The sequence below is a fragment of the Electrona antarctica genome (genome assembly GCF_951216825.1).
Source record: "Electrona antarctica genome assembly, chromosome: 9".
NCBI lineage: Eukaryota > Metazoa > Chordata > Actinopteri > Myctophiformes > Myctophidae > Electrona > Electrona antarctica.
Window position 1 is genome coordinate 51562426 of NC_136790.1, and position 144179 is coordinate 51706604.

Sequence of the window (144179 nt, forward strand, 5' to 3'; positions counted from 1 at the left end):
ACGGTCTGGAGAGGCTCAATTGTACGCCCATTTCCTACACCAGAGAACTGGTGTGGCCAATCGGGACACGGTATGGGCAAATGTGTTCAAGCATTGAAATATGACGTTCAATGCTTGAGACCTTTGACTGACAGTAGCTCTGACCAATTGTGTCAAAGAGAAAATGTTTGAACCCGCCCCCCGGGAAACAAGATCCATACACAGCATCTCCAGACTCAAATACCACATGACAGTGTGATTTGAGTCTGGCTTATTAGCCAGGCTAGAGACTAATATCCATCCACAAAGTGATATTGGTGTCGTTATGCGAGGCGATGGGGAGTATTGCCTTGATTTATACTCTGGTTTTCATTCTGTTTCGTTGCATACCGGACAGCTCTCAACAATGCGAGCTTGTTTGGTAACGTGACAGCAGCACGCAACCAAGTATAAATCAGCCTTACTGTGTGTATGTAATGTATGTTTGGTTGATGTTGTCCTAACCCTTTTCCAACGCTACCTGTTGTTACACAATATAGTGTATATCTTGTATGTCTGTAATGCTGGTCATGTGAAAGTGTGTTGTGACTGTTGTACCAGGAGGAGGAGGAGGGGGGGGGGGGAGGGGGAGAGAAAGCAGCAGCACTCGTTGATGACGATGATGGGAATCTTCATCATTCTACTAGGGATGGGACGATGATCGTTATATTGTGAATAAAAAAAAAACGCTCACAATAACCGCATCATTTCATTTGATCTTTTAGAGCTGCAAACTCAAAACCCTCTATACTAAAAAAACGGACTGGTAAAGAGCGCATTTGGTACACCCCTTTTTGAAACTAACTCCTCGCCTGGGCTGTAGTCTTATTTACAAGCTCAAGTGTTGTGAGCTTGTAGATCTGATACTTTTTTTTGGGGCCAAATGTTACCCCTCCAGAATAGGGATGCTGGGGAATTTCAAGTGGTTTAACAAAAAGATGTTTAGCAAATGTTTAACCCATTTTGGGGCGGGCACCCCTTTTGGTGTTTTAAACATTATGTTATAATTTAGCTATTGAAAAATAGCAGATCTACGAGCTTGTACAGTAGGTCTGCTATTTTTGAAAAATCGTGAAAATATTTATTTCAGAAAACTGGAGGATTTAGAAGATTGTTTTTTTTAAATTTCGAGGTCAGGTAATGTTTGCCACAATAATGGTGCCGTGTAACTTTCATACCGTCCCATCCCTACATCCCACTGGTACTAATTCACCTGTGATCTTTGGTCCACCTACTGTATCCTATCCACTGTTGTCCCTGGGAAGGCAAGAGCTCTCTGTAACTGATATACTGACATGTTATCGGATCCTGTGTTTACCTTCTGTCCTTGGTGCGTGCCATTCTAATTCTCCATTATTTATATTTGTTCGTTTTTTATTGTTTTTTTTTTTTTGGGGAGGGGCAAAAAGGGAGACAATGCCTCCTGCGGAAGTGTTCCTTCAGTCATTCTCACAGACCAGACAAAGCAAAGGCTGTTGCTCTTTATTACGACAACCTCCAACACACACACACACACACACACACACACACACATCCATCTTGCACATTTTTTTCAGCCATTCAGGCTCTGTCATTTTTGTGTATTTTTGGTGGGAGGGATTTTCTTTTGGTGATTTGTGTCCTTATTGTCTGCTCTTTTGTTTTGTTCCCGATGATGTGCCTGAGTGACTATTTAACTCACGTCTATCTGGCTGTTTCAACCAGAAGCTCCTGACCTTCGACCTCCAGACATTACTCGCAGCATTCAGCAGGTTCTGATGTTGAGTAGTCTCGCGCAGCCAGACGACTAAATCCCCAAATCAGAACACAAGCTGTCGTTCTTATCATTTTCCGTTCAGGAAAATTGATGTTAAGATATTGTTTTTATCTTATAGCATTTAGAATTTCAATTTCTAATGGAAGCGTATAGGCTTCTATTACTTATTACTTTTTATTTATATTAGGACAAAGTTCCGCGACTGTAAAGGAAGCGGGGAGAATCGATGCATCACATCCGCTTTATCCTTCTAATCATTTCCGAGGTTCCGTTGCGCCGGACTGGAAGCATTTGAAAACTGTCGGAGGCAGCGGTCTGGCTCGCGAGACTAGATGTTGAGCATTTTGGGAGAAGCACAGACCTCTAGAGTCTAGACTGTTGGTGACTGTGGACCAGATGTAGGAGAGAGAATGGTGTGTGTGCGTGTGAATGTGTGTGCGTGCCTGTTTTTCTTTATTTTATTTTATTTTGTCCTTGTAGTACAAGGAGAGGGAAGCAAGCAAACTTTGACTGTGATGATCATGGTGCCTGTATTGTAATGATTTGAACGTTGCGTCCTTGGAGAGGACAAAGTGATGTATGCAGCTTCAAGGAATGAGAGCATCATGGACTCTTTCATGGTTACCCCGCGGCTCAACCAGGACAAAGAGGGCTTTTTAAGTTTCACAAAAGCAAAACGAGAAAAAAAAAACAAAGTTGATGATTAAAATGACTGACAAACAATGAGACCTATACATTATTATCATATATGCTTTTGCAATAAAGTATATCAAATGTGAGTTATTTTTCTTCTAAAGTTTTATCCCACGATTTTTTGCAATCCATTCTTTTAACTCTGTCAGTTATCGAATGTCATTCTGGGCGCTACACTCCCTCTGCCAACCTGGGGAGCGCAACAGTCCGTTGACCTCATGCTACCTTCTGTGCAGGAGTCCAAGCCACTTTTTTTCACCTGACATGGGAGTTTACGCGGTTGGACGTAGCGTGTGGAAGGAAGACGTTATTCCAACCAGTAGCTTTCCCCTCCATCAGGTGCCCCGGCTGGCCAGGGGGAGGCAGTTTATTTTGTTGACTAACATTAAGACTAAAAGACTAAGGTTTTTGATATTTAGTCGACTAAACCATTTCAGATGACTAAATAGGACTAAGACTAAATTGTGTGTTATTCAAAAGACTAAATCTAAATCTGTTGAAAGAAAATAACACTTTTTGTGAGGGACCTACTACCTACCCTAAGGGACATGGGGAGAACAATCACAACATGCAATCTCCACACGAAAAGGCCCTTTCGCCAACCCCACCCAGGGTATGGGCACTGATGATGACGCGGAGGAGAGAACACGCCCACAGCGACCCCAGAGGGAAATCGAACCCAGGACCTTCTAGCTGTGAGGCGGCAGAGCTACCGACTGCACCACCGTGCCCCCCGAACGTGAGTTCAGAGAAATGGTAAATGGTGCATTTATATAGTGCCTTTATCCAAGGCGCTTTACATAGATTGTGCATTACATTCACCCATTCACACACACATTCATACACCGATTGCGGCGGAAGCCATGCAAGGTACCAACCAGCACATCGGGAGCAATTTGGGGTTCAGTGTCTTGCCCAAGGACACTTCGACATGTAGACAGGAGGAGCCGGGATTCAAACCGCCGACCCATGGATCATTGGACGACCTGCTCTACCTCTTGAGCCACAGTCGCCCAAGAGAAGAGAAGCAGATTTGATTCGTGTTATTTTTATCGTGACAGTTTACGTACATTTCAAGGATTGGTATGTACTTCTGGTATAATCTGTTGAAGCAAGCACGAACATGCAGACAAGCAGGTACTAAAGAACATGCAGACAAGCAGGTACTAAAGAACATGCAGACAAGCAGGTACTAAAGAACATGCAGACAAGGAGGGGAAAGAGACAGGAGATTCCCCCATCTACTAGAACAGTGGTATTTTCATATCGAGGTCCATTATTTATTCGGAATGTGAGCCACGGACCACTATTTGATAAGATTAACCCAATTTGGTGTTAGCATTATGTTATGCTTTAGCTATTGAAAAATAGCAGATCTACAAGCTCATAGCGCGCCACCGAGTGGCGCGCTACGAGCTTGTAGGTCTGCTATTTTTGAAAAACCGAAGAACGACATAGAAACAGCTTTTTCAGAAAACTGTCAGGATATAGAAGACATTTTCAGAATCTGATCTCAGGTCAAAATGGGTTAACCTCTCGGACCCCAAACTAAAGAATATTTTGTTGTCGTTAACAATACGACAACGATTTTGTCCACTATCCATGCTGTGTTGATGTTGGTACAATTAGGAGAGACAACAGGCAAACGTTGATGGAAATAACAATTCTTCTACATTCTCTAATTGTGTAGAACAATAATGAAATTCCTGACGGCGAGTTCAAGATCTATAAGGGTCCATATAACCACCATTTAGCTGGGGACCACCTGGAACCCCCTCAAGGACCACTGGTTGAAACTTAGAGTATATATTAATAGAGACGCACCCAGAGGAAACCCTGAGGCGAAATGGACATAGTGGCCGAATTTGTCATTGCAGCTCGAGCCTGTTGACCATCGTTGCGCACGTTCATGTTATTGGGCCCAATGACACGTGAACGAATGTTTCATACGTGAACGAATGTTTCATACGTGAACGCGCACAAACAGCGCAATGATAGTCAACGACCAGCGCGTTCATGTTATTGGGGCAATCCACCCCAGAATGCACTCTGTTCCTACCCGGAAGGAGGAGTGAAATCGCCTCATGCGCTTTAGAGCAACTTAATGCAAGTGGATGGGAGGAGGAATCCGGTGCCGTCTCGGGTTGAAAACCCACTGTTCTAGAATAATTATGTCCAGGAATGGCTATTGACTATTACAAAATTAAAGTCATTCTCACATAATTGCAATTGACGATTTAATATTGTGTTTTTGGCATTGCCCCGTGGAACATATGAAAACAAAATACATTTTCAGTTTGCCTTTTAAAATATGCAATAATTGCACTGAGAGTTTTCCTATACCTGGAATAATGATTGTGTCCTGAAATAGCTTTGACTGCACAGTACACAGAACACAGTCACACACAAAAACACACAACATCATAGACATGTTTTATTGTAAAACATATTTAAACCTGACTCATGTACAGCACATGTAATCACATTATTAGTACATGACCTCACAGTGTTTTAAGTACCGACCAACGCAACAAGCCATATCATTTCTCAGACTGGCATTTATCTTTTTGTATCATTATATTTCTTTCTGGTACATAATTATGTTTATGGTTCACATAAACATAATGCTGAAGGGTTTCCAAAGCTACTGGTGGTGTTTTAAGTATAGACGAGAGGGAATAACACCACCGTTACGTTCCTTTTACGAGTGTCATTTCCCTGTTCCCTACGTCAACATGCTCTCATCATACATACACACACACACACAGCAGATGCATTCTGCTGTGTGACTGAAGGGCTTAACTTTGTAGTATTACACGTGCGTGCGTGCGCGTGTGTTGAAGAGATAGACGTTTCAAATTCAAATAGTATCAAAGCAATATGCGCCTGCGGCACCCTGGTGTGTCACTCGGCACCAACTTTGAGAAACCATGTCCTAGAGTCGGGTGCAGTACTTTAGTTTAGACAGTTTTTGGTTTAGACTAGTCATTGGTTAGACCAGCCATTAGTCCTACAACTACAACCCAGTTGTCCAGACTCTTCTTCAACAAAGATGGCGAAAGCAAACGTTCTTTGTTCGGTACTCATACAATAGTATGGTACAAAACACTGAAGTCCTTAAACCAGAAACCTAAACCTAACCTCCCACGGGGCAGCACACCTAAACCTAACCTTAACCCATGTCTAACCAATGACTATAGTCTAAACTAAGTATATGCACCCCATAGAGTCCTGTTACAGTAGCCTGGCTAATAAGCCAGACCGAATCAGCCGTTGGCAAAAATAAAATTGCCTGCCGGCGGATTACGGTCTGGAGAGGCTCAATTGTACGCCCATTTCCTACACCAGAGAACTGGTGTGGCCAATCGGGACACGGTATGCAATATGGGCGGGCTTTGGTACAGTGACATTCAATGCTTGAGACCTTTGACTGACAGTTTTCGTTTCGTTTACGCCTTCTGCCCCTTCTGGGGCATAGGCCGTCAACAAGCGATCTCCAGGCATCTCTGTCTTGAGCTGTTCTCTCCAGTTGGTTCCAGGTTGTCTTCATGGTCTTGATGTCCGCCTCCAGGTCTCTGCGCCAGGTGTTTCTAGGGCGACCCCTTTTCCGCTTGCCCTGTGGGTTCCATGTTAGGGCTTGTCTTATGATGTTACTTGCAGGCTTTCGTAGGGTGTGGCAGTAGCTCTGACCAATTGCGTCAAAGAGAAAATGTTTGAACCCGCCCCCCGGGAAACAAGATCCATACACAGCATCTCCAGACTCAAATACCACACGACAGTGTGATTTGAGTCTGGCTTATTAGCCAGGCTACTGTTACAGTGCATACATTGATGCAAGCATCACCCTGAGTCATCGTCCTATACCAAGTACTCTGCTAAACACGCAGGGATCGTCCTGGTTATATTTTAGGAGCACGGTTCAGGAACTGACTTCAACCCATTTTAGGCGGGGAACCCCTTTTGGTGTTAGCATTATGTTACGCTTTAGCTATTGAAAAATAGGAGACCTACAAGCTCATAGCGCGCCACCGAGTGGCGCGCTACGAGCTTGTAGGTCTGCTATTTTTGAAAAGTCGAAGAACGACTGACATAGAAACATAGCTTTTTCAGAAAACTGTCCGGATGTAGAAGACATTTTTAGAATCTGATCTCGGGTCAAAATGGGTTAAAATGATATGATACTGGCATGCAGCCTGTATTGGCATTTTGTAGCGTGCAGCTCCGTAGTAGAGCGTTTATAGTCTGTACTGCTGAATGTGCGGTGTGCATTTGTAACATTTCTAACGGAACCTCTGTGCTGAATTGTGGATTAGAATGAATGCCATTCTTTGTGACTGAAGGTATGAGCTCTGTGTGACATGTTGGGGGCCCTCAAGTCCTCCACATGAACATGTTTTGAGCACCACTGACATGGCAAAAATTTATTTTTATTTTTTTTACTTGTAGAATTGGCTTCAAGTCTTATCCCATTTTGGGCGGGAACCCCTTTTGGTGTTTTAAACATTATGTTATAATTTAGCTATTGAAAAATAGCAGATCTACAAGCTCATAGCGCGCCACCGAGTGGCGCGCTACGAGCTTGTAGGTCTGATATTTTTGAAAAATCGTGAAAATGGATTTAGAAGGTTTGTTTTTAATTTCGAGGTCAGGCCTAAATGGGTTATGGGATAAGTACATTTAGCGGTCAATACTTTTGTACTTTTACTCAAATGAAATGTACTTACAGGACTTTGACTTCTAACGAGTATTTCTATATTGTGGACTCGGAGTATTCGGTGGGGGGAGTCAGATTTAGCCAAGCGGAGTGCCAAAACACAGATTCTACAAATGTCTTCTAAATCCTGACAGTTTTCTGAAAACCCCATGTTTCTATGTCAGTGGTGCTCAAACATTTTCATGTCAAGGACCCCCAAATATATATGTAATAGGCCGCCGAGCCCCATCTGAAAATATGTTGTGCCAAGGAAGGACCTCACCAGAAGCAAAAGATTTTAGTTGAAACGAAAAAAACGAAAAAAAGATTTGCATCACATTTTGACGATGTTTCAAAAATAGCAGATCTACAAGTTCATAGCGCGGCACTCGGTGCCGCGCTATGAACTTGTAGATCTGCTATTTTTCAATAGCTAAAGCATAACATAATGCTTAAAACACCGAAAGGTGTTCCCATCCCGCCCAAAATGGGTTAAAACCTTTTACAAGACCCCGAACAGAATCCAAGCCATGGGAGTAGGGGGGTCCCTATATCCCTGGACCACCATATACTGTAGATCAGGGGTTCCCAAACTTTTTTGGACCAGGTACCCCTTTTGGGGTAGACCTTTTTCCAGGTACCCCCTCATCTGAAGCGGCCGCAGAAACCTTTCAAGTGTCCCGAGTCTTTTTGTTGTTTCTGCAGCATGCGTCCTGCTGTTACTGTTTGGGGTCACGACAGGTCGACTGATGTTGTAGTTTTAGTAATCATGTCGGCTATTGGCCCAAAGCAAACATGGGAGAAACACAATGAACAACACAAAAAATACGTTTATTGCGCAACTTGGCATAAATGACCACGTAGATAAACATAATTAAAAAAATGAATAAAAAAAAAATCTGGGAATTATTTCGGGTACCCCCTGGCTATGTGTCGCGTACCCCTAGGGACCCCACTTTGGGACCCACTGTAGATAGTGAGTCAGTGGCAGTCATTCATAGTCTGCTGCTTACTGTGTGCCATCAAGCCTATCATGTTTCCCTGTTGTGTGGCGCCCTGCATTATCAGCTGTTGGTTTTTATATATTAAGCCCATCGGAAAGAAGGGAAGACGTTATTCCCATGCCTCGCGTCACTCTATGGTCACATCACATCACACTCCTAATAATACATGCTGACAACAACACAGAGTGGGACAGGGGTAGCGTAGAGGGGGGTGGGGGTCTGACTGACTCACTGATACCAACTGTTACGAGTACGGCGGGGGGGGGGGGGGGGGGGGGGGTGTCTGGACCAAGGCTATATAATGGTCGGGCTTCTCTGGACCCTGAGTAGAGGACCAGAATAACAACTTGCCGCTTGTTTTGTTATTACACGGATACCAGAAACGGAGTGTTTCTGGGATTAACCACAAACCAGACCGGACCCCGGCCACCATGTCACAGGTAAGTGAATTCATCACAGAAGCTTTCTAGTTTATTTAACCCATTTTGACCTGAGATCAGATTCTAAAAATGTCTTCTACATCCTGACAGTTTTCTGAAAAAGCTATGTTTCTATATGTCAGTGGTTCTTCGATTTTTCAAAAATAGCAGACCTACAAGCTCGTAGCACGCCACTCGGTGGCACGCTATGAGCTTGTAGATCTGCTATTTTTCAATCGCTAAATTATAACCCCTTTTGGTGTTTAAAACACCAAAAGGGGTTCCCACCCAGAATGGGTTTTAAACACTTAAAAACCCTACATGGTTGACCGGAGTCCCTCAGGGCTCTATACTAGTGCCTGTTCCGTTTTATGTTGTTGTATGGCCGTGGAGAAAGCTTTAGCCGCAAATAGCCGGTCGACAAGCTATTTTCTGTGAACGCTGCCTTCCCCTCCACAACACGGAAGCTGGGATTTAAGTGGTTAATTCACCCATTCACGCCAGAAAAGCTGTGCGATACTGCCTAAACCTCTGGTACCGGACCATCGGTATAGCCGTGTATGCCAGTCCACGCCATTCGATACCACCTCATTCATCACATGTTGAGAGATTTCATTGACAGACATTAATTGTTTGGGGGCTTCAGTTGATGTTGCACTACTACTCTTACTGTACTATTTACATAATTATTGTACTGACTTGTAGCTGCACTTTAACAAGTATTAACGGAATTTAGATTTATTCCTATAGATCAGTGGATTTAGATTTCAAGGACCACCCATAACTCTGACAGTGAGTGTACACATGGACCCCCAAGGACCCCAGAGGTGGTGGTCCCTGGCCACTAGGGGTGTCATCGATTCGAATTAAAATCGCGATTCCGTTATGAACGATTCAAAATCGATTCATAATTTCCAAAAATCGAACAGTTACAGGAGTTTTCACTACATGGTGTCTGTGATATGAAATGTAAGCTTACCCTAATCACAGTAAACATCATGTCTTCAGTCATTTTCAAGTTACTGTAGTCACTTCAGTTCAAGACTGGAGTAGATTGTGATGAAATCCTATGTATTGAATCGAGAATCATTTTGAATAGAAAATTGTTTTGAATCTGGAAAAGATTTTGAATCGAATCGTGACCCCAAGAATCGGAATCGAATCGTGGGACACCCAAAGATTCACAGCCCTACTGGCCACTGTGCCAGATTTGTTTAAGTTACACACTGGTATCGGATCGTTAGGCTACCCGGTATGATCGATCGCGACCAATACGCAAAGTTCTGGATATGCTGCTGTGGACATTTTAAATAAGAACATGTTTAAATAGTTCACCTAACACCCACTGTTCATGATCACTGTTGCTACATGTGTTTATGTGAACGCATTTTATATACGGTAGTATTTTAATGCATCTGTGTATTTTATATAGTATTTTAATGCATCTGTGTATTTTATTGTAATGTGTTATTGTTGTAACTGACTGCCGGTGTGCCAAAGACAAATTTCCATTTTATGTCAATTGAATGGACAATAACGTTTTCTTTATCCTTATATCGGTGTCAGGAAGGTAAAAAAGGGGTGCATGTCTAACTTGTGTAACCTCCCTCCTCCACTAGCCTGGAGAGGTGAAGAAGAAGAAGAAGCGTCCTCCTCTGGTGAGCCAGGAGGAGCTGAAGGGAGCCCGCGGCAAGCTGGGCCTGAAGGGCGAGCCCAAGAGTAAGACCTATGAGGTCATGGTGGAGTGCGGTGAGTAAGCAGACCCAGAGACACACAGACATAATGTCATGGCCTGTAGCGTTTCTATCTGGGAGGGCATTTCCTTTCCTAGAATTCAGTGGTTCCCCAAACTTGTTTCAGCCAGCTAAAGACCCAAGTGTGAAATTAATTAGACATTTCCCCCTGTGGGACCCAAACTAGTGTTTTTATTGATTTACTTGAGTACTGAGTTACTTTACACCAATGAGCAGCAGAAAGAGCTTCATGCCTGTGTTTGTTTTTGAGTGGTGCAACCACTCCCTTACGGAGCTATGTGTGTGGGTGGCTGGCTGGGTGCGTCTGAGCACGAAAAAAGCATGGTTGTTTTTCACCACCTGTGCGCAACCTAACACACACACAAACACACACGCACATATTAACTGTATATATGGTGATTTCGGGTGTCCCAGTACAGTACAGTGACAGTACAGTAGAGTAGAGGGTACAGTAGAGGGACCCCCACACGGTAACTCTGTCATTTCTCAACCGTTTCGGACGCGGGGCGGCACCCTGGGTGCGTTCCTGGAACTCCCCCCCCCACCCCCCGGGAACCCCACACGGAGTTGCACACTGACCTGCTGTGACCTCTTATCAAAGACGCATCCAGACATCGGTGTTGCCAGAGTTTGCGAGAGACATACCGTAAGCAACTAGGTCTATGAAAACAAGCCCAATAGAGGAGACTATTGGCCACATGAGCGTCAGATATATGAAGATGGTGAAGCTCACAACACGTTGCAATGCGATGACAAAAATGACACATTTTGAGTATTTCTTTTTAAACAGCTCAAATCTGAAACGGTTACAAAATTCACAATCATCAGGAAGCAAGCCCTTATTACGTAAGTAAGTATAAAAAAAAGAAGAAGAAAACACCCCCCCGCAGCTACTGTACCATTATTTACAAGCAGCGTTACAGAAAAACGAGACCAAAGTCGCTTCTAGTAAGCGGACATGGCAACACTGCCGGGCATGTGGAGGATTAGAAGGCTATCTGTAGTATGTCCTCTTCTGTTTACATCCAGATTGCACAGGAGTTGTTGAGTTTCCATTCCTTTTATAGGGATAATAGGAGTTTTTATCCTACCCCTCTTTTTATGTTTTGTTTTTTTTAACCATTACAAATAAAATATAAACGGTCCCTGACGGGAATCAGTAATAATATTAATCATATTCGGTATTCGGTTTTCGGCCAAATGTTTCCTATATTCGATATTCGGTTTCGGCCAATAATTTCCCTTTCGGTGCATCCCTACTTCACACACTCTGTAGTAACTATTCAGAATCCTGAGCACTATTTGGTTGTATTGTCCTGTCTGCTGTATTTGCAGATTTGCAAACGACATGATATATCTCAAGGGCTATACTACAGTTTTCTACCAGGGTAATTTAACGGTACCTGAACTGGCGATGTATGACATCTGGTTGTGGAGTTGTGTGGACGGAGTTCATGGCCCTGTTGGTTGAAACATCTGTATTGTTTTTCCTTCTGTGCAGAGCGCATGGGGAAGGTGGCACCGTCTGTATTCAGCAGCGCACGATCGGGAGCCGAGACTGTGCTAGAAGGCAAGCCTCCCGCCCAGGCCCCTGGAGCCAGCGTCTTTGGGGCCCCTGGAGCCAGCGTCTTTGGGGCCCCTGGAGCCAGTGTCTTTGGCAAGTAAAACCCCAGCAAAGACCCCCTGGATGGCCAGCGGCGCACACACACACACACAGCGAAGAGCTGAGGAAGTTTGATCTCTAGAGACTTTGTCAATGAGTGTGTGTGTAACACACGTATACACTTTATAACATGAATGGTAAAAATGTGTGTATCGTGCCATAAAAAGCTTTCTTCAAGAGGATCTGGAGTTAGAAAAACAAGCGTGCATGTGTGCAATATTTTGATACACTCATCAATATTGCACTTTGTAGTTTGCACAGTGTACATCTCTAATGTGCGTACGCGTTAGTGTGACTGCGGCTGCTGTATTGTAGATACACTGATGTTAAAGTGCATTATATCTTTTTTTTTTATCTTGTTTTTGATATGTGTACAAATGTTTACTTCTCTATGACCACTGTGACTAAATAAAAAGATGACACCTTTGGTTGTTGTTTTTTTCCTTTAATAATTTCCCACTAGTGAACCATTCATTATAGGTTCATTGCTATAGTGTTCTCTGCAGCTTACTGTACAAGTGATACTTTACTGCGTAGTACAGGCACGTGTTGTGCTCAAATTAAATATTTCACGGCACATTTTAGTGAATGTAGAAGTGTTTTTAATGGTAAGTTAACATGGTACTGTATGTTTGACTGCCGTTTTCGTCCAGCCAGACAGACATGCCGCCCTGAAGACACAAAGCCCTCATTGCTCTACACTGTAGAGCATTACAATAAATTCATGCCCACAGGCTGTACAGTCTACAGCCTGTGGGCATGAATTTATTATTAATTATTACTTTCCTTTTTTTTTAGGGGGGGTGATTAGCTTTAAGTGCAATAGAGCAGGGGTTCTCAACCCGTGGGTCGCGACCCCTCGGGGGGTCGCCAAATTATTTTAGGGGGTCCCCAAATTATTTTAAAAAAAAAAAAGATTTTTTTTTTTTTTTTTTAATTCACGATTTTTCAAAAATAGCAGACCTACAAGCTCGTAGCGCGCCACTCGGTGGCGCGCTATGAGCTTGTAGATCTGCTATTTTTAAATAGCTAAATTATAACAATGCTTAAAACACCAAAAGGGGTTCCCGCCCAAAATGGTTTAAGGTTATTGTAGCAGTCAATTTATATTGGGGGTCGGGAGGGGGCGGGGCGGGGGTCCCGAGACATTGCCAAAGCATTTCCGGGGGTCCCCGGCCAAAAACGTTGAGAACCCCTGCAATAGAGCGTGGCAGTCCCGCCACCCTTTCATGACGACGAGTGGCCCTGAAGAGAATTAATTCCCCATTAATTTTTCCCATAGACGTTTGAGAAAGTATTCCTTTAAAGACCTGTAAGCCCCGGACAAATTAAGCCAACTCGGATGGTGACAAATCATGACGATAAACAAAGACTTTTGGGCACAGTTTTCTGAAAAATCACACCCGTGTGAACTGAGTGGTGCAACTCCCCTCTCCCCCTGCCTCTCTCTCTCTCTCTCTCTCTCTCTGTAATTAGCAGGCAACAGTGCAACACTATCTCTCTCTTTCTGTTTCTGGCACAACAGCGCCACTTTTGCCCCTACTGGTACTCATAGTCACATAGGTTAGGACGGACATTGCTGTTCCTTGGAGTGGTTGCACCACTCAAAAACCTATGTTTCTATGTCGGTGGTGCTCAAACTATTTCATTTCAGGGTCCCCCAATATATGTAATTGGCTGCTGACCCCTATTTGAAAATATGTTGTTCCAGGGACCCCACAGAAGCAAAGATTTGAGTTAAAAACGTTCGCTCTGAAAGAATATAATATATATAAGATTTGCGACACATTTTTGCGATTCTTCAAAAATAGCAGATCTACAAGCTGAGTGCCGCGCTACGAGCTTGTTGATCTGCTATTATTCAACAGCTAAAGTATAACCTAGTGCTTAAAACACCAAAAATGACAATGTGCCTTGTTGTCTTGTATTGTACTGTATTGTTTTGTATCTGTATGCTGCAGGACGGGTCCTTGGGGTCCAAGACAAATTTCTCCCTTGGGAGACAAAATAAAGAAACCTTGAACCTTGACCCGCCCATAAATGAAAGTGACCACTAGACAGGACAGACACGTGCAATGGCATCAACTCTATGACCATTTAGTAGTGAAACGGTAGGTCAACAACTAGATAAACAACAGATACCAAGTCTACGTGTGTTACCTAATAAATAAGTACTGTAGTTGTATGAGGGATAGTCTATACTCTGCTAAACAGTCAAATGACTGTTTAGCAGAGTATAGACTATCCCTCATACAACTACAGACGAATAACAGTCTAAGTCCACACTATTGATCCATAATATATAAATGATAGATAAGGGTTCAGGACAACGAGGCCTTTTCGTGGAGGGGTCAGTCTGAAATTTGGACTTGGACAGTTTTTCGTCTGTGGTACTCATTTCTGGATTAGTACTACTGTTTGTTTGTTTGCATTTAGTATTCACTATAGGCTATTGCTTGAGTCCAAGCTTGAAAAAAATGAATATGTAACAAAACATCAGAAACCTGTCGAGTTGTCAATTCCAACTGTAGGAAAAACCTTTCGCACACCTAGAAGTCAGGCGTCTGCACAGGCATGCCTGAAGAAGGTCCGGAGGGACCGAAACGTTGCATTAAAAAGAAAAATACTGAGCAAATACACAGTGTGTGGACGCATTCTATTCCTTTCAGTGTTGGCTAGTCGAAAATAGATGTACAAGCTCGCGTCTGCCATTTTTGAGTGGTGTAAACCACTCCTACAACTGGCTTTGTTAGTGCAGAAAAAATGAGCATGGTTGCTATGTTCACCCTGTTCACCCGGGTGTGATTTAATTATTGAGTGGTGTAAACCACTCCTACAACTGGCTTTGTTAGTCTGTGCAGAAAAAATGAGCATGGTTGCTATGTTCACCCTGTTCACCCGGGTGTGATTTTATTACGTCAGACATGATTTCATTACGTCAGACAGGCTATATAAGACCTTACACCACTCAGTTCACAGTCACACGGGTGTGATTTTTTCCAAAATGTTTGAAAAACCTTTAAAGCATGTAGAAGGCATTTGTAGAATCGGCCTCAGGTCTTAATGGGGGTTAAGTTATATTTAGGTTGAGACATACAGATGTGCCAGGCAGCACTTAACCTGTAAAACCTCAGCACGCACAACATGATGCACCCCCAGGCCTCATGCTGCTGAGGTCACGGCTTTAATTGGTTTGGTCAATAGGCTACTTTAAGTTTAAACACAACACACTTTCTTTCTTTTTTTCAGCCCTCCTCCTGGGCAGGGTCATTGGGCTCTCCTCTGGGCAGTGAAGTGAGTGAGTGTTTAGTGGAGTTTACAAGTGTAGTCATGTCTAGGTGGAGGAGTGTTGTGCTGCTGCTGTGGAGCTGTGTCTGCCTCTGGTTTCTCAGCCAGGCTCACGGAGCGTTGGTCATCTCCCGACATGATGCTGACATACAGGTATGCAGTATGCTTCTTCTGTTTCTGCTGTTGTAGTTGAATTTAAAAACATATTAACCAGATCTTATTTATAAATTATGATGCCATTCTCATTGATTGATAAATCAGAACTATTGGCTCAGGGGTAGAGTGGCCGGTGGAACTACCCCAGAGTTGGTGTCAAAGTGTCTGACTCTGAACCCCTAATTGCTCCCGATGTGTGCCTTTCATGGTTTCCTCCGCTGTGTGTGTGTGTGTGTGTGTGTGTGTGTGTGTGTGTGTGTGTGTGTGTGTGTGTGTGTGTGTGTGTGTGTGTGTGTGTGTGTGTGTGTGTGTGTGTGTGTGTGTGTGTGTGTGTGTGTGTGTGCGCGAAGCGCAATATAAAATGCAACATTTATTGTGCAGCACATTACTACTTATATTGGTTGCTTGGCCAATCAGTGCCAGGGACCCCCAGAAGAGAGGATTTGTGTTATAAAAAAAGTAAACTCTTTGTGATTTGTGTTCAAATATAGCAGATATACAAGCTCACAGCGTGGCAAAGTGACTCACTGTGAGCTTGTATATCTGCTATTTGAGAACTACTGTTCAAACTACTATTCCTAAAATAGAGTTTTCTGAAAAACGCATGTTCTATGTCAGTGGTTCCCAAACCTTTTCATGTCAAGGACCCCCAAATTGACATGTATTAACCCGTGGACCCCCATTTGAAAAGATACAGCAAAGATTTGCACGGCTCTAGCAGTGATTCTCAACCTGTTTAATTTCTTCTTTAATGAGATTTCTATCTCTGAGACCCCAATATATATTGTAAAATATATATAAGTTAATTTAAATCTGAGAGTGTATAAATGGAACCAAATGGACCCGTCAGGGTCCATTTGTACACTCTCTGAGTTACAGACCCGTAACGGTCCATTTGGTCCAAACTATCATTAGCTGGGGACCCCCTGGAACTCCCTCAAGGACCCCTGGGGGTCCCCGGACCACACTTTGGGAACCACTGTTCTATGTTTAACTAAAATCTAAAATGAGACAGAACTGTATCATTGCAAAACAATGATGTCATGTGACTATAGGCAAAGGACAAGGAGCATTATAATTGAACATTTGAACAGCTTTAAACCTTTTCTATACTGTTTTCTTCAGTTTCTACACTGCGTTTAGACCCAGATGATATAAAACTGTACGCTTATCTTATCTTTTCCCCACTGATCAGGGAATCAATATAATGACCGATACGCAAAATTGTAAATGGTTTTAATATCAATAAAATCGTAGCCTTTCCTCTCCCTATGGTCGTCTAGTGTCTACCGTACTGCAATATCATAATTTCATCACAGCATAATACACTTCCAATACTACAGTATGTACACAGACCATATCTTCACTGACTCGCTGTAGGGAGAAACCACTATCTCCATTTGTTTGCTTTTTTTCCCCTTTATTCTTTTTGTAATAGTTCTGTGCTATTGAACAACCTGAACACCCTCTGTAGCCATTGCCACACTATCGAAAGAGCTGCGCACGTTCTCGGCTGCGCGCAGCTTAAAGCTTGAGTTTTTAGACAGCTGGTGGATGGAAATTAAGCTCCACCTCCGCGGAATACTTGCGCGACGGCCAGATTCCCGGAAACGCTCTCCTCCGCCCAAAAAGTCTGCGGAGGTGGAGCTTCTTTTCCATCCACCAGCTGTCTAAAAACTCAGAATTTAAGCTGCGCGCAGCTTAAGAAGTGCGCAGCTTAAGACCGTTTTGCGCTAAGGTGTGGAGACGGTGTCAGTGTGTGTGGGCTTTTACAAAATTGAACCAATGAAAAGTATCAAAAAGCGCATCTGACTAAATCTCCTAACTCCATTGGATCCTCAATCTGTCGTTCAAGCCTCGTAACTCCCTGGGCTGATGATGAAGTTAGTAATCCACTTCAGGTTAAAAACAAAACTACAGCAGGGTAAAAACATGGCAGGCTGCTTGACCTCATAGACGAATCCACTGAGGGGTGCCCTGGACACAGCCATTACTGAGGTGTACCATTAAGCACAGCTTACACCACCTCAGCACTAATTACCTGGCTTACTGCCACTGCTCCATGGATTTGTCTATTGTGCACATGTAGTGATGTAAGACAGTGGTTCCCAAAGTGGGGTACGGGGACCCCTAGGGGTCCTTGAGGGAGTTCCAGGGGGTCCCCAGCTAAATGATAGTTAGGAACCAAATGGACCCTTATGGGTCTGTAACTCAGAGTGTACAAATGGAACCAAATGGACCCTAATGGGTCCATTTGGTTCCATTTGTACACTCTCAGAGTTAAATTAAGTTTGATTTTACAATATGTATTGGGTGTCGCAGAGATATAAATGCCATTAAATTGGGCGTCGTAGCCTAATTCAGGTCAAACTGGTGGCCCTAGAGCCATAAAAATGGCTCTCTCATGTGGGTCCTTGGGGCATGTATTTTCAAACGGGGGTCCGCAGCCTAATGAGTATAATTTTGGGAACCACTGATGTTTGTAAGCAACACATCTGCAGCTAATCAAATGAATATTGGGTGTGTTAGATTTTAGGCGTGTCAATATCTGTCTATAATTATGCTACGTAGCACATCGGAGTCTGGACACACCTTAATCGGCTGTAATTTGTCACCTGAAATGGAAAACAACAAGTCACACAAAACTAAACCAGCCTGGAATGTTGTACCCCTTACGAACGTATCAGAGTAGCCAGCCCAGACAGACAGACAGGTACATTTTTCTATTAAAGAATGGCTGTCTATTGTGCACAAAACCACTTATATTGGTTGCTAGGCCAATCAGTGAAGCCGTGTTCATTGTGTTAATTGTTTCATTTAATATAATTGTATCAGTGATGATAATTCACCTTTCTATTTGAATTCCAGGAGACACAGGGTGCCCCCCCAAGGCTACTTAAGGTACTTAATAATTCCACTGTTTACATTCACGGAACCTACTTGAATAAATAACTGCAGATGTCTTTTAAGTTATTTTTATTATACTGTTTTTTTTTTCATCACATTATGATGAGTCTCCCTTTATCTTTGTATTGCAGAAAAGAAGTACAAACAATGCAGAGGTAAGAAATAAATATCCTTTTCCCTCAGCCTGGTGATGAAAGGAAAAACAGAGCCAGAGTCATTAGAACACCAACCCGACTCTCCCAAATGAGCTCATAGCTGCTGTAGGCCTACATGTGGAATAACTGACTTCATGTTGTTCATGTGAGCAAAGTGTTTCTTTAAACCATTTTGAACGGGAACCCCTTTTGGTGTTTTAAAGCATTATGTTGAAAAATAGCAGATCTACAAGCTCATAGCGCGGCACCGAGTGCCGCGCTATGAACTTGTAGGTCTGCTATTTTTGGAAAATCGTGAAAATGTGCCTCAAATCTTTGAATATATATTATTACAGAGTGAACATCAAATCTTTGCTTCTGGGGGGAGGTCCCTGGAACAACATATTTTCAGATTGGAGTCCGGGGCCAATTGGGTCCTTGACATGAAAAAGGTTGAGAACCACTGGCAGAAATATGGGTTTTTCAGAAAACTGTCAGGATTTAGAAGACATTTGTAGAATCGTTCCCAGGTCAAAATGGGTTAAACCAATAGAGGTAGTTACTGTAACTCCCTTTACTACACGGCTTGGCTGAATGCTTGATTCCTATCGCTCAACCACTGAATTCAGTGTGTGTTATGATCCAATGCATGGCTTTCTGAATTTACATCATAGGTCAGGCAGGTCTATGGACTTTTAATGTTTGTTATAGAGCGTCGCTGTCCCGCCCCCTTTCATGACGACGCCAGGCCCAGGAAATCATTCCCAATGCATTTTTCCCATTGACATTTCAAAAAGTATTTATTTAAAGACCTTTTAAGTGACAAATCATGACAACAAACACAATATTTTGGACCAAACAAATAATTACAAAGAAGAAAAACAACAAAAAAAAGTGTTGTAACCTGCCGTTTTCTTCTTCTTTCTATCAGCCCGAAAATCTTTGTCATGATTTGTCACAACTCGAGTTGGCTTTGTACGAGGCTTAAAAGGTCTTTAAATAAATACTTTTTTAAATGTCTATGAGGAAAATGAACGGGGCCCTGGTAGGGGGTGGGACTGCGACGTTCTATAGATCATCATCAAATCCCATCTTAAAACGCACCTTTTTTCCCTGGCTTTTAATGTGAACTGATTTTAACCTATACTCTATATGTTACATTTCTATGTTTGATGTATTGTATTGTATTGTATTGTATTGTTGTGAAGCACTTTGGTCAACTTCGGTTGTTTTAAACGTGCTATATAAATAAAGGTTGATTTGATTTGATTTGATTTGATAGAGCCTAATAATAAATTCTTAGTCGCAGAAGCCAAATCTATGGACTGTAATGTTTGTTTACTTTAGGGCAGTAAGTCATGTGGCTGATATAAATACTGCCCTCGCTGTGCCCCTCACTTCACACCAGGTGTGATTACCGGTATTATTATTATCTGAGGGCCTCCTCCTGTCCAGCTTTGTGTGTTTGTGTGTACCAGATTTGAGATGATTTGATTGGCTGGGCACGGAATGTGATGTATGATGATGTATTTTGTATGACGTATCACTTCACACGAGTGAATTTTTTATTTATTTTTTAAAATAATGACCGCTGAACTCGACTACTTTCATTACCGTAAGCAATATGACATTTTTGTTTTATTGTTACTTTTACGGTACATTTAGTTATTTATTAGCCGCGTGCAATAAGCGGGATAAACAATGGGGAACAGGCTTAGAGTATATATGAATAGGGAACAGGTCACTATATCTCTTTCAGGGTGATTAGACCACTCTGTTGTGGTTTAGTTGTCAATAATGACCTGCTCCCCGAGTCCCCATTGATTATTCCTTGCACAGCAACATGATGTACTAGATCAGATACTGTCAGATACTAACCTGATAAGCCTTGCAGCCCATATAGTGCAGGAGCCTTTCTCCTGTTTCTGTATTGTGAGGAAGCTTGATGTACAAGTAGTAGGCCTATACATCCCTCCTGGACATGAAGCTTGATGTACAATAGTAGGCCTATACATCCCTCCTGGACATGAAGCTTGATGTACAAGTAGTAGGCCTATACATCCCTCCTGGACATGAAGCTTGATGTACAAGTAGTAGGCCTACATCCCTCCTGGACATGAAGCTTGATGTACAAGTAGTAGGCCTATACATCCCTCCTGGACATGAAGCTTGATGTACAAGTAGTAGGCCTACATCCCTCCTGGACATGAAGCTGGTACAGGGACTTCCTCCAATACAGCCCCTGAGTGCCAAGCAGGGAGGCATTGGGTCCCATTTTTATAGTCTTTGGTTTGACCCGGCCGGGAATATGGAGATTAGAGGTTTTAGATTAGTGTTTTCTGGAGAAAAAAAACACATTTATATACATAATATTGTACGTAATACATCATTATATATTATTATATGTAATATTGAATCTGTCCACTGTTCACCTTTTCCAATTTGGCTGGATTTTAACATTGTTGGAGTTCTGATGCACTGTTGTTGATCTGCTACACCTGTCCGACACCTTCAAAATGGCGCCCGCCCCCAAATTTGCGTACTAAGGTTTAAGGTTTGCAAGCCCTATGCAGCCCTTGATGCTGAGTGCCAAGCAGGGAGGCATTGGGTCCCCTAACCTTCCTCTGTCTCTCTCTCTCTCTCTCTCTCAGGTGGAGGTGGACAGCGTTACAGTGGACTGTACCGTGGCATCTCGTTTCTCTCACACCGTCATGACCTCCAGTGCTCGGAACAATGGCGACTCCCCGCGGGAGATCTTCTTCGAGGTGGACATGCCCAAGACCGCCTACATCACCAACTTCAGCATGTCAGTGCCAACCCTCTGTCTCTTCGTCGTGCGTGCGTGCGTCTGTGCGTCTGTGTGTGTGCGCGTGCGTGCGCGCGTGGCATGCGTGGCGTGCGTGCCCCCAGAGAGAGAGAGAGAGAGAGAGAGAGAGAGAGAGAGAGAGAGAGAGAGAGAGAGAGAGAGAGAGAGAGAGAGAGAGATATGTAGACCTCTACTACACATTATTAAACCCTTGTGTGCTTTCTAACTCTTCTCATTGTGTTTCCAGGGAGATAGAGAATGATATGTATGTCGGGGCGATCAAGGAGAAGAAGAAGGCCAAAAAGCAGTACGAGGAAGCGGTCTCATCAGGACAGACTGCTGGACTGGTCAAGTAAGTCAGGGGAAAGTTACTTACCGTAATTACTTCACGCATTGAGACCTTATTATAAGGCCGATTATACAAAATGTTTCCTAAATCCTAACCGTTTTTCAGTTCAGTGGTGTTCATCAAGGACCACCCAAAATGATATGTATTTGACTTTTTGACATACTGCCGCCACCCCATCTCAAAATCTGTTTTTCCATGGACCTCCAGAAGCAAAGATTTAAGTTATACATGCTTTAAGAATATGTACAGTATTCTAAGTTTTTCAACATTATTACATTATACAACATTATTACAACACCAGATGAACATAAAGCTCACTTTGCGCTATAGTAACTATACTTCTGGATCCCCTGGTATGCCCCCAAGGACCCCTGGTATGCCCCCAAGGACCCCTGGACTCCATGGTTTGAGAACCAAATCTAAAATGACACTTGTTCTTTCCGGTTATATTGGGTTCAGCTCATCTGTCACAGTTCGTCGCCAGGTGCTTTTGGGTCGACCTTAACTCCTTCTCTGCTGGGGTCCACCTCACACCTCACAAAGTACCTACAGTGCAGTAAAATGTACTTGAGTAAATGTACTTAGATACTGTACACCACTGCTTAGGAGGCACGTGCCAACATCATCACTCTGTATTTCTGTTATGCATGCTCATTAATTGTCACATGATTCCTGATATGTGGTTTTTCATTGGTTCTGGTGTGTCTGCGTTTCTACAGGGCCTCTGGAAGAACAATGGAGAAGTTCTCTGTGTCGGTGAACATCGCTGCAAACAGCAACGTGAAGTTCATTCTGACCTACGAGGAGCTTCTCAACAGGAAACTAGGCCACTATGAGATCCTGACCCGAGTCAAACCCAAGCAGCTTGTCCGCAACTTCCAGGTGGAGCTCCTTGTTGCGACCCAAGGTCGCATTTACTATGATTGATTGATTGATTGAAATATTTATTAACAGTTTGCAGAATTACAGTACATTTCAAGCACAACTCAGTCAGTCAGTTAACTGTGAGTGGACGACCCAATAAAGCTTTACACTTGTTTACAAGAGGGTCCACCTTGTTCAATTCATCAAAGATGAAAAGGTGCAATGATGTCATCAATATTGGCCAGCAACTACACATCTGACCTCGAACCCTTAGATGTCCATATATGGATATATGTCAGAACCTGTTCACAATTAAGGCCCGGCCCTCATCAAACCCTGTACACTGAAGAGAATGCCCCTGCTACCACCCTTAGATCTCCATATATGTCAGCTGACCTGACATTCCATATGTTGATCTGACCTCATCAAGCCCTGTACACTCACTCAAGACACGCTCCTTATATGGCCAGTACAGAATTCATTTCATTTTGATCTGGCCCCCCCCCCCCCCCCCATGCCAAAGCGCCAGCGCTCGCCCAGCAGTCTGCCGTCAACGAGGTGGATGCCCTTGGGGGCGAGGTCGCTTCTCGCCCCTTAGGCGTCTCACTGGTTGATCGTATACAGTGTATACGATCAACATATGTGAACATAGTGTATACTATACACTATGTTCACATCCCACACTGCTAACGAGATATTTAACTTTCAAACATGTTTGGGGAATGGGGGGCATACGTTAGTCCGACTTACCAATAGTCTGACATACGTGGCCGTTTAAAACACATACGTGGCCGGTTAAGACACATACGTGGCCGGTTACATACGTGGCCGGTTAAGACACATACGTGGCCGGTTAAGACACATACGTGGCCGGCATACGTGGCCGGTTAAGACTCACCCGTGGCTCCGACATCACAAACTTCACAAAAGCCTGGGTAGACGTTAACATGACGGTGACCCCAAACATGTTTGAAAGTGAAATATCCCTTTAATGATACTCACCTCACTGTGTGTGTGTGTGTGTGTGTGTGTGTGTGTGTGTGTGTGTGTGTGTGTGTGTGTGTGTGTGTGTGTGTGTGTGTGTGTGTGTGTGTGTGTGTGTGTGTGTGTGTGTGTCACTCTGGACAGATTGTGGTAGATATCTACGAGCCACAGGGTATCACATATTGCGATGCCTATGGAACCTTCTTATCCAATGAGCTGCTCCCTCTGGTGGAGAAAACGGTCACAGACAAAAAGGTAGGGTTCTGTACTTGGTTCATTCATTCATTCCATTCATCTTATTTGTGTATCTCCTACCCTACTGAATAACATATTTAATAAAATGTATCTATTGAATTAACATCAATTAAGGGCCCTGTCACGGCCGGGCAACCCGTGCCCTGGCCGAAGTCCTGACGTCACTCGCTCGTCCCCTCGATTCCCCTGGTTCACGGAAGTAATTTCTCTATGGAGAATAACATGGGCTCATCTTAAAATCGTTTCATATAAGCGTTGTGGTCCATAAATAAACAAGCTGTCTCGGCGTTATTGTCAGGGAGGTGTCTCTGTATCGTTTGCGACAGTCAGTCACTCATTATGATACAGTCTGTTTCTAGAGAAAATGTAACTAATTCAGTAACAGTAACAATAGTGTTTTCTCTCAGTCGGTTGATTCTTCATATCCATATATGAGTGAAGCGGCCTGGATGATTTGTTTATTTTTCAAACAATTCTTATATGAGGCGATCTAAAATCCCCCTACAATGCAAATAAAAAGTACACAAACCTGTGGATTTACCGATATTGACGTCAGACTTCGGTGCTCTATAGAGCGTGGCAGTCCCGTCCCCTTTCATGACGACGAGCGGCCCGAGAAGAGAATTTCCCGCTCATTTTTCCCATAGACGTTTCATAAAGTATTTATTTAAAGACCTGTAAGCCTCGGACAAAGCCAACTCGGATGGTGACAACAACTCATGACAATAAGCACATTTTTTGGGGACAAACAAATAATTAGAAAGAAGGAAAACAACAAACAAAGTGTTGTACCCTGTGCCATTTGTTTCTTCTCTCAGGCACACATCTCCTTCTCACTGATGTGAAAGTATTGCGTCCTTCTTTCTTTTTTTTTAACTTTTATCCCACGATTTTGTAACCCATTTTTCACCCCTGTGTCAATTATCTAATTGATCCTGGGCTCTACACACCCTCCGCCAACCTAGTCCCCATATATGGGGGACATGGGGAGAGCAACGGACTTGAACTCATGCTTCCTTCATGCCTGAGTGTCCAAGTTGCTCCTTTACACCTGACAGGGGGGACTTTCCCTGGTTGGACGTAGCGCGTGGAAGGAACACGTTATTCCAACCAGTTCCTTTCCCCTCCATCAGGCGCCCCGGCTGGCCAGGGGGAGGCAGTTTAGAGACCAGGATTACTGCATGTTTTTTGTGAGGGTACCTACCCTATTGCGTCCTTCTTTCAGGCACACATCTCCTTCTCGCCGACGCCGGAGCAGCAGAGGAAGTGTCCGGGCTGCGATGGAACTCTGATCGACGGAGATTTCGTCATTAAGTACGACGTGAACCGTGCCACGAGCCTAGGGGACGTTCAGGTCAGTAGGATGTGAACCGGGCCACGAGCCTATAGGGGACGTTCAGGACAGTAGGATGTGAACCGGGCCACGAGCCTATAGGGGACGTTCAGGACAGTAGGATGTGAGCCTGGCCACGAGCCTATAGGGGACGTTCAGGACAGTAGGATGTGAACCGGGCCACGGGTCTATAGGGGACGTTCAGGTCAGTAGGATGTGAACCGGGCCACGAGCCTATAGGGGACGTTCAGGTCAGTAGGATGTGAACCGGGCCACGAGCCTATAGGGGACGTTCAGGTCAGTAGGATGTGAACCGGGCCACGAGCCTATAGGGGACGTTCAGGTCAGTAGGATGTGAACTGTGCCACGAGCCTATAGGGGACGTTCAGGTCAGTAGGATGTGAGCCGGGCCACGAGCCTATAGGGGACGTTCAGGTCAGTAGGATGTGAACCGAGCCACGAGCCTATAGGGGACGTTCAGGTCAGTAGGATGTGAACCGGGCCACGAGCCTATAGGGGACGTTCAGGTCAGTAGGATGTGAGCCGGGCCACGAGCCTATAGGGGACGTTCAGGTCAGTAGGATGTGAACCGGGCCACGAGCCTATAGGGGACGTTCAGGTCAGTACCATGTGAACCGAGCCACGGGTCTATAGGGGACGTTCAGGTCAGTAGGATGTGAACCGGGCCACGAGCCTATAGGGGACGTTCAGGTCAGTAGGATGTGAACCGGGCCACGAGCCTATAGGCGACGTTCAGGTCAGTAGGATGTGAACCGGGCCACGAGCCTATAGGCGACGTTCAGCTCAGTAGGATGTGAACCGGGCCACGAGCCTATAGGCGACGTTCAGGTCAGTAGGATGTGAACCGGGCCACGAGCCTATAGGCGACGTTCAGCTCAGTAGGATGTGAACCGGGCCACGAGCCTATAGGCGACGTTCAGGTCAGTAGGATGTGAACCGGGCCAGGAGCCTATAGGGGACGTTCAGGTCAGTAGGATGTGAACCGGGCCACGAGCCTATAGGCGACGTTCAGGTCAGTAGGATGTGAACCGGGCCACGAGCCTATAGGCGACGTTCAGCTCAGTAGGATGTGAACCGGGCCACGAGCCTATAGGCGACGTTCAGGTCAGTAGGATGTGAACCGGGCCACGAGCCTATAGGGGACGTTCAGGTCAGCTGTCAAGTGTCAACAAAATACAAACAGTTTTGAACCTTAAAATATCACATATACTACTTGGCCTGAAATGAAAATCCCTGAATGATTGCAAAGCATGATGTCCCGTAACTCTTAATGCAACAAAGCTGCTGCCCAATATGTAACTAATATAATGTAGATATTGTTGCTGTCGGGCAGAAACCTCGTATCTCATCATATTCGGCTGTGGCTCAGGAGGTGGAGCAGGTCGTCCAATGATCCCTGGGTCGGCGGTTCGAACCCCGGCTCCTCCGGTCCACATGTCGAAGTGTCCTTGGGCAAGACACTGAACCCTACATTACCTCCAATGAGTCGGTCGGTGTGAGCTCGCCACCATTGGTGTGTGAATGTGGGAAGTGAGGACGCTGGCGTCGACTGTTCGCCGCTTCACCTCCCAATGTATGAATGAATTAATGAACCATATTGTTGTATAAGCGTTTTGAGCACTTGGAATAAAAATGCAATTCATTAAAAAAAATGCAATTCATTATATTCTAACTTTTTATGTTTTTTCGTAAGTGAAATGAATTGTAAATTTGTACATCGTACTACAGTGTCACACAAAAGCATCAAAAGCAGCAGATCGAATCATTGTGCAAATTTGTGCGTTTTAGCTTGTCGATGTGCTACTTTTGATATTCTTGGATTTGAATCCAAAAAAGTAACTGTTTTGAACATACGAGGTTTCAAACCGACAGAGATGATTATATCCTGCTTGACTTTTCCCCCCCTCAGATTGCGAATGGATACTTCGTCCATTTCTTTGCACCTCCTGATTTGCCCAGAGTGCCAAAGAACATGGTGTTTGTGATTGACATCAGCATATCCATGCGAGGGAGGAAGATGAAGCAGGTGAGGAGGTCTATGTGAGACAGTGAGGGTGTGAGAGAAACATTGCCATTTCGTTGACTATCTAAAAACTGTATAACTATATAAAAATATGCTCCAGTGATTAGAAATTGATAATTCAAAATATGCTCCTCACTAACTTACATTGTACGCTGAAACAGCTCTCAAAGTCACTCTTTTAGTATGTAAACAAACACAAACAAATAAAACAAAACAAATAAAAATGTTAACTTCCTGTTGATTTTACTATTTGAAGATCTGGATCCGGGCCCACGGCTCCAGTCCGGGAATCAACAGGTCGTTAAATTTGTATTTTGAATTATCAATTTCTAATCACTGGAGCAATTATTTATTTATTTTTCTTGTCCACATTTGGAGTTACATCATAGCAAGGTAACTACACAACCCCCTAGTGGTCTATAAGGTAACTACACAACCCAGACCTAAACCTCTACAAAAGTGGTCTAAAGCTGCGTTCAGACCTGAATGTATAAATCCGCCTCGGTTCGTCCCGTTTGTACCGCGGCAGGTCGTGCCGCGCCCATTTGCGTAATTCTCGTCTTTGCATTGACTTTGTATGTAATCGCGCCGCTCTAACCATCCAAGTCTGAACGCACATTTACCCTTTAAGTAAGATGTAAGTACTTCCCCCCTCCCCCCGACCCCTGCTGAGCTGTGACCTTTGTGACCCCGTGCAGACGCGAGAGGCCCTGCTGGCCATCCTGCAGGACCTGCATGAGGACGACCACTTTGCCATCATCCTGTTTGATAACGAGGTGGACTTCTGGAGAGAATCTCTCACTAAGGCCAGCCAGGAGAACGTGGCCCAAGCCCTGACCTTCGCCAGGGGGATACATGAACGTGGATGTAAGTATAGAGATGTTGGCCTGCCCTATACCGATACCATTTTTCAGTGGTGGAAAGTACATTTAACGTACTGTTCTTAACACTTAAACCGCCATTAGCGTTGATCTACGACGTCAACTAATACATTTTACGCTTAACGCCCATGCCGTAGATGTACGGCAATTGCTCTTTTATAGTGCTTTTGATTGATCAAGTCATAATGCTACTTATGTACTTTTACTTCAACTACTACTACGTGTTCACCTTCCAGGGACCAATATCAACGACGCAGCACTGGCTGCCGTAAACATGCTGCTGACAGACAGGCAACACAACAGACTCCCAGAAAGGAGTTTTGACATGATCATCTTCATGACTGATGGAATGCCAAGCGGCGGTGAGCTCAACTCCTGAAATGTAGCGTATACAGTAAGATAAGGGCACGGTGAGCTCAACTCCTGAAATGTAGCGTATACAGTAAGATAAGGGCACGGTGAGCTCAACTCCTGAAATGTAGCGTATACAGTAAGATAAGGGCATTCACTTCTAGTCATTTTTACTAGTCGACTAGTTGTTTAACTACCTATTATGTAAAAAAAAAAAATTAAATAAATATTTGTACATTGAAAAACTGTGTACATGGTGACTATAACTATAATCTACCTGATCTTAAGGCCTACAAAATCGGGGGGAGAAAAAAAATAAAAAATCAACTAGTCAACTAGTACCAACAAGGTCGACTAGTGGATTTACTAGTCGACTAGTAAACTAGTCGACTAGTTGCTTAATGCCCTACCGGTGAGCTCAACTCCTGAAATGCAGCATATAAGATGAGGGCACGCCGGCACTATTATTGTACATATGGGCAGATTTCTGCCAATGCATTTCAATGGGAATGGAGCCGTTTGCTAGCCTGGTACAGGAGGGGTTTACCAAGGGGGAGGGGTTTACCAGGCTTACGGTTTGCTGCCATTTGCGGATTTCTTAAAACAAGAGATGACGAGTATCATTAACTGTCAGGTGAAATGAATCAAGCGTTGTCTCCGTTGTGCATCCGTTCCCCTTTTTTTCTTTTTTTGTAACGTATATGTTTCTCTGTCACAACCACACGGCCGTTGTTTTCGTTCGTTTGCAACGTTCTTTGGTTAGTTAAATCACTGTTTTGTTATGGCTTTCCTGCTCTACAGTTAGCTCATAACATTAGCCTCTGTCAGCTGTTGTCAGTTGTCAGCTCCACTCCGCGTTGCAGTCTGGTTTAGGTGCAGAAGACTTTTGCGGTGCGTGTGTCATAGCTTAGGAGGCAGCCAATCATGACTAGGTACGCTACTACGCGATTGGCTACACGAGTGGTTCAGACTCCCATTGGCTTAGGCAGCATGGGATCAGACTCCCATTGGCTTAGGGGGCAGTCAATCATGACTAGGTTGCTAATAAAAACAGGCCTGTTCAGGTTTCACCTGACAAAAAAAGAAGAAAACAACGCTCCATTCCCATTGAAATGCATTGGCAGAATCTGCCCTCATATACGTAGAATAAAAGTGCGGTGACCGCGCCCTAATGCAATTAAAGTAAAGAGAACTCACCCTGAACGTAGAAGTATCGTTATGCCGCATTCCCTGCTAGACTGAAACCAGAGCCATGGAGTACACAGAGTTACGCCATTGAGGGGGCAGAAAAAAAGTTTTCAACTAGGGCGGTGCAAATATCAGCAATTCTATAGGCATGTGTGCAACACGACATCTATTGTACAGTGACAGCTAAACTAAAGTCTCTGTAATGTTTATGTTGTACTATTCCCCAAGCACAAACTAAACACTCTTCGCAATGCTCTTTGCCAATATAAGTCTCTGTAGAAGAGGTGCCATCAGTGGCGTGCACAGACATTTAGAGGGGCAGGTGCTCAAGTGGAAAAAAAAGGGCACTTTGTGCAGCGCGTGGAACCGGCCGGTTGCCTTAATAGTGTGAGATTTATAGATTGTGGGGCCTAAATAATATATTAGAAGCTTTTTATCAAGAATTGATCAAGGCCACCATGGTCCACATACTGTACAGTGTAACTGTACAAAATAAGAAAGAAAAAAATAAGTGTTTTTTTTCTTTTCGAAAGGGCACATTGCCAAAAGGGCAGGGGGTTCTCTAGCACCCCCTAGTGTCTATCTGTGCACGCCACTGGGTGCCATTGGACTGGCCCCATGAAGTGAACGGGGTTGTTGTAACTCTCTGGCTGAAACCTAGTAGTCTGAATTAGAAATCTGCTCTTATGGCACAAAACATTTTCAGATGGCTGGTTTGCGGCCACATCCATATCAGTTTGGGGGACCCATATAGTCTGGGAAATGTTTGTGGTGAAATGTTTTTTTTGTGTTAGTGATTTACTTGTGTATCATGTGTGCATTTATGGACACGCAGGGATTACCGACCTCCCAACAATCCAAGAAAATGTCCGTGAAGCTATTGACGGGAAAATGTCTCTCTTCTGTCTGGGAATTGGAAATGATGTGGACTACTCCTTTCTGGATGTGATGGCTCAAGAGAACAAGGGACTGGCCCGCAGAATCTATGAGGCCTCAGATGCGACCACCCAACTCCAGGTGTGTGTGTGTGCGTGCGTATGTAAGTACGTACGTGCGTGCGTGCATGCGTGCGTGCGTGCGTGTAGGGGAGAAAAGCACGTTGTACTTTAGTTTCGGATGTAGGCCTACTTTAAATTTCTATTAGGAAATGTGCAAATGTGTAAATAATGCTTCTTCTTCCTCCTACTCTTCCTCCTCCTCCTCCTCCCCTTCCTCCTCCTCCTCCTCTTCCTCCTCCTCCTCCTCCTCTTCCTCCTCCTCCTCCTCCTCCTCCCCAGGGTTTCTATGAGGAGGTGGCCAGTACTCTACTCTTAGAGGTGGACTTTCGTTACCCTGACAACACGGTGGATTCGCTGACCAACAACCACTTCAACCAGCTGTTCAACGGCTCAGAGATCGTGGTGGCTGGACGACTGAGTGACAATGACATCGACAACTTCATGGTGGAGGTGTTCGCCAAGGGGGTGAGACAGAGGAGTTCACTGCAGTCTCTATCGCTCACCCATTAGTTTTTTGCCAGTTTTTGCCATTTTCTTCCAGGTCATTATAGTATTCCTATAGTTTGACTGATTTCACCACACGCAAGTGTAATCTTGTAATTGCTGACCCCTACTGGTTGGTCTTTGTACTGTTTGGTCCTATATTGCCCAGCCTGGCCGGATGCAGTGAAGACAGGAGAATTCCGGCCTTGTCTCCTCCGTGGTTGGCAGCGTTGATTTTGCTTTTGACAGCACATTTTGATTTAGTATTAGTCATAGTCTTTTGAATACATTTTAATATTTTAGTCATCTGAAAACGTTTTGATTTAGTCTAGTTTAAGTCGACTACATATCACAAGATTTTAGTTGAAAAATCGACCGTTTCGCTTCCCTCTCTTCTGTTTCCGCAGTCTGAGGAAGACTTCCAGGTTGAGGGCAGGGCGAGCTCCGTAGATTGGAGCGTTATCTACCCAGAGAAGGAGTACATCTTTGGGGACTTCACGGAGCGCATGTGGGCCTACATCACCATCCAACAGCTGCTGGAGCAGAGGTCTGTTTGAATCCTATCAAGCATTGTTCCCACCTCCCGTTAGTCCCACCGATTTCTAACCCTATCCCAACCCTAACCTCAGTTTTAACCGGCCACGTTGATCGGACTAACGGGATGTCGGACTTATGGGCAGTCCCCTTCAGGACTTTGAGGCTATTCCGTTTCTTAGAATGTGGGAAGGCTAATAGTCAATACTGTTTGAAAATGTAACCATCACATTCTGTTTCAATTTCATCTTTCTCCAGTAAGACCGGTAGTGCGAGGGAAAAAAGCAACGCCACAGCCAAGGCTCTGGAAATGTCCCTGCAGTACAATTTTGTCACTCCGCTGACCTCCATGGTGGTCACCAAGCCTCGGTCTGAGGACGGAGAGACCGGTTCCCTCATCGCTGACAAACTGACCGAGGGTAAGGACCATGGAATGGGAACAGTGTGTGATAATCAGTAACACACTATTAAAGGAGTTCACCCCAAAAATGACTTATGAAAATAGGTCATCAGGGGTCATTACCCACATAAAAAACCCCAGGAAAGTGTTTCTTGTCTCCCAAACATCATTAAAATAAGACCTGGGGTGAAGTGGCGCTTTCATTCAGGGCTTCATGGGGGGTGTTCCATCCATCCATCTTCAACCGCTTATCCATAGTCGGGTCACGGGGGCAACAGCTCCACCAGAGTGCTCCAGACTTCCCTCCCCAGAGCAACATTAGTGACTTCCTCCTGGGGGATCCCGAGACGTTCCAAGGCCAGTGATTCGATGTATTTCCTCCAACTGCGCCTTGGTCTGCCCTGGGGTCTCCTCCCAGTGGGACGTGCGTCGAGGACCTCCCTAGGGAGACGCCCGAGAGGCATCCTAACCAGATGCCCGAACCACCTAAACTGCCAGTTTAGGAGGAGGAGCAGCGGTTCTACTCCGAGTCTCTCTCGTGTGACTGAACTTCTCGCCCTATCTCTAAGGGAGATGCCAGCCACCCGTTCATGGAGGGTGTTACTGATAGAAAATACGTTATTTTTGGTGGGGTGAACTCCTTTAAACCTGCTGAATCCATAGCTTACAGTACAGTACAGTATACGTTGTCACCTTCTTGCCTAAAAGCTTTTCATTCTTTCTGTTTTTTCTACAGAGCAACGACAACGGGCAGAGAGACTAAGTAAAGCATTCAGTTAACAGAATAATAGCTTTCTGCTCTCCATGTATGCATTGTTTTAATGGGACTGTCATGTTGTGTATAACCAGGTGTTTTAATGGGACTGTCATGTTGTGTATAACCATGTGTTTTAATGGGACTGTCATGTTGTGTATAACCAGGTGTTTTAATGGGACTGTCATGTTGTGTATAAGCAGGTGTTTTAATGGGACTGTCATGTTGTGTATAACCAGGTGTTTTAATGGGACTGTCATGCTGTGTATAACCAGGTGTTTTAATGGGACTGTCATGTTGTGTATAACCAGGTGTTTTAATGGGACTGTCATGCTGTGTATAACCAGGTGTTTTATTGGGACTGTCATGTTGTGTATAACCCTTAGAGTATATATTAATAGAGACGGCACCGGATTTCTCCTCCCATCCACTTTCACTCGATTTCACTCAGGAACAGAGTGCATTCTGGGATATGCATTGGACCCATATCGTGAACGCGCTGGCCGTTGACTATCATTGCACGCGTTCATGTGCGTTCACGTATGAAACAGCGTTCACGTGTCATCATGAACGTGCACAATGATAGTCAACGGACCAGCGCGTTCACGATTTGGGTCCAAACTGCAATACCAAATTCGGCCACTATGTCCATTTCGCCTCAGGGTTTCCTCCGGGTGCCGTCTCTATTCATATATACTCTAAGGTATAACTAGGTGTTTTAATGGGACTGTCATGTTGTGTATAACCAGGTGTTTTAATGGGACTGTCATGTTGTGTATAAGCAGGTGTATCAACAGCATCGTATCTACTGAGCGCTTCACCTCCAGCTCCTACATACTTAGGTAAATACCAAAGTGCTAACGTATAGTATAGCCCAGCTTCAGGTATTGGCAGCTGCATTATAAAAAAAAAAAGAAAAACAAAAGATATATGTAACACCCGGGATTCGAACTTGGGTCTCCCTTGCATGAAAGTCCAACATCTTAACCACTAGACCAAAGGTTAGACTTTTGAGGCCATCAAGCTGAGGCTCTGAGCCACTCTGCTACATATATATTTAATTTTGTATTATCGTGAGAACGATGGCTTCCATTTTGGCATTACAACTTTTCAGGAATAGAAATCCTTCAGTTTCTATTAGCTTGGATTCCCCATCGATGATGTCACTGGTGGAGTAGAAAAGAATGGTGTTATTTTTATCATGATTATTAGATAATTAGATAATCGATCTATTAATTCACCGAAAAATGTCTGTCAGTCATTCTGTCTGTCTGTAGCCTACACTTCCTAATAATAATAATAATAATTGCGATTAGATTACATAATATAATTGTGAGAGACCTAAATTGTGATATTGATACGTTTAAGTAAATAATGTGAGTGCTTCTTCTCTTCGAGTGTCCAATATTAACAGTGCTCTCCTTGATGGTGTCCTTTCAGTGGATGGAGATCCTCATTTCATGATAGAGCTTCCACAGAGAGACGACGCACTGTGCTTCAACATCAACGACACGCCAGGCACCATCTTCAACCTGGTTAGAGACACAACCACAGGTGATTAGAGCCCATTTAAAACCTGCAGGCCCATTCTACAAAATCGTAACAGTTTTCTGAAAAACGTGTATGCTTGTCCATGTCAATTTGGCTGCCGACACACACACACACACACACACACACACACACACACACACACACACAACACACACACACACACACACACACACACACACACACACACACACACACACACACACACACACACACACACACACACACACACACAGTATAAGTTTGACACTGAACAGCTTTGGATTATTATTCTGACACCCATTTCTTTTTTAGGCTTCAAATCTGGACACAGCATTGACCTGAATATTCGCAAGATTTGAATAGTGTTGTACTGTAGTGTACTGTATGTTGTATGAGTTAAAGGCTTTATGTCAGGGGACGTACTCTTTCATTGTATACAGTTTTCAAGTGTGTCTGAATCCAGTTTTTGCTTTCTTAGGTGTTTTGGTCAACGGTCAGACTATTGGAGATAAGAAGGTTGCCCCTGACGGTAAAATCAACACCTACTTTGGACGTTTCGGCATCGTTCACAAGACCCTCGGGGTGAGACTGGAGGTGACCACTGAAGACATCTCTGTGCTGCAGGAAGGCAAACGTGTCAAGTTTCTGTGGTCTGATACAGCTGCCCTCAATGGACCCAAGTAAGTTCATGCTTTCATGCAAGTACTGGAGACATTGATATTAAATAGGGGTGGGACGATTCACTTACCTCCTGATTCAATACGATCTCGATACCTAGGGTGCCGATTCGATTTATATCGCGATGCTTAATTATATTGCGATTATGCGATCCAACGATTGTTGCGATTCGATATTACAATTATTTTGTGATTATTTTTTCGCCACCCTCAAGTTACTTTGCTTTTTTAACATTTATATAAACAATATAAACCGTGAAAAGTTGAATCATGCATTTCAATTCAGACGGATAACGTCAGTCAGGCTTTCATTTTTATTTTTTTTGAATTTCTATTCCACATCTTTGCAGTGACACATTGCATAATACATACATAGGTACATGGTACATATATATATTTACCAGTAGGTGCGTTTCATGGTAGTCATTGCATGTTTGTGGATTTTTCTCTTCAAAAAAAAAAAAGAAATAGTCAGTCTTTCTGACGTGAAAATAAATAGTAGTATCATTATAAAGTGACATAAAAATACATACGGGAGGTGGACGCTTTTCAGACAGGGCATTAGTCCGACATTCATCCGCATGTCGGACTAGCGTCTGCTCCCGTGCTTGCGTTTATGGTTAGGAGATGAGGTGGGTTGTCATTTGTCGGACCAATGACTTGTCTGAACTACGTACTGCACCCAAAAATACCCGTGTTAAGTGAGGGGCGCCCTTATGGTGTCCACCCATTATTCCAACCTCTCAATATTCCGACCTCCCATAATTCAGTAAAATGCCCATAACTACAATCTCCCATAGGTCCGACATGCCATTTTCCCGACTATATTAAACCAATAATCCTGAAATCCCATTGTTCCGACCGTGCCTGATCCTCGCGCACTCGCAGAGGCAGACAAGACTGTTTGACTTTATTCTGCTGCTGTTTTAACATTTCTGTCCAATTTTTCGGAATTGTGGGAGGTCGGAATATTGAGTGGTCGGAATAAAAACATGGCACCGCTCTAATTACATGTTACGTCATCATGACGTAACATGTCTATTTGCTCTAATTGTCTATTGCTTCATTGTTAATGGGAATTTTGTAGGACCGAAATAGCCGATTTGTTCGTCTACATATGACGTAAATTCTCCATTCATTGTCACTGGGAATTTTGTGGGAAACTTTGTGTAGGACGGAAATCTCATTTCCCATTACAATTGTGTTTGCATTTGGTACATTTTTACACATTTTCAGCAGTGGGATAATTCTTTTCTGAGGGGCCTCCTCGAAAATCTTGTAGATCTGCTACTTTCGCTATTTTTGTCCAAAAGTGCCCTCTTTGGGGAGTTCAGCCCCTGCCCCTCTAACACTCTCTGCACGTCTCTGCTCCTTTCCTCCGTCCTCCGTCCTCCAGTATGGATCTCCTGCTGACCAAAGACCACAGCCTGATGGTCAGTCTGAAGGATTCCGTGACGTTTGTGGTCCTGCTGCACCGGGTCTGGAAGAGCCACCCATACCACCAAGACTACCTGGGCTTCTACACCCTGGACAGCCATCTTCTCTCCCCGTTGGTGCACGGCCTGCTAGGTACAGAACCACACACTAGGGGGCGGCACTGTTTGAGTATACTGTACATGGTCATGATAACTTGTTGAATCCGGTACGAACTATACGAAGCAACGCGTTGTGTACTTGTAGATCTGCTATTTTCACGAGCAGATCACTATAGTTTGGGTCCCGGGGGAAACGTCTAATCTCTCTTTTGGGTCTCGACACTGCTGTAGCACCTCAAAGGCACCAAAACGACAGACCTCCCAAAACAAAGGTATCAGACTCACCATGCTCATTATGATAGGGTGGGACGGCTCAGGGTAGAAGACAGACTCACCATGCTCATTATGATAGGGTGGGACGGCTCAGGGTAGAGGACAGGTATCATACTCACCATGCTCATTATGATAGGGTGGGACGGCTCAGGGTAGAGGACAGGTATCATACTCACCATGCTCATTATGATAGGGTGGGACGGCTCAGGGTAGAGGACAGGTATCAGACTCACCATGCTCATTATGATAGGGTGGGACGGCTCAGGGTAGAGGACAGGTATCAGACTCACCATGCTCATTATGATAGGGTGGGACGGCTCAGGGTAGAAGACAGGTATCAGACTCACCATGCTCACTATGATAGGGTGGGACGGCTCAGGGTAGAGGACAGAGTAGAGACTCACCGTGCTCATTATGATAGGGTGGGACGGCTCAGGGTAGAAGACAGGTATCAGACTCACCATGCTCATTATGATAGGGTGGGACGGCTCAGGGTAGAAGACAGAGTACAGACTCACCATGCTCATTATGATAGGGTGGTACGGCTCAGGGTAGAAGACAGGTATCAGACTCACCATGCTCATTATGATAGGGTGGGACGGCTCAGGGTAGAGTACAGAGTACAGACTCACCATGCTCATTATGATAGGGTGGGACCGCTCAGGGTAGAGTACAGCTAATGGGCCTGGTTTTCAAGATACTCAATCGACCAGTGCCCAGCATGCATGTACCTGTCAAACTACTTCAAACGTGTGAGAAATGCCCAGGGGCAAAACACCATGCAGAGGGATGCTCCACTGATCTCTGCCCCCCAGATTTGGCACAAACATGGGGATGAATTCATTGTATTATGCGGGGCGGAGCAATGATGCGTCAGTGTGGCTGGCGTGCCACACGTTGTCCCTGGTGTGGCTATTGCGATGGCAGACCCCCTGACCCAGTAGTGTTATACTTTCTTTTAACGTTGTCTAACTCATAGACATATATAAAGGCTAGATGGCTCAAGGCGGAGTCTCTGACGTAGTTCACCACTGAGGGGCTACAGTACAGTATGTTCTTTGGCAGCTCAAACTAAAATACTCATAACTCCCTCAAATCTTGACAGACGAGTTGGTTTATTACAAACGTTGTCATCGTGGCTATGATTCAGGACGCTTATCTGCTTAATGTTGTTTTATTATATGAACGTCATATAAAAGCATATTCGTATGCGGACGTCTCTGACGTTTATAACAAACCAAACCGCTTGAAAATCGGTTGAAAATTGAGAAAGTTATGGTTATTTAAAAAAGTACATGCCCCATAGACACAATGTTATGCTGCCCCTCGGTAAGATGGCCGCCACGTACGTAGCAACGTCGCTCTCCATTGGCCAAAGCCATCAAGCCTTTCTTATATATATATATCTATGGTCTAACTAGCTGTACTGTACTTTTTGCAAACTGTTAATACATTATTCAATCAATGAACAAAATGTGTCCTCCAGGTCAGTTTTACCATGGGGTTGAGTTTGAGGTGGGAGCGTTGCGTCCAGGAGAGGTCCCTGAGAAACCTGATGCCACCATGTATGTGAAGGGACAGGAGCTCACTGTGACCAGGTACACACACACACACACACACACACACACACACACACACACACACACACACACACACACACACACACACACACACACACACACACACAGCACACACACACACACACACACACACACACACACACACACACACACACACACACACACACACACACACACACACACACACACACACACAGGTACACATGCATCATTACCTCTTCCTATAGGCTGAAGGAATGTTTCTGTGCTGTAAACTAAAGCTTCATGCTTTACAGTATACATGTACTTTACACTGTACATTTATTCAAGTACTGTATGTACTTCAGTACAATTTTGAGGTATTTTTTATGTATATTTTATTTTACTCCACTATAATTATTTGAAAAGTATTGCAAAACATACATTAACCACTTCAGCCCTATGCATTTGAAAATAGCCGATACGCAAGCTCACAATGAGTTGCGATGCAACACGTTGACGTTGTGAAATTAGACATTCTGCATAATGAGCACTTTTAGTGGCACATTTTGTAAATTTGTAAATTTAGACTTTTACGTATTTCTACAATGTAGTATTGATCATTTTTGCTAAATGGTAAATAGTAAAGAATGTGAGTACTTTCCCACCACTGGCTGTAATCTAAGTACCGTAAAAGCATGTGTTTCTGTCAATGTACAGTTTTTTTTATGTGAGTTAATATAATGTCTCTTTCTCATTGGTCCACAGAGGCTGGCAGAAGGACTATAGGAATGATGTGAAGAATGGAGTGAATGTTCCCTGCTGGTTCATTCATAGTAATGGAACAGGCCTCCTAGATGGAGATGCCTCAGAGTACATCGTGTCTGGCCTGTTTAAGACTTACTGATAACCTCAGAGTACATCGTGTCTGGCCTGTTTAAGACTTACTGAAAATAGGTAACAGTGACAAAGACTCACCGGGTTCCACATTTACAGAACAAAATGTTCATGGATACAAATTGAAACACTCCTAAACTGTAATTGTAATTATATATATATACTGTACAACACCATCACAATGTTTCTTTCTCAAAGCCTTGCAGTGACATGAATGTAAAGTGCATTATTATAAACTGTGTATTATTAATTATTTTTTTAAGTGAATGGTTGGAGTCGTCTGGTGATACCTAATAAAAATGCCAGTCACAAAAAAAGCTATTTCTACATCTTTATGCTTGCGGTGATGAATTGTTACTTCACAATCACAGGACAATAATCAGTTCTCAACCAATACCATTAAGCGTTGTATAGCATGAATTCATATCTACAGTGTCTGTCTGTATGGTTTCCATTTGCCGCGGGGGCAAGCGTTTCCGGGAATCTGGCCGACGTGGCGTCTTTTCCTGTCTAAAAAAACAGGAAAAGACGCCTGCCACGAGCAGCTTTTTGCCGCGCCTTGACGCCCAAGTGTGCTTACACCCTGTCTGTCTATACCTACCTACCTACCTGCCTACACAATCTGCCGGTGTGCAAAAAATAATCCAGGCTATGAAGAAGGGGGTATCGTGCACCCACCAGAAATATACTTCTAATCAGTGTTTACGATTGGACAAAAAACTGCGGAAAAACATGTATGTTAAAAAGTTGTCAAAATGTTTTTTAAGGTCATAATGAAACTACTTTTTTTTTTGGGTGGCTTTTGCCTTTATTTTATATTTTTTATGGAGGGACAGACAGTAGGCTGACAGGAAATGGGGAGAGAGATGGGGGGAAGACATGCAGTAAAGGCCGTCGGGATCGGGAGTCGAACCCGCGGCACACTGCCAGACTGGATTACCAGCCAAGGTGCCTGGACCATTGAGCCATGGCCCAGGCCTGAAACTACTTCTTGATCTGATCACACATAGGCCTACCTATGGGCCGGCATGCTATTGTGAAAATCAGTGCTGCATAGCTTCATGGACCACCAAGTGGTCCACAAAACACCAGTTGAAAGCCCATGCTCTAAATTAAAATGAATGAATAAAAATAAGACCATTACTTTCCATCAAAAGCAAACTGTCCTATAAAAACTGTTCAAACTGTCCAAATTGTAAAATATTATAAGAGAGACCAAAAAAATACCTGATATAACCATCATAGATCAGCTATTTTCCCAATATTTATCTGTGGAACCGAGTAAACGAAATGTAATGCCTCAAGTGCTCGTCAGGGTGGGAGGTCCCAGTTCAAATAGGATTCTTTTTGAGGGTCGTGGCCTGGAAAGTTTGAGAACCACTAGACGGGATTTGGGCTAATAACGGCCATAGCCACTTGCCCAAATGTGCTCGTGCCCCCCTGGTGGCAAAAGTTATTAATATATATTGTTTGGGTCAATTGTAACTTCATACTCATTTATAATAATAATAATAATAATAATACATTTTATTTATAACGCACTTTACATTTGAAACAAATCTCAAAGTGCTACAACAAGAAGAAGAATAAGAACAATAATCTTAAAATAATGCATGAATTAAATAAAATGACTAAAAAAGCACATTTCATGGTATACTGCTAAAAGGATTAAAAGCACACCGGGCAACTAATGGTCCAGCTGGCCAAATGCCTTGTTAAAAATAAATGTCTTAAGTCCCCTTTTAAAAGCGTCCACGGATTGTGGTGCTCTCAGGTGGTCGGGGAGGGCATTCCACAGCCGAGGAGCAGCTGAACAGAAGGCCCGGTCCCCCATGGTGCGGAGTTTTGTTTTGGTGGTTTTGAGTGTGTTAGAATTTCCAGAGCGGAGGGAGCGGGTGGAGGCTGGGGGTTCAATGAGTTCCTTCAGATAGGAAGGGGCGTTGCTGTGGATGCACTGATGGGTGAGGAGGCAGACCTTGTATTCTATCCTGGAGGAGACGGGAAGCCAGTGAAGGGAATGGAGTATGGGTGTGATATGATCATATTTCCGCACTCTCACCAGGATCCTAGCAGCACTGTTCTGGATGTACTGGAGCCTCTGGATGCTCTTGCTAGGGATCCCGGTGAGAAGTGCGTTGCAGTAGTCAAGCCTTGAGGAGACAAAGGCGTGAACAAGTTTTTCTGCATCTGGCAGGGTGAGTGTGGGACGGAGTCTGGCTATGTTTCGGAGGTGAAAGAATGAGGTTTTGCAGAGGTGTTTGATGTGAGGGTCAAAGGTCAGTTGGGGGTCCATTTTTACACCCAAGTTGGTGACTACAGGTGAGAGGGGGAGGTCCTGGGTGGAGAAGGTGATGCTGGTTATTGGGGATGATTTGACCTGGTGTGGGGTGCCGATGAGAATGGCCTCTGTCTTGGAGCTGTTGAGTTGGAGAAAGTTGTCAGTCATCCACGCCTTTATCTCCTCAAGGCAGGTGGTCAGTGTGGATGATGGTGATGATGGTGATGACAGGGGGGCAGAGGGGGGTGGGACTGTCCTGAGGTAGAGTTGGGTGTCATCAGCGTAGCAGTGGTAGGATATCCCATGCCGACTGATGACACGACCAAGGGGGAGCATATAGAGAGTGAAAAGGGTGGGGCCGAGGACGGAACCTTGGGGTACGCCGCAGGTGACAGGGTGTGAACGTGAGTGAACACCTCCCAGGGAAACGCGCTCGGTTCTGTCCGTGAGATATGAGGTGAACCAGTTTAGTGCAGTGTCGGTGAGTCCTATAGTGGAGTGGAGTCGGTTGAGGAGGATGGTATGGTCGACTGTGTCAAATGCGGCTGACAAGTCCAGGAGGATGAGGAGGGAGGGGGAGCCGTTATCAGCTGCCATCAGCAGGTCGTTGGTGACTCTGACCAGTGCTGTTTCTGTGCTGTGGGCTGAGCGGAATCCTGACTGAAATTTGTCAAAGAGGTTATTGTTTTTTAGGTGTTGTTGAAGTTGAGCAGCTACTACCTTTTCCAGTACCTTGGAGAGGAAGGGCAGGTTGGAGATGGGCCTGTAGTTGGCATGAACTTCCGGGTCAAGAGTGGGTTTTTTCAGGAGAGGTGTAATGATGGCTGATTTTAAGGCAGGTGGAACACAGCCGGCTTGGAGGGAGAGGTTGATGACTGTGGTGATGAGGGGGCTTATGGCAGTAATGTGGGTTTTTAACAGTGCTGTGGGGAAGGGGTCAAGGGCGCATGTTGATGGTTTCATCTTGGAGATGATGGCCTCAACCTGGTGTTGTGAGATGTTGGCAAAGCAGTGGAAAGGCTGGGGGATCCCTGGCAGTGGGGTGACAGACAGGGAAGTTGAAGTGGAGGAGTGCGATAGGGTGGAGCGGATGTTATTGACTTTTGACCTGAATGAGTCTAGGATGCTGTTGCATAGGCTACTGATTTATATTTTTCATTTCATCCATGCTTTGTAATGAATGTTTTGCAACATTACATGATTGACATTGACATGACTCACATGCTGATTGGCTATAGTATGCTCCAAAATGAGTAGAATAAATCAAATAGTCTCTAGAAAAATAAGTACTTGTCTTGCATATTTAGTTGTTTCTATTCTATAACTTAGCCATTGGGTTCTCATAGGCTATTATAGATTATACTGTTAGACTGTTTTCTGCCCCCTGAATGTCGTAATGGCTCTGTAGGCTTGAGGAGGGGAAAAAGGGGGGTGATTGACAGGCGGGACAGCCAATCGCCGGGTCCACCCGGGTTTTAGTTTTAGACACATGGGATCCGCTCCGAAGGTAACAAGACAACTCACCCTTTTTCCACCTCCAAGTGAGTTGTCCGGACATCTCACCCCGAAAGTCCGGACAACTCACCGGACAACTCACCAGACAGCTCACCCCGGTGAGACGTCTTCACTTTCGGGGTGAGTTGTCTTCACTTTCGGGGTGAGTTGTCTCGGGGTGAGAGTTGAGTGTTTGGCTGTTTGCGCAAAGAGTGTCTGAGCTCTTTTTTTATAGTTGACTGAATACGTACCCTTTGAGCTCTTTTATATAAGAAGAGCTCAAACACAACACTCTTGTCTTGTCCGTCTTTTCCCTTTACCAACCCTCCTAACTCGCCCCAGCTGAAAGTACAAATAAAGAGCAACATTTTTTTTGGCAAGTGTTTGACAGTGTGCGGGTTACTTCCAAAAACAAACTGGCCAGGCTCCTTTTCAATCAATCAATCATTTACATTTTACACGCACACTAAAATAATACAAAAATAAAAAACAAACTATGCCGTACCTGGAATCAAATCAATTCAAATTGTGCCCCTTCTGGGCACAGGTCTCCACCAGGAGGATAGGAGTGTGTGATGTTTAGGAGTAATATAAATATGGTGTGTGTGTGTGTGTGTGTGTGTGTGTGTGTGTGTGTGTGTGTGTGACACGGCTTGGCCTGTTGTAGCGCCACCATGAGGCTGAATATGCATGCACAGTTTCACCGCAACCGGACGCTGCGTTGAGTAGTTGTGGTGATTTGTACAAAGCGGGCACAAAGCGGGCTACTCCTGAAAAGTTTAGAAGCCAATCGTAGGCAATGAAGGTGGATTAGGAGAAATCAAACAAACCCGTCTTGATCACATGACTATGGAGAGCATGTGTACCGATTTGCGTGAAATTTGGATAACATCTGAAGGAGTAATATTAGAAAATGTGTTTTACATATGTCGGCCTCCTGGTGGCGCTATAAAGAGCAGATGTGAAAAATTCCAGGCAAAGGTTTTTCCTTGGCCTCTAGGGAGTTGGCATACAAAGTTATCCACAAATCCGTGCAGTTGGAGGTAAAAACACTTTTCGGCCAGTTATAGTGCCACCATGAGGCTGAGTTGAAAATGTTCATGTGGCATTTCTTCCTCGGCCTAGTGGGAAAGTGCGTGCGCAATTTCACGGAAATCACACGATGTGTTCATGATTTGCAGCATTTTGTTTGAAACTGAGCACTCCTGCGAACTTTGGAAGCCAATCTTAGCCAATCAGGATGGAGTCTGAGAAATCTGAAAGACCCGTTTCGTTGAATGCTTAAGAGAGACTGTGTACCAATTTGCGTGATGTTTGGACAAAATCTGTAGGTGTACTGTCCAAAAACTTGTTTTGCACAAAGCGGCCTCCTGGTGGCGCTATATCAGGCCGTTCTGACAAATTTGGGGCAGAGGTTCATTGTTGGCATCCAGGGAGTGTGTGTGCAAATTTGGCATCGACCGGGTTAACGGTGCCGGAGATTAGCTGTTCACGGACGGACGGACGGACACACGGACGGACGGACGGAGTGCAAAACATACTCTCTCCCCATGCCTTCGGCCTGGTGGAGACAAACATACTCTCTCCCCATGCCTTCGGCAAAACATACTCTCTCCCCATGCCTTCGGCCTGGTGGAGACAATAAATTAAATCATGTTTACTAAAGGGCAGATGAGTAAGGCTGGGACCGAGGCTAACTAAAGGGGCAGGATAGGGCGAGGGACACGTCAATCATACTGAAAACGACCAATGGGAGCGTTGGTTGAGAGCAGCAGGCCACTCCTCCCGTGAAGAAAATAGCAGACCTACAAGCTCACTGGGCGTCGCGTACGACGTACCAGTGAGCTTGTAGGTCTGCTATTGACTTGGGACGTTTGGACCTGAGAGAGTGATTCGGTCAGTTTCGGTTTCTTTTTCCTACATATATCTTAGCAAGTCGGTACGCGATACGCGTTAAACTTAACAGACACAAATTATTGTACCGAGCTGTCTGTCTGTCAGTGACTCATTTTGAGTGGCACCTGTCACAATAATGTCAGACTTGTTGTTGAGAGAAATAAGAGGGGTTTCGCAGGATGCAGCTGCTGCTCTGCAAAGTAAGTATAACGACTGTATGACTGACTGAGTGAGAAACGATTGAATGGTGGAAGTATTAAATCCGTGGCTTGCATTCACTTTTATGATTTTTGAGTGGGAGCTGGGTGGCTGGGTGGGTGGGTGGTCTGAGCACGAAAACAGCATGGTTGGTTTTCACCACCTGTGCGCAACCTGACACACACACACACACACACACACACACACACACACACACACACACACACACACACACACACACACACACACATATTAACTGTATGGTGATTTCGGGTGTAAAGTACCAGTACAGTACAGTTACAGTACAGTACAGTAACAGAGAGAGAGATAGTGTTAGAACTAATAGGAAATTAGGAACTGAAATTGGAACGATACGAATTGGAACGATACAGAGAACCAATAGAGGGGAGTTGCACCACTCAGTTCACACGGGTGTGATTTTTTAAAATTTGTATACATTTTATGAATTGCTGTCACGGTCACCTGACAGTCGAGCTGACACATGATGATGATGTTGAGGGCACGTGTGTGTGCGTGTCTGGAATCTGGAATTCCATAATTCTAAGTAATGTGTGCTCATCCTGCTCTCCCAGTTGTAATAGTATGGTATGAAAATATACAACACGTGTGTGTGTGTGTGTGTGTGTGTGTGTGTGTGTGTGTGTGTGAGAGAGAGAGAATTTCCTAGTCCTATTCACAAGATAAATGGTTGTTTTATTGTGTGAGTGTGTGTGTGTGTGTGTGTGTGTGCGTGTGTGTGTGTGCGTGCATTTTGCGTGGCCGTGCGTGTGTGTGTGTTAGAGGCAGGTTTCGTCAGTGACACTGACATCAGGTCGCTGACCAGACAGGACCTGAACGAGTTGTTTCCTGGAGCACAGCAACTCCGACTGAGGAAGACCATCGGTGACATCATACAGGTCCGTGTCCCCTCTCTATGACCTCATACAGGTCTGTCCCATCTCTATGACATCATATGGGTCTGTCTTGTGCACAGACATAAACGTAGACGCCCTTTCCGGCTCTGGAGCGTATGCGTGCTCAAGGGAGGGCAAAACTTTGCCGAGATTCCTTGCGAAGCCCCGCGGAAGCATGAGCGTGCGTCACAGAGTGCATGTTATATAATAGGTACAAGCATTCCTTTGTCCCTCTGTCAATCACACTCCTTAACGGAGTCCTTGCAGAGGACCAGAGGACCAGACATGGTAGGGGTCGAAGGTTATGAGGTGATGTTCTTCCTCTTTTGCACTAGGTATGTTGGTGTGTGGTTGAACGGGTCACTGTGTGCCTCTGTTGTCGTGTCGTTGAACCTTGATCCACTGAAATGAATAGCGGGGGGGGGGGGGGGGAAGGGGGTTGTCGCTCCGGTTCAGTCTCTATCCTTTTAATACTCTATGGTGTGAACTGTGAACGCAATATAATATGACGGGTATGTGTCCCCTCTCTATGACCTCATACAGGTCTGTGTCCCCTCTCTATGACCTCATACAGGTCTGTGTCCCCTCTCTATGACCTCATACAGGTCTGTGTCCCCTCTCTATGACCTCATACAGCTCTGTCCCCTCTCTATGACCTCATACAGGTCTGTGTCCCCTCTCTATGACCTCATACAGCTCTGTCCCCTCTCTATGACCTCATACAGGTCTGTGTCCCCTCTCTATGACCTCATACAGGTATGTGTCCCCTCTCTATGACCTCATACAGGTCTGTGTCCCCTCTCTATGACCTCATACAGGTCCGTGTCCCCTCTCTATGACCTCATACAGGTCCGTGTCCCCTCTCTATGACCTCATACAGGTCTGTGTCCCCTCTATGAACTCATACAGCTCTGTCCCCTCTCTATGACCTCATACAGGTATGTGTCCCCTCTCTATGACCTCATACAGGTCTGTGCCCACTCTCTTATGACATCATACAGCTCTGTCCCCTGTCTGTGTGGGGTCAGCGAGCGTCATTATTCCGACGTCGCGTTGGTACGACTCGCCCCATTACTAACCCTATCCCATAGATTTGCGTAGCCAGACAACTATTCCACAATCTCTGCTTTATAGAGTCTGTAACTACAATCCGGTTTCCTTTCACAAAAAAAAAAAAAAAAAAAAAATATATATATATATATATATATATATATACACACACATATATATATATATACATACATGCTTCGATTATTACATTATACATCCGTCTCACAGTCGAATCTATCTATAATGAAACTATGTGTATACACTATACTCAGTGCTGTCTACATAAAATCCTATCTAAATTACATAAGCTTAGCCTTTGCATACGCCTGTAAGGTGGTCGAGGGCAAGTGCTACGGTAATAAGTGCTACTACGGGTAGCACCGATGATGGAGTCACGTGTGTGCAAAACTGTGCATTTCTGTACATTTATGTGCGTGTTTTGTTTTGTGTTCTATTGTAGAATGCAAAGCCAATAGACGCTGTCTTAAGGGAGCTGTTGGATTTCATCCCAGATGATTGTGTTAAAGGTAACGTCTAACACAGTACATCTTTCATTAACCAGTTATTTCCAGTTCCATAGACTGTGTATTTCCTAAGAGCAGAGATCATCAATTGTGCCGCTTTCTTTACTCTCAATAATATCCACCTCTCTTTTTTTTGGTTTATTTGTGGTTTAATTCTGTGAATCAGTGGTTCTCAACCTTTTCAGGCCGCGACCCCCCCCCCCCCCCCCCCGCCAAAAAAAAGAAGAAAAAAATCCTATTTGAACTTGTAATTGTAGGAGTTGTGGCGTTACATTTTGTTGTGAAAATAGCCGATCTACACGCTCACATGGGGCGGCAGTGGCTCAGGGGGTGAGAGAACAAACTCCTCCAGAGTTAGTGAATCCCTAATTGCTCCCGATGAGCAGATGGATGGTTGCCTCTGCCAATATTATGGGACTTGGCTGTTGTTTTTATTACAAATGAACTCTCTATTGATGACTCCTCCTTTTTGACAAAATTCTCTGTAAATGGTGCATTTAGAGAGCACCTTCATCCAAGGCGCTAGATTGTGCATTACATTCACACACACACATTCATTCATAGGAAACCATGCAACCAACTTGTTCAGAGTCTTGCTCAAGGACACTTCAGCACAAACTCAGGGGGAGCCCTGGATTGAACTGGCAACTGGCAACTCTAACCCTGAGCCACTGCCGCCTCTGTAAATCCATATCTCACTGAGCAATACACCTATAGATTGATAGATAGATAGTGATACAGTAGATCAATACACCTATAGATCGATAGTCAGTCAAAAACGTTTTTCTTTACTGGAGGCACGCACAGCTCACAGGAGCAAGCCAGCTGACCACACGGATTAAAGTTCTCAGTCGCTACGACTTGATTTCAACAATTTAATTTCCTTTAATTTTAGCTTTTATTTAAACTCAGATGACAGTTGAGCGGCAGGCCCTCATTTTCAAGTAATATTTCTCTCCCTGCCTCTTGAACGATTGCTTTAATTTTTGGAGTAATCAGTAATGTATACGGTAGACAAGCCACATGTATTTATTTACAATGTATTTGTTTTCAATCTATCTCAGTGCTGTAACCAGACGGAATTCCATAATTAATTATACCCTGTGCGGCATGTGCACGTATAGGCTATACACGCTCGTGCGTGGTCAATGGTTGAAATGATTTGCAGGCGGTATACGCTATTTCCCCCCAAAAACGTTGGCACGGCGTGCTACATATACTGTAGCGCAGGGGTTCTCAACGTTTTTGGCAACGTCTCGGGACCCCCGCCCCGCCCCCTCCCAACTCCCAATATAAATTGACTGCTACAATAACCTTAATAAAAGAGACAATACACCATAAATAAATACTGAAACCAGATATAATCATTAGGGAAGGTGTATGCATGTGTACTATATGTAAACTCTTCATTTCCATTTTCCAGCCATTTCATTTTTTTATAATTTGGGGACCCCCCAAAATAATTTGGCGACCCCCCCGATGGGTCACGACCCACGGGTTGAGAACCCCTGCTGTAGCGTATAACGGTAGACTACACTACACTACTGAGTTATCTGGCTGAACTGAACTGTGTTCCTTTTCCTGTCATGTTCTGTGTTGCTATTCTTCTCTCTCTGCTCCTCTCCAGCGGCCCTCGCTAAGAATGGCATTCTGAATGACTACCTGTTCATCTTGAGGGACATGAACACCAAAGTGGAAAGCGTCCACTCCTTCCTCGAAGCGCACATTGGCCTGTTTGAGGAGTACACCGAAAAGCAAGAGAAAGGTTAGGATCTTTTTATTTTTTACGATTTATTTGGGGGATTTTATGTCTTTATTGATACGACAGTAGGCTTCTTGCTGACAGGAAATGGGGAGAGAGAGATGTGGGGGGATTACACGTAGCAAAGGTCGTCAGGATTCGAACCCGCGACATGCTGTCAGGCAGCAGCCTAGGTGCCCGGACTGCTACCCTATAGCCATCCGGGCCAGGTTAGCATAATTAAGTATGGTTGATATTTTAGTAGGATTGAATGTAATTCTGCCTTTAGATTTTAGATTTCACCCATTTATGCAAACAAATTATTATGTTATTTTGAAGACGTCGTGAAGCAACATTATATCTACTTTGAAAGGTTAGCATCATTAAGTGAGATTGCTATTTTAGTAGGATTGAATGTAATTTTGCCTTTAGAATTGTACCCATTTATGCAAACAAAATAATGTTGCATTACTTTTGTCAGCTCGACCAGCAAGTTTCAGTGTTGATTGTGCCCCGGTCGAGGGCCACTCCTACGGCCGAACTGATGACCACGTTCAAGGTAAGGTCATTTCCAACTAAAAAATAAATACATTTTGCATATCTTCCTACTGTATGTAATGCCTAATTTGCATATTTAAACATGTAAGATTTGAGAAAACTACATCATTGTCTTTGTGTAAGTAATCAACTGGGGAAGTTTCATGGTGATAACAATCTAATATAGGTATGGTTTTGCCCACTCAATTCATAATTATTAACGTTCCAATTTTGGAGCTCTGGCTCATGGACTAAGAACCAAAAAGAACTGAACCGGTTCCCAACGGTGGAAAAGGGGCCCCAGTGTCACGGGCAAACCCTCCTCACCAAAACTAGGATTTAGATAATTAAAATTTGGAGGCAAATGATTAGGCAAAATGTTTAGTTTTTTGTATTGTATGTTTTTCTTGATTCAAGATAGCTAGGGGCAGTTGAAATGTATTTCTTATACATTTTGGGCCCGGCCCATAAACGTTGGGTGGATTTGAGAACTATGTCATGTTATTTTGAAGACTCAGTCATGAGCAAAAGTTAGCATTAGCATGAAAGGTTAGCATTAGCATCATTAAGTGATATCGATATTTTAGTAGGATTGAATGTAATTTTGCTTTTAGAATTTCACCCATTTATGCAAACAAATGTTACATTACTTTTGTCAGCCCGAGGTGTTGAGCCATGGTGTGCCCCGGTCGAGCGTCAGTCCCACGGTCAAGGTAAGGCCATTTGTCCTGGGTTCGATTCCCGCTGTGGGCGTGTTCCCTCCTCCGCGTCATCAGTGCCCTACCCGAGGTGGGGTTGGCGAAAGGGCCTTTCTGTGTGGAGTTTGCATGTTCTCCCCGTGTCCCCTAGGGTAGGTACCCTCACAAAAACATGCAGTAATCCTGGTCTCTAAAACTACCTCCCCCTGGCCAGCCAAGGCGCCTAATGGAGGGGAAAGGAACTGGTCGGAATAACGTGTTCTTTCCACGCGCTACGTCCGGCCAGGGAAATTCCCCCCTGTCAGGTGAAAAGAAGCAGCTTGGACTCCTCATGCATAGAAGGAGGCATGATATCAGTCCGCTGCCCCCCCCCAGGTTGGCAGAGGAAGGCCATTTGCAATAAAAAAAACATTCTGCATGTGGGATTTTTACCCAGGGTAAATTCGGTGATAAACTTGAAATGGATGTAAATCGTCTCCTGAAACCTCCAAAACCGTCACTTTTCAGGATTCAAATTCGAAAATAGCAAAAGTAGATCTACACGCTCAACACGCGTCGCTTCGCACCACGTTTTCGAGCTTGCCGATCTCCTACTTTTGATGCTTTTGTGTGACGTGTAGTGTGATCAAGAAGGGCCTAAATTTGCGAAAAACTAAAAAGTTTGAATACCGAGTTAAGAAATGTCTGCTTGACAGCGATGAAATGTACGATAGGTTTGGTACTACCTCCAAATGTGTCTCCCTGAAACAGTGTTCCATTTTCAGGAAGCGTCGCAGCTCAGAGCACGGTGAGGGTCAAAGCGATTGTAAAAGGTCAAACCTTCGACTGTCACCGCACTCTGTTGCAACGCGTGAGGCAGCTGGGTGGACTTCACGTAGACGAGACCGACAGAGGCCCGAATGTCGTCATCGTCTTCTGCCCGGTGTCATCGCGCAACATGACAGACATTGAGGCAGCAATGAAGGACGTCGTCCCAGGTAATAGCATATAGGCTTTGTTTTTTTTATTGAATTTCACTCGCCATCTGTCTGTTGCATTCTCCTCCTGCACAGTGAGATTCAGAGTTAATTCAACATATCTCGTTATCACATAAGCATGTGTGTATGAATTCATGCGAGTCAAGAAACTCAACCCATTGGCTTCATGGATGCAAAATTATGGATTCCACCAAGGTTATAAGAAGACCCACCCTACCTGATTGGCTTCCTGGCAGGCAAAGTTTTACTCAGGTTAAGGTTAAGGTTAGGCATAGCTTTACTGAGGTTATGGTTGTAAAAGAATAAGTACTTGCATCGACTCTGTATCTGTAATTCTGTGTGCATATTCCACATAACTTGATGGCAAAAAATAAATAAATAAACATACAGAAAGGTTAGTGTTTTGTTCCATCCATACAATAAATGCATTCCTTTTGTTTTGAACACTAGAGAGCGAGTGGAATGGAATTACGGACATCACAGAAAAACCCGGCATAACCTAAAGCCCAAACCACACCAGTGGGTTGTTTTTCTTTGTGTGCTCTGTGCTGCTTCAATTCATTATCTGCCCCAGACCAGTACACTACTGCAGCTAATCTAGTGTTGCCAGATTTTGCTGTGTCTAGGCTATGTTTTACCATTACCATTTTGTCTTAAGCCCTTAACCACACCAAAGGGTCGAGACGGTTTTAGCGTTGTCCCTACGGTGTGATATGTCCTGTTGCACGTTGACGCACGTCGTCCCACGTTGTCCCAAGTGATTCAACACATGGAATTCAATGGCCCAAACCGCACCAAAGTGTCACCATGCAACCCCTTGCAACCGTTTGGACCCAAGGAGTTGCATGGTGACCCTTTGGTGTGGTTAGGGCTTTAGTGTTCAAAAACACAATTAAATCGTTAATCGCAATTATTTGTTTGACAATTTATCATCATGTAAAATGTCATAATTGTGACAGCCCTATGTACTCAAATTCTACTATAGTTACTTAGTTGATCTCGGTCATGGTTTCTCTCTCTCTCTCTCTCTTTCGTCTTCTCAGGAGGGGCGGCCGTCATCCTGGTGGTGATGCATCACACGCACGACGTCGATTACCCGAACATCGTGCGGTCGCTGGGCGGCGACCGCGGCTGGGACTTTGTCAACGTGCTCTACCACGAGACTGTGCCCGGCCTGCTGACGTGCGCGTGTAACGAGCAGGCGGTGGCACAGCTGCGCGGCGCGTTGCTGAAGCACAGCAGCGGTGTGAGCCCCGTTGCTGCTACTGCTGCTGCTGCTGCCAGTGTACCTGGTAGTAGCTATGGTGGAGGTAGCTCTGGTAAAACCAGTGTATCTAGTGGTAGCTATGGTGGAGGTAGCTCTGGTAAAACCAGTGTATCTAGTGGTAGCTATGGTGGAGGTAGCTCTGGTAAAACCAGTGTATCTGGTGATAGCTATGGTAGAGGTAGCTCTGGTAAAACCAATGAATATGGTAGCTACGGTGGAAGTAGCTCTGGTAAAACCAAAGGTGGTGGCAGCGGTGGCGGTGGTGTTCTCGGATGGTTTACTGGTAGGCCGTGAGCCAGGACCCCAAATCTGGGGTCATCGGTACCATCGGGCCGACTAAGCCTCATAGTGATTTTTGGGAAGGTATACATGTCTAGAATTAGAAAATATGTGATAGCATTGCAGTGGTGGTAGCTTTCTGTGTGTTATCACTCCGTTTATAACCACATGCCAAAACACAATTTTCAAAATCCGAATGAAGTATTCTACTTCAAACTGATGGTTCTCTCTCATTATTGATCATTTATCTTTGAAGAATGGTTGGGATACAGCTCAGACAATATATTTCTCTGAAAAGTTGTTAAAATTAGCATATCTAGAAATATTGTAATTATCTATTACAGGAGAGACAACATGAGACGTACTTCTGTTTTCATGAAAGATGTAGCACAAAGGATCCTAACATAAATTCTAAGGAAATGTTTTATGAAATTCAATAAACTAAATTCTAAGGAAATGTTTTATGAAATTCAATAACCTAAATATAGTGCAAGTGTACAGTGTAAGTAATGCATAAGATAACTTTCCGTTCACCAATACATACAGTACCTTAATATTACCTTTTAGTCTTCTATCTGTTCAATACTAAACCTAATAATGTTGTTTTTTGTTTGTTTTGATTTGTATTTGGGGACAATTTTAGCTTGGTTGCCCAAACTGGCAATTTGCATAATCCAAAAAGGCCACTGAGCAGCGAGCAGCTCATTGCATTTTCATACTGTATGTATAGAACTAGAATTTCGCGGGCCTTCGGCCAGCTCATCCTAGCTTGCACGCGTCGCCAAGGGGGGCATACTCATGCTGTACTCTTCTGTACTGTACTCTACTGTACTGTACTATACTCTACTGTACTGCTCTACTGTACTCTACTGTACTGTACTCTACTGATCTGCTCTACTGTACTGTACTGCTCTACTGTACTGTACTGTACTGTACTGTACTGTACTGTACTGTACTGTACTGTACTGTACTGTACTGTACTGTACTGTACTGTACAGTACTGTACTCTACTGTATGGTACTCTACTCTACGGTTCTGTACTGTACTGTACTGTACTGTACTGTACTGTACTGTACTGTACTGTACTGTACTGTAAGCGAGTTGCAGTGGTTTTTTTGTAAGGATTTCACTGCGCAAAGAGTGTAGAGTGTCGGTGTGTATAACACCGAGGATGTTAACGGAGGAACGCTCCCGAAAGGGTTAATGCCACTTTTCTGTTGTATAAGTAAGATGCATTCCTGAAGCTATTTTTTTTTAATGGCTAAATTTGACCTATGGGAGAACAACAAATAGAAACAACTTGATGAGCGTTCATGATTCACTTAAAAAAAACATCACAAGAACTGGTATTTGTAATAATAGTATAAAGGCTCATTCATAGTCTGGATTTTCGGTGGTGAGGTGACCACCGAACTACAACATAATGTCACAAGCCGCGGTGAAGAGCAAACCACCGCCACCGCCCCAGCCCTTCTCTCTGTTTTTACTCACCACCGCTCAACATTATTTCAGCTCCGGTGTTCACCTCACCACTGGAGCGGTGGTCACCCCACCACTGAAAATCCAGACTATGAATGAGCCTTAACATACTATGATAATATTTATCTTTTGCAACTACATTCAATATCTGTAAGCTTCAACTCATAATCAGGATCATAAAATCAACCCACCACATGGCCCTAGCCCTCCTGACTGGCAGCATTATCTTTCCCAAATCCTGGTCTACCTCATCGTTAAAATCCTCTTTATCAACATTTCTCATTTGTAGCTTGAACATTTCATCAGGTGTCAGATCACCCTTAGCAAAATGTGGATGTCCCATCCAAATTGTGTGACATCAGCCAAATTAACTTTCAAGTTGAGCTTGGTGGTCTGCCACATTCCACTTGGATATGAGGTTGCACAGGACTGTCCCATTATAATGCTCTGTACTTTATACTATAGGTCCACCCGATACACCCCAATACACCAACAAGACAAGCACATCAGTTTATTCACTGAGCATGCGTATCACCCTGCATCAGGGACATAATGATGCCTGCCTCATCATGACCAAATGCAGTATCCATCATCATCATCATTACAAGGACCACGGCAGTGCTTCTTTCCTCTATTCAACAATAGAACATCACTTTGGGTTTGGTATGGACACCATCTTGGATTTGGCAATACATAATTACCTGATGATAATTTCACTTTCACTGATTCAGCCACCCTAAAACCCCAAATAATGATTAATTAGTACTAGTTTTATATAGCCATTTTAAGCTCCTGGCAGCCATATTGGATTACATCTCGAAAATGGCGCCTTTCCAGAACATATGTATATATTCCTAGATTTTCAGTATATTCTTAAGCATGCCTAGAGGTACCAGAACCAATTGGAAAAACCTTTTCTATCATTTTTTTGGTGGTGTATTACTATATGTTTTTCATATTGACCCATGTAAATTTCGCCTAGTGTTATAAAATAAAATGCATGATAGCACTGATAAAGCTACCACTGGTGCAATGCTATCACATATTTTCTAACTCTAGACATGTATACCTTCACAAAAATCACTATGAGCCTTAGTCGGCCCGATGGTACCGACCAACCCCCCTGGCTCACGGTCTATGGTGGTAAATGATAAACTCAGGAGCTCCTTTTTTTTTTAACTTTCTGTGTTGTATGTGTCTATGGAGTTAACACTCCCAATCTTCCGCCGTAGTCTGAAAACCCACATTTTCAGACTCCATCATGGCCCATAGCACTTACCCTACCCCCTTAGATAGCACTTTTTAGACTTAGATAGCATTTGAAACAGACTTATAGCATGTCATGTAGACAGCACAATAATTGCATTGTATGTAGTCATAGCACTTCATAGTACATATGTACAGCATAGTATATGTATAGTTTATGTAGTGTCATTACTCATTATATAGATATGTTCTAGTTACGTTCTTAGCTTACGCATGTTTCATGATAAATGCATTTTATATATTACACTTTCTGTAATCTGTACACATTTTTTTATTTATTTTTATTGAATCTTCCTCCTAGTACTTACCTACTTAGTAACTGAGGTTTTTTTTTTGTAACCCTACAGCAGTGGTGCCCCGAAATAATCACAATCTTTGAACTGGGGAACAACACCCACCCACAACCCTGACAAGCACTTACATTTACATTTAGTTCCACAGATAAATATTGTGAAAATAGCTGATCTAAAAACGTCACTTTGTAGATCATCTATTTAAAAAATAAATACAAAATAAATACAAATAAATTGACAAAATGTTTGACCATTTTTGTAGTATAGGCTAGTTTGTTGATTACATTTGATGCAGTAATGGTGATAAGGTAACAATACAACTCACCCTTTTTCCAAGATGTCCGAACATCTCACCCCGAAAGTCCGGACAACTCACCAGACATATCACCGGGGTGAGTTGTCTTCACTTTCGGGGTGAGTTGAGTGTTTGGCTGTTTGTCTAATGTGTAACTATGATGAAAGCATGCCATATTGCTTTGCTATTCAGATGTAATTCAGTCAATAAGTAGGCCTATTAGAACTGTGATTGATTGATCATACATGTTATTTCACAGTATAGAATGGGTACATTTCAAACGAAAGCAGACCAAAAAGCAAGACTTGTTTACAGCAGGGTCTTCCAGTTTCAATTTATCAGAACATTAAGACGTAAAGATATACACTTCTATGAAAAGAACAGGAAATCATCATAAAGAACTAAATAAATAAAGGGAAAAAATGTATGCAGTAATGGAAAAAGGCGTGAATTTAGAAATGGTGACATTATAGTTCCTATTGGATATTGAAGTAGTCTATTTTATTGCATTTCTTTTTTGTCAAATCAAAACCCTCCCACCCATACTGCTCAGTGACACCGCATACTATAGAATAAGATGATAGAAAGCTCATGGAAAACATCTGAAAAGAAAATGGCGTACAGTCAACCATATCAATGGTATCCTGTCTATTAATTGTTTCTACTCAGGTAATGGACAAGGGGCAGCCAAACCTTATCAAACTGTCTCTCCCTGTTTCTCAGGAAATACCTTATTCTCTCAAGATGAAGTGTACTAGTCATTTAATTTAGCCAATGCTTAAATGCAGGAGCCTCCTACTTTTTCCAGTGCGTCAAAATTAGTTTTTTTGCTGTAATCAGACCATATGAGAAGAGTTGTTTCTGTGCTCTCGTCAACATAGGCATGGAGTCTGACAAACCCAGAATAATTAGTACAGGATCGGGGTCAATATGAATACTCAAAATATCAGAGAGCGTCTCAAATATCTTAATCCAGTATCTTTGTATCCGAGGGCAAAGGGCGAAGCTGTGAAGAAGATTTGCATCTATTGCATTACATTTGTCACAGTGCGAAGAAATATCTGGGAATATGTTATGTAATTTTAATTTGGAATAATGGAGTCTATGTATGACTCGAAACTGGATAAGGCAATGTCTGGAGTTGATAGAGCACGCATTCACTTCTTCAAGGCTGTCTTCCCAGAGCTCGTCTGAAATTGAAGTCCCCAGCTCATTTTTCCATGCCAACTTAATAGCTGATGTAGTAGGTTGGTTTGCCACTTGAAATGATTCACAAAGATGTGACACCTTCACGTCTGGTTCTATATTATTAAGAAGGAACTTATCTAGGGATAAAGGTGTAGCTCTCTCAAAAGTGGGAGAAAAGTTACGGATGTAGTTCCTAACATAGATATTATAAGAAATAGATGCCTCATTTGCCGCTGCAGTTCATTGGAGCGACGTGTATCCCAATGAAGGCGGAAGTGCAGTGCTGAAGGCTTTTTTATTTTATTTCTTTTAACAAATCTTTATAACAGTCATGACAATATACATTACAATACAAAACAAGACAAACAAACAAACACAAACAACAAAGTTATTAACAATACAACATCAGAGCCAGGGGGGATTAGATTACTAACAGAAAACATTAAAGAGTGAACACAAAGCAACAGTTCTCCGCAGCTTTCTTATTTAGAAGTGCTGAAGGCATTTGCTGAAGGCGACTGCGTCGCTGCCCAAGTGACGTCACTCATGTGACTCCTCCACGTCTCTCGCTGTCACTCAAGTGACTACTGGCCAATCACAGCGCGTCTTTTCCGGGACTTATGTTATGCACGCGGAAGCTTGTCAAGCTTCCGCTTTGCTTCCGCTAATGCTTTGCAAGGAATGTCGGGAAAATTGTGCCCTCAATGGTGACACGCGCCTCAGAGCCGGAAAGGGCGTCTATGTATATATGTCTGTGGTTCCTAACCTGTAGAAACTGTTGTGATATTAGCCCATGCACAGTACATCTTAGTCTATGTACTTGAACTTGAGATACAGTGTACTTGATATGTATTGTGTACTGCCGGTACTGTAGCATTCTTTATAGATAGGCTACGAGAGACATCTAGGCGACAGCAAGGTCAGCCTTGCTGCAGTAGGCACGTTCTTCTGTCTCCAGCACTATATATGTTTCATGTTTGTGTAATAAACTTTGTGAACCTTAGCGTGAGACTGTCTCGTGTCTCGTTAATTTGTTCTCCCGGGTACCCGCCGGCCGCCGCCGCAGTCGCCGTACCAAAGTAATACTTCAACAGGATTGTCACACACCACCCAGCCTGCACACACTACCTGTCTGTCAACCCAGACGAGGGTCCCGTACTTAGTTTACAACAGAAACCTAAATAAGTTACTCCTAGGGAGTCTATATTTTTCCTGCAGTTGAGCAAATGAGGCAAAAGTTTCACCTAAGTCACCAATAGGCCTATCTCACAGCATTTCCCCGCCCCCTTTTTACGCCCCCTTTTAGAGCTAGTGGTGTTATTTTTTTTTCCGGTCCATAGGCTTCCATGTTAAAAGAGGTATTTTCACAAGCCACAAACTACCGTTTTGTAAAGGTAAGGTTTATTCTACTTATTTGAGTTGTTATACCATTGTGTTTTCTTCATATTATTATCGGTCTTTGACATTTTAACATTAGGAAATGTACTTAGATTCTCCAGAGAAAAAAAGTGTAAATGCCTAATGTTAAATGACACCACTATCTACCGGAAGTGGGCGTGGAAAGCGGGCTGTGAGATAGGCCTATTGTGCGTAGACCCAAACCCTTCCACTGTGAAAACGTGTCATCCAGTTGGGATGGTGGAAATGAGGGTTTATCAGCTATAGGGAGCATACTGTGAATAACAAGGCATCCATTGTAAATGGATTTATCTAAGGTCAATATTATTGAACCCAAACAGTATGGGAGACATTTCTCCTGCTCCCATTGTAGCCAACGGGGAGGTTCAGCTGTGTTGTTTAACCAGGCCGAAATTGCTCTAACATTGGATGACCAGTAATCCAGGCAACAATCTGGCAGAGCAAGCCCACCAACCTGCTGATTTTTTGATCCTGTGTTTTTTGTACTCCCAGATAAAGGGAAGGACAATCGAGTCTAAGCGTTTGAAGAAGGACTTGGGTAGAAACACAGGGAGGCATTGGAAAAGGTACAACAGTTGGGGAAGAAACATCATTTTGAGTGTATTAACTATACCTATCAATGAAATAGGGAGCGATTTCCAAAATTCAGTGTTGTTTTTCAGTTTCACCAGCAGAGGGGGGTAGTTGGTTTTTAGTAATTTGGATACCTAGGTAGGTAAAGGTCTCCTGTGCAATTTTAATATTTATTGCATTTTAAGAACTTTACAACAACAACAACAATGTCTACTCCCCTAATGAACATTCTTCAGAAAGCAAAAGGCAATAACAGTACGTATTCCTCCGAACGTACCCAGGACTGACTGTCACTTGACCCAAGTTGACCGGGACCGGCTGCGGGTCGGTTCGGACTTCGGACCCCTCACCCCGGGTATTTTCGAAGCCCGAAGACCTCTATGCTGAGGTCAGGTCTTTTGGTTTTTCAGTGGTGCAACCACTCCAAGGAACAGCAATGTCCTTGTTAACCTATGTGACTTTAACCTATGTGACTATGAGTACCAGTAGGGGCAAAAGTGGCGCTGTTGTGCCAGAAACAGAGAGATAGTGCTGCACTGTTGCCTGCTAATGAGAGAGAGAGAGAGAGAGTGAGAGAGGGGGGGGGGGGGGGGGGGGTAGGGGGAGAGGGGAGTTCACCACTCACCACTCAGTTCACACGGGTGTGATTTTTTCTTTTTAGCCCTCCTCCTGGAGAGGAATAACCTGACTCCGCCATATGGGGCAGCAGAGAGTACACTGGGTTGGGGGAACCCAGTGTACTCTCTGCTGCCCCATCTGGCGGAGTCAGGTTAGGAGAGGGAGGGACATTGGGCTCTCCTCTGGGCAGTGAAGTGACTGAGTGTTTAGTGGAGTTTACAAGTGTAGTCATGTCTAGGTGGAGGAGTGTTGTGCTGCTGCTGTGGAGCTGTGTCTGCCTCTGGTTTCTCAGCCAGGCTCACGGAGCGTTGGTTATCTCCCGACATGATGCTGACATACAGGTATAGTAAAGTTACAAGTATTGTTTCTGACTTTCTGCTGTTGCTGTTGAATTTATGATAATAACAGATCTCATTTATACCTCCACCCTGGGCTCCCCCAGAGACGAGTTAGTGTCGAAATCGGAAGTGTCCTTGACTCCTTCTTGAGCAAGACTCTGAAGTTGAACCCCTATTTTGCTCTAGCCTTAGTAGCCTATAAGATTTAGACTCGTATGTATTTATTGATTCTGACATTTTTATGTCAGTCGATAAATACATGTACGAGAGTCTAAATCTTAGGCTAATTTTGATCCAGATGTGCAGGTTGGTGCATGCCTTGCGTGTGTGTGTGTGTGTGTGTGGGTGTGTGGGTCAATCAGTGCCTGAGAGTCATGGTAGACGGATGAAGAGGCGCAGGCAGGCAGAGAGAAAATAATGTTCTCGGAGTCGGAGGTCGGTTTTATTTGCAGTTAGTACATACAGCAGTAGCCATGGTTCACATGACGCTCATGATAATCATGACAGTCATGTTTCAGGGCGAATACAGCAGAGGAGGACAAGCATGCAGCCATGCAGGCAGGAGCCTGATCGACTGTCGACTGACCACCGTGGTGGCCAGCCCGTAATGAACACCATCCTTACACTGAGTCAGAATATAGTAGGAGGCACAGTTATTTAGGGAACCTATAGCTCCTTGCAAACAAGAATGAAACAAGTTACAAGACCGTAAGGGGACAGCACAATAGGTGCATGTTCTGACATGCCTCAACACCATGAGCAAACCTGCATGTTCTTCTATAATATATCAATAGTGGCCAGTATAGCTATTTCCACTGCCTAGCCCAGCATGGTTCCCAATTATCATGTCAAGGACCCCCAGATTGACACTAATTAGCCTGCGGACCCCCATTTGAAAAGACATGCCAGGGACCCCCATAAGAAGATTTTTACGGCTCTAGCAGAGATCCTCAACCCGTTTAATTTCAAGGACCCCCCCCTCCCCCCCAGTTTGACATGCATTAGTCTATACCCATTTAATGGCATTTCTATCTCTGGGCCCCCAATTGATATTGTTAAAACAATTCTGAGAGTGTATAAATGGAACAGGACCATTTGGTTCCATTTGTACACTCTGAGTTACAGACCCATAAGGGTGCATTTGGTTCCAAACTATCGTTTAGCTGGGGACCCCCTGGAACTGCCTCAGGGACCCCTGGGGGTCCCCGGAACCACTGGCCTAGCCTGTTAAGGATCCCTGTGTGTCGTAACGACATAATGTTTAAAGATAAAGAACATGAAGCGTCGAAATAAATAAAAAGTCTTCTGAAAGAATATATTATATTCATTTTCACGGTTTTTCAAAAAATAGCAGACCTGCTATTTTTCAATAGCTAAAGTATAACATAATGCTTAGTTAAAACACCAAAACGAGTTCCCGTTCAGAATGGGTTAATTTGGACTGTCCCATGAATGTGAACTAGCAGAAAACATGGTCAATGTGTGCTTATGATGCAATCACAGGTCTTGCGTTTATTATTATTATTAATTTTTTGAGGGCCTGCTACAGTATATACAGCAGGGGTCCTCAACTAGAAATGCTGAAGGTCCACTAATACTTTTTGAAAAAGACTAAGGTCCGGTCCCATGCCACGCAGCGCGGGCCACGCAGCGGCCAGCGGAGAGCGGGGCTCTATATGTTTTAGTACAGTCACACCAAGGCAAGCGTATACAAATCGGATCCCCTCCCAACCAACCAATACTGGGGTGCAGAGTATGGAAATAAAATGTTTCACAAATATTCCCCTCCAAAAATTCACAGCAAATGAGAGGTATTGTGTTGAGGCACAAAGAACACATTTATTTTGTCAAGTTAAAAAAAAAAAGTGTCCACAACTCCACATAGAGGTGGTCCGCGGTCCGGTCGTGGTCCGCGGTCCGCCTATTGAGGACCCCTGATATACAGCTTATGTCCACACACGTCTCGTATTTGCCATTGACAATGAAAGGAGAAATTAGGTAATAATATGTCCGTCAAATATGTCGTAAATTTGTGACAACACAAACAATAAAGATGAAGTGCCACAATTTTTGTATTTTTCCAGTTTTTCATGTGTCTATGAGGTGACAGTACTTCATTAGACACCCTGGAGTCGTTTTTATGTGCAATGGTGTATTAACTTTGTATTTAGGGTTTCTTCCTGGAGGCTGAACCCTTGACAGTCAAACGGGCCAATGAAATAAACAGTAATATAGTGATATCTCATTATCAGCCCCTCCCCTAACCCCTCCCCCTTTATCATACAACTACAGCTGTGGGTGCGGCTTCAGTTCAGGTGGATCACACCACCCATCACCACCCACCAGGCAAACAAGTCATGCTTAATGAACTGGTGGGCGTGTCCACATAAAAACATGATTTTAACAAATACTGTACACAAAGTTATTCCTCCTTATATTATAATAATACCTGATGATCATGTTTTAGGGTGGAAAAAAATCATGGCACTCCATCATTAAATGCCATTGACAATGAAGGGAACATTTCCGTCATATGTAGACGAGCACATCGGCTAACCAACCACATAAATTCAGTTGTTCATGAGATGATGTATAATAATAAGATCACCCCTCACTTCACACGGGTGTGATTTTTAATTCTTAAACTCTTTAAAGATTTCTGTTCAAATATAGCAGATATACGTGCTCGCAGCGTGGCACGAAGTGACTCACATGTGAGCTTGTATATCTGCTATTTGAGAACTACTGTTCAAACCACTATTCTAAAAATAGAGTTTTCTGAAGAGTTTTCTGAAGTGTGAGTGAGTTGCATGGGTTTGCAGGCTACATTGTGTAAATTGTTTAATTTAATATAATTGTAACAGTGATGATTATTCACCTTTTCTATTTGAATTTCAGGAGACACAGCGTGCCCCCCCAAGGTTACTTACGGTAAATAACTGAAGATGTCTATAAGTTAGAGGCTGTACTATTTTTTCTTATACTGTATTTATCCATCACATTATGATGAGTCTCCCTTCATATTTGTATTGCAGAAAAGAAGCACAAACAACGCAGAGGTAAGAAATGCATATCCAGCCTGGTGATGGGAGGAAAAACAGATCCGTCGTTAGAACACCAACCCGTCGTGGTGGCAAGATGTTCAGGAGAGGAGAAATGAGACGTAGCTTGCGGAGTTAGTTCAGTCAGACATACTCGAGGGGGTTCATGCCATGCTCAAAGGCGCATTCTATACTCAAGGGGTTAACATGCTGCATTACTATGTGGGTGTACAAGTGTGTGCAAGTCCTTCACGTAATTCGCCGATGCGGCAGTCAGCTGACCAATTGGGCGGGCTACTTAAGCTCACTAGACTGCATGCTCTTCCTGCCTTCCTCTGCATATGGTTCCTGGTTGTATGTGATGTTTTTTCCCAGCACCACCGGTGGGCTCTGTTATTTAAGCTCCCCATGGGGTTTTTGAGTGGTGTAAACCACTCCTACAACTGGCTTTTGTGTGCAGAAAAAATGAGCATGGTTGCTATGTTCAAAATAATTTCTGACGTAATTAAATCACACCCGGGTGAACTGGATGACCATAGCAACCATGCTCATTTTTTCTGCACAAAAAAAGCCAGTTGTGAAATCACATCCGGGTGTGATTTCATTACGTCAGACATTACGTCAGACCACAGCTGATCATGCTATATAAAACCTTACACCACTCAGTTCACACGGGTGTGATTTTATTATTGTATATCTATCTCCCTGCTCTTAATGTTTTATGTTGGTGCTGAATCGTGTTTCTCAACTGTTTTCTCAACAGAGGTTTAAAATATTTAAATTTAAATTAAATTTGAAGCTATGATTCCTTGCTTTCACATGACATGAAAAAATGAAACTTTAAAAAAAAATGTCAGTAACGGACGGTCACAAATGAGCTCATTGCTGCTGTAGGCCTACATGTGGAATAACTGACTTAATGTTTTTCATGACCTGTCTGCAATTTGCAACTAGACCTAGACCTAGACAATACATGAATGGTTAACCCATTAAGACCTGAGGCCGATTCTACAAATCGTCTCTGTCAGGGGTGGAAGGCTCATATGTCCAAAACGGTTACTTTTCAGGATTTACATTCAAAAATAGCAAAAGTAGCAGATTGATCAGCTCAAAACACTACACGCCACATTTCGAGCTTGTAGATCTGCTAATTGTGATGCCTTTGGGAGATGTAGTATGAGCAAGTATAGGCACTAATTTAGAAAACTATCTCTCTCTCTGTCTCTCTCTGTCTCTCTCTCTCTCTCTCTCTCTCTCTCTCTCCCGGCCTCTCCCTCTCCCGGCCTCTCCCTCTCTCTCTCTCTGTCTGTCTGTCTGTCTCTCTCTCTCTCTCTCTCTCTCTCTCTCTCTCTCTCCCTCTCCCTCCCCCCCCTCTCTCTCTCTCAGGTGGAGGTGGACAGCGTTACAGTGGACTGTACCGTGGCATCTCGTTTCTCTCACACCGTCATGACCTCCAGTACTCGGAACAATGGCGACTCCCCGCAGGAGATCTTCTTCGAGGTGGACATGCCCAAGACCGCCTACATCACCAACTTCAGCATGTCAGTGCCAACCCTATGTCTCTTCGTTGTGTGTGTGTGCGTGCACGCATCTGTGTGTGCGCGTGCGAGAGTGCGTGCGTGTGTGTCCTGTATCTCCCTAAACATAGAGAGAGAGAGAGCTGTAGACCTCTACTACACATTATTTAACCTTGTGTGCTTTCTAACTCTTCTCATTGTGTTTCCAGGGAGATAGAGAATGATATGTACGTCGGGGCGATCAAGGAGAAGAAGAAGGCCAAAAAGCAGTACGAGGAAGCGGTCTCATCAGGCCAGACTGCTGGACTGGTCAAGTAAGTCACTTAATTACATTACCCATTAAGACCTTAAAGGGTTAGTTCAAATTGTTGGACTTAAAGCTGTAGGAAATGCATTCCAACTTTGACCCCTCTAACACAGGGGTTCACAGGGGGGTCGCCAAAATTATTTTTGGGGGGTCCCGAAATTATTTTCCACAAAACATTATTTTTTTCTTTTTTTTGCAACTGAATGGCTGGAAAATGGAAATGAAGAGTTTACATACATTAATACACATAGTACATGCATAAACCTTCCTTAATGAATCTGGTTTCAGTATTCATTTATGATATATTTTCTCTAATATTAAGGTTATTTTTGCAGTCGTTTTGTATTGGGGGTGGGGAGGGGGGCGGCGCGGGGGTCGCGAGACATGGCCAAAGCATTTCCGGGGGTCCCCATGCAGTCAAAAACGTTGAGAACTCCTGCTCAAAATAGCAGATCTACAAGCTCATAGCGCGGCACCGAGTGCCGCGCTATGAGCTTGTAGGTCTGCTATTTTTGAAAAATCGTGAAAATGTAGTGCAAATCTTTAAAGATATATTCTTTCAGAGCGAACGTTTTTAACTCAAATCTTTGCTTCTGGGGGGAGGGTCCCTGGAACTACATATTTTCAGATGGGGGTCGGCGGCCAAATACATATAATCTTGGGGGTCCTTGACATGAAAATGAACGACTGACATAGAAACATGGTGAAAAAAATAGTCACATGGAACTATTTTTGTGACCAGTATCACAACGCCAGTTACGCCAGCATGCAGCAGCACAAACATAGGGGTCAAAGTTAAACAAAGTAGAAATAGGTCAACAATACAAACTACGCTAGTTTTGTTGATTCATTTATTTGAGTAAATGTACTTAGTTACTTTACACCACTGCTTAGGAGGCAAGTGCCGACATCAACTTGCATCTCTCTCTCTCTCTCTCACTCTGTATTTCTGTTAGCGTGCATGCAGCATGCTCATTAATTGCTCATTAATTGCTCATTAATTGCTCATTAATTGTCACATGATTCCTGATATGTGGTTTTTCATTGGTTCTGGTGTGTCTGCGTCTCTACAGGGCCTCTGGAAGAACAATGGAGAAGTTCTCTGTGTCGGTGAACATCGCTGCAAACAGCAACGTGAAGTTCATTCTGACCTACGAGGAGCTTCTCAACAGGAAACTAGGCCACTATGAGATCCTGACCCGAGTCAAACCCAAGCAGCTGGTCCGCAACTTCCAGGTGGAGCTCCTTGTTGATCGCATCCTTATGTTGTTCTCATCCCACACTGGATGGATATTTCACTTTCAAACATGTTTGGGGAATGGGGGGCAACATGCGTTGCTGGTTAAGACACATTCGTTGCTGGTTAAGACTCACCTGTGGCTTCCGCATGTGGTTAGGGTTTGACGTACCGTATGGTGTCGGACTGTTGTGTGTCGGACTATTTAGTTTGTCCAACCAAAGATATGCACCTGAATGTTCTACTCTGGCTTATGTGAACACCTCAGACAGTTTTTAAGTTGCTTGATTGAGTATTTAGATATTTGATATTCATTTTACCTGCGTGACGTCCTAGACAAAACCATTGTAACTTCAAAGTCCATTTTAATGAATTTTAGATTAATTGTGAAAACACCCGTCGTTGGTTCTGATCACTGATATTGTCCTTCTAACGCGTGAGGGTGTTCTTTCAATTCATACATTTTTTAAATATTTTTTATAATATAAAATAAAATGGGGTTTTCACCAAAACCTGAGTAGACGTTAACAGGACCCCAAACATGATTATAAGTGAAATATATCATGTGAAATATATCCCTTTAATGAAAGACTCGTCTCACTGTGTGTGTGTGTGTGTGTGTGTGTGTGTGTGTGTGTGTGTGTGTGTGTGTGTGTGTGTGTGTGTGTGTGTGTGTGTGCGTGTGTGCGTGTGTGCGTGCGTGCGTGCGTGCGTGCGTGCAACCTTGGACAGATTGTGGCAGATATCTACGAGCCACAGGGTATTGCATATGTTGATGCCTATGGAACCTTCTTATCCAATGAGCTGCTCCCTCTGGTGGAGAAAACCGTCACAGACAAAAAGGTAGGGGGCTATTTTTATTCATTAATTTCATTCATCATCTTTGTGTATATTCTACCCTACCAAGGGCAACACACACACACACACACACACACACACACACACACACACACACACACACACACACACACACACACACACACACACACACACACACACACACACACACACACACACACACACACACACACACACACACACACACACACACACACACACACACACACACACACTGCAACTTCCCAAAGCATTCTACAGTAAGCCGGCTGGGAAGTGGTTTTGATCCACAGGTTGAGAACCACTGTTCTAATATCTATCAGACGTGGCAGATGTATGTTAAATGGTGCATTTATATAGCGCCTTTATCCAATGCGCTTTACATAGATTGTGCATTACATTCACCCATTCACACACACATGGCAGCTGAAACCATGCAAGGCACCAACCAGCACATCAGGAGCAATTCGGGGTTCAGTGTCTTGCTCTAGGACACTTCGACACTAACTCTGGGGGAGCCCGGGTTCGAACTGGCAACTTGCGGTTACCATCCGGCCACTCTACCCCTAAACCAACGCCGCCCCTACGTTTGCACTGATGTGAAAGTATATTGCGTCCTTCTATCAGGCACACATCTCCTTCTCGCCGACACCGGAGCAGCAGAGGAAGTGTCCGGGCTGCGATGGAACTTTGATCGACGGAGATTTCGTCATTAAGTACGACGTGAACCGGGTCACGAGCCTAGGGGACGTTCAGGTCAGTACGATGTGAACTGTGCCACGAGCCTATAGGGGACGTTCAGGTCAGTAGGATGTGAACCGGGCCACGAGCCTATAGGGGACGTTCAGGTCAGTAGGATGTGAACCGGGCCACGAGCCTATAGGGGACGTTCAGGTCAGTAGGATGTGAACTGTGCCACGAGCCTATAGGGGACGTTCAGGTCAGTAGGATGTGAGCCGGGCCACGAGCCTATAGGGGACGTTCAGGTCAGTAGGATGTGAACCGGGCCACGAGCCTATAGGGGACGTTCAGGTCAGTAGGATGTGAACCAGGCCACAAGCCTAGGGGACGTTCAGGTCAGTACGATGTGAACTGTGCCACGAGCCTATAGGGGACGTTCAGGTCAGTAGGATGTGAACCGGGCCACGAGCCTATAGGGGACGTTCAGGTCAGTAGGATGTGAACCGGGCCACGAGCCTATAGGGGACGTTCAGGTCAGTAGGATGTGAACCGGGCCACCAGCCTATAGGGGACGTTCAGGTCAGTAGGATGTGAACCGGGCCACGAGCCTATAGGGGACGTTCAGGTCAGTAGGATGTGAACCGGGCCACGAGCCTATAGGGGACGTTCAGGTCAGTAGGATGTGAACTGTGCCACGAGCCTATAGGGGACGTTCAGGTCAGTAGGATGTGAACCGGGCCACGAGCCTATAGGGGACGTTCAGGTCAGTAGGATGTGAACCGTGCCACGAGCCTATAGGGGACGTTCAGGTCAGTAGGATGTGAACCGGGCCACGAGCCTATAGGGGACGTTCAGGTCAGTAGGATGTGAACTGTGCCACGAGCCTATAGGGGACGTTCAGGTCAGTAGGATGTGAACCGGGCCACGAGCCTAGGGGACGTTCAGGTCAGTAGGATGTGAACCGTGCCACGAGCCTATAGGGGACGTTCAGGTCAGTAGGATGTGAACCGGGCCACGAGCCTAGGGGACGTTCAGGTCAGCTGTCAACAAAATACAAACAGTTTTCCATCCATCCATCCATCCATCCATCCATCCATCCACCCACCTTCAACAGCTTATCCGTAGTCGGGTCGCGGGGGCAACAGCTGTGTGTGAGTGTTCCAGACTTCCCTCTCCAGAGCAACATTAGTGACTTCCTCCCGGGGGGATCCCGAGACGTTCCAAGGCCAATGAGTCGATGTCTTTCCTCCAACTGCGCCTTGGTCTGCCCCAGGGTCTCCTCCCAGTGGGACGTGATCCTTGGTCTGCCCCAGGGTCTCCTCCCAGTGGGACTTGATCCTTGGTCTGCCCCAGGGTCTCCTCCCAGTGGGACGTGCCTAACAGTTTTGAACCTTAAAATCTCACATACTTCTTGGCCTGAAATGAAAATTCCTTGCATGCTTGTCGATGTGCTATACTTTTGATATTTTTGGGTTAGTCTTTTTTTTTTATCTTTTTCCCCCCCTCAGATTGCGAATGGATACTTCGTCCATTTCTTTGCACCTCCTGACTTGCCCAGAGTGCCAAAGAACGTGGTGTTTGTGATTGACATCAGCGGCTCCATGCGAGGGAGGAAGATGAAGCAGGTGAGAAGGTCTATGTGTATGGGCACTTGTGTGTATCTAAGATTCCATGCGTGGCCAAAGGAAGCTGACTCCCGGGGTCTCTTCCGGCTTTTTAGACAGCTGGTGGATGGAAATGAAGCTCCACCCATGCGGCAGATTGCCGCGACGGCCAGATTCCCGGAAAAGCTTGCCCCAGCGGCATTCTGCCGCGTGGGTGGAGCTTCATTTCCATCCACCAGCTGTCTAAAAAAACGGAAATGACGCAAAACACAGCTTCTTCTGTCCATGCATGGAAGTTCAAGTGTGCCCAGGCTGTATGTGAGACAGTCAGTGTGTGTGTGTGAGAGAAACATTGCGTGGAAATGTGTCTATAGAGCGTCACAGTCCCGCCCCCTTTCATGACGACGCCAGGCCCAGGAAATAATTCCCAGTGCATTTTCCCCATAGACATTTCAAAAAGTATTTATTTAACACAATATTTTGGACCAAACAAATAATTACAAAGAAGAAAAACAACAACAAAATGTTTTTTTCTTCTTTCTAATTAATTGTTCGGCCCAAAACATTGTGTTTATTGTCATGATTTGTCACAACTCCAGTTGGCTTTGTCCGTGGCGTAAACGTCTTTAAATAAAAAGTCTATGAGGAAAATGAACGGGGAATTATTTTCCGGGTCTCTCGAGGGGGCGGGACTGCGACGCTCTATCATGCAATGAGCTCCAGTGGCACTGGTAAGTAAGCCTTGCCGAGCCATGAGACATAATATCTCCTGTTTCTGTAGCGTGAGGCAGCTTGATGTACAAGTACACCCCCTGGATATGACGCTAGTATGTCGCTGGGTCTCTTACCCCCAATTCAACCTTTGGTGCCAAGCAGGGAGGCACTGGGTCCCATTTTTCCCAGTGTTTGGTATGACCCGACCCGGGGATCGAACCCCCGACGTGGACACTCTAACCACAAAGCCACTGAGCTGGTGGTGAGTGGTGGAAAGTAACTAAGCACATTTACTTAAGTAAATGGGCGGGAACCACTATTGGTGTTTTAAGCATTATGTTATGCTTTAGCTGTTGAAAAATAGCAGATCTACAAGCTCATACGAGCTTGTAGGTCTGCTATTTTTGAAAAATCGTGAAAATGTGGCACAAATTTGGAATATATATTCTTTCAGAGCGAACGTTTTTAACTAAAATCTTTGCTTCTGGGAGGTCCCTGGAACAACATATTTTCAAATGTGGGTCGGTGGCCAATTACATATATATTTGGGGGTCCTTGACATGAAAATGTTTGAGAACCACTGATATAGAAAACTGTCATGATTTAGAAGACATTTGTAGAATCGTTGTCAGGTCTAAAAAGATTTTGAGGTAAAGTAAAACATGTAAATTACTTCCCCCCCCCCCCGACCCCTGCTGAGCTGTGACCTTTGTGACCCCGTGCAGACGCGAGAGGCCCTGCTGGCCATCCTGCAGGACCTGCATGAGGACGACCACTTTGCCATCATCCTGTTTGATAGCGAGGTGGACTTCTGGAGAGAATCTCTCACTAAGGCCAGCCAGGAGAACGTGGCCCAAGCCCTGACCTTCGCCAGGGGGATACATGTACGTGGATGTACGTATAGAGCACTGTTGTTTTCGTCGACTAAAACTAAGACGAAAAATGTTCGTCGACTACCCTTTTTCACTGACGAAAACTAAATGGAAACTAAATGAAAACTAAGCTATGATGACTAAAACTAAGACTAAGGCCCTTTCCCAATTCCTTTTTTAACCCTACCCCTCAGCCCTTGGCCCTACCCCTTATCCCTTGCCCCTTCCCCTTGTCCCTTCATAATGAGTGTCAAGGGGTAGGGGGATAAATCATCACCCTAGGAATTGGAACGTCCCTAAATATTGAACGTCCCTTGTAGATATTGATATATTGATATACAACCTGTTCTCAGAAAATAGCTGATCTGCAAGCTCACTACAGGCCAGTGGTCCCCAAACTTTTTCATGTCAAGGACCCCCAAATTGACACAAATTAGCCCGCAGACCCCCATTTGAAGAGCTATGCCAGGCACCCCATATATTTTTACGAATCTAGCAGTGTCACGGACCACCAGTGTGACATGCATTAGTCCATGGACCCCCATTTGATGGCATTTCTGTCTCTGGGATCCCCAATTTATATTGTAAAATCAATGTTAATTAACTCTGAGTGTACAAATGGACCCTTATGGGTCCGTTTGGTTCCAAACTATAATTTAGCCCCCTGGGGGTCCCCATAACCCACTTTGGAAACCACTGCTATAAGCTGTAGATCGGCTATTTTGGGAGAAGAGATGGAACGTAAATATTTATGGCTGTGGTTATGATGAAATAAATATATTGTAATTTTGTCCCATCTTGGTAGCCCACCAGAATGTAATTCAGCTAGATATAGCTCTTTCTGACACACTGCTCAACAGTTGTACCTGATTCATTGATTATTGTATTAACAGTTTGTATAGAATGGGTACAGTTATATATATATATCATATAGCCTACAGGGTTAGAAAAAGGAAAAACTATTTACAGTATAGAAATAAGGGGCTGTGGTCATTGTGTTCATTGTTTTTAATATCATTAAGAACAGAGTCATTTTCTATCATGGAAGTCGTGGTATGCTAATAATAATATGAATGATAATGTTTCAAATTCAACAACATTTAGGACAATCGTGATTCATCTCCATCCAATGTACAGGCTGTACAGCAGCTTGCAGTCTGTTCCATAGCTGGTTTGCCTGGGGGGGAAAAAACAACACCATTGCTAATTAGTTATGTAACTTTTGCAACTTGTGGGGATTATCATAACATTGGTCATGATAAAACCATACCAGCTATCACTGCAGCGAGTAGCCAACGTTATGCAGCGGCAGCGTTATGTAGGTACAGTAGGCTATTTCACGGCTTTTAAGAGCTCCAAAACTGCAGAATGTTGACATATCGTGGTCTGGGGGTCGGACTGATGCCTGCTAGTTAAGCTAGTAGTTTGCATCCGAGTTGTTCCACCGGGGCACCGGCGGTAAATAAAAAATAATAAAGCGCCGATGCGAAATTAATGGGTAACGTTACCGTAACGTTGTATGAATGCAACGCCGTAGCATATCGTTAGTTCAAGTGAGGTAACGTTAACCTTTGCTAGAGATTGCGATATTTTTGGCGATGCAGATTGTTAACACATTCAAATAATATTGGTTAATATCATATTCTTCCATAAGTTCCATAATAAAGGACTGAAAAGGCGTCTTACCTCGTCCGCCTTCCGCCCTCTGTGTCATGTCCCTCCGTTTTAAGTCTGGTCGCGATATCCCTTGGTTTGAAGGGGATCCTAACCCTCGCCCTCGTCCCTACCCCTCGCTCCAAAGAGAATTGAGATAACCCTTCCTCCTCACGTGAACGCGCATCAGCAAGGGGAAGGGCTAAGGGAGATGGAGAAGGGGGGAATTGGGAAAGGGCCTAAATGTATTGACAATTTCGTCAACAAATAAAAACTAGACTAAAATGTTAGGAAGGGACTAGTGGACAAGAGATCCAGTATAAGTCATTTTACACTTGGTTGCATGCTGAAAATAGCTGATCTACAAGCTCACAACGCGTCGCACTGCAACGCGTTGTGAACTTGTAGATCAGCTATTTTCAGCAAGTGTAAAATCAGCCATTACGACGACATCAAGGCCCGCCAAAACACATTTTATTCGACTAAATCAACTGTAGATTTAGTCGACTAAAACTAACACTAAAACATTCCAGGTGACTAAAATGTGACTAAAACACTGGTATAGAGATGTTGGCCTGCCCTATACCGATAGTAAGGTTTACATTTACTACACTAGCATGACTGAAGAAAAAAAGGGGACAGAAGTATAGCATGTGCTTAAATTCATATTCAGAAAATGTTTCAGATGTCAACAATGTCTGAGATGATGGAATGATGATGGATGATCTCTCAGAGGCCTCTAGCCTATGGCAGGCCAGTCTGGTGCATCTCAGAGGCCTCTAGCCTATGGCAGGCCAGTCTGGTGCATCTCAGAGGCCTCTAGCCTATGGCAGGCCAGTCTGGTGCGTCTCAGAGGCCTCTAGCCTATAGCAGGCCAGTCTGGTGCGTCTCAGAGGCCTCTAGCCTATGGCAGGCCAGTCTGGTACATCTCAGAAGCCTCTAGCCTATGGCAGGCCAGTCTGGTGCGTCTCAGAAGCCTCTAGCCTATGGCAGGCCAGTCTGGTGCATCTCAGACGGAAGCTGCTCCAGTGCCTCCTTCTCTTATGAGACCCTTACAGGTCATTGTACACAGTTGGCTGTGTGTGCGTGTGTGTGCGTGTGCGTGTGTGTGCGTGCGTGTGTGTGTGCGCGTGCGTGTGTGTGCGTGCGTTCACCTTCCAGCGACCGATATCAACGACGCAGCGCTGGCTGCCGTAAACATGCTGCTGACAGACAGGCAACACAACAGACTCCCAGAAAGGAGTTTTGACATGATCATCTTCATGACTGATGGAATGCCACGCGACGGTGAGCTCAACTCCTGAAATGTAGCGTATACAGTAAGATAAGGGCACGGTGAGCTCAACTCCTGAAATGTAGCGTATACAGTAAGATAAGGGCACGGTGAGCTCAACTCCTGAAATGTAGCGTATACAGTAAGATAAGGGCACGGTGAGCTCAACTCCTGAAATGTAGCGTATACAGTAAGATAAGGGCACGGTGAGCTCAACTCCTGAAATGTAGCGTATACAGTAAGATAAGGGCATGCCGGCACGGTCACTCCAGCCTCTCATGGCTCACTATTGAGCAAATCATTTCCTCAAGTTTGGCCACATTTTTCTTCTGCATTATTAATTCAAAGATGCCTTGTTTGAACAAATCGATTATTGTCAAGATATACACACCCACAATACAAGACATGCTGTTAACACTCCCATCGCCCAGGACGAAGTTCTTTGTCCTTTCTATTAGTAACGGCCGACGCCCAGGACGAAGTATTGTCCAAAAGACGAAGTTTATTGATATGAGAACGGATCGCATGGCTCCACAGCCTGGGAGCGCCTGTTGGGCAATCCTCTGTGTTGTGCAAGAGTGAGACGTCATCGAAAAACTCCCTCCCCTGTTTAGCTGATGAAAACGAAAATCTTAAAACGTTCATAACTTGCGATCTAAATCATCCCGTCTAATAATGAAAAAATATCCTGTGTTAGACGGCGCTCCGCTGTCCAGTCGCTAGTCGCGATAGATTTATTCTTGTCTCCTGTTGTTGTCGATCGACTCTGGTGTGGCTATCGTTAGCTGCTACACACACATCAACAACAACTTCCGGTCCGTCCGGAAAAGGAGTCCGTGTTTATAAATCGAATGGGCGCTATAATGTAATGGATTAAATAACCCTGAGCGATTAAAGTGTTAATGGTGATATTGCTGTACCTAGTTCAAAGACAAATTCAATGGAGAAAAAAAACACATTTTTAGAGCTATAGATTTTTGGAATAATTTAGCACTTAATCCGTCTAACAAAAAAATAAATCAGCCTTTAAGAAAAAGGTAAAGAGTTATTTACTTGAATATAGACTTTAGGCTAAATAGTAAATACATGTACAGTTATTCTATACCAGTGTTTCTGTTTTAATCTGTTTTATAATTGAGATGTGATGTATGTTATTTAATTGTGTTTTATATATATATACATATATTGATATTGATGTAACTGAATTGATGCAATTCATGTTGTTGTGTTCTTTTTTTAATGCGTTTTGTAATATGTTTTGTGTGGACCCCAGGAAGACTAGCTGACGGGGAGCTAATGGGGATCCTTTTCAAATAAACACTGCACTAAGGCGTGATTCATACTCCTATTTTAGAGCCGAATAAAAGTCGGTTTGGCTCTGTAGAGCCTACAAATGTGACATTTGAGGTTTGGGGGGCGGGTACCGTCCTGAAGTCGGCTCTTCGGTGCTACTGAAAATTTCTGACAAGCCGAAATCATTTCGGCACTACAGCGCCGAAACAGCGGTAAAATAGGAGTATGAATCGGCCCTAATATTCTACCTATGAGGGCGGATTCTGCCAATGCATTTCAATGGGAATGGAGCGGTTTGCTAGCATGGTATACAAAAATAAACTCCGCTCCCTTGAAAACATTTCATGATTATGTTGTCTAGCACAAGGGGGAGGGTTAAGGGGGAGAGGTTTACCAGGCTAGCGGTTTGCTGCCATTTGCGGATTTCTTAAAAGAAAATCACACCAGTGTGAAGTGAGGGGCGCTCACTAATCTACACTAATACTGTAGCTGAATATAGGAGGGGCTAGCGCACCTCAAGAAAGAAAAAAACAACGTTCCATTCCCATTGAAATGCATTGGCAGAATCCACCCTAAAAGTGCGGTGACCGACCGTGCCCTTATGCAATTAAACTAAAGATAACTCATCCTTGAAAATGAAAGTGTCGTTATGCCGCAAAGCAAAGTAAAGTTATTTGTTTACCCAGGGTAAGTGGACTAAGCTCGAGATGCTTGTTTACAGCCACGCCCTGCTCATAGAACATTTCATGGTTGGGGTTCAATGCCTTGCTCAAGGGCACTTCAGCGGTGGTAATTTGAACGTGCCGGTCCGGGGATTCGAACTGGCGACCTTCCGGTATCAAGACCGCTCCGCAAACCGTTCGGCCACCGCTGCCTCCTGCATTCCCTGGTAGACTGAAACCTAGTAGTCTGAAGTAGAAATCTGCTCTCATGGCGCACAAAACATTTTCAGATGGCTGGTCCGCGGCCACATCCATATCAGTTTGGGGGTCCTTGGCACCAGTGGCGTGCACAGATAGACACTAGGGGGTGCTAGAGCACCCCCTGCCCTTTTGGCAATGTGCCCCTTTGAAAAAGGGGCACACCACTCGCGCCACTCGGTGGCGCGCTATGAGCTTGTAGATCTGCTATTTTTCAATAGCTAAAGCATAACATAATGCTAACACCAAAAGGGGTTCCCGCCCAAAATAGATTAAGGCAACCGGCCGGTTCCACGCGCTGCACAAGGTGCCCTTTTTTAACTTGAGCACCTGCCCCTCTAAATGTCTGTGCACGCCACTGCTTGGCACAACATTGTCTGGGGAAATGTTTGTGGTGTGCTGTCAGGGAAAGATTACATGTCCATTTTAGTGTTTAGTGATATTGTATGTGTGCATTTATGGACACGCAGGAATCACCCACCTCCCAACAATCCAAGAAAATGTCCGTGAAGCTATTGACGGGAAAATGTCTCTCTTCTGTCTGGGAATTGGAAATGATGTGGACTACTCCTTTCTGGATGTGATGGCTCAAGAGAACAAGGGACTGGCCCGCAGAATCTACGAGGCCTCGGATGCCACCACCCAACTCCAGGTGTGTGTGCGTGCGTGCGTGTAGGGGGACTTTTAATTCATCTTATGAATACTGGTATAGAGCGTCGCAGTCCCGCCCCCTTTCATGACGACGCCAGGCCCAGGAAATAATCCCCAATGCATTTTTCCCATAGACATTTCAAAAAGTATTTATTTAATGACCTTTTAAGCGTCGTACAAAGCCAACTCGAGTTGTGACAAATCATGACAACAAACACAATATTTTGGACCAAACAAATAATTGCAAAGAAGAAAAACAACAAAAAAAAGTGTTGTAACCTGACGTTTTTTTTCTTCTTTGTAATTATTTGTTCGGCCCAAAACATTGTGTTTATTGTCATGATTTGTCACAACTCGAGTTGGCTTTAAATAAATACTTAAAATACTTAAAATAATACGTATTTAAATAAATACTTTTTGAAAAGTCTATGAGGAAAATGAACGGGGAATTCTTTTCCGGGTCTCTCGAGGGGGCGGGACTGCGATGCTCTACAGCAAAGCACGTTGTACAATTTTAGTTTTGGATGTACTTTAAATTTCCATTAGGAAATGTATATATAATGCTTCTTCACCTCTTCCTCCTCCTCTTCCTCCCCAGGGTTTCTATGAGGAGGTGGCCAGTACTCTACTCTTAGAGGTGGACCTTCGTTACCCTGACAACACGGTGGATTCTCTGACCAACAACCACTTCAACCAGCTGTTCAACGGCTCAGAGATCGTGGTGGCTGGACGACTGAGTGACAATGACATCGACAACTTCATGGTGGAGGTGTTCGCCAAGGGGGTGAGACAGAGGAGTACTGCAGTCTCTTTAGCTGAGTATCGCTCACCCATTTGTTTTTTTTGTCTTAGTTTTTCCTGCCAGTTTTCTCCTAGCAGACCTATTGTTGCCTGATTTCACCACAGGCTTGTGTAATCTTGTAATTGCTGACCCCTACTGGTTGTCTCCACCAGGCCGAAGGCATGGGGAGAGAGTATGTTTTGCACTCCGTCCGTGTGTCCGTCCTTCCGTCCGTTACCAGTTAATCTCCGGCAACGTTAACCCGGTCGATGCCAAACTTTGCACACACAACTTTGCCAACGATGAACCTCTGCCCCACATTTTCCAGAACGGCCTGTTATAGCGCCACCATGAGGCAGCTTTTCACATTTTTTACCTAAAACTGCGTGAAACGTTGCATGCACACTCCCTAGAGGCCAAGGACAAACCTTTGACCTGCATTTTCCGCATCTGCCTTTTATAGCGCCACCAATAGGCCGACTTTTGTAAAACACATTTTTTGATATTACTCCTCCAGATTCTGTCCAAAAATCTCACAAATCGTTACACAGTATCTCTATGGTCATGTGCTCAAGTCGGATCTGTCCGATATTTCATATTCCATCCTAATTGGCTATAATTGGCTTTCACAGTTTGCAACATTGCCCCATTTTGAACAAAAGCCTCAAATCATGAACGCAGCGTGCAATTTACGTGAAATCTTTCACACATTTTCTTACTAGGCTGAGGAATATATCCCACCCTTTTCACATTGGCCTGTTATAGCGCCACCAACAGGTTGATTTTTGCAAAACACATTTTTGGAACAAAATGCCTCAAATCATCCAATTGCCATCAAAAGCATTTTGCCAAACATCACCCACACTCCTATCCTCCTGGTGGAGACCTGTGCCCAGAAGGGCACTTTTTCTAGTTGCTCCTATATTGCCCTGCCTGGCCGGATCCTGGAGGATGTATCCTCTGTGGTTGGCATGCAGTGTTGATTTTGACAGCACATTTTGATTTTGTTTTAGTCGTAGTCTTTTGAATAAAATGTTATCTGAAATGTTTTCGTTTCAGCCTAGTTTAATCGACTAAATGTCATAAGATTTTAGTCAACCAAATCTACAGTTGATTTTGCCAACAAGAATGGAATCTGGCAGGCCTTGATGGCATCGTGATGCCTGATTTTACACTTGGTTGCATGCTGAAAATAGCCGATCTACAAGCTCACATCGCATGATTGCAGCATGACGCGTTGTGAGCTTGTATCTGCTATTTTCAGAGCACGACACGGCGGCACTCACCCGAGCGCAACCAAACGTAAAATGGCTCGGCTTTTACTGCATATCTTCTCCACTAAGTACCTAACATTTCAGTCCATTTTTTTTATCTGTTGACGAAATTGTCAATATATGTAGTCATAGTTTTAGTCATCGTAGCTTTTAAGTTTGTTTTTATTTAGTTTTCGTCAGGGAAAAAAGGCAGTCGACGGACATTGTTCGTCATGGTTTTAGGTTTTAGCTATGGTTAGCAGGGTCTTGAACACTGCACCACCCAAGCACCCTGACGCACAATGCATACTCATTTCTCCTGTTCAGAAAGGCTTCCCTGAGGCTACCCTCACAAAAAACATGCAGTAATCCTGGTCTCTAAACTGCCTCCCCCTGGCCAGCCAGGGCGCCTGTTGGAGGGGAAAGGAACTGGTTGGAATAACGTGTTCCTTCCACACGCTACGTCCAACCAGGGAAACTCCCCCCTGTCAGGTGTAAAGGAGCAACTTGGACACTCAGGCATGAAGGAAGCATGAGTTCAAGTCCGTTGCTCTCCTCATGTCCCCCACATATGGGGACTAGGTTGGCGGAGGGTGTGTTAGAGCCCAGGATCACATTAGATAATTGACACAGGGGTGAAAAATGGGTTACAAAATCGTGGGATAAAAATTATTAAAACAAATAAGAAAAAGGGTATTTCATTTACGCATCATTCATAAATGTATTATTTTTGCCATTTAGCAGACGCTTTTATCCAGAAGCGACGTGAAATCGAATAAGTAGAGTATGAACTCGTAAACAATTAGCTAAATAGTCACTTTGGTAGTATGTCTTAACCCATTTTGGGCGGGAACCCCTTTTGGTGTTTGAAGCATTATGTTATGCTTTAGCTATTGAAAAATAGCAGATCTACAAGCTCATAGCGCGCTACGAGCTTGTAGGTCTGCTATTTTTGAAAAATCGTAAAAATGCGGCACAAATATTTGAATATATATTCTTTCAGAGCGAATGTTTTTAACTCAAATATTTGCTTCTGAGGGGTTCCTGGAATAACATATTTTCAGATGGGGATCGGCAGCCAATTACATATGATTTTTGGGGTCCTTGACATGAAATAGTTTGAGAACCACTGATACAGAAACGAGGTATTTCAGAAAACTGTAATTTTATTTAGAAGACATTTTTTTAAATTTCCAAGTCGGGTCTAAATGTCTTAAAGTTGACATGGCTGTTCCCTCTCTTCTCTTTCCGCAGTCTGAGGAAGACTTCCAGGTTGAGGGCAGGGCGAGCTCCGTAGATTGGAGCGTTATCTACCCAGAGAAGGAGTACATCTTTGGGGACTTCACGGAGCGCATGTGGGCCTACATCACCATCCAACAGCTGCTGGAGCAGAGGTCTGTTTGAATCCTATCAAGCTATTAGCTTACTCTGTCTGTCAGGACTTTGAGGCTATTCCGTTTCTTAGAATGTACTGTAATAATAATAATAATAATAATAAAACTTTATTTGTATAGCACCTTTCATGACATGAAATGCAGCTCAAAGTGCTTTACAGAGCAATGGAGAGGGAAAAAAGGAAAAGAAAAGCAAGGCATAAACATTAAAAAACAAGAGCAGTAATGAGTGAGGACATGAATAACAAAAAAATTAAAAAACAAATCAATTAAAAACAAGGGTGTAGAAGTGGGTCTTGAGCTGTGCTTTAAAAATGTCTACAGAGGCTGCCTGTCGAAGGTACAGTGGGAGTTTGTTCCACGCCGTCGGCCCGTAGAAGCAAAAAGCTGCTTCCCCGTATTTTTTAGTTGCCATTTTTTTAGGCAAAGCGAGCAGGCCAGCAGTGGAAGACCTTAGGGGGCGGTTTGGGACATATTTAGGCAGGCAGTCATGTAGGTAGGAAGGTGCGAGACCATTGAGAGCTTTATAAACAAGTAGAAGAATTTTAAAATCAATCCTTAAAAACAACCGGAAGCCAGTGCAATGAAGCCAAAACTGGAGTAATATGTTCTCTCATCTTAGTTCTAGTTAAAACTCTGGCTGCTGCAGGATGGCTAATAATCAATACTGTCTGAAACTCTAACCATCACATTTTGTTTCAATTTAATCTTTCTCCAGTAAGACCGGTAGTGCGAAGGAGAAAAGCAACGCCACAGCCAAGGCTCTGGAAATGTCCCTGCAGTACAATTTTGTCACTCCGCTGACCTCCATGGTGGTCACCAAGCCTCGGTCTGAGGACGGAGAGACCGGTTCCCTCATCGCTGACAAACTGACCGAGGGTAAGGACCATGGAATGGGAAGAAAAACAAAGTGATACACAGTAAATAATACATACAATTTATATAGCACTTTTCAAGGTACTCAAGTACCCCAGTAAAGGAGTTCATTCCAAGTTTTTTTTGTTTCATTTGTTTGTTTGTTTTGTTTTAGGGTGTGAAAAAGCTAAGAGACCCTTATTTGTATAGTTTGTAGCAAAGCTTGTAAGAGACCTTTTGGTTGTACCGTTTGTGGCAAAACCCGTAAATATCCAAGACACACACACAGAAGAAAACCCTTTTCCTGAACTTCTTGTGGTAAAAACTCTCAAACTTTATTTTTCCTGACTTTCCTGATTTCCTTAAAAATTACACAATGGGAATTACAGTCAATTACAGTACAGTATACGTTGTCACCTTCTTGCCTAAAAGCTTTTCATTCTTTCTTTTTTTTCTACAGAGCAACGACAACGAGCAGAGAGACTAAGTAAAGCATTCAGTTAACACCCAGCAGAATAATGGTTTTCTGCTCTCCATGTATGCATTGTTTTAATGGGACTCAAGTCAAGTCAAGTAAATTGTATTTCTAGAGCACATTTAAAACAACCAAGGTTGACCAAAGTGCTGGACAGCATAAAAACAAACATATACAGTAGAGAAAATGCACAAACTGTCATGTTGTGTCTAACCAGGTGTTTTAATGGGACTGTCATGTTGTGTATAACCAGGTGTTTTAATGGGACTGTCATGTTGTGTATAACCAGGTGTTTTAATGGGACTGTCATGTTGTGTCTAACCAGGTGTTTTAATGGGACTGTCATGTTGTGTAAACCAGGTGTTTTAATGGGACTGTCATGTTGTGTATAACCAGGTGTTTTAATGGGACCGTCATGTTGTGTATAACCAGGTGTTTTAATGGGACTGTCATGTTGTGTAAACCAGGTGTTTTAATGGGACTGTCATGTTGTGTATAACCAGGTGTTTTAATGGGACTGTCATGCTGTGTCTAACCAGGTGTTTTAATGGGACTGTCATGTTGTGTCTAACCAGGTGTTTTAATGGGACTGTCATGTTGTGTAAACCAGGTGTTTTAATGGGACTGTCATGCTGTGTAAACCAGGTGTTTTAATGGGACTGTCATGCTGTGTAAACCAGGTGTTTTAATGGGACTGTCATGTTGTATAAACCAGGTGTTTTAATGGGACTGTCATGTTGTGTATAACCAGGTGTTTTAATGGGACTGTCATGTTGTGTAAACCAGGTGTTTTAATGGGACTGTCATGTTGTGTCTAACCAGGTGTTTTAATGGGACTGTCATGTTGTGTAAACCAGGTGTTTTAATGGGACTGTCATGCTGTGTAAACCAGGTGTTTTAATGGGACTGTCATGTTGTGTAAACCAGGTGTTTTAATGGGACTGTCATGTTGTGTAAACCAGGTGTTTTAATGGGACTGTCATGTTGTGTATAACCAGGTGTTTTAATGGGACTGTCATGTTGTGTCTAACCAGGTGTTTTAATGGAACTGTCATGTTGTGTATAACCAGGTGTTTTAATGGGACTGTCATGCTGTGTCTAACCAGGTGTTTTAATGGGACTGTCATGTTGTGTAAACCAGGTGTTTTAATGGGACTGTCATGTTGTGTAAACCAGGTGTTTTAATGGGACTGTCATGTTGTGTATAACCAGGTGTTTTAATGGGACTGTCATGTTGTGTATAACCAGGTGTTTTAATGGGACTGTCATGTTGTGTCTAACCAGGTGTTTTAATGGGACTGTCATGTTGTGTCTAACCAGGTGTTTTAATGGGACCGTCATGTTGTGTATAACCAGGTGTATCAACGTCATCACATCCACAGAGAGCTCCACGTCCAGCTCCTACATACTTAGGTAAAGTGCTAACGTATAGCCCAGCTTCAGGTATTGGCAGCTGCATAGTCTCGCGTTGCCAGACTGTTGCCTCTCACATATTTCAAACGCTACCGTCATACAGTCTGGAGCAACGGAAGCTCTATCACAAGTAAAATATAAAGCGGAAGTGGAGCCTCCTCCCCACTTCCGTTTCGTCTTTACAGTCACACAATTTTATCCTAATATTAATAGAAATCATCTAAGCCATTATATAGCTTTCTGCTGGCCAGGGGGAGGCAGTTTAGAGACCAGGATTACTGCATGTTTTTTGTGAGGGTATCTACCCTAGGGGACACGGGGAGAACATGCAAACTCCACACAGAAAGGCCCTTTCGCCAAATATTGATATTTGGCGAAAGGGATATTGATACTTTTAAGTAAATTATGTGAGTGCTTCTTTCTCTTTGAGTTCTTTGAGTGTCCAATATTAACAGTGCTCTCCTTGATGGTGTCCTTTCAGTGGACGGAGATCCTCATTTCATGATAGAGCTTCCACAGAGAGACGACGCACTGTGCTTCAACATCAACGACACACCAGGCACCATCTTCAACCTGGTCAGAGACACAACCACAGGTGATTAGAGCCCATTTAACCCATTTTGGGCGGGAACCCCTTTTGGTGTTAGCATTATGTTATGCTTTAGCTATTGAAAAATAGCAGATCTACAAGCTCGTAGCGCGCCACCGAGTGGCGCGCTACGAGCTTGTAGGTCTGCTATTTTTGAAAAATCGAAGAACGACTGACATAGAAACATAGCTTTTTCAGAAAACAGCTATTTTCCTCATCTACAATACATTAAAATAGGGCTTGAGAGGATCAAGGATGAATTTGTCCTATACAAAACAATACATCAATAAGGCCCACCCATACGCTCAAAGCATATGTCACAATTGTAACCTTTTAAATAGGTGTATTAAAAATTGTGCATTTTTTTAAGTATATTTCCATGCAAGATATGTATCTTTTGATGTCAAGCTGAAAAGGATTGGGAAGTCAGAAGTGGACAAACATGATGATTGAGTCAGTTAATGGACTCAGAACTTTAACAGTCACAATATCACCATCAAAGTCAGATTAAATGTCTTACCGGTATGTAACAGAGGCTGATGACTGAAGTTCATTCAGAACGCTGAATGTCTTCAGAAATATAAAGAAAGTTGCACATCAGTTCTTAAATCTTAACACTGGGTCGCTGTGTGTCAAATAAATTGTTGTCATGATTTGTCACAACTCGAGTTGGCTTTGTACGACGCTTATAAGGTCTTTAAATAAATACGCTTTGAAATGTCTATGGGGAAAATGCATTGGGAATTATTTCCTGGGCCTGGCGTCGTCAGGAAGGGAGGTGGGACTGCGACGCTCTATAGCGCCTTTATCCAAGGCGCTTTACATAGATTGTGCATTCACCCATTCACACACACATTCATACACCGATGGTGGCGGAAACCATGCAAAACTCAGAAGCCTTTATTTGCCATACATGTAAACATGTTTTTTCGGTAGTACAGTTACTGAATGCAGTGCAGTTACCACAGCTGCCATGGACAGCGCTATATTGGACTCTCCATTCACAATTTACAATTTAGGCATTTAGCAGACGCTCTTAATCCAGAGAGATTTACATTAAGCAATAACAAAAAGCATGGCATACATCACATATATAAAAGTAGTTATCATGAAACATGCGTAAGCTAAGAACGTAACAGTGGAGTATCTATGTAAACTATACATACTATACTATATTATATATTATACATGTGTACTATAAAGTTCATTGTCAATGCGAATTGAATGTTTGTGTAAGACGAAAATATACAATTATAGCTGAATATAGGAGGGGCTAGCGCCCCTGAAAATGTCTTAACGGCAACGCCGATTAATGCCAATTCACACACATTTCTGCGTCTCCTACTGCTACTTTTTGCATACCTGAAACATCTCATCCACACTCAAGCGACGTTATATTTGTCCGTGCCCAGACAGAGGTATAGCTGCGTCTATTGGAGAGTGGATTGACTTTCAAGCAGTGACGTGCAGAGACATTTTGAGGGACAGGTGGCTGCTCGAGTGAAAAAAGAGCACATTGTGCGGCGCATGGACCTGCGGCTACCTTATATTAGTGTGTGGGATTTATAGATTTTGGGGTATAAATAATATATTGGCAGCTTTTATCCAGAATTGGTAGATGTCACCATGTACTACTATACTGTACACTGTACAAAACAAAAATAAAACGAACAAACCATACAAAAAACGAACTTTCAAAAAGGCAAGGAAGCAACCAAGGTGCTCAGGAGGTGTGCAGGTATAAAAAAATGTAAAAATAGTAAAAAGGTGCTCCTGGGATCAATCGGGATAACACATCGATATAGAACAAAGGGGAGATCCGGGCACACTCAATGTTAAAAGGAGGAAAACTTTATTGAACTTCATCAGGGCTGAGAAAAAAGGCACGTTGCTGTTCAGAGCGCAAAAGAGTATCTGTGCACACTGCTTTCAAGTGACTCTAGGGCAGGGGTTCTCAACCCGTGGGTCGCGACCCCTCGGGGGGGTCGCCAAATTATTTTGGGGGGTCCCCAAATAATTAAAAAAAAAAAAAAACTTTTTGTTTTTTGTTTTTTTTATGCAACTGAATGGCTGGAAAATGGAAATGAAGAGTTTACATATAGTACATGCATACACCTTCCCTAATGATTATATCTGGTTTCAGTATTTATTTATGGTGTATTGTCTCTATTATTAAGGTTATTGTAGCAGTCAATTTATATTGGGGGTCGGGAGGGGGCGGGGCGGGGGTCCCGAGACGTTGCCAAAGCATTTTCGGGGGTCAAAAACGTTGAGAACCCCTGCTCTAGGGTACCGCCGTCCAAAATACAGAAAAGGCAACCGAGGGTCCCGAAAGGGGCTACATTGAAGTATAGATCTGAATATTCCATTTGAATAGTGTTTTATTGTAGTGTACTGTATGTTGTATGAGTTAAAGGTTTTACTCTTTAATTATGTACTGAATCCAGTTTTTGTTTCCTTAGGTGTTTTGGTCAACGGTCAGACTATTGGAAAAAAGAAGGTTGCGCCCGACGGTAAAATCAACACCTACTTTGGACGTTTCGGCATCGTTCACAAGACCCTCGGGGTGAGACTGGAGGTGACCACTGAAGACATCTCTGTGCTGCAGGAAGGCAAACGTGTCAAGTTTCTGTGGTCTGATACAGCTGCCCTCGATGGACCCAAGTAAGTCCATGCTTAAAGCTTCACCAAGCTTCACCACTTCACCACTTTTCAACCTATCTTCATATAATAGGTCCTCTTTTTCTACTCAGTCTGTGTCTCATAGGAGGGCTGTGGGCAGTTTAGGAACCCGTCCACCAGTGACATCATCATTAGGCAGATTTTTTTTACAAAAATGTTTAGATTCTTATTATCGTGAGAACGATAATCCATTTTCGCATTGCAACTTTTCAGGACTAGAAAGCCTGCAGTTTCTATTAGCTTGAATTCCCCATTGATGATGTCACTGGTTTCTGAACTGCCCACAGCCCTCCTATGAGACAGACTAGAGTAGAAAAAAATGTGTGCGGTTTTATCATGATTATTAGTGAGGACCTATTATATGAAGATAGGTTGAAAAGTGGTGAAGTGGTCCTTTTAATGTATAGATCTAGTTGGGCTGGTCATTTAAAAAAAATCAAAAAATCAAAGTAGATCTCAACTTCTCAAGTCAAAAAAGTGTGGGCACCATAGAGTATATAAAGGATAGAGACCGAACTGGAGCACTAGCCCCGCCCCCAAGCTATTCATTTCGATGAAGTTGCTCAGTGGCGTTTTGAAGCACCCGGAAGACTGCCGGAAGTACCTCCTCCGGGACCTCAAATTTGAGGTCCGGGGTGACGTATGGGTGACGTAGGGAGTGATGGTCCTACGTGTTAATGCACGGGTCCGCCTGCAGTCCTTCCTCTTACCACTAGGGCCCAGTGCTTCAACGTTGGAGCGCCTCACTGGCCCCTTGGTGGGCACCCCCTGACCTACAGTATAGAGTATCAGTATACTTCCTCCCACTTTCTCTCTCCTTTGTTTCTTCCTTCCATCCTCTCTCTCTCTCTCCCCCCTCTGTTCTCTCTGCCCCCGCATGGCGCCTCCTTTCCACCTCCAGTATGGATCTCCTGCTGACCAAAGACCACAGCCTGATGGTCAGTCTGAAGGATTCCGTGACGTTTGTGGTCCTGCTGCATCACCGGGTCTGGAAGAACCACAGCCACCCATACCACCAAGACTACCTGGGCTTCTACACCCTGGACTGCCATCTTCTCTCCCCAGCTGTTCACGGCCTGCTAGGTACAGATTACAGTCCCATTTAGGCCTGAGATCAGATTCTAAAAATGTCTTCTACATCCTGACAGTTTTCTGAAAATGCTGTGTTTCTATGTCAGTCGTTCTTCGATTTTTCAAAAATAGCAGACCTACAAGCTCGTAGCGCGCCAGTCGGTGGCGCGCTATGAGCTTGTAAATCTGCTATTTTTCAATAGCAAAAGCATAACATAATGCTAACACCAAAAGGGGTTCCCGCCCAAAATGGGTTAACAGAACCACACACTCCATTTGTAATGCATTGGCATCAATTTCCCATAACCCTTTGCACGCCAGCGCGTTGGACCTTTTTTTTTTTTTTTTTTGCGATGACGTCATCAAAACGTGTCACCTATCCCACTCTACAGTCAATTTACTTGCTTAACCCATTTTGGGCGGGAACCCCTTTTGGTGTTAGCATTATGTTATGCTTTAGCTATTGAAAAATAGCAGATCTACAAGCTCATAGCTCGCCACCGAGTGGCGCGCTATGAGCTTGTAGGTCTGCTATTTTTGAAAAATCGAAGAACGACTGGCATAGAAACATTTTTAGAATCTGATCTCAGGTCTAAATGGGTTAACTCGTGTTCAGGAGTAATTCTTTCCCCCCAGATTAGGCACAAACATGGGGGTTATACTATTAACATTATTGTATAACTGTTACCCTGTACTTTTCGCTAACTGTTAATATTCAAACAGTCAATCAATCAATCAATCAATCCATCCATCAATCAATGTCCTCCAGGTCAGTTTTTCCATGGGGTTGAGTTTGAGGTGGGAGCGTTGCGTCCAGGAGAGGTCCCTGAGAAACCTGATGCCACCATGTATGTGAAGGGACAGGAGCTCACTGTGACCAGGTACACACACACACACACACACACACACACACACACACACACACACACACACACACACATGTATGTGAAGGGACAGGAGCTCACGGTACACATCACCGTCCCTTCCTATTTAACTGCTTCTGTCCATCCGACGTGCCCACACGTAGGCCTACTAGGGAATCGAACCGAGGGGTGCATCCGACGTCCTCAGACGTCCTAGCACATCCTCAATGATACGGGGCGAGATAAGAATATTCTGAATTTTTTCCTTTTTTGTATTTGTCAGTTCGCCTTTCGGCTACCGTATGCTACACTCTAGGCAATTGTTAGCTTACCATTGATTTAGCTGTTAGCGCGGCGGAAATAATGACTCGTCTCTCCTAATCCTGGGCGCTCTCCGTGGTGTTGAACGGATCGATATACTGGCGCTTCATTTCTGCTCCTCATCCGTCTCTCCCGCAAAATATGAACGCTTTTTGGATCATATATCGTATAAATTAAAACGATCGCAATGTAAGCTAGCTATGTAAAGTAAACTTTTTTTAGTGGATTGTTTCCGGGTCATGGGTTTCTGAGTAAAAGCGGCCATGTCTTTCCGGCACCCCAGAGCTCCTATTTTGAAGGACTTCCGGCACTGATTGTGTTAACGATCAGTGGTGTAAGAAATCTTTGCGCTATGAGCTTGCAAAACCTCCGCCTGCCCTGGATGTGATAGCCGTCCACATTTGAGCCAGATTCTCGTCCGCAATCCACGGCGATCCGTGTTTATTGTCAGGGGCCCCTCCTATATACAGCTTTTGTCCACACACGTCTCATATTTGCCATTGACAATGAAAGGAGAAATTAGGTCAAATGTCCGCCAAATATGACGTAAATGTGTGGCAACACAAACATTAAATGCCATTGACAATGAAGGGAAGTGTGTGTGTGTGTGTGTGTGTGTGTGTGTGTGTGTGTGTGTGTGTGTGTGTGTGTGTGTGTGTGTGTGTGTGTGTGTGTGTGTGTGTGTGTGTGTGTGTGTGTGTGTGTGTGTGTGTGTGTGTGTGTGTGTGTGTGTGTGTGTGTGTGTGTGTGTGTGTGTGTGTGTGTGTGTGTGTGTGTGTGTGTGTGTGTGTGTGTGTGTGTGTGTGTGTGTGTGTGTGTGTGTGTGTGAAATCTTTCTCATTGGTCCACAGAGGCTGGCAGAAGGACTATAGGAATGGAGTGAATGTTCCCTGCTGGTTCATTCCCAGTAATGGAACAGGCCTCGTAGATGGAGATGCCTCAGAGTACATCGTGTCTGGCCTGTTTAAGACTTACTGATAACCTCAGAGTACATTGTGTCTGGCCTGTTTAAGACTTACTGAAAATAGGTAACAGTGACAAAGACTCACCGGGTTCCACATTTACAGAACAAAATGATCATGGATACAGATTTAAACACTCCTAAACTGTAATTGTAATTATATATTATACAACACCATGATCACAATGTGTCTTCAAAGCCTTGCAGTGACATGAATGTAAAGTGCATTATTATAAACTGTATTATAATATTATATTTTTTTAAGTGAATGGTTGGAGTCGTCTGGTGATACCAAATAAAAATGGCAGTCACAGAAAAGCTATTTCTACATCTTCATTTATGTTTGCAAGTGATGAATTGTTACTTCATGCACCCACCAGAAATATACTTCTAATCAGTGTTTCCTATTGAAAGCAATGTGCTGAAAATGATGAGCAATGTTAAAAAGTTCATACAAATTAGTGCCACCATTATTGAAAAACACATTTTCACCATATCTCAGCCAATATTGCACAAATAAGGTCTGTAGACCTACGTTTTGACTTTGAGGGTCAAGGGTCATAATTAGGGTTGTCCAGATCGGATCGGGTGATCGGAAATCGACTCCGATCTCACGATTTTCAAAAGATCGGAATCGGGGGGAGAAAAGATCGGATTTTGAATTGTCTAATAATTGTCTAAATCTCAAAGAAAGAGTATAAGCAATGAGATTTTGTAAAAACTGTTGTGTTTATGCTAGTTGTTTTCCTTCTGGCCCCAGTCAGAGATCGTCCAACAAAGACAAGTCACATGTACATTCAGAGGCGTGAAAGACACCTATGGTGAAAACTAGGGATGTCCCGATACCCTTTTTTCGTTTCCGATCCGATTCCGATCCAACAATTTCTGTGTTAGCCGATACCGATACCGATACCGATACCGATACCAGTGCTTTTTTTTAAAAAGTGTAAAGTACATGTACTCATGTTGGTTGCGTTATCACGTAGAATAACGTGAAGTTTAGCCCTGGTGATGTTCCACTTTGCAAGCACACACACACACACACACACACACACACAATGCATATTATATATATGCTTATTATATTTTAATAATCTTCTCTTTATTTTAACTTTATTTTAACCAACCAAGGCATCCCTTTGCACTACATTTTACTAGGGCCTTATACTACTTTTCTAAAAGACAGAGGGAACTGTTAATTGTGTACCGTCACTTTAAATGCGTAATGTATACATCATCGTACGGCGGTGTCACGCACCAAAAATAGCCAGTCTACAAGCTCACACCGCGTCTGGTTGCACTGCGTTGTGAGCTTGTAGCTCTGCCTTTTCAGCAACGATAGATTGAGAAGTTGCATGCGCTGATGCACATTGGAATACGTCACGTATTATGTGAGACTATTCAATCGATCTGCGGGAGATATTATAACTACGCTTCGAGTCTGGCCGCGCCAGGCTAGGAGCTGACGGCTCCCGTGTTGTTTCGACTCGGTGCAGACTGCAGACATGATGCAAAGGTATCGCATTTGGGTTTAATACAATGCATTGACAGATGCCTATGCATTGTCGAAATGTTCCCTTTCGTGCATGTAGCCTACTTATTAAGTTAACAAATGTGCTACATTATTGCATTTAGCACCCCTCTTGTCTTTTAAAATGTAACCAAACTTTTCCACCCGTTCCACCCACCCACGGCGCAAGTTACAATGAGCGTCAGCCCACCGTGGCCCTGTCAGTCAGTTTAGAGCTTATTTGTCCAGTCTAACTTCGAAGAGAGGGGGAGAAAGAAAAACAACAAAAGATACTTGGCAGCCCTTGTGCATGCAAATTAGTCGCAAACTACAGCAAGCTGCCTTTGTTTTAAATTGTCCCCCATTCGCACGTTGGCAAAGCCGTTCACACCTGGAGATGCGCGTTTTCAATACCGGCGGCCCCGTCTCACCGTGCTGCGCGCATCACGTGATTAAATAAAATGTGGTATCGGATTGGTGCGGGGCGTACTTGCCGATTCCGATATGACCAAATAAGGGCATATCGGAGGGCATTCCGATACAAGTATCGGTATCGGGACATGCCTAGTGAAAACAAAGGAAATGCAACCCACGCTATGCATGATGGCATAGGTGTCTGTAGAAATATAAAGATCGGATCGGGAAAGATCGGTATCGTTATGTCTCAAAATGAAATGATCGGAATCGGATCGGAAGCAAAAGAAACGTGATCGGGACATCCCTAACGATCAGATCTTTTTTTGCCACTCAGTAGGCATTCCCGCATAACTTCCAGGAACGATGATGTCACATGCTGCATACTAGCCTCTAGCTCTGGTCCATAGCTCTAATGCGTTGCATTAGGAGCTATGTTAGTGTCAACTTCCGGAGCTCGCATGAATGCAGACCAGCCTCTCATCTTTAGCGTGAATAAAAAGAACGTTTTTGCTACTCACTAAAACATAGGCGGGTTGTGTTATTAGAAAGACTACTTTCCTCAGTGGAAGCACTCTGAGCCCCCCACCACACGTATTAAGGTACTTTTTGGCCAAAAGGGGATTTTGTTTCCACCGGGAAAAAAAATACTTTTAGTTACTCCAATGCGCCCTCTACCGATATTGCCCAGAGAATTGCCTCATAGAGAATATTTTTCCTCCGGTGAAAAAAAATACCTTTGGTCTGCATTCATGGGAGCCCCGGAAGTTGACAGTAACATAGCTCTAAATGCAACGCATTAGAGCTATGGACCAGAGCTAACTAGCCTCTATAGAGCGTCGCAGTCCTGCCCCCTTTCATGACGACGCCAGGCCCAGGAAATTAATCCCAATGCATTTTTCCCATAGACATTTCAAAAATTATTTATTTAAAGACCTTTCAAGCGTCGTACGAAGCCAACTCGAGACGTGACAAATCATGACAACAAACACAATATTTTGGACCAAACAAAAAATTACAAAGAAGAAAAACAACAAAAAAAGTGTTGTAACCTGCCGTTTTTTTCTACTTTCTAATTCTTTGTTTGGCCCAAAACATTGTGTTTATTGTCATGATTTGTCACGACAAGAGTTGGCTTTGTCCGCGGCGTAAACGTCTTTAAATAAATACTTTCTGAAAAGTCTATGAGGAAAATGAACAGGGATTTCTTTTCCGGGTCTCTCGAGGGGGCGGGACTGCGACGCTCTATAACCCTTTGAGAGCCTAAATGGCTGTAGTTTAGACTTTAGCGAGCCAAAGGGCATATGGTGTTTCCTGGTGATGACAACTCTGAAATACAGTACATACTGTACTTAGCCTTTGTTGTGCTGTTTGTTTTTGTGCTGTGATCTTGCTTGGGATTTAATACTATATAAGATAGATGTTCTCTATGTGTGATATTCAGTTTTCTGCTGCAATGAACATATTCTTTGCACTCTTTGGAACTTTTTAGATTTGATGAACACTCAAGTGGAGACATGACAACCGGGTGAGAGAAAGGCACATAAGAAGGAAAAAAAAAAGACTTTGACGGTACCACAGCGTCTTTGAATGACATCCTTTATTTATTGTGTTTCCATCAGTGATCAGTAAGACAGAAAAGGTCATGGAGCAGTTCTCACACGGGCCATCCATTGCAGCGTGGCCGTGGATTAGAGCAGACTATTTTCACCCGGCTCCAATAACACCTATAAAGAACATCTCGACAAAGTGAAAATCATGTCGTTCAAGCCCAGTTGCAGCAGGTGCAGCTGGTGTCGAACACGAGGCCGGCAGCGCAGTTCTCTTTATAGGTACGTCCCTGGGCGCAGTTGTAGTAGGCGTTCTTGTCGGTGGGGTCTGGGAAGAGTCCACTCTTGCCAGCGCACCATCCAGTTCCTCCGCTGCTGCTTCCACCACCGCTGCTTCCGCCGCCGCCGCCTCCACTGGGCTGGGGCTTCGGGGGCGCGGGAGGGCTATATTTGCAGCCTGCAACGAGAGACACGGAGGAACATGAGGATAACGTGTCAAGAGATGGAACTCTGATGCAGTTAACCCATTTTGACCTGAGATCAGATTCTAAAAATGTCTTCTACATCCTGACACTTTTCTGAAAAAGCTATGTTTCTATGTCAGTCGTTCTTCGATTTTTCAAAAATAGCAGACCTACAAGCTCGTAGCGCGCCACTCGGTGGCGCGCTATGAGCTTGTAGATCTGCTATTTTTCAATAGCTAAAGCATAACATAATGCCAAACACCAAAAGGGGTTCCCGCCCAAAATGGGTTTTAAAAACTAAATCATGCATCAAGCATGCATGTGGTTTTGTAAGTGAGCGGCATGCATGGCAGAGTGCATGTTAATTACCAGCAGCTCCGGTTCCCAGGCCGGTCTTGATGCTGTTGATCAGGGGGTACGGTCCCTCGCCGCAGAACTGGCCGCTGAAGTCGTCCAGGTCCAGACTCCAGACCATGGCTCCACCGAAACCGCTCTTCTTCAGCCAGTCGATCTGTGTATAGACGGAACCCGAGTGGTTTAGGCAAAAAAACAAAGCACCCCTATGGAAATATAGGAGACTATGTGGCTATGAATCTACTAGAACAATACATCGAATACTAATAGCGCACCTTGATGTTGAAGCTCTTGATGTTGTCGTATCCAACCCAGGTCTGGGTGTTGTAGGCGTAAGGCACCATCTGGGGGGCATCCCAGGCCTGAGTGGCCCCTTGCTTCAGGAAGGTGCAGATCTGAATGAAGGCAGAGATTTATAGGTTCAAGGTGCTTTATCCTCATACAATACAGTACAAAACAGCCTGTAGCAACATGGCAGGCAGAGACATTGTACTCTGAGCCTCCTCAACATTGTGGAAGAAAACATGAAGTAAGGTCATATTGCAATAAGCAACAGCAATGGTCCTGTAATGTCACTCCTGTCGAATGTCATGTTTTTATTGTTCTGTGTGGACCCCAGGAAGATTATAGCTGTTGCTTTGCACCAGCTAATGGGGATTGTCACGGGGCAGCCCGGTGCCCTATACACAGACAATGATTGCATAAACTTTACTACACCTGTTTCCAATGAATTATCAATCAGCCGGCTTGGAAGTGGCGGGTCAAGTGTTAAATTGTATGTTGTATTTATGGATACTGTAACTGAAATGCATTGCTGAAGTATACTACTAATGGTTTTAAATGTATTTATTGATTTGAAGTTGAAGTGATTGTGAGTCACCACCTCTCCCTTCTGCAGTGGCATTCCTGTTGATTGGGAAGGTGCCAAGTGCTGCAGAGGAGGAGGGGTGTTTGATTCGAGAGCAATCTTATCTAAAACGAAACTATAGTTTGTGTATGAATGGACGTCTGGAATTTCATGTTTAAGTTAATGGTAAAACCTTCAGTAAGGGTGTGTTAACTCATTGGCCTTTTGTTTGCTTATGGTGAGTTAATTGAATTGCCAATTGCTGTGATGTGGTTTGGTATGTCTCACTCCTATAAAAGGGAGCCTGCAGGTGATGTGTGTTAGTTAGACCTTGGTTGACACACAGGTAACAGCCTAAGTGAGAGCTGTCAGGGCCCTTTGGAAAGTAAGGGTATGGCCTGTTACAGCTTCTCGTTGTTTTACGGGGGTGCATACTCAGTTTAGACTAGTCATTGGTTAGACATGGGTTAAGGTTAGGATTAGGTGTGCTGCCCCGTGGGAGGTTAGGTTTAGGGTGAGGGTTTGAGAGGTTGTAGTTGTAGGACTAATGACTGGTCTAACCAATGACTAGTCTAGTCTAAACCAAAAACTGTCTAAACTAAGTACTGCACCCGTTTTAGGTGTTGTTCAGTAGTGTTGTCTTCAAGTGTGCTTATGTTTGTACAACTGTTTGAGGCATGGTCTCTACACTACTGAGAGGTTTAGGTCTTGTCATTGTCTAGGTCTACTACCGGTTGACAAGAGGTATCGCATGAAGCTTAGTTCGCACACGTGCGCACGCACATGCACACACACACTTGAATTAGTTGAATATACCTCATAGTAGGCCCAGAATCCAGCCTGGCGGGTGTAGGGTCCAGCGGGTCCAGCTCCACTGTTTGCAGCACCAACAGCGGTGTTGGAAGAGGAAGCCAGTTTGAAGGTGTGGCCGTAGGTGGGGAATCCAACCAACAGCTTCTCAGCTGGGGCGCCCTGGCTCTTCCAGTAGTTCATAGCATAATCCTATATATATGGACAAAGGAAACATAGTGGTGTCAACCGCCATTCTTGACAGACAGTAAACAGACATTCATCCAATGCCGTTAACCCATTTTGGGCGGGAACCCCTTTTGGTGTTTTAAGCAATATGTTGAAAAATAGCAGATCTACAAGCTCATAGCGCGGCACCGAGTGCCACGCTATGAGCTTGTAGGTCTGTTATTTTTGAAAGATCGTGAAAATGTGGCATAATTATTCTTTCAGAGTGAGCGTTTTAACTCAAATCTTTGCTTCTGGGTGGTCACTGGAACTACATATTTTCAGATGGGGGGGGGGGGGGGGGGGTCGGCGGCCAATTTATAATTTGTGGGGTCCTTGACACGAAATAGTTTGAGAGCCACTGACAGAAACATAAGGGTTTTTAAGACATTTTGTAGAATCTGGTGTCGGGTCGAAATGGGTTGTACAGATATAGAGAGGAACCTCCACTCACTCACCATGTTGAAGTAGATCAGACTACCCTGGTCAGATGGACCTCTGTACAGATATAGAGAGGAACCTCCACACACTCACCATGTTGAAGTAGATCAGACTACCCTGGTCAGATGGACCTCTGTACAGATATAGAGAGGAACCTCCACACACTCACCATGTTGAAGTAGATCAGACTACCCTGGTCAGATGGACCTCTGTACAGATATAGAGAGGAACCTCCACACTCACCATGTTGAAGTAGATCAGACTACCCTGGTCAGATGGACCTCTGTACAGATATAGAGAGGAACCTCCACACTCACCATGTTGAAGTAGATCAGACTACCCTCGTCAGATGGACCTCTGTACAGATATAGAGAGGAACCTCCACACTCACCATGTTGAAGTAGATCAGACTACCCTGGTCAGATGGACCTCTGTACAGATATAGAGAGGAACCTCCACACTCACCATGTTGAAGTAGATCAGACTACCCTCGTCAGATGGACCTCTGTACAGGGGACTGTTCTCTCCGACAATCTTCTCCCAGGATCCGTGGAAGTCGTAGGTCATCACATGGAAGTAGTCCAGGATACTTCATGGTGAAAAGGACATTTATAGGAGTCGGTGTCAGACGTGATGTAAAGCAACTACTACCCTACGTTTTAACAGCGGGCGACCAACGGCGAGCATCGCTTGAATTTCATTGGCTATCGCCCACTATCGCCGGGGCGACGTCGCCCAAAGATGAATTATTTGTATCTTTTCAGGCCGACGTTCCTCCGCCCACTTTTCGACCATCGCCTGTTCGCCTGCTATCCCCTCTATCACCAGTAGTTGCCTGTAGGGTCCCATTGACACATAATGCACTTCCGGAAAATGCGTCTGTCCGTCGCCCGCTGTTAAAACGTAGGCAGTGGCGTGCACAGATAGACACTAGGGGGTGCTAGAGCACCCCCTGCCCTTTTGGCAATGTGCCCTTTTGAAAAAAAAAAGAAAAAAAAACGTTTTTTTCTCTTTTTTTTTTGATTTTTCAAAAATAGCAGACCTACAAGCTCATAGCGCGCCACTCGGTGGCGCGCTATGAGCTTGTAGATCTGCTATTTTTCAATAGCTAAAGCATAACATAATGCTAACACCAAAAGGGGTTCCCGCCCAAAATGGATTAAGGCAACCGGCCGGTTCCACGCGCTGCACAAGGTGCCCTTTTTTAACTTGAGCACCTGCCCCTCTAAATGTCTGTGCACGCCACTGAACGTAGGGTAAGGCCTCACTCAGACCTTTAAAACATTGATGCATGCTCGTTGTATGAATGTTGTGAGTGTCATGGCCGCCCCAATGCATTTCCAATGGAAGTCACATGGTTTGTAGTCCACATTTTGGACTACAAGCTGTTGTATGGCTTTCGGCTGTGTTTCGACTGCGCCCCTCCCCCTCATACAACACAAATGTTGTGTCAAACCATGTGACTCCCATTGGAAATGCATTGGGGCAAGCTGTGTCACACCCTTTGTATACAACAAGCATACAGCAATCTGTTGCGACCGTGTGAGTCAGGCCTAAGTGCAGTGGTGGAAAGTACTTTTACTTAAGTACTGTACTTAAGTACAATTTTGAGGTATTTGTACTTTACTTGAGTACTTCCAATTTCCAGTACTTTTACTTCTACTCCACTACATCTCAGAGCCAAATGTTTTACTTTTTTTTTTTAAATGTGCGTTTGTGTGTTATCTATACTGACCCTCCGATGGCGGAGATCTGGTATCCAGTGTCGATGGTTCCCTTTCCAGCAGAGACGGCAGCGGTGAGCATCAGACGAGGACGGTCCGTACCTTCAGCCTCGAAGGCAGCCAACAGCTCCTGCAGAGAGAGAGAGTGGGTGGAGAAAGACAAGGCTGTCAGTATGCTGCAGAGATGCCTTTATTAAGCCATTTTGGTGTTTTAAGCATTATACTTTAGCTATTGAAAAATAGCAGATCTACAAGCTTGTAGCGCACCACCGAGTGGTGCAAATCTTTGAATATATATATATATTCTTTCAGAGCGAACGTTTTTAACTCAAATCTTTGCTTCTGGGGGGGTCCCTGGAACAACATATTTTCAGATGGGGGCCGGCGGCCAAATACATGTATTTTTGGGGTCCTTGACATGAAATATTGAGCACCACTGATACAGAAACATGAGGTTTTTCAGAAAACTAGACGACATTTCTTAATTTCAACGTCAGGCCTAAATGGGTTAATGAGACACAGTCCCAGTAAGGGGCTGTGCTGCATATATATCCCTTAGAGAATCATACAATATTTCACATTAACATACACAATAAGCTTAAGAATATACAAGTAAGACGCGCGAACGCGGGAAGCGAACGCAGCTCGTAAATTGCAAAAACAACAATTAGAATAAATTACGTAATTTTTTAAGGTTTTTTTTAAGTTACGTTTTTTTTAAAGTTTGTCCTTTTTAAGTTTTTTTTTTAAGTTAAGTTTTTTTTTTAAGTTAAGTTTTTTTTAAGTTTTTCCTTTTTAAGTTTTTTTTTTTTTTTTAAGTTAAGTTTTTTTTTAAGTTAAGTTTTTTTTAAGCTAAGTTTTGTGTGCGTGCGTGCGTGTGTGCGCATGTGTGTGTGTGTTTTTGTGTGTGATACAGCTGCGCCCTCTGGTGGTGGGCGGGTGGTGTTACAGCGTGGCACACAGACACACAGACAGGATCTGCTGGGTCTCATAGTAAATGCTCACTGCGTTCACAATAATATACAGGGATTAAGGATGGGGAAAGACATACAATGAATTATATAAATTAGCCAACAGCTCCTGCAGAGAGACAAGAGGTGATATCCTCATAGGAGTTTGTAACATAGGGGTTTGTAACATAAATGGGGGCTCGTCCGGGATCGTTGAGCATTGGGGGTGCAAATAATTAGCTTGGAGTACTGGCATTTCACTGCAGGACGCTGAGGAGACACATAGCATGAATTATGTAACATGATAGAAGGCTGACCTGACACAGGACGGTGTAGCGAGCCTTGTCCTCAGGTGGGGAGCCACGAGAGCCTGGGTACTCCCAGTCGATGTCCAGACCGTCGAAGCCGTACTGGCGCAGGAACTTGATCACGCTCTGGATGAAGGTCTGACGGTTAGCAGGACTGGCCACCATGGCTGTGAACCTGGAGAGACACAGAGAGAGATTAGAGAAGGGTATACAATTTACAATTTAGGCATTTAGCAGACGCTCTTAATCCAGAGCGATTTACATTAAGCAAGAACACCAAGCATGGCGATACATCACATTCATAAAATCATGAAACATGCGTAAACTGAGAACGTAACAGTGGAACATCTATATAATGAAACTATACATATAAACTGTGATGTGTGTTTTGAACGAGAGCTGACTGTCCAGGACAACACCAAGGTTCCTGGCTGTTGGGACAGACGTTACCAGGGCGTTGTCTACGGAAATAGTTAGCTCCCGCATAGGGCAGGACTTAGCCTTATCAGTGAGGGGCAGGTGCTCAAGTTAAAAAAGGGCACCTTGTGCAGCGCGTGGAACCGGCCGGTTGCCTTAATCCATTTTGGGCGGGAACCCCTTTTGGTGTTAGCATTATGTTATGCTTTAGCTATTGAAAAATAGCAGATCTACAAGCTCATAGCGCGCCACCGAGTGGCGCGCTATGAGCTTGTAGGTCTGCTATTTTTTGAAAAATCAAAAAAAAGAGAGAAAAAAGTGTTTTTTTTTTCGTGTTTTTTTTCAAAAGGGCACATTGCCAAAAGGGCAGGGGGTGCTCTAGCACCCCCTAGTGTCTATCTGTGCACGCCACTGGCAGGACTTAGCCTTACTAGTTCTTTCACCCATTCCTGTCACCCTGTCACTGGCGTTATTTGATTCTCTTGTTTAATACTCACTTGGCAGTGCCAAAGTTCCATCCACCAATGGCCAGCAGGGTCTTCAGTTGGCTGTTCCTGAAAAACAAAACAAAAATGATGAAGTTCTCAAAGCTTTTAGGTCAGTGTGTATGGACCATATGCATTGGTGCGTGATGATGATGTGTGAAAATAGCCTTTCATATAATAGATTATGCACAGCATAAGTGTGCGTGTGTGCTAGGGCATTCACTTCTAGTCATTTTTACTAGTTGACTAGTTGACTAGTTTACTAGTCGACTAGTTGTTTAACTACCTATTATGTAAAAAATAAAATAAATTAAAAAAATACTTTTTTTTCTCCTTTGGAAATAAATATTTGTACATTGAAAAACTGTGTACATGGTGACTATAACTACAATATACCTGATCTTGAGGCCTACAAAATCGGGAAAAAAATAAAAAATAAAAAAAATAAACGTTTTTTTTCTTCTTATCAACTAGTCAACTAGTACCAACAAGGTCGACTAGTGGATTTACTAGTCGACTAGTAAACTACTCGACTAGTTGCTTAATGCCCTAGTGTGTGCGTGCGTGCGTGCGTGCGTGCGTGCGTGCGTGCGTGCGTGCGTGACTGCTCACTGTTGCTTGAGAGCCTGGAACTCTCCGTAGAGCTTGACGTCGTCCCACTCGTAGGTCTTGATCTCGTTTCCGCTCATCCCAGCGAAGGCATAGATGAGGTGGTCACAGAGACACGGGTCAACGTTGGTGGGGAAGTACTTCCCAGCACCGGGACGGTACTGTCCCCAGTTGGTGAAGTAACATGAGAGGATGTAGGAGGATCCTGCAAGGGACGAGTGACAAAATAAGCACTTGTTGTTGTTGATGATGATGGTTGTGTTTTTTGCCATTTGAGAGTATCACACCAAGTGGACAAAGTCTTACCTAGCTGCACGTGCAGCAGGAGAGCCAATCCTGCAGAGAGAGATACAGGCAGAGAGAGAGTGGAAAAGGAGTGGTGGTTGGGTCAGTAAGGACAAGCACTAAGATTTATCCTCCGGTTATTAATCTATATGACACATAAATGCTTCTACTTATTACTATAATCATCAGTTATATGAATCATACTGTTACACAACTATTTTGAACAGAAAAGTAGATCCATTTCATGGTAAATCTAAAGATACAGTTCATTTCCTCTGCTGCTCTGCACAGAAAAATGTTTTCCTCAACAGCAATTTCTCGACTTACCAACGCAGATGAGAAGCTTGCCCATGGTGCGTCTGTACAACTAACTGAAGGCCAGAAGCCTCTTATATACCTTCTATTCCTCTCCATATCAGTAAAACATGTTTGATGTGGCTTCGTTATTTGTTGCTAAATCAGCAGTCACCTGATTAATTTGTTTGGTCAGGAGTTGCCCTTTCTGTTTTCCACTGGCTTTGCTAATTGTGCTGATAACTTTCAAGTGTTATTCAACAATGATATGATTTGCAGACAATTAGAAGTCAAATAAAGGTTATACAGGTTTGTACACATTCCACCGCACGCACTTTTACAAGGCTTATGTTACTGATACTGTCATGATACTGACATGATACTGACCATGATACTGACCATGTTACTGACATGATACTGACATGACGCTGACCATGATACTGACTATACTACCATGATACTGACATGATATTTACATTTGACTTATACGACTAATGTAAGTCGCTCTTAATCCAGAGCGACTTACATTAAGCAAGAACAAAAAGCATGGGAATACATCACATATGTAAAATGCATTTATCGCGAAACATGCGTAAGCTAAGAACGTAACTAGAACATATCTATATTATAATGACACTATACATATAAACTATACATATATGCTATACTATGCTGTACATATATACTATGAAGTGCTATGACTACATACAATGCACTTATTGTGCTGTCTACATGACATGCTATAAGTCTGTTTCAAATGCTATATAAGTCTAAGAAGTGCTGTCTAAGGGGGTAGGGTAAGTGCTATGGGCTATGATGGAGTCTGAAAAGGTGGGTTTTCAGACTACGGCGGAAGATCGGGAGTGATGCTGCAGTTCTGATTGCAACGGGAAGTGCATTCCACAGTTTTGGGGCCAGAAGGGAGAAGAGTTTGGGACGTGTGGAGCGTTGTCCCGGCGTTTTTAGTGAGGGTACTTCCAGCTTCCCTGCGTTGGCTGATCTGAGTGCGCGGGAGGGTTTGTAGGGTTCAATCATGCTGGCAAGATATGGGGGAGCCATACCTTTGGTTGCTTTAAATGCCAGCATCAGAGTTTTGTATTCTGTGCGGGCAGCGACCGGGAGCCAGTGCAGGGAGCGGAGCAGGGGGGAGACACGTGAGAATTTTGGCTGGTTGAAGACCAAGCGAGCTGCGGCATTTTGGATCAGTTGGAGAGGCATGCCGGTAGGCCAGTAAGGAGAGAGTTACAATAGTCAAGTTTTGACAGGACTGTTGTCTGGATTAGGAGCTGGGATGATTCCTGGGTGAGGAACGGTCTAATTCGTCGTATGTTATAGAGTGTGAACCTACAGGATCGAGTGACAGCTAAGACACATACGTGGCCGGTTAAGACACACACGTGGCCGGTTAAGACACACACGTGGCCGGTTAAGACACATACGTGGCCGGTTAAGACACATACGTGGCTGGTTAAGACACATACGTGGCTGGTTAAGACACATACGTGGCTGGTTAAAACACATACATGGCCGGTTAAGACACATACGTGGCCGGTTAAGACACATACGTGGCTGGTTAAGACACATACGTGGTCGGTTAAGACACACACGTGGCTGGTTAAAACACATACATGGCCGGTTAAGACACATACGTGGCCGGTTAAGACACATACGTGGCTGGTTAAGACACATACGTGGCCGGTTAAGACACACACGTGGCTGGTTAAGACACATACGTGGTCGGTTAAGACACACACGTGGCCAGTTAAGACACATACGTGGCCGGTTAAGACTCACCTACCTGTTGCTCCGACATCACAAACTTCACAAAAGCCTGGGTAGACGTTAACATGACGCTGACCCCAAACATGTTTGAAAGTGAAATATCCCTTTAATGAAAGAGTCACCTCACTGTGTGTGTGTGTGTGTGTGTGTGTGTGTGTGTGTGTGTGTGTGTGTGTGTGTGTGTGTGTGTGTGTGTGTGTGTGTGTGTGTGTGTGTGTGTGTGTGTGTGTGTGTGTGTGTGTGTGTGTGTGTGTGTGTGTGTGTGTGTGTGTGTGTGTGTGTGTAACTCTGGACAGATTGTGGCAGATATCTACGAGCCACAGGGTATCACATTATTGTGATGCCTATGGAACCTTCTTATCCAATGAGCTGCTCCCTCTGGTGGAGAAAACAGTCACAGACGAGAAGGTATTATTTGTATTCAAATAATCATCTTTGTGTATATTCTACCTCGCCAGATTTTCTTTCTGCCTGTTGTCCAGCAGGGGGAGTGGTTTTACCAGGCTAAATTCTACCCTACCAAGGGCTCTGTCACAGGAAACCCGTACCCTATATAGACAGTAAGGAGCACACGTACACACACACACACACACCCACACACACACACACACTGCACACTGTTCAACAGCAAGACAGCTGGGACGCGGTTTAGCAGGTTTTCCTTACAGGTGTATATCTGAACACATTCTCAACAGAAGGACTGAAAAGGGGGGCACGGTGGCACAGTCTGTAGTGCTGTCACCTCACAGCTAGAAGGTCCTGGGTTCGATTCCCGCTGGGGACGCTGTGGGCACTGGGCCTTTCTGTGTGGGGATTGCATGTTCTCCCCGTGTCCCTGAGGGTAGGTACCCTCACATGTTCTCCCCGTGTCCCCCAAGGTAGGTACCCTCACATGTTCTCCCTGTGTCCCCCAAGGTAGGTACCCTCACATGTTCTCCCCGTGTCCCCCAAGGTAGGTACCCTCACATGTTCTCCCCGTGTCCCCAAGGTTATGTACCCTCACATGTTCTCCCCGTGTCTCCTAGGGTAGGTATACCCTCACATGTTCTCCCCGTGTCCCCTAGGGTAGGTATACCCTCACATGTTCTCCCTGTGTCCCCGAGGGTAGGTACCCTCACATGTTCTCCCCGTGTCCCCCAAGGTAGGTACCCTCACATGTTCTCCCCGTGTCCCTGAGGGTAGGTACCCTCACATGTTCTCCCCGTGTCCCCTAGGGTAGGTACCCTCACATGTTCTCCCCGTGTCCCCCAAGGTAGGTACCCTCACAAAAAACATGCAGTAATCCTGGTCTCTAAACTACCTCCCCCTGGCCAGCCTGATGGAGGGGAAAGGAACTGCTCGGAATAACGTGTTCCTTCCATGCGCTACGTCCAGCCGGGGAAACTCTCCCCTGTCAGGTGAAAAGAAGCAGCTTGGACTCCTCATGCATAGAAGGGAGCATGAGGTCAGTCCGCTGCCCCCCCTAGGTTGGCGGAGGAAGCGCAGCGCCCAGGATTACATTAGATAATTGACACTGGATTCAAAAATGGGTTGCAAAAATCGTGGGATAAAAATTGTAAAAAATAAAAAACTGAAATAGTTTATTTATTGACACTGGGGAGTTGGAATTAATTGTGGGTTCAACTGTCTCCTCTTTTTTTTCAAAATTCTGTACCCCCTCCAACTGTATATATATTTTTTAAACTTAATTCTTATTTGCAGGTAGACGTAAAAATAAAAAATATACAAAACATAAAATGACAGTTACAGTGCAAGGGTTCAGTTATATCATTAATATACAACATATTTCAGTCTATTTATGAATGTCCATCATTGTTAACATTGGTGTCGTTCTGTTGATTTTTATATTCAGTCCATTTCTCCCATTTTTCAATGAATAGTTCCTCTTGTAGTCTAAATACATGAGTTAGTTTCTCCATTACAAATATCTCCTCCACAATGCTCAGCCACTGCTCACAAGCTGGAGGTTCTGGTTTGTACCATAGCCTTGTAATTGCTTTTTTACAAGCTGCCAATAACACTTTGACCAGGTATATATCTTCTCTCTGCGTATTATCCTGTGACAAATCACCCAGATAAAGCACAACACTAGTCTTAGGTATCTCATAGCTTAGTATCTTCTTTATCTCTGACCATACATTGTCCCAATAATTACTTATTTTAGGACAATTCCAAAATATGTGTTCGTGGTCAACATTTATACTTCCACATAGCCTCCAGCATGATTGTTGTTTAGACTGCATTCTTGCTGTAATCTTTGGAGTTGTGAAATATCTGGTAATATTCTTCCAGCTGAATTCCCTCCACGTTCTAGAGCTTGTGGCTGTGTACTCTTCCCATTTTCAACGTTTTTTATTGTATTGTACTTGCTTTGGCAATGTAAAGGTTTGTTTTCTCATGCCAATAAAGCTCCTTCGAATTGTGTGTGTGTTTGTATAATTGTTTTTTGGCTTTATTATTATCTGTGAATGATTTGGCGCATAGGGAAACATTATTGATTATGTTTGTAAATTCTAATACCTCCTGATGTAATTGTGTAAAATAGGTATTTTTTGAGCGGTGCCAGCTGGCCACTCCCAACATTTGGGCGGGCTAATTAAGCTCACTAGTCTGCATGCTCTTCCTGCCTTCCTTCTGCTATGGTTCCTGGTTGTTATGTGATGTTTGCTCCCACCACCACCCCAGCACCACCGGTGGGCTCTGTTATTTATGCTCCCCATGGGGGGTTCATTGTATATCTATCTCCCTGCTCTTAATGTTTATGATGGTTAATCGTGCCGAGCAGGGAGTAAATGCAGCAGAGCCAAACGTCAAGATAAATATCATATGCACACTGTATTCTCATTCTATAATAAATATTGGTTAAATCTATTCCGTGAGTTGTCTGACTGAACTGTGTCTATTAGTCTGTTTCAGCATGTGGTTTGACCTGGGAAGGATTCTACAAATGTCTTCTAAATCCTGACAGTTTTCTGAAAACCCATGTTTCTATGTCAAGGACCCCCAAGATTATATGTATTTTGCCGCCGACCCCCATCTGAAAATATGTTGTTCCAGGGACTCACCCCAGAAGCAAAGCTTTGAGTTAAAAGCTTTGGCTCTGAATGAATATATATTCAAAGATTTGCGCCACATATATTCACGATTTTTCAAAAATAGCAGACCTACAAGCTCGTAACGCGGCACTCGGTGCTTGTACTCGGTGCACTATGAGCTTGTAGATCTGCTATTTTTCAATAGCTAAAGTATAACATGCTTAAAACACTTAAAAGGGGTTCCCACCCAGGATGGTCTGTCTATTTAGTCTGTTTGAGTGACGCAACCTGCATTCAAGGCACCGCTCACTTCACACAAGTGTGATTTTGAGGGGGGCGCTACATCATGTGGCAGCCAAGTCTATGGACTTTATAATGACGTAAAAAAACTCTCTTCAGACCTTTTGAGGGCCGCTAGCCCCTCCTGTTCCCACTGTCTGGGTTTGTGTGAACACAAACATTGTGGCTTGTGATTGGCTGATCACCCCATTGCGATGATTTGATTGACTGGGCAAAAGTACATATTGGAGATGAAAGTGAGGGCAGAAAAGCGAAAACGCGAAGAAGTGATTGGCCCGGAATGACTTTTGTGATGATTTGATTGGCTGAGCACGGAATGATGTACGATGATGTATGATGATAAGAGCGCCCCTCACTTCACACAAGTGTGAATTCTTTTCTATGTATATTTATCTGTGAGTAAATATACTGTCTCTTTCTCATTAGTCCGCAGAGGCTGGCAGAAGGACTATAGGCATTAGCCTGGCTAATAAGACAGACCGAATCAGCCGTTGGCAAAAGTGTGATTTGAGTCTGGCTTATTAGCCAGGCTATATAGGAATGACGTGAAGAATGGAGTGAATGTTCCCTGCTGGTTCATTCATAGTAATGGAACAGGCCTCCTAGATGGAGATGCCTCAGAGTACATGTTTCTGGCCTGTTTAAGACTTAGGCTACTGATAACCTCAGAGTACATCGTCAGTCAGTGTGGGCACGCCTCTCTAAATTGGAGGGTGCCAAGTATTGTAGAGGAAGAGGGGTGTGTTTGTATTTAAGAATAGTGTTTTAGGAGTCTGTTGACTATAATGTGGAGTGAGAAATGTAACTTATATTATGTTGTACAACATCCTTTGAAGGTGAGGTTAGTCATATTCTATGAGAATGTATAGCTGGGCCATGTGGTATAGGATCCACTCCCTATAAGAGGGAGACTGCAGGGTCATGTGGTATAGGATCCACTCCCTATAAGAGGGAGACTGCAGGGCCATGTGGTATAGGATCCACTCCCTATAAGAGGGAGACTGCAGGGCCATGTGGTATAGGATCCACTCCCTATAAGAGGGAGACTGCAGGGCCATGTGGTATAGGATCCACTCCCTATAAGAGGGAGACTGCAGGGCCATGTGGTATAGGATCCACTCCCTATAAGAGGGAGACTGCAGGGCCATGTGGTATAGGATCCACTCCCTATAAGAGGGAGACTGCAGGGCCATGTGGTATAGGATCCACTCCCTATAAGAGGGAGACTGCAGGGTCATGTGGTATAGGATCCACTCCCTATAAGAGGGAGACTGCAGGGCCATGTAGTATAGGATCCACTCCCTATAAGAGGGAGACTGCAGGGTCATGTGGTATAGGATCCACTCCCTATAAGAGGGAGACTGCAGGGCCATGTGGTATAGGATCCACTCCCTATAAGAGGGAGACTGAGGTAGGATCCACCCCCTATAAGAGGGAGACTGCAGGGCCATGTGGTATAGGATCCACTCCCTATAAGAGGGAGACTGCAGGGCCATGTGGTATAGGATCCACTCCCTATAAGAGGGAGACTGCAGGGCCATGTGGTATAGGATCCACTCCCTATAAGAGGCCAGAGGGAGACTGCAGGGCCATGTGGTATAGGATCCACTCCCTATAAGAGGCCAGAGGGAGACTGCAGGGCATTCAGTTAGTTGGGCTTGGAGCAACAAGCTGTAAGCACCTAGGGGAGAGCTGCCAGGGCCCTTGTCTTGTAAGAGTGTCGCCTGTTTAACAGTATCTACCGTATATATCAAGTTCCTTGGTTGTTTTCTTTAGTTGAGTTTTTGTTTCATTTTTGGTAAAGTCTTATACTGATTTATTTAAGGCCTTCACTATTTATGCTGCACTGTAATTGTTGTTGGAAGACTCGTTTGGGAGAAAATAAAACGCCCCAAACTTTGCATCTCTGCTTGTCACATTTTTGGAGCCTTGACCAATCGGCCAACTTCACAGTCATAATCATAATGAAACTTCTTAAAGTGATCACATGTAGGCCTACCTATGGCATGCTGGTGTGAAAAATCAGTGCTGCTATATTGCTATTACAATATCATCAAATTCACACTATTAAACATCTCATCAAATGTGGCTGCAAGAAGACCTATTGCATTTCACACTGTTCTTGGAAGTCTCGGAATCTCAAACTGCTCCGAGATGTGCCTGAGAGAGCAGCAGATGAAGGGATGTGTGGAAATGTCAGCCAGCCATACTGTGCATGACTGCATGTAAACATGGTGGACATACTGTAAACATGGGGACATACTGTACACATGGTGGACATACTGTACACATGGTGGACATACTGTAAACATGGGGACATACTGTACACATGGTGGACATACTGTACACATGGGGACATACTGTACACATGGTGGACATACTGTACACATGGTGGACATACTGTACACATGGTGGACATACTGTACACTACACATGGTGGACATACTGTACACTACACATGGTGGACATACTGTACACATGGTGGACATACTGTACACATGGTGGACATACTGTACACATGGTGGACATACTGTACTCATGGTGGACATACTGTACTCATGGTGGACATCGATGATGACGAGGAAGATGGACAGACATTCAGTAGTATTTATTTTTGACTTACATGCATACTATGCAGTGATGTATATTTTGATAGCTTATGCCTCTCAACATATGTCATAATTGTACACAACACTTCGGCCTACAGGAGGTCACATGCAGGGTGCAGGTCTCATGCCTGAGTGAAGAGTTAATCTAGAATAGCAAGTCACTAAAGATGGCCTAGACACTTTAAGATCTGTTAAAGCTTACAACAGCTTTGAGTTCATCCTGTCATACATATTGGACAGTGACTTTTACCACTCAGGAATCCTTTTACAGAAGGACCGCTGTGGTAACTTGTTGACTGAGGGTCAACTGAGCCTTAAGGGTCAACACACACACACACACACACACACACACACACACACACACACACACACACACACACACACACACACACACACACACACACACACACACACACACACACACACACACACACAGAAAGGAACAAGGTGACACCCACATGTTAGAGATGTATAAGATGGACAGGGAATCAGTTAGGACTGGAAGAGAGAGAGAGTAAGTGAGAGACAGCAGAGAGACAAGGGGGGAACCTAGGCGCTCTGCCTGGGACGAAGGCCTCAATATGCTGTAACTATGGAACGATGAAATCTGTAACCTGTAACTGATTGCTGACCAATAAATGGAAAGAAGGATTATGTGCCTGCTTGGATCTCTTATTAATTTCAACAGCAACTTCAACAAAGGAATAAGGTCCACAGAACCCTGTAACAAATAGACATCACAGTTTATTATTATTATTATTATTATTAAGAACAGCAAGAAGTAACGGAAGTAAAAACAATAGGATCCCAATAATAACTCAAATAAAAGGTGTTTTGAATTGTATACAGTTTTATTTCCATCAGTAGACAAAACTGTTACAGAGCAGGTCCTTCCCACCATCCACATGGGCCTGCATGGTCCTGGACGAGTACAGCCAGCTCTAAGCTCTGCAGCCTGCATGACACATGGAGGAAAAAGAGGATTATGTCTCAAGAGATGGAACTCTATGTAGTATTGTCACCGCTGAATTAACCCAATAACCCACTATACTGTAGACCAGGGGTGCCCAAAAGGTAGATCGCGATCTACCAGTAGATCACAAAGGCTGTGCAGGTAGATCACATGACATGCCCCTAAAGAGTATTTCATTTAAATATATTGAAGAGAAAAAAACGATTAAAAAAACATTTCTCCCCCTCTATTTCCCATTCCAAGTGCATTTGTCTTATACTGTACAGAATGTAACATGAACTCTACTATTCCGAAGCCCCCTCAGGTACATAATTAAACTATTTTCAGCAATGGTATAATAATTGATTTGGTGGGTAGATCTTGCCGAGCTGGTCATTTTGAAAGTAGCTCTCAAGTCAAAAAGTGTGGGCACCCCTGCTGTAGACCATTATCTGAATAATCAGACTCGTGCAGGAGCATAGCCAGAGGTCAAGTACTTAGCACATCAGAAACAGGGAAAGATGTATACGGCCTGGTTCTATAGCCAAGCTTTGATGTTGCTTGCCCTCTGCTGCACCGTTTCCTGGGTCCAGGAATGTCTTTTAGTCCAATTTAGCAATCCTGACTCTCACGGTACGGTAGCAATCTCTAAACTGTTTTGAGGGTGTGTGTTCTTGTCACTAAACTGCCCCTCTCTGCTACCTTTCCCCATGATCAATCTGAAGTTTGTATTGCGTGCATGCATGTGTGTGTGTGTGTGTGTGTGTGTGTGTGTGTGCGCCCGCGCGTGCGTGCGTGCGTCTGCATGTTACCTCCGGCTCCCAGGCCATTCTTGAGGGCGTTGATCAGAGGGTATGGTCCCTGGCCACAGAAATTGCCACTGAAGTCGTCCTGGTCAAGAGTCCAGACCATGGCTCCACCAAAACCACTCCTCTTCAGCCAGCCAACCTGTACCAGTGCGTTAAAATAAATGACCAAAGCAGGAACTAGAAATGTACTCTTATCGAGCTACCGACTTGCGCTTCACACACAAGTTGGCCATGAATGGCCTACTTGTGCGCGAGCAGAGCACGCAACTTATATCTGACGCTTGTCAACTTACTGTCCCTCCCTCCCTATATATAACTTTGAAACTCAAATCTGTTATTTCATCCACACATGTCCGTTTTTAGATAAACATGCATAGTTACAAATCACCCAATCCCTGATTGGCCGAGCGACGCCACCAACACACGGCCCCAAACCAATCGGTTCGAGGGGCCACCGACATAACGCAGCAAGCTGCCAACTTACGCTCTGATTGGTCGAGCGACGCCACCAAAAACGCACAATCCCTGATTGGATTGGCCGAGCGACGCCACCAAAGACAATACACATTCCCTGATCCCGGACATACGCAGCCGAATACAGTACTTGCGCCGCTCTGCTCGCGCAAGTAACTAGTAGTGTCTACAAATCTGAGCAAAGATGTGAGATGCTGCTATGCACCTTGCCCTGATAGCTGACAACGTTGTCGAATCCAGCCCAGGTCTGGCTGTTGTAGGCGTAAGGCACCTGCTGGGCGACATCCCAGACCTGTGTGGTTCCTTGCTGGTTCAGGAAGTAGCAGATCTGAATGAAGCAGAGACAAGCCATTAGAAACAAATGTGAGATCTATACTGTATGTATTAGTTTCTATATAGAACTCAAAACCTTGTTGCACTGGAGAAGTACGTGTACAATCTCTGCCTCTGACAAGTCTATTTATGCAGTTTGTTTTGGTGAATACACGTCACCTTTTGCCTACATTTCCACCTATAAGTAAAAATCTGATATTTAACGGCTATCGCAAATATAAAATATAAATGTCATATACAGTAAAAAAAATCACACCCGTGTGAACTGAGTGGTGTAAGGTATTATATAGCCTGTCTGACGTAATGAAATCATGTCTGATGTAATGAAATCACACCCGGGTGAACAGGGTGAACATAGCAACCATGCTCATTTTTTCTGCACAGACTAACAAAGCTACATCAAATCATGTCTGACGTAATGAAATCACACCCGGGTGAACAGGGTGAACATAGCAACCATGCTCATTTTTTCTGCACTAACAAAGCCTATATCGTTTTTGAAAATGAGGCAAATTTAGCTTGTTTTGACACAAAAAGAAGAATCCAAGATAGCGTTATTAGCTGACCGCTACCGGAGTGTTATGAGGGCATACTGGACGCAGTTGATCACCGTAATCAATTGATATTAAAATAGGCGTCAAAAGGCGCAATTGGCGACGGGTGAGTTAAATGGCAGCGGTGGCCGAACGGATTGCGGAGCGGTCTTGATACCGGAAGGTCGCCAGTTCGAATCAGCGGTCCGACACGTTAAAATTACCACCGCTGAAGTGCCCTTGAACAAGGCATTGAACCACTACGATTAAATGTTCTATGAGCAGGGCCTGGCTGGAAACAAGTTCTTGAGCTTAGCCCAGATACCCTGGGTAAATATAGTAATCATTTAATTTCATTTCAAATACCTCATAGTAGGCCCAGGTTCCAGGGTGAGTTAAATACCTCATAGTAGGCCCAGGTTCCAGGGTGAGTTAAATACCTCATAGTAGGCCCAGGTTCCAGGGTGAGTTAAATACCTCATAATAGGCCCAGGTTCCAGGCTTCATGGTGAATTGACCGGCAGGTCCAGGTCCAGTGCTTGGAGCACCGATACCGGTGTTGGAAGAGGAAGCGAGTTTGAAGGTCTGGCCGTAGGTGGCGAAACCAACCAGCAGCTTCTCAGCTGGGGCGCCCATGTTCTTCCAGTAGTTCATAGCGTAGTTCTATAATATGGACAGGGAAACATATACAGCACAGCCTTTCAGCACACATTTATTTCCCCCGTGCTGTCCTTGAACACAGTGGTGAGTTGTCTACTACCATCTTCCATCCTTGTGTTCTGACGGTATCTGACCGACACTCCAGAGCGACTGAAATCTTTTATAACCACCAGCAGTCCAGCAGCACCTATCCCTTTCCTTCAGCGCACGCGCGAGTGTGTGCATGTGTGTGAGTGTGACACACTGTGTGTGTCTGTGTGTGTGTGTGTGTGTGTGTGTGTGTGTGTGTGTGTGTGTGTGTGTGTGTGTGTGTGTGTTTGCTCGCACATGTGTGGATTGTATAGGCGGGCATCTGCGCTGAAGATGCCCGCCCTCGAATTTTTCATTTCAATACATGGCTTCAAAGCGGTCTGTCGAGGTCCGGGTCTAAACTAGAAACCAATGGGGTTCACTGTGTTCACATTTTGAATGTGGAGGAACTTCCACACTCACCACGTTGAAGTTGATCATGGCACCCTTGTCAGCTGGGCCCTGCCACACAGGACTGTTCTCTCCAGTAACGTGCGCCCAGGAGCCGTGGAAGTTGTAGGTCATCACATGGATGTAGTCCAGGACACTGGTGATGAAAGGATGTACAGGAGTCAGGGGGATTTGAAGAAAATATTAGTGCAAGTGCATAGGACAACCAGGAAGGTCCAATTGTTCCGAAATCTATGATATCATTTTCATTTTTTCTTCTTTTTTTTAAGGTCCCGCAACGACCGCACACTGTGAAACGGCTTAAAGGATGCTATTTATTAAATTGTAATTTCGGTCAAGATCCATTTCTGATTCTGAGCGACTGTAAAGACGAATCGTATAAGCGGGGAAGGAGGCGTCACATCATATTCAGAGCTTTCGTTGCACCAGACTGTATGACGGAAGCATTTGAAAATTGTAGGAGCTCAACAGACACAAATACTCATATAGCCTATAATGCCCATGGAGCCAAATACTTGTTTGTATGTTTGTGTGATATCTATACTGACGCTCCCAGCTGGGGAACCTGGTATCCAGCGTCGATCACTCCCTTTTTGGCAGCGACGGCAGCGGTGAGCATCAGACGAGGACGGTAGGTCTGCTGACCTTCAGCCTCGAAGGCAGCCAACAGCTCCTGCAGAGAGACAGGAGGTGGTGAAGAGAAAGATTTCCATACATTTCCGACATTTTAAGGTGCCATTAATGTCTTGTAACATGATAGAAGGCTGACCTGACACAGGGCGGTGAAGCGAGCCTTGTCCTCAGGTGGGGAGCCCAGTCCAGCCCAGTCGATGTCCAGACCGTCAAAGTCGTACTGGCGCAGGAACTTGATCGTGCTTTGGATGAAGGTCTGACGGTTAGTCTGACTGGAAACCATGGCTGTGAACCTGGGGGGAGGGGGAGGGGGAGAGAGAGAGAGAGAGAGAGAGAGAGAGAGAGAGAGAGAGAGAGAGAGAGAGAGAGAGAGAGAGAGAGAGAGAGAGAGAGAGAGAGAGAGAGAGAGAGAGATATTCATCCAAAAGAGTCAAAGAAAGAGTGCCTTTACAGTATCTGAGGTTTCATGTTTAAAGGTATATTCAGTGATTTCACTTAATTCAAATATCACTTATTTGTTCTTATTTTTTGGATAATCCTCCCTACTATAAAGGGTGCTGACCATATAAGGAGTTCCTCCCTGTCCCCAGTGAGCCCCTGGGGTCAAAAAACCCTAGTTTCGGTTTGGGCTTTGGGTGGCAAAGCCTTCATCCAATCAGGATGAGAGGGGCCTTCATCCAATCATGATCGAGTGGGGTGGGCCTTGGTGCACGTGCTGTTGGTCTGTTGTACTTCCCCCACTGTAGAGTGTGCATGTGCACATCTTGTTACCGGGGCGGACCGTTTTTTTTTTTCCAAATCACTGAATGCTCCTTTAATACTCACTGCTTTCCTTTTACGGCCAGCAGGGTCTTCAGACTGCTCTTCCTGGACAAAACAAAACAAAAATGTAAATCACTTTGAGTCCTCACACCTTTGTGTCAGCCTGATATGTAGGATAGAATAGATGTAGAATAGAATCTATTCTAGCAGATAGCAGATATACAACCTCGTAGCGTGTCACTTCTATCTATTCGATAGATAGAAGTGACACGCTACGAGGTTGTATATCTGCTATTTCTGAACAGCCAAAGTATGAACTAATGGTTAAAGTTGTTCAAATCTAAAATGGCATGCACATTTTATGGCTTGATAAAAGCATGTATCTTCCCACAACAGCAGCCCGGAGGCTGCAGCTCAAGAAAGAAAGTGTAAAGAAGAGGCATCAAGTCAACCGGGAGATTCAAAACATAGCCTTAGATTTTGTGAGCATGCGCATGATAAAATATAATGTTTACACTTTCAGAATGTGTGTGTGTGCGTGTGCGTGTGCGTGTGTGTGCGCGCGTGTGTGTGAGTATGTGTGTGCGTGCTCACGGATTCTTGAGATCCACGAACTGTCCATAGAGCGTCTCATCGTTCCACTCAGTGGTTGTGATCATGTTGTTGTCTATTCCAGCGAAGGCATAGATGATGTGGTCACAGAGACACGGGTCGATGTTGGTGGGCATGTACTTCCCAGCACCGTGACGGTACTGTCCCCAGTTGGTGAAGTAACATGAGAGGATGTAGGAGGATCCTGCAAGGGACGAGTGACAAAATAAGGGCTTGTTGTTGATGTTTTAGTTTTTTGCCGTTTGAGAGTAACACACCAAGTGGACAAAGTCTTACCTAGCTGCACGTGCAGCAGGAGAGCCAGTCCTGCAGAGAGAGATACAAGCAGAGAGAGAGAGAGAGAGAGAGAGAAAGTGGAAAAGGAGTGGTGGTTGGGTCAGTAAGGACAAGCACTAAGATTTATCCTCCGGTTATTAATCTACATGACACATAAATGCTTCTACTTATTATTATAATCATCAGTTATATGAATCATACTGTTAAACAACTATTTCGAACAGAAAAGTAGATCCGTTTCATAGTAAATCTAAAGATACAGTTCATTTCCTCTGCTGCTCTGCACAGAAAAATGTTTTCCTCAACAGCAATTTCTCGACTTACCAACGAAGATGAGAAGCTTGCCCATGGTGCGTCTGTACAACTAACTGAAGGCCAGAAGCCTCTTATATACCTTCTATTCCTCTCCATATCTGTAAAACATGTTTGATCTGGCTTCGTTATTCTGATAAATCATTTGTTTGGTCAGGAGTTAATTGCCCTTCTCTGTTTTCCACTGGCGTTGTTAATTGTGCCGATAACTTTCAAGTGTTATTCAACAATGATATGATTTTCAGACAATTAGAAGTCAAATGAAGGTTATACAGGTTTGTACACATTCCACCGCACGCACTTTTACAAGGCTTCATGTGCAAAATGTGTGAAAGATGATGTTGATTCAAGTTTCTTTTTTAGGAAAAAAGACCCCTTGAGATGTACCATCTCGTTTTCGAGGGGCTCCCAACACAGATACATGTCACAATCATTATTGTACATGTAAACAATAAAACAAAACAAATTACATACAACATACATGGACGAGACAAAACACTAAACATTGCAGACCACATTACGGCATTGAATCCAATCATATAACACATTATGAAAATGCTACGTCCTATACAGTGAGTGCAAACAATAAAATAATGATAATAGTAATACAAAATAAAATAATGAAATAAAGAAATAAACATGGTGATATAATGGCATATTTACCGATAGCATTTGACACTGTAGAGTGATCTACAGTGTCAAATGCGGAGCTAATATCCAGGAGAAATAGCACTGAGCAGTCCCCGGAGTCGGCAGCAAGGAGTAGATCGTTTGTGACTTTTAAAAGAGTTGTCTCAGTGCTATGGAGGGTGCGGAAGCCAGATTGAAATTTAAAAAAAAATGCTGTTAAAATTTAAAAACGGAATCAGTTGATTAGAAACAACTTTCTCTAAAATGTTGGATAAAAATGAAAGTTTGGAAATGGGTCTAAAATGATTAAGAACGAGGGGGTCAAGAGATGGTTTCTTCAAAAGGGGCTGTACCAGGGCCCTTTTAAGGCTGGAAGGGAAAACACCAGAGGACAGGGAACAGTTTAAAATAGATAAAATGGATGGGCCAACAGTCTCTATAACCTCCTTCAGGAATGTGGTCGGGATGGTGTCTAGTTGGCAGGAGGATGATTTCATATGAGATATTATCTCCAGGAGTGTAGTCAGTGCAGGGATTTGCTGAAATGTAGTGAGGTGAGATGGTGGTGCTGGGTGAATCTCAGGGGCTCTAGGTACAGAGTGGAGTTGCTGCCTAATTCCTTCAACTTTTCTGATGAAGTGGTGGAGGAACTCCTCACATCTTTCTGGTGAGGCCTCCAGAGGCTGACTGGGCAGTGGGCTAATTACGGAATCAATTGCTTTAAATAGTATCCTGGAGTTATGAGAGTGTGAGGCAACGAGGTGAGAGAAATAGCTGTTTCTGGCATTCCTGACTGCGGACTGATATCCTGCCATCAGTTCCCTGAGATGGTCATGTGAGGAGGTGAGTTTGTCTTTCTTCCATTTCCTTTCGGCTTTCCTGCATTGCCTTTTAATTTCCCTGGTCTGGTCGTTTAACCAGGGTATGGTTTTTGGTTTGGCCAGTTTAATTTTGAAAGGTGTGGAGTTGAGTATAATATGGGAACACGTGCCAATTGAAAAGATATGCCAGGGACCCCCATGAGAGAAGATTTTTACGGCTCGAGCAGTGATTCTCAACCCGTTTAATTTCAACGTCCCCCAGTTTTACATGCATTAGTCTACGGACCCCCCCATATAATGGCATTTCTATCTCTGGGACCCCCAATTTATATTGTAAAATCAATGCTAATTTACTCTCTGAGTTACAGACCCATAATAGTCCATTTGGGTCCAAACTATCATTTAGCTGGGTCCCCCCTGGAACTCCCTCAAGGAATACGAGACGGCTCGCCCCTTTGCCAACTCGCCCCAAGCGGCGAAGATCGGTCGCCCCAACGGGAAGATCGGTCGCCCCAAAGCCCGGGGCGAGATATCCACGCTGTGGGTGCAAGCTATCCACGGCTTGGGGTCCCCGGGGATCCCCCAGACCACTTTGGGAACCAGGGGTTCAACGAGACAGCAGTGTCTCGTTAAGCCCCGACGTTTCCAAAACGAGCTATTGCGGATGAATCGATGGTCTTATAAAACATTTAAGCATATGGCAAGTTAACTTAAGTTATATACTTGGTGCTGAGCACTAAGTTCAACAACCAACAATCTGGTGCGCTGCTGCTGATCATCGCCTCCTCCTCCACCGGTTCAGTCACATAATAGTATAGCCTAAACTGTATGCCAACATTCACCAGCTCAGCCCTCTTCATATTAAACTAGAAAAAGTGCCCTTCTGGGCACAGGTCTCCACCAGGAGGATAGGAGTGTGTGTGTGTGTGTGTGTGTGTGTGTGTGTGTGTGTGTGTGTGTGTGTGTGTGTGTGTGTGTGTGTGTGTGTGATGTTTGGCAAAATGTTTAGGAGCTATATAAACGTGTGTGTGTGTGTTTGTGTGTGTGTGTGTGTGTGTGTGTGTGTGTGTGTGTGTGTGTGTGTGTGTGTGTGTGTGTGTGTGTGTGTGTGTGTGTGTGTTTGAAAACGGTCAAGTGGCATTTCTTCCAATAGTAAGAGAAATCTATGAAAATCTGGGAACTAAATCGTTACCAAGAAATTTCTTCACCAATGTGTTTCTAAAGGTGTCTAATAACATGTACTAAAAGTTTGAAATTCAACTCCCGTGGGAAAATTGAGTTATTAGCATAATATGTGACCATACCCATAACATCCTATATAAGGCAAAAAAGTCCAAATTTCATCATTCTTTAAGTAGCATGTGACATATGAAACTAGGGTGTTTGCATGATTCTGAATCCATTCCAAGCATTAGTTTTGCACAAAAAACACTCCTTGGGAGGAAAACGGCCACACAAACGTGATGAGGTCAGCACATTTGGTCAACTGGATATGGCCTAATTTAGCCCAAGGAGTGTTTTTTGTGCAAAACTAATGCTTGGAATGGATTCAGAATCATGAAATCACCCTAGTTTCATATGTCACATGCTACTTAAAGAATGATGAAATTTGGACTTTTTTGCCTTATATAGGATGTTATGGGTATGGTCACATATTATGCTAATAACTAAATTTTCCCACGGGAGTTGAATTTCAAACTTTTAGTACATGTTATTAGACACCTTTAGAAACACATTGGTGAAGAAATTTCTTGGTAACGATTTAGTTCCCAGATTGGTCAAATACCTGATAAAATGCCCTTACTACAAAGCCTAGTGGGAATATGCATGCACAGTTTCACCACAATCGGACGCTGCGTTGAGTAGTTGTGGCGATTTGTACAAAACGGGTACAAAGCATCGTTGGCATCCAGGGAGTGTGTGTGCTAAATGTGGCATCGACCGGGTTAACGGTGCCGGAGATTAGCTGTTCACAGACGGACGGACACACGGACACACGGACACACGGACGGACGGACGGAGTGTGTGTGTGTGCGTGCGTGCGTGCGTGCGTGCGTGCGTGCGTGCGTGTGTATGGTTTCTGAATTGTGTGTTGTTTGCTTATCTTTGCTTATCGTCCAGATAAAAAGAAAATGTATTAACAACTTGTTTCATGTTTTTTTTAACTGGATGATAACTAAGCAAAGATTGGCTACATTTGTGTTAATATGAATCAGTAGCCTTTCCATGTCTACTTTAGTCTAATAGTTATTCTCCACTGTAAGACAGGACAGACACTTTACTGTTCCTTTGGTTAGTATTGAATTTGGTAAACATGCCTTTTCTTTTAAAGCCCCTACAGACTGGAATAGTTTACCAGATAGATCCATCTCAACATTCCCAGTTTTTAGAAGTGCACTGTCTTCTTACTTTAAATGTTCTTGCTATCGGTAAATATGCCATTATATCACCATGTTTATTTCTTTATTATTATTTTATTTTGTATTACTATTACTATTATCATTATTATTATTTTTTTGCACTCACTGTATAGGACGTAGCGTTTGCATAATGTGTTATATGATTGGATTCAATGCCGTAATGTGGTCTGCAATGTTTAGTGTTTTGTCTCGTCCATGTATGTTGTATGTAATTTGTTTTGTTTTATTGTTTACATGTACAATAATGATTGTGACATGTATCTGTGTTACAGTGTTGGGAGCCCCTCGAAAACGAGATGGTACATCTCAAGGGGTCTTTTTTCCTAAAAAAAATCAACATCATCTTTCACACATTTTGCACATGAAGCCTTGTAAAAGTGCGTGCGGTGGAATGTGTACAAACCTGTATAACCTTCATTTGACTTCTAATTGTCTGAAAATCATATCATTGTTGAATAACACTTGAAAGTTATCGGCACAATTAGCAACGCCAGTGGAAAACAGAGAAGGGCAAATAACTCCTGACCAAACAAATGATTTATCAGAATAACGAAGCCAGATCAAACATGTTTTACAGATATGGAGAGGAATAGAAGGTATATAAGAGGCTTCTGGCCTTCAGTTAGTTGTACAGACTGATGGATTTATAATTAAGATAAAACCCATTAGTTGCATATAAAATGCAGAAGGGACCTTAATGATTCACCAAAGATAGAAAAGGACTGTATTATACTGAATTACTGAGCCACACAGGGCTAAACTATAAAAAATACTTTAGAGAAAGTACTCAAAGAGTACACAGAAATACTCAGCACCACAACAGGCCGAGAGCCTATGACCAAGTTAACCATTAGTTTTAAGCAGGAAATACTCTTTTAGAAAAATACCTTCAAGTCAATTAAAAGATGAAACCACCAGGAAGAAGGATTGTCCAGTCAGCAGATTATGGTTTAGTTCTATTCATTTTCAGATCAGAGAGACAGAACAGATCCGCATACAGCCAAATTACTCTCCCCTGTACCACCAAAAGGGCACAGGGTAGTCTCTGACGAACAATTCATTACAAAGGCATTAATACTGTAGAATTACAATTGTTGATACACTTTCATTGGCTCAATACACAGTTAATTTCCACAATGCCACGCTGGCACTAGGTGTCGAACGCTGATTGGACCAGCACATAGATGATGGGACTGATATTGGGACAGCTTCCTTAATTCCGTCCTTGATGGCCATAGTCCGGGAAAGCGTGGACGCTGGCGTTGCCAGGCAACCTGTTGATAACATTCTTTCCCTGCCGTCTGTGAACTTTCGACAGCGAGAAATGCTCCTTCTCACTAGGCATCAAGGCCACACTGATATCGAAGCAGCTGCATGTAAACTCAAATCAAAACAGCACACTACAGTATGGTGAATTTACTTGACTGGGGACAGACATTATGGAGACTTCCATAAGATATTAAATGGGACAGATGAAAACATATTTTGGCCATAAACATGGATGACATGACATAAATAGGATAAGGAGAACACGGTCTGGGCCAAAAGGGAACATATTGACACCAGTCCACAAAAAATACCAATATAGCAGATCTACCAGATCCATCACAGACGCACCATGGGCAAGCTTCTCATCTTCGTTGGTAAGTCGAGAAATTGCTGTTGAGGAAAACATTTTTCTGTGCAGAGCAAATGAACTGTATCTTTAGATTTACTATGAAACGGATCTACTTTTCTGTTCGAAATAGTTGTGTAACAGTATGATTCATATAACTGATGATTATAGTAATAAGTAGAAGCATTTATGTGTCATGTAGATTAATAACCGGAGGATAAATCTTAGTGCTTGTCCTTACTGACCCAACCACCACTCCTTTTCCACTTTCTCTCTCTCTCTCTCTCTCTCTCTGCTTGTATCTCTCTCTGCAGGACTGGCTCTCCTGCTGCACGTGCAGCTAGGTAAGACTTTGTCCACTTGGTGTGTTACTCTCAAACGGCAAAAAACTAAAACATCAACAACAAGCCCTTATTTTGTCACTCGTCCCTTGCAGGATCCTCCTACATCCTTTCATGTTACTTCACCAACTGGGGACAGTACCGTCACGGTGCTGGGAAGTACATGCCCACCAACATCGACCCGTGTCTCTGTGACCACATCATCTATGCCTTCGCTGGAATAGACAACAACATGATCACAACCACTGAGTGGAACGATGAGACGCTCTATGGACAGTTCGTGGATCTCAAGAAGCCGTGAGCACGCACACACATACACACACAAACGCGCGCGCACACACGCACACGCACACGCACACGCACACATTCTGAAAGTGTAAACATTATATTTTATCATGCGCATGCTCACAAAATCTAAGGCTATGTTTTGAATCTCCCGGTTGACGTGATGCCTCTTCTTTACACTTTCTTTCTTGAGCTGCAGCCTCCGGGCTGCTGTTGTGGGAAGATACATCCTTTTATCAAGCCATAAAATGTGCAAGCCATTTTAGATTTTGTCGCACTTTGACCATAAACCAAGACACAGAGACAGCGCTACGGGGTATTTGTATAGCCTTCCTTTATTTAGAAGTGAGTTGACAAATGAAAAGGTGAACTAAGGCAGGTATTCACACACAAGCACTCGGCCAACACAATGTCTATCCTCTTCCTCTCCTCCTAGGTTCCCGTGGTTCCTGGAAGGCCGGGGGTGGGTATTTAATATAACGGTTACTTTCCCTCCTTTTCTCTCCCGGGAGATCCAGGCTCGTGACGTCACGTAGCCATGGCAACAATGTCAACACAGGGTATTCGCCTCCTGTTAACGGTAATATCACTTCTATCACTGTCACTTCATCAGTGTCACTTCTATCTATCGAATAGATAGAAGTGACACGCTACGAGGTTGTATATTTGCTATCTGCTAGAATAGATTCTATTCTACATCTATTCTATCCTACATATCAGGCTGACACAAAGGTGTGAGGACTCAAAGTGATTTACATTTTTGTTTTGTTTTGTCCAGGAAGAGCAATCTGAAGACCCTGCTGGCCGTTGGTGGATGGAACTTAGGAAAGCAGTGAGTATTAAAGGAGCATTCAGTGATTTGGAAGAAAAAAAAACGGTCCGCCCCGGTAACAAGATGTGCACATACACACTCTACAGTGGGGGAAGTACAACAGACCAACAGCACGTGCACCAAGGCCCACCCCACTCGATCATGATTGGATGAAGGCCCCTCTCATCCTGATTGGATGAAGGCTTTGCCACCCAAAGCCCAAACCGAAACTAGGGTTTTTTGACCCCAGGGGCTCACTGGGGACAGGGAGGAACTCCTTATATGGTCAGCACCCTTTATAGTAGGGAGGATTATCCAAAAAATAAGTGATATTTGAATTAAGTGAAATCACTGAATATACCTTTAAACATGAAACCTCAGATACTGTAAAGGCACTCTTTCTTTGACTCTTTTGGATGAATATCTCTCTCTCTCTCTCTCTCTCTCTCTCTCTCTCTCTCTCTCTCTCCCCCCCTCCCCCTCCCCCCAGGTTCACAGCCATGGTGTCCAGTCCTGCTAACCGTCAGACCTTCATCCAAAGCACGATCAAGTTCCTGCGCCAGTACGACTTTGACGGTCTGGACATCGACTGGGAGTACCCAGGCTCTCGTGGCTCCCCACCTGAGGACAAGGCTCGCTTCACCGCCCTGTGTCAGGTCAGCCTTCTATCATGTTACAAGACATTAATGGCACCTTAAAATGTCGGAAATGTATGGAAATCTTTCTCTTCACCACCTCCTGTCTCTCTGCAGGAGCTGTTGGCTGCCTTCGAGGCTGAAGGTCAGCAGACCTACCGTCCTCGTCTGATGCTCACCGCTGCCGTCGCTGCCGACAAGGGAGTGATCGACGCTGGATACCAGGTTCCCCAGCTGGGAGCGTCAGTATAGATATCACACAAACATACAAACAAGTATTTGGCTCCATGGGCATTATAGGCTATGGTCCTCATTCACAACGGCGTTTACGCTCATACCGTTACGTAACGTGAGCGGAGCGTGAGCGGACAGGCATTTACGTGGATTCCCACATTACGTGGGAATTCATGAACTTGAACGTGAACTTGACGGTGACGTCGGATGGTCGGAATCTCCGCTAAAAGCTGCGCCAGCTCAGAGGGTCGTGTACTGCTTGCGTAGATTTATTCAGAAGGCTTTAGTCTTCATTCTGAATCAATTAAAAGTCCCCAAATCTCAGATAAAATATGTAGGAATGTGTCCAAAACATTGGTCAGCACATAAAAAAATGATAGCTTATATAAAAGCCAAGTATCACTTGGATGCCTAAATGCATGCATTCTAGAGGCAGGTTAGCCTAGAGTCCCATACAGAAACTGCCCCTGCAAACCCGACACCTTTTTATTTATTTATTAGGATATTTCTAGCATGCGCGATTGCGCTGCACTTGACAGCTTTCTACTCGCAGTGCAACGCGTTGTGAGCTTGTAGATCGGCTCTCGCGGACTCGCGCTGCATGTTAAAAAACAAACTCACAATTATAATAAGAACATACACGTATCTGCATTCTGCACTGTACGAATTCATTGGAAAATGAATTAGCCCTATAACAAAATAGAAGTCCACATTATTGCATCAGCGTGCAATTCGGCCAGTCATAGTTTTAAGCCAGTGCACCTTAATTAATTATAATATGGGGAACTTATAGCTGGGCTGTAGGCTACTATATTGATGAGATCAATCAAGTTTGGTGCCAAATGTCCCGCGAAATTCGCGAATCATTTTAATATGACATCATCATAAATGAACCTGCACTTAGATCTGACAAAGAGGAGGCTACCCGCCGTATATGGTTGAAATTTTAAATAGCTATAGGCCTATGCCTACGTGTCCATGATCAGAACAAATCCATTCTCCACATGGCATTCAGACAGATGACAGTGAGATGATATTAATCTATTCCCCGCATGAATCAATGCAGCTCTGATAAAAATATCGGATATATGTTTTACCTCTGCAAAGGTGTGAGTGAGCAATTGTTTAATAGAAAAGAAAAGGCTTTATAATATAATTGCCAAGTATACGCTAGCTTGCTGCCTTGGTCCCGAACTTAAATAAATAAATAAAAAAGCTGCATTTTATACCGTAAGTCAGCTTGACATTGCTGCAGCGGTGCGGAGCAGCGTTCACCGTTTTGTAAGCTTGGGAAAATGATTTATATAGTTTAATGGTAGGCTATAGACAATATAAAGAATCACGCACAAATGTAATGGTATATGGATGTAAAAAAAAGAGACTGCAGGTGGTGGTCGTCGCTCCGGCGCTTGACATGGTCAGATCATTTTCTTTTAATTTCCTGTCCTTTGATGGATTGAGTGTCAGTTTGTACAGTTTGTATGGTAGGCCTATAGTGGTATACTTTATACAATGGTGCAAAAACTTGTTTGTGGTCCTGTGGAATTAGGAAATTAATAGAGGGCTATATTCATGATATATCTGCACAGCACTGACTGACCGAGGCAGTATAGCCTAATTTCTTTCCAGCAATCATTTTTATTTTAATTTGTGAAGCCACTATACTAGAAAATATCATTATTTTGTTGCATTCCGTCAGGAGGACCTCTATTTCGTTTGAGCTGTAAGGCCTATAGTTCTTTTTTGTTTTTTTTACTGCTGTCTGCTGAGTCATGCTTGACGCCTTTTATGGTGTGAAATGGGGCGTGGGTCAATGCAAATGAAGTTATCCGCTGATTTTCCGATCATTTGGCACCCGCTCGCATTCACCTGCGTACCTCACAACATACACCTGCGTACCTGTGGTACACACCGCTCTTTGAATTGCACGGCAAAACAACGTTGCGTGATCGGACGGAATTTCCCGCATCAGTTTACGCTTCCGTTCCGCTTCCGTTACACTCTTGCGTATTTCTCCTTTGTGAATGAGGACCTATATGAGTATTTGTGTCTGTTGAGCTCCTACAATTTTCAAATGCTTCCGTCATACAGTCTGGTGCAACGAAAGCTCTGAATATGATGTGACGCCTCCTTCCCCGCTTATACGATTCGTCTTTACAGTCGCTCAGAATCAGAAATGGATCTTGACCGAAATTACAATTTAATAAATAGCATCCTTTAAGCCGTTTCACAGTGTGCGGTCGTTGCGGGACCTTAAAAAAAAGAAGAAAAAATGAAAATGATATCATAGATTTCGGAACAATTGGACCTTCCTGGTTGTCCTATGCACTTGCACTAATATTTTCTTCAAATCCCCCTGACTCCTGTACATCCTTTCATCACCAGTGTCCTGGACTACATCCATGTGATGACCTACAACTTCCACGGCTCCTGGGCGCACGTTACTGGAGAGAACAGTCCTGTGTGGCAGGGCCCAGCTGACAAGGGTGCCATGATCAACTTCAACGTGGTGAGTGTGGAAGTTCCTCCACATTCAAAATGTGAACACAGTGAACCCCATTGGTTTCTAGTTTAGACCCGGACCTCGACAGACCGCTTTGAAGCCATGTATTGAAATGAAAAATTCGAGGGCGGGCATCTTCAGCGCAGATGCCCGCCTATACAATCCACACATGTGCGAGCAAACACACACACACACACACACACACACACACACACACACACACACACACACACACACACACACACACACACACACACACACACAGTGTGTCACACTCACACACATGCACACACTCGCGCGTGCGCTGAAGGAAAGGGATAGGTTGGACTGCTGGACTGCTGGTGGTTATAAAAGATTTCAGTCGCTCTGGAGTGTCGGTCAGATACCGTCAGAACACAAGGATGGAAGATGGTAGTAGACAACTCACCACTGTGTTCAAGGACAGCACGGGGGAAATAAATTTGTGCTGAAAGGCTGTGCTGTATATGTTTCCCTGTCCATATTATAGAACTACGCTATGAACTACTGGAAGACCCAGGGCGCCCCAGCTGAGAAGCTGCTGGTTGGTTTCGCCACCTACGGCAACACCTTCAAACTGGCTTCCTCTTCCAACACCGGTATCGGTGCTCCAAGCACTGGACCTGGACCTGCCGGTCAATTCACCATGGCGCCTGGAACCTGGGCCTATTATGAGGTATTTAACTCACCCTGGAACCTGGGCCTACTATGAGGTATTTAACTCACCCTGGAACCTGGGCCTACTATGAGGTATTTAACTCACCCTGGAACCTGGGCCTACTATGAGGTATTTGAAATTAAATTAAATGATTACTATATTTACCCAGGGTATCTGGGCTGAGCTCAAGAACTTGTTTCCAGCCAGGCCCTGCTCATAGAACATTTAATCGTAGTGGTTCAATGCCTTGTTCAAGGGCACTTCAGCGGTGGTAATTTTAACGTGTCGGACCGCTGATTCGAACTGGCGACCTTCCGGTATCAAGACCGCTCCGCAATCCGTTCGGCCACCGCTGCCATTTAACTCACCCGTCGCCAATTGCGCCTTTTGTCGCCTATTTTAATATCAATTGATTACGGTGATCAACTGCGTCCAGTATGCCCTCATAACACTCCGGTAGCGGTCAGCTAATAACGCTATCTTGGATTCTTCTTTTTGTGTCAAAACAAGCTAGATTTGCCTCATTTTCAAAAACGATATAGGCTTTGTTAGTGCAGAAAAAATGAGCATGGTTGCTATGTTCACCCTGTTCACCCGGGTGTGATTTCATTACGTCAGACATGATTTGATGTAGCTTTGTTAGTCTGTGCAGAAAAAATGAGCATGGTTGCTATGTTCACCCTGTTCACCCGGGTGTGATTTCATTACATCAGACATGATTTCATTACGTCAGACAGGCTATATAATACCTTACACCACTCAGTTCACACGGGTGTGATTTTTTTACTGTATATGACATTTATATTTTATATTTGCGATAGCCGTTAAATATCTGATTTTTACTTATAGGTGTAAATGTAGGCAAAAGGTGACGTGCATTCACCAAAACAAACATGCATAAATAGACTTGTCAGAGGCAGAGATTGTACACGTACTTCTCCAGTGCAACAAGGTTTTGCGTTCTATATAGAAACTAATACATACAGTATAGATCTCACATTTGTTTCTAATGGCTTGTCTCTGCTTCATTCAGATCTGCTCCTTCCTGAACCAACAAGGAACCACACAGGTCTGGGATGTCGCCCAGCAGGTGCCTTACGCCTACAACAGCCAGACCTGGGTTGGATTCGACAACGTTGTCAGCTATCAGGGCAAGGTGCATAGCAGCATTTCACATCATCGCTCAGATTTGTAGACACTACTAGTTACTTGCGTGAGCAGAGCGGCGCAAGTACTGTATTCGGCTGCGCATGTCCGGGATCAGGGAATGTGTATTGTCTTTGGTGGCGTCGCTCGGCCAATCCAATCAGGGATTGTGCGTTTTTGGTGGCGTCGCTCGACCAATCAGAGCGTAAGTTGGCAGCTTGCTGCGTTATGTCGGTGGCCCCTCGAACCGATTGGTTTGGGGCCGTGTGTTGGTGGCGTCGCTCGGCCAATCAGGGATTGGGTGATTTGTAACTATGCATGTTTATCTAAAAACGGACATGTGTGGATGACATAACAGATTTGAGTTTCAAAGTTATATATAGGGAGGGAGGGACAGTAAGTTGACAAGCGTCAGATATAAGTTGCGTGCTCTGCTCGCGCACAAGTAGGCCATTCATGGCCAACTTGTGTGTGAAGCGCAAGTCGGTAGCTCGATAAGAGTGCATTTCTAGTTCCTGCTTTGGTCATTTATTTTAACGCACTGGTACAGGTTGGCTGGCTGAAGAGGAGTGGTTTTGGTGGAGCCATGGTCTGGACTCTTGACCAGGACGACTTCAGTGGCAATTTCTGTGGCCAGGGACCATACCCTCTGATCAACGCCCTCAAGAATGGCCTGGGAGCCGGAGGTAACATGCAGACGCACGCACGCACGCGCGGGCGCACACACACACACACACACACACACACACACACACACACACACACACACACACACACACACACACACACACACACACACACACACACACACACACACACACACACAAACACACACACACACACACACATGCATGCACGCAATACAAACTTCAGATTGATCATGGGGAAAGGTAGCAGAGAGGGGCAGTTTAGTGACAAGAACACACACCCTCAAAACAGTTTAGAGATTGCTACCGTACCGTGAGAGTCAGGATTGCTAAATTGGACTAAAAGACATTCCTGGACCCAGGAAACGGTGCAGCAGAGGGCAAGCAACATCAAAGCTTGGCTATAGAACCAGGCCGTATACATCTTTGCCTGTTTCTGATGTGCTAAGTACTTGACCTCTGGCTATGCTCCTGCACGAGTCTGATTATTCAGATAATGGTCTACAGCAGGGGTGCCCACACTTTGACTTGAGAGCTACTTTCAAAATGACCAGCTCGGCAAGATCTACCCACCAAATCAATTATTATACCATTGCTGAAAATAGTTTAATTATGTACCTGAGGGGGCTTCGGAATAGTAGCCTGGGCCTGGCTAATAAGCCAGACTAATATCACACAACACTGTCGCGGTATATTAGTCTGGGCTGGCTCCACTTGGATTTCATTTCCCGGGGGGCGGGTTCAAACATTTTCTCTTTGACGCAATTGGTCAGAGCTACTGTCAGTCAAAAGTCTCAAGCATTGAACGTCACTGTACCAAAGCCCGCCCATATTGCATAACGTGTCCCGATTGGTCCGACCTGTTCTCGGTTGTAGGAAAGAGGCGTGCTACTGAGCCTCGCCAGACCGTAATCCGCTGGTAGGCAATTTTTTTTTGCCAACGGCTGATTCGGTCTGGTTTATTAACCAGGCTATCGGAATAGTAGAGTTCATGTTACATTCTGTACAGTATAAGACAAATGCACTTGGAATGGGAAATAGAGGGGGAGAAATGTTTTTTTAATCGTTTTTTTCTCTTCAATATATTTAAATGAAATACTCTTTAGGGGCATGTCATGTGATCTACCTGCACAGCCTTTGTGATCTACTGGTAGATCGCGATCTACCTTTTGGGCACCCCTGGTCTACAGTACTATAGTGGGTTATTGGGTTAATTCAGCGGTGACAATACTACATAGAGTTCCATCTCTTGAGACATAATCCTCTTTTTCCTCCATGTGTCATGCAGGCTGCAGAGCTTAGAGCTGGCTGTAATCGTCCAGGACCATGCAGGCCCATGTGGATGGTGGGAAGGACCTGCTCTGTAACAGTTTTGTCTACTGATGGAAATAAAACTGTATACAATTCAAAACACCTTTTATTTGAGTTATTATTGGGATCCTATTGTTTTTACTTCCGTTACTTCTTGCTGTTCTTAATAATAATAATAATAATAAACTGTGATGTCTATTTGTTACAGGGTTCTGTGGACCTTATTCCTTTGTTGAAGTTGCTGTTGAAATGAATAAGAGATCCAAGCAGGCACATAATCCTTCTTTCCATTTATTGGTCAGCAATCAGTTACAGGTTACAGATTTCATCGTTCCATAGTTACAGCATATTGAGGCCTTCGTCCCAGGCAGAGCGCCTAGGTTCCCCCCTTGTCTCTCTGCTGTCTCTCACTTAGTCTCTCTCTCTTCCAGTCCTAACTGATTCCCTGTCCATCTTATACATCTCTAACATGTGGGTGTCACCTTGTTCCTTTGTGTGTGTGTGTGTGTGTGTGTGTGTGTGTGTGTGTGTGTGTGTGTGTGTGTGTGTGTGTGTGTGTGTGTGTGTGTGTGTGTGTGTTGACCCTTAAGGCTCAGTTGACCCTCAGTCAACAAGTTACCACAGGGTCAGCAAGTTACCACAGCGGTCCTTCTGTAAAAGGGTTCCTGAGTGGTAAAAGTCACTGTCCAATATACATGACAGGATGAACTCACAGCTGTTGTAAGCTTTAACAGATCTTAAAGTGTCTAGGCCATCTTTAGTGACTTGCTATTCTAGATGAACTCTTCACTCAGGCATGAGACCTGCACCCTGCATGTGACCTCCTGTAGGCCGAAGTGTTGTGTACAATTATGACATATGTTGAGAGGCATAAGCTATCAAAATATACATCACTGCATAGTATGCATGTAAGTCAAAAATAAATACTACTGTCCATCTTCCTCGTCATCATCGATGCCCACCATGTGTACAGTATGCCCACCATGTGTACAGTATGTCCACCATGTGTACAGTATGCCCACCATGTGTACAGTATGACCACAATGTGTACAGTATGTCCACCATGTGTACAGTATGTGTACAGTATGCCCACCATGTGTACAGTATGTCCACCATGTGTACAGTATGTCCACCATGAGTACAGTATGTCCACCATGTGTACAGTATGTGTACAGTATGTCCACCATGTGTACAGTATGTCCACCATGAGTACAGTATGTCCACCATGTGTACAGTATGTGTACAGTATGCCCACCATGTGTACAGTATGTCCACCATGAGTACAGTATGTGTACAGTATGCCCACCATGTGTACAGTATGTCCACCATGAGTACAGTATGTCCACCATGAGTACAGTATGTCCACCATGTGTACAGTATGTGTACAGTATGCCCACCATGTGTACAGTATGTCCACCATGAGTACAGTATGTCCACCATGAGTACAGTATGTCCACCATGTGTACAGTATGTGTACAGTATGCCCACCATGTGTACAGTATGTCCACCATGAGTACAGTATGTCCACCATGTGTACAGTATGTGTACAGTATGCCCACCATGTGTACAGTATGTCCACCATGAGTACAGTATGCCCACCATGTGTACAGTATGCATGTGTACAGTATGTCCACCATGTGTACAGTATGCATGTGTACAGTATGTCCACCATGAGTACAGTATGTCCACCATGTGTACAGTATGTGTACAGTATGTCCACCATGTGTACAGTATGTCCACCATGTGTACAGTATGCCCACCATGTGTACAGTATGTCCACCATGTGTACAGTATGCATGTGTACAGTATGTCCACCATGTGTACAGTATGTCCACCATGTGTACAGTATGCATGTGTACAGTATGTCCACCATGTGTACAGTATGTCCACCATGTGTAGTGTACAGTATGTCCACCATGTGTACAGTATGTCCACCATGTGTACAGTATGTGTACAGTATATCCACCATGTGTACAGTATGTGTACAGTATGTCCACCATGTGTACAGTATGTGTACAGTATGTCCACCATGTGTACAGTATGTGTACAGTATGTCCACCATGTGTACAGTATGCCCACCATGTGTACAGTATGTCCACCATGTGTACAGTATGTCCACCATGTGTACAGTATGTGTACAGTATGTCCACCATGTGTACAGTATGTCCACCATGTGTACAGTATGTCCACCATGTGTACAGTATGTGTACAGTATGTCCACCATGTGTACAGTATGTGTACAGTATGTCCACCATGTGTACAGTATGTGTACAGTATGTGTACAGTATGCCCACCATGTGTACAGTATGTGTACAGTATGTGTACAGTATGTGTACAGTATGTCCACCATGTGTACAGTATGTGTACAGTATGTCCACCATGTGTACAGTATGCCCACCATGTGTACAGTATGTGTACAGTATGTGTACAGTATGTCCACCATGTGTACAGTATGTGTACAGTATGTCCACCATGTGTACAGTATGTGTACAGTATGTCCACCATGTGTACAGTATGCCCACCATGTGTACAGTATGTGTACAGTATGTGTACAGTATGTCCACCATGTGTACAGTATGTCCACCATGTGTACAGTATGTGTACAGTATGTCCACCATGTGTACAGTATGTGTACAGTATGTCCACCATGTGTACAGTATGTGTACAGTATGTCCACCATGTGTACAGTATGTCCACCATGTGTACAGTATGTGTACAGTATGTCCACCATGTGTACAGTATGCCCACCATGTGTACAGTATGTGTACAGTATGTGTACAGTATGTCCACCATGTGTACAGTATGCCCACCATGTGTACAGTATGTGTACAGTATGTGTACAGTATGTCCACTATGTGTACAGTATGTCCACCATGTGTACAGTATGCATGTGTACAGTATGTCCACCATGTGTACAGTATGCATGTGTACAGTATGTCCACCATGTGTACAGTATGTGTACAGTATGTCCACCATGTGTACAGTATGCCCACCATGTGTACAGTATGTGTACAGTATGTCCACCATGTGTACAGTATGTGTACAGTATGTCCACCATGTGTACAGTATGTGTACAGTATGTCCACCATGTGTACAGTATGTGTACAGTATGTCCACCATGTGTACAGTATGCCCACCATGTGTACAGTATGTGTACAGTATGTCCACCATGTGTACAGTATGCCCACCATGTGTACAGTATGTGTACAGTATGTGTACAGTATGTCCACCATGTGTACAGTATGTCCACCATGTGTACAGTATGCATGTGTACAGTATGTCCACCATGTGTACAGTATGCCCACCATGTGTACAGTATGTCCACCATGTGTACAGTATGTCCACCATGTGTACAGTATGTCCACCATGTGTACAGTATGTCCACCATGAGTACAGTATGTCCACCATGTGTACAGTATGTCCACCATGTGTACAGTATGTCCACCATGTGTACAGTATGCATGTGTACAGTATGTCCACCATGTGTACAGTATGTCCACCATGTGTACAGTATGTCCATGTGTACAGTATGTCCACCATGTGTACGGTATGTCCACCATGTGTACAGTATGCCCACCATGTGTACAGTATGTCCATGTGTACAGTATGTCCACCATGTGTACAGTATGTCCACCATGTGTACAGTATGCCCACCATGTGTACAGTATGTCCACCATGTGTACAGTATGCCCACCATGTGTACAGTATGTCCACCATGTGTACAGTATGTCCACCACCATGTGTACAGTATGTCCACCATGTGTACAGTATGTCCACCATGTGTACAGTATGTCCACCACCATGTGTACAGTATGTCCACCATGTGTACAGTATGTCCACCATGTGTACAGTATGCCCACCATGTGTACAGTACCATGTGTACATTATGCCCACCATGTGTACAGTACCATGTGTAAAGTATGCCCACCATGTGTACAGTATGCCCACCATGTGTACAGTACCATGTGTACAGTATGCCCACCATGTGTACAGTATGCCCACCATGTGTACAGTACCATGTGTACAGTATGCCCACCATGTGTACAGTACCATGTGTACATTATGCCCACCATGTGTACAGTACCATGTGTACAGTATGCCCACCATGTGTACATTATGCCCACCATGTGTACAGTATGCCCACCATGTGTACAGTATGTCCACCATGTGTACAGTATGCCCACCATGTGTACAGTATGTCCACCATGTGTACAGTATGCATGTGTACAGTATGTCCACCATGTGTACAGTATGTCCACCATGTGTACAGTATGTCCACCATGTGTACATTATGCCCACCATGTGTACAGTATGTCCACCATGTGTACAGTATGCCCACCATGTGTACAGTATGTCCACCATGTGTACAGTATGTCCACCATGTGTACAGTATGTCCACCATGAGTACAGTATGTCCACCATGTGTACAGTATGACCACCATGTGTACAGTATGTCCACCATGTGTACAGTATGACCACCATGTGTACAGTATGTCCACCATGTGTACAGTATGACCACCATGTGTACAGTATGTCCACCATGTGTACAGTATGTCCACCATGTGTACAGTATGTGTACAGTATGTCCACCATGTGTACAGTATGACCACCATGTGTACAGTATGTCCACCATGTGTACAGTATGTCCACCATGTGTACAGTATGCTGCCCACCATGTGTACAGTATGTGTACAGTATGTCCACCATGTGTACAGTATGTCCACTATGTGTACAGTATGCCCACCATGTGTACAGTATGACCACCATGTGTACAGTAAGACCACCATGTGTACAGTATGTGCACAGTATGCCCACCATGTGTACAGTATGACCACCATGTGTACAGTATGTCCACCATGTGTACAGTATGCCCACCATGTGTACAGTATGTGTACAGTATGTCCACCATGTGTACAGTATGTCCACCATGTGTACAGTATGTCCACCATGTGTACAGTATGCCCACCATGTGTACAGTATGTCCACCATGTGTACAGTATGTCCACCATGAGTACAGTATGTCCACCATGAGTACAGTATGTCCACCATGTGTACAGTATGTCCACCATGTGTACAGTATGTCCACCATGTGTACAGTATGTCCACCATGAGTACAGTATGTCCACCATGTGTACAGTATGTCCACCATGTGTACAGTATGTCCACCATGTGTACAGTATGACCACAATGAGTACAGTATGTCCACCATGTGTACAGTATGTCCACCATGTGTACAGTATGTCCACCATGTGTACAGTATGTCCACAATGAGTACAGTATGTCCACCATGTGTACAGTATGTCCACAATGAGTACAGTATGTCCACCATGTGTACATGCAGTCATGCACAGCATGGCTGGCTGACATTTCCACACATCCCTTCATCTGCTGCTCTCTCAGGCACATCTCGGAGCAGTTTGAGATTCCGAGACTTCCAAGAACAGTGTGAAATGCAATAGGTCTTCTTGCAGCCATACTTGATGAGATGTTTAATAGTGTGAATTTGATGATATTGTAATAGCAATATAGCAGCAGTGATTTTCACACCAGCATGCCATAGGTAGGCCTACATGTGATCACTTTAAGAAGTTTCATTATGATTATGACTGTGGAGTTGGCCGATTGGTCAAGGCTCCAAAAATGTGACAAGTAGAGATGCAAAGTTTGGGGCGTTTTATTTTCTCCCGAACGAGTCTTCCAACAACAATTACAGTGCAGCATAAATTGTGAAGGCCTTAAATAAATCAGTATAAGACTTTACCAAAAATGAAACAAAAACTTGACAGCAAAACTAAACTAACGAAAACAACCTAGGAACTTAGATAGATAGATACTGTTAAACAGGCGACACTCTTACAAGACAAGGGCCCTGGCAGAGTCTCCCCTAGGTGCTTACAGCTTGTTGCTCCAAGCCCAACTAACTGAATTCCCTGCAGTCTCCCTCTTATAGGGAGTGGATCCTATACCACATGGCCCTGCAGTCTCCCTCTTATAGGGGGTGGATCCTATACCACATGGCCCTGCAGTCTCTCTCTTATAGGGAGTGGATCCTATAGCACATGGCCCTGCAGTCTCCCTCTTATAGGGAGTGGATCCTATACCACATGGCCCTGCAGTCTCCCTCTTTTAGGGAGTGAATCCTACCTCAGTCTCCCTCTTATAGGGAGTGGATCCTATACCACATGGCCCTGTAGTCTCCCTCTTATAGGGAGTGGATCCTACCTCAGTCTCCCTCTTATAGGAGGTGGATCCTATACCACATGCCCCTGCAGTCTCCCTCTTATAGGGAGTGGATCCTATACCACATGCCCCTGCTGTCTCCCTCTTATAGGGAGTGGATCCTACCTCAGTCTCCCTCTTATAGGGAGTGGATCCTATACCACATGGCCCTGCAGTCTCCCTCTTATAGGGAGTGGATCCTATACTACATGGCCCTGCAGTCTCCCTCTTATAGGGGTGGATCCTATACTACATGGCCCTGCAGTCTCCCTCTTATAGGGAGTGGATCCTATACCACATGCCCCTGCAGTCTCCCTCTTATAGGGGGTGTATCCTACCTCAGTCTCCCTCTTATAGGGAGTGGATCCTACCTCAGTCTCCCTCTTATAGGGAGTGGATCCTACCTCAGTCTCCCTCTTATAGGGGGTGGATCCTACCTCAGTCTCCCTCTTATAGGGGGTGGATCCTACCTCAGTCTCCCTCTTATAAGGAGTGGATCCTATACCACATGCCCCTGCAGTCTCCCTCTTATAGGGAGTGGATCCTACCTCAGTCTCCCTCTTATAGGGAGTGGATCCTATACCACATGCCCCTGCAGTCTCCCTCTTATAGGGGGTGGATCCTATACCACATGGCCCTGCAGTCTCCCTCTTATAGGGAGTGGATCCTATACCACATGCCCCTGCAGTCTCCCTCTTATAGGGGGTGGATCCTATACCACATGCCCCTGCAGTCTCCCTCTTATAGGGAGTGGATCCTACCTCAGTCTCCCTCTTATAGGGAGTGGATCCTACCTCAGTCTCCCTCTTATAGGGAGTGGATCCTATACCACATGCCCCTGCAGTCTCCCTCTTATAGGGAGTGGATCCTACCTCAGTCTCCCTCTTATAGGGAGTGGATCCTATACCACATGGCCCTGCAGTCTCCCTCTTATAGGGGGTGGATCCTACCTCAGTCTCCCTCTTATAGGGAGTGGATCCTATACCACATGCCCCTGCAGTCTCCCTCTTATAGGGAGTGGATCCTATACCACATGCCCCTGCAGTCTCCCTCTTATAGGGAGTGGATCCTACCTCAGTCTCCCTCTTATAGGGAGTGGATCCTATACCACATGGCCCTGCAGTCTCCCTCTTATAGGGGGTGGATCCTATACCACATGCCCCTGCAGTCTCCCTCTTATAGGGAGTGGATCCTATACCACATGACCCTGCAGTCTCCCTCTTATAGGGAGTGGATCCTATACCACATGGCCCTGCAGTCTCCCTCTTATAGGGGGTGTATCCTACCTCAGTCTCCCTCTTATAGGGAGTGGATCCTACCTCAGTCTCCCTCTTATAGGGAGTGGATCCTACCTCAGTCTCCCTCTTATAGGGGGTGGATCCTACCTCAGTCTCCCTCTTATAGGGGGTGGATCCTACCTCAGTCTCCCTCTTATAAGGAGTGGATCCTATACCACATGCCCCTGCAGTCTCCCTCTTATAGGGAGTGGATCCTACCTCAGTCTCCCTCTTATAGGGAGTGGATCCTATACCACATGCCCCTGCAGTCTCCCTCTTATAGGGGGTGGATCCTATACCACATGCCCCTGCAGTCTCCCTCTTATAGGGAGTGGATCCTACCTCAGTCTCCCTCTTATAGGGAGTGGATCCTACCTCAGTCTCCCTCTTATAGGGAGTGGATCCTATACCACATGCCCCTGCAGTCTCCCTCTTATAGGGAGTGGATCCTACCTCAGTCTCCCTCTTATAGGGAGTGGATCCTATACCACATGGCCCTGCAGTCTCCCTCTTATAGGGGGTGGATCCTACCTCAGTCTCCCTCTTATAGGGAGTGGATCCTATACCACATGCCCCTGCAGTCTCCCTCTTATAGGGAGTGGATCCTATACCACATGCCCCTGCAGTCTCCCTCTTATAGGGAGTGGATCCTACCTCAGTCTCCCTCTTATAGGGAGTGGATCCTATACCACATGCCCCTGCAGTCTCCCTCTTATAGGGAGTGGATCCTACCTCAGTCTCCCTCTTATAGGGAGTGGATCCTACGCCATGGCCCTGCAGTCTCCCTCTTAAAGGGAGTGAATCCTATACCACATGCCCCTGCAGTCTCCCTCTTATAGGGGGTGGATCCTACCTCAGTCTCCCTCTTATAGGGAGTGGATCCTATACCACATGGCCCTGCAGTCTCCCTCTTATAGGGAGTGGATCCTATACCACATGACCCTGCAGTCTCCCTCTTATAGGGAGTGGATCCTATACCACATGACCCTGCAGTCTCCCTCTTATAGGGAGTGGATCCTATACCACATGGCCCTGCAGTCTCCCTCTTATAGGGAGTGGATCCTATACCACATGACCCTGCAGTCTCCCTCTTAAAGGGAGTGAATCCTATACCACATGACCCTGCAGTCTCCCTCGTATAGGAAGTGGATCCTACCTCAGTCTCCCTCTTATAGGGAGTGGATCCTATACCACATGGCCCTGCAGTCTCCCTCTTAAAGGGAGTGAATCCTATACCACATGGCCCTGCAGTCTCCCTCTTAAAGGGAGTGAATCCTATACCACATGGCCCTGCAGTCTCCCTCTTATAGGGAGTGGATCCTATACCACATGGCCCTGCAGTCTCCCTCTTATAGGGAGTGGATCCTATACCACATGGCCCTGCAGTCTCCCTCTTATAGGGAGTGGATCCTACCTCAGTCTCCCTCTTATAGGGAGTGGATCCTATACCACATGCCCCTGCAGTCTCCCTCTTATAGGGAGTGGATCCTACCTCAGTCTCCCTCTTATAGGGAGTGGATCCTATACCACATGGCCCTGCAGTCTCCCTCTTATAGGGAGTGGATCCTACCTCAGTCTCCCTCTTATAGGGAGTGGATCATATACCACATGCCCCTGCAGTCTCCCTCTTATAGGGAGTGGATCCTACCTCAGTCTCCCTCTTATAGGGAGTGGATCCTATACCACATGGCCCTGCAGTCTCCCTCTTATAGGGAGTGGATCCTACCTCAGTCTCCCTCTTATAGGTTGTGGATCCTACCACATGGCCCTGCAGTCTCCCTCTTATAGGGAGTGGATCCTATACCACATGGCCCTGCAGTCTCCCTCTTATAGGGAGTGGATCCTATACCACATGGCCCTGCAGTCTCCCTCTTATAGGGAGTGGATCCTACCACATGGCCCTGCAGTCTCCCTCTTATAGGGAGTGGATCCTACCACATGGCCCTGCAGTCTCCCTCTTATAGGGAGTGGATCCTACTACATGGCCCTGCAGTCTCCCTCTTATAGAAAGTGGATCCTATACCACATGGCCCTGCAGTCTCCCTCTTATAGGGAGTGGATCCTATACCACATGGCCCAGCTATACATTCTCATAGCATAATGACTAACCTCACCTTTGAAGGATGTTGTACAACATAATATAAGTTAAATTTCTCACTCAACATTATAGTCAACAGACTCCTAAAATATTACTCTTAAATACAAACACACCCTTCCTCCTCTACAATACTTGGCACCCTCCAATCTAGAGAGGCGTGCCCGCACTGATGAGGTGAGGTGACCAACCAATCAACAAACAGAACACCATCAAACATTAAAATGCATTGGGAAATACCAGGATGTACCACTGTCCATGACCAACACTTCTACACAGTCATTTCCAAAGCCGGCCGGCAATGTTAGTCAAATGGAAGCTGCTGTGTACTTAGAAGTGTACATTGTCCTCAATCAGTGTATATATATATAGGGCACGGGGTGCCCCGTGACAATGACCCTTGACCCTCAAAAGTCAAAACGTCATGGGTTCCTCACTCCATTCCACATTCATCTCATTCTGTTTCAATAAACGGTTAAGTAGAGGTGTGGTCTCTTACTAGTGAAATGACTACTAATCTATTTCTTCGAGTCCGTAGCAGATCTCAGATGTTGCTCTGCCAAGGCACAGGCCACTAGCTGATGGGGTACTGTAGTGGCTCCCAAAGTGGGGTCAGGGGACCCCCAGGGGTACTTGAGGGAGTTCCAGGGGGGACCCAGCTAAATGATAATTTGCAACCAAATGGACCCTTGTGGGTCTGTAACTCAGAGAGTGTACAAATGGAACCAAATGGACCCTATAGCGGGTCCATTTGGTTCCATTTGTACACTCTCAGAGTTAAATTAACAGTGTTTTTACAATATAAATTGGGGGTACCAGAGATAGAAATGCCATTAAATCGGGGATCCGTGGCATAATGCGTGTGAAACTGGGGGTCCTTGAAATTAATGTTTCGGAATCACTGCTGTAGCCGTAAAAATCCTCCCTTATCGGGGTCACTGTTTTCAAATGGGGGGTCCGTGGCCTAATAAATGTTCCTTTGGGGGTCCTTGACACGAAAAAGTTTGGGAACCACTGCTAGGTTCTGCCAGGGCTTCTGAACTGTACCGGGTAGCCTCGCGTATATACTGTAGCCAGACAATATCACTGCGTTGTATTACAAAGGCAGCTTCGTCTGGCTACGCGAGGCTGGTACCGGGGGTCACCAACACTGGCCGGTATAGGCCTATAGGTAGGACATTGTATGCAGTGACCAACAGCTGCTGCCCATGTCCTCTGTGTAGTTCCTGGCTTTCAGCAGTGCCTTCATTGCACCTCCCGTGTTCCACACGCAGTATACCGCTTATTTTATAATGTTTGACCTGAGATCAGATTCTAAAAATGTCTTCTACATCCTGACAGTTTTCTGTAAAAGCTATGTTTCTATGTCAGTCGTTCTTTTGGAATCCTTTCCTGTATGGAAGAGGTCATTGATTTAAAACAGATTAAAAGTTAAATTAAGAACAATACAAAAGTCTACAAGTTTGGCAAAGTCGTTTGGCAAAGTCGTAACGACTTATCACTGTCAGCCAAGAGCCTTATATGTGGCATGCGCCTGGAACGCTAGGCCAGCAGGCGTCCCCAGTAAACCGTATTTAGTGATCTCCGCAGGTTCCCCAGCCTAGCCAAGGTCATGAGTCCAATACTAAGGGCTCCAACCATTCAAGCTTTTGGGTTTCATAGCTTTGCCATTCATCGTGCGTGCGTGCGTGCGTGCGTGCGTGCGTGCGTGCGTGCGTGCGTGCGTGCGTGCGTGCGTGCGCCCACATTTGCAGGGGCACAGAGGGTGCCCAATTTCATAGGGAAGTGTATAATTTACACTCATCTGAAGTATTCTTTCCCTCCACTGTACTTGAGTCAACACAGCCATCACATACAAGATAATTATATTACTAATATGTTGAGAAACAGATGTATGACATAATAATCAAGATTCAAATGAAAAAATGAAAAATATGCTTGAAATATTTCACTCAATCTAGACTATGTGCATTGTTTTACATTATGGGGAAAAATGAACTTAAAGGCCATGACGGCTGCCAATACTGTATGCTGTAAGATGATGATGATGATGATAATTACTCTCTTCTTCATCTTCATGCTGTAAATATAATATTTTGGGAATTGATTAACACTCAAGTGCATGAAGACATAAAAACTGGATGGAAGGTATATAGACAAGAAATAACATACAGTCCCAGTCGCTTTGAATATGTCATCATTTATTTTTATTTCCATCAGTGATCGCTTTATAGACATGAAATGTCACGGAGCAGCTCTCGCTTGGGCCATAGTGTGGTTTTGCATTGACTTATTTACACCCAGCTCCAATACACCCAAAGAACGAAGTCTACGCCCAGTTGCAGCACGTGCAGGTGGTGTCGAACACGGTGCCGGCGGGGCACGACTGTGTGATGGTGTTCCCGGAGTCGCACTGCCAGTACTTGTTCTTGGAGGCGGGATCTGGGTAGAGTCCGTCGGCCCTGCCCATGCAGAATGGAGAGCCTGGAGGTGGTGGGATGGGGGTGACTGGGGGCAGAGGGTGGGCGCGAGGTGTGCAGGCTGCGGGAGAGAGAGAGAGAGAGAGGACAAAGAGGATGTGTGTCAAAAACAATGTCGAACTTAACGTCTTTGTGGAAATATTTCCACGTACGTGTACAGTGTACAGTTTTCTGAAATACCTATGTTGCTGTATCAGTGGTGCTCAAAATATTTCATGTCAAGGACCCCGAAAATGATATGTAATTGGCCACCGACCCCCATCTGAAAATATGTTGTTCCAGGGACCAACCCCGGAAGCAAAGATTTTAGTAAAAAAACGTTCGCTCTCAAAGATTATATATTCAAAGATTTGCGCCACATTTATACTTTACACACACATTTATACGCCACTCATGCGGTGCCGCGCTATGAGCTTGTAGATCTGCTATTTTTCAATACCTGAAGTGTGCCCTATGCGGGAGCTAACTATCTCCGTAGACAACGCCCTGGTAAAGTCTGTCCCGACAGCCAGGAACCTTGGTGTTGTCCTGGACAGTCAGCTCTCGTTCAAAACACACATCACAGCTGTCACTAGATCCTGTAGGTTTACACTCTACAACATACGACGAATTAGACCGTTCCTCACCCAGGAGTCAGCCCAGCTCCTAATCCAGACAACAGTCTTGTCAAAACTTGACTATTGTAACTCCCTCCTTACTGGCCTACCGGCATGTGCACTTAAGCCCCTCCAAATGATCCAAAATGCCGCAGCCCGCTTGGTCTTCAACCAGCCAAAATTCTCACATGTCACCCCCCTTCTCCGCTCCCTCCATTGGCTCCCGGTCGCTGCCCGCACAGAATACAAAACTCTGATGCTGGCATTCAAAGCAACCAAAGGCATGGCCCCCCCATATCTCACAAGTATGATCGTACCCTACAAACCCTCCCGCGCACTCAGATCAGCCAACGCAGGGAAGCTGGAGGTACCTTCACTAAAAACGCCGGGACAACGCTCCACATGTCCCAAACTCTTCTCCCTTCTGGCTCCAAAACTATGGAATGCACTTCCCATCACAGTCAGAACTGCAGCCTCACTCCCAATCTTCCGCCGTAGTCTGAAAACCCACCTCTTCAGACTCCACCATGGCCCGTAGCACTTGCCCTAGCCTAGCCCCTTAGATAGCACATTATGTAGACTTAGATAGTATTTTAAACAGACTTATAGCTTGTTACGTAGACAGCTCTAGAATTGCACTTTATGTAGTCATAGCACTTTATAGTACACATGTATAATGTATTATATAGTATAGTATGTATAGTTTACATAGATACTCCACTGTTACGTTCTTAGTCTAGGCATGATTCATGATAACTACTTTTTATATATGTGATGTATGCCATGCTTTTGTTATTGCTTAATGTAAGTCGCTCTGGATTAAGAGCGTCTGCTAAATGCCTAAATTGTAAATTGTAAATTGTAAAATCACCAAAAGGCGTTCCCCCCCAGAATGGGTTTTAAGCATGCGTGTGGTTTTGTATGTGCGAGCGTGTGAGAGTGCATGTTTACCAGCTCCGGCTCCATGCAGGCCAGTCTTGAGTGCGCTGATCAGAGGGTATTTTCCCTGTCCACAGAAGGTGCCACTGAAGTCATCCATGGCCACAGTCCAGACAAAACCTCCACCGAAACCGCTCTTCTTAATCCAGTCAGTCTGTAGACAGAGACCCCGAGTGGTTTAAAAACCAAGCGTATACCACAGGAGACATAGCCTGGTTAATAAACCAGACCGAATCAGCCGTTACAGGTCGGACCAATCGGGACACGGTATGCAATATGGGCGGGCTTTGGTACAGTGACGTTCAATGCTTGAGACTTTTGACTGACAGTAGCTCTGACCAATTGCGTCAAAGAGAAAATGTTTGAACCCGCCCCCCGGGAAATGAAATCCAAGTGGAGCCAGCCCAGACTGATATACCGCGACAGTGTTGTGTGATATTAGTCTGGCTTATTAGCCAGGCTACAGGAGACACACATGGCTATACGGATCTGAACATTACACGTGAAAGAAAGAAATGTTTGCACCTT

At 44.3% G+C, this 144179-nt stretch overlaps 7 protein-coding genes across 8 annotated transcripts; 5 read left to right on the top strand and 2 right to left on the bottom strand.

The window, feature by feature from the left end:
• Positions 1-8595: 8595 nt before the first annotated feature.
• On the top strand, positions 8596-12427 carry mustn1b (musculoskeletal, embryonic nuclear protein 1b; the record flags this gene model as incomplete). The annotated part of the gene is made up of 3 exons (XM_079510775.1): positions 8596-8604; positions 10203-10332; positions 11839-12427. The coding sequence occupies 3 exons, from the start codon at positions 8596-8598 to the stop codon at positions 12000-12002; spliced, it is 303 nt and encodes a 100-aa protein (XP_079366901.1). The 3' UTR covers positions 12003-12427.
• A 2890-nt stretch (positions 12428-15317) lies between these two features.
• Positions 15318-39489, top strand: LOC306930322 (inter-alpha-trypsin inhibitor heavy chain H3-like). Its single transcript, XM_079511227.1, has 22 exons — positions 15318-15441; positions 18313-18345; positions 18483-18506; positions 21137-21291; positions 21539-21643; positions 22360-22522; positions 23633-23743; positions 24969-25097; positions 27007-27123; positions 27819-27987; positions 28238-28363; positions 30376-30557; positions 30818-31003; positions 31429-31568; positions 31814-31974; positions 32692-32718; positions 33495-33551; positions 34150-34263; positions 34718-34919; positions 36313-36485; positions 38211-38322; positions 39031-39489. The coding sequence occupies exons 1-22, from the start codon at positions 15331-15333 to the stop codon at positions 39167-39169; spliced, it is 2736 nt and encodes a 911-aa protein (XP_079367353.1). The 5' UTR covers positions 15318-15330; the 3' UTR covers positions 39170-39489.
• Positions 39490-44963: 5474 nt separating this feature from the next.
• On the top strand, positions 44964-59470 carry LOC306929249 (uncharacterized protein; the record flags this gene model as incomplete). The annotated part of the gene is made up of 9 exons (XM_079509691.1): positions 44964-45027; positions 45827-45942; positions 47450-47516; positions 49141-49278; positions 49736-49813; positions 50451-50504; positions 51254-51466; positions 52510-52785; positions 59445-59470. The coding sequence occupies 9 exons, from the start codon at positions 44964-44966 to the stop codon at positions 59468-59470; spliced, it is 1032 nt and encodes a 343-aa protein (XP_079365817.1).
• An 886-nt stretch (positions 59471-60356) lies between these two features.
• Positions 60357-89766, top strand: LOC306930323 (inter-alpha-trypsin inhibitor heavy chain H3-like). 2 transcript variants are annotated; one of them, XM_079511229.1, is made up of 23 exons: positions 60357-60484; positions 63380-63412; positions 63517-63540; positions 64909-65063; positions 65249-65353; positions 66420-66582; positions 67316-67426; positions 68048-68152; positions 68473-68496; positions 69610-69726; positions 71145-71313; positions 74106-74231; positions 76901-77082; positions 77680-77865; positions 80370-80509; positions 81228-81388; positions 81825-81851; positions 83196-83252; positions 83734-83847; positions 86304-86505; positions 87425-87606; positions 88364-88475; positions 89630-89766. In XM_079511229.1, the coding sequence occupies exons 1-23, from the start codon at positions 60374-60376 to the stop codon at positions 89754-89756; spliced, it is 2733 nt and encodes a 910-aa protein (XP_079367355.1). In that variant the 5' UTR covers positions 60357-60373; the 3' UTR covers positions 89757-89766. The 2 variants fall into 2 exon arrangements, with proteins under 2 accessions (XP_079367355.1, XP_079367354.1); XM_079511228.1 differs by lacking the exon at positions 68473-68496 and having other exon boundaries at positions 68048-68176.
• A 3480-nt stretch (positions 89767-93246) lies between these two features.
• Positions 93247-101466, bottom strand: LOC306929325 (acidic mammalian chitinase-like; the record flags this gene model as incomplete). The annotated part of the gene is made up of 11 exons (XM_079509767.1): positions 93247-93670; positions 94047-94188; positions 94307-94426; positions 95695-95880; positions 96802-96925; positions 98072-98190; positions 99328-99493; positions 100233-100289; positions 100833-101034; positions 101136-101165; positions 101442-101466. The coding sequence occupies 11 exons, from the start codon at positions 101464-101466 to the stop codon at positions 93429-93431; spliced, it is 1413 nt and encodes a 470-aa protein (XP_079365893.1). The 3' UTR covers positions 93247-93428.
• Positions 101467-110075: 8609 nt separating this feature from the next.
• LOC306930037 (acidic mammalian chitinase-like) lies at positions 110076-116007 on the bottom strand (the record flags this gene model as incomplete). The annotated part of the gene is made up of 11 exons (XM_079510776.1): positions 110076-110089; positions 110899-111034; positions 111575-111697; positions 112713-112898; positions 113388-113511; positions 113924-114048; positions 114145-114301; positions 114834-114875; positions 115365-115566; positions 115659-115688; positions 115983-116007. 11 exons carry the CDS (start codon positions 116005-116007, stop codon positions 110076-110078), a joined length of 1164 nt encoding a protein of 387 aa, XP_079366902.1.
• A 5452-nt stretch (positions 116008-121459) lies between these two features.
• Positions 121460-130036, top strand: LOC306930038 (acidic mammalian chitinase-like; the record flags this gene model as incomplete). The annotated part of the gene is made up of 11 exons (XM_079510777.1): positions 121460-121484; positions 121771-121800; positions 121893-122094; positions 122861-122914; positions 123384-123549; positions 123646-123770; positions 126148-126271; positions 126774-126959; positions 127975-128097; positions 128638-128773; positions 130023-130036. The coding sequence occupies 11 exons, from the start codon at positions 121460-121462 to the stop codon at positions 130034-130036; spliced, it is 1185 nt and encodes a 394-aa protein (XP_079366903.1).
• Positions 130037-144179: the final 14143 nt, after the last annotated feature.

Excerpts from the sequence above, each read along its gene's own strand:
- LOC306930322 (XM_079511227.1), top strand. The coding sequence starts at position 15,331 with ATGTCTAGGTGGAGGAGTGTTGTGCTGCTGCTGTGGAGCTGTGTCTGC. Across the intron at positions 27,124-27,818 it reads GAGGGAGGAAGATGAAGCAG|ACGCGAGAGGCCCTGCTGGC; the intron begins GTGAGGAGGTCT and ends GACCCCGTGCAG. Across the intron at positions 33,552-34,149 it reads TCCAGCTCCTACATACTTAG|TGGATGGAGATCCTCATTTC; the intron begins GTAAATACCAAA and ends GTGTCCTTTCAG.
- LOC306930323 (XM_079511228.1), top strand. The coding sequence starts at position 60,374 with ATGTCTAGGTGGAGGAGTGTTGTGCTGCTGCTGTGGAGCTGTGTCTGC. Across the intron at positions 65,354-66,419 it reads CAGACTGCTGGACTGGTCAA|GGCCTCTGGAAGAACAATGG; the intron begins GTAAGTCACTTA and ends GCGTCTCTACAG. Across the intron at positions 80,510-81,227 it reads CAACAGCTGCTGGAGCAGAG|TAAGACCGGTAGTGCGAAGG; the intron begins GTCTGTTTGAAT and ends ATCTTTCTCCAG.